This window comes from Haematobia irritans, chromosome 2 (genome assembly GCF_050003625.1).
Source record: "Haematobia irritans isolate KBUSLIRL chromosome 2, ASM5000362v1, whole genome shotgun sequence".
In the NCBI taxonomy this organism is placed as follows: Eukaryota; Metazoa; Arthropoda; class Insecta; order Diptera; family Muscidae; genus Haematobia; species Haematobia irritans.
This window is the reverse complement of record NC_134398.1, coordinates 143,949,412-144,093,590: the sequence shown is the minus strand read 5'-3', so window position 1 is coordinate 144,093,590 and position 144,179 is coordinate 143,949,412. Positions and strand designations below refer to the sequence as shown.

Sequence of the window (144,179 nt, the reverse complement as noted above, 5' to 3'; positions counted from 1 at the left end):
AACCATATAATGGAGCCTACATATATCATTATCGTTATTCAACAATTAATGTATCGATATCGATGTTGATAAAAGTATGATAAAATACAAACTAAATGTTTCACTTAGCTTTCTCATATCTAGCATCGTAATGAGGTGATTCACACAATGGAGAAAAGCTATGTTATCTCAAAATAACACACATTACAATTCTGGATGCGATTGGTGAAGACACATCAATTTACCACATTTTAATAGAGGTTACGTAAAAAATTTCGAAAAGTACAAGAAAAAACTGTTCTTCATATTATTGCAACACCTCCGTGGCAATAAGATATTACTGCACTGAAAAAAAAAAGTTTCTAAAATGCTCCTATATTGTGGGTTTTTTTTGAGTGCGTGAAAAAAGTACAAGTGGCAGTACACACAAAAAATAATTCTTACCTCACAAAAGAAAGTTTTGACAAAACAAATATCGTTTCCCATTTGCTTTTCGCTGTAAGGAAGTTCGTTTTCAAGAAAAGTATCTACTTTTTTGATAAACGTTGATTCGGCCAGGCCGAATTTTATGTACCCTCCACCATGGTTTCTTCAGAAACTTCTATTAGAGACTTTCATCACTATCACAATGGAGTGAACAGTCTAAGTGAGCCTGAAAGAGAATAGTTAGTTTTTCAAAAATATTTTTATTTTTCAATATAATCTCCTGAAACTTCAATACACTTAGTCCAACGCTTTTCTAGCAATTCTATCCCTTGATTAAAATAGTTTTCCTCAAGGTCTTCAAAATAATGGTTTACAACTGTAAAGGGTGATACGGTCAAAATTTGGTCAATATAAACTTGACGTATATCTTTCAATTTTGCATTTAAAAAACCTGAACACCCCTCATTTTGAAGGTGTGTGTGTGTGTAGAATGTTGCTCCTATTTTGATTTTGGAATTCACTCTTCAGTTGTCAAAATGCCGTCCAAGCAAGAAGAGCAGCGTATCAAAATTTTGCTCGCGCATCGCGAAAATCCGAGCTACTCGCACGCAAAGCTGGCAAAATCGCTAAAAGTTGCCAAATCAACCGTTACAAATGTAATTAAAGTCTTTGGGGAACGTTTGTCGACAGCCAGGAAGTCTGTATCGGGGGGAAATCGAAAACCGGAAGCCGCTGAGACGACAAAGAGAGTTGCCGGTAGTTTCAAGCGAAACCCTATCCTCTCTCTCCGAGATGCCGCAAATAAGCTGGGTGTATCGTCTACAACCGTGCATCGAGCCAAAAAGCGAGCCGGACTATCGACTTACAAGAAGGTAGTGACTCCAAATCGCGATGATAAACAAAATACGACGGCCAAAGCGCGATCCCGGAGGCTGTACACGACGATGCTGACGAAGTTTGACTGCGTGGTAATGGACGACGAAACCTACGTCAAATCCGACTACAAGCAGCTTCCGGGGCAGGAGTTTTATACGGCAAAAGGAAGGGGAAAGGTAGCAGATATTTTTCAAGCACATAAAACTGTCAAAGTTCGCAAAGAAATATCTGGTTTGGCAAGCCATCTGTGGCTTGAAAAGCAGCATTTTCATAGCTTTCGGGACTGTCAACCAAGAAATTTACGTGAAAGAGTGTTTGAATAAACGTCTGCTGCCTTTCCTGAAGAAACACGGTTGTTCCGTACTGTTTTGGCCGGATTTGGCATCTTGCCATTACGGTAAAAAGGCCATGGAGTGGTACGCCGCCAACAACGAGCAGGTGGTTCCCAAGGACAAGAACCCTCCCAACACGCCAGAGCTCCGCCCAATTGAGAAATACTGGGCTATTGTCAAGCGGAACCTAAAGAAGACCAAAAAAAACTGCTAAGGACGAGCAGCAGTTCAAGGCAAACTGGCTTTCTGCGGCGAAGAAAGTGGACAAGGTGGCTGTACAAAATCTGATGGCAGGTGTCAAGCGTGAGGCCCGGCAATTCGGATTTGGAAAAGCAAAAGCCTAACTGAATATTTTTCCTGAATTTTATACTAATTGAACTTGAAAAATAAATTTAATTTGATTTTTTAAATAAACGATTTCACCGATTTACACACGTTTTCCCCTGACCAAATTTTGATCGTATCACCCTTTACACTTAGTCCAACGCTTTTCTAGCAACTCTATCCCTTGATTAAAATAGTTTTCCTCAAAGTCTTTAAAATAGTGGTTTACAATTGTAATTGCATCTTCTTTTGAGGTAAAACGCTTGCCAGCAAGGATTTTTTTTTAGATTTGGGAACAAGTAAAAGTCACTGGAATCTAAATCAGGAAAATAAGGTGGGTGGTAAAGCAACTCGTACTTTAATTCGTTGATTTTAGCCATTGTTAAAACACTCTTGTGCGCTGGTGCGTTGTCTTGACGAAAAATTATTTTTTTGTGTTGTAAGCCAGGACGTTTTTCTCGAATTTGTACATTTAATTGATGCAAAAGGTTGCAATAGAACTCTGAATTTATTGTTTTACCCTTTTGCAGATAGTCAATCAATAAAATACCTTTGAAGTCCCAAAAACCGTTACCATAACCTTAGGTTAGGTTATGTGGCAGCCCGATGTATCAGGCTCACTTGTGGTGAACTTCTCTTATCACTGGGTGCTGCCCGATTCCATGTTAAACTCAATGACAAGGGACCTCCTTTTTATAGCCGAGTCCGAACGGCGTTCCACGTTCCAGTGAAACTACTTAGAGAAGCTTTGAAAACCTCAGAAATGTCACCAGCATTACTGAGGTGGGATAATCAACCGCTGAAAAACTTTTTGGTGTTCGGCCGTAGCAGGAATCGAACCCACGACCTTGTGTATGCAAAGCGGGCATGCTAACCATTGCACCACGGTGGCTCCCTTTACCAGCCATAACCTTACCAGCCGATTGATTTGTTTTTGCCTTCTTTGGGGCACTTCCTCCAGCTTCAGTCCATTGTTTGGATTGTTCTTTAGTCTCTGGAGTATAGTGGTGGATCCATGTCTCATCAACAGTTATGAAATGACGCTTAAAATCAATTTTATTTCGCTTAAAAAAAAAGCTTGTTTGGATCAAGCTTCAGAAATGTTAATTCTGTTAACAAATGCGGCACCCATCTTGCATAAAACTTTTTCATCTGTAGTTCTTCATGCAAAATTAGATGGACTCGATCATTTGAGATACCCATGATATTAGCAATTTCACTCACTTTTATTCGTCGATCATTTAATACCATATCATGCACTTTGGCTACAATTTCTCTTGTTGTTGCTGTTTTTGGACGTCCACTACGTGGTTCATCTTCAATGTTTGTACGACACGTTTAAATTCAGCAACCGAATTTTTTGCTGTTGCCTAACATATGAAGAAGCACATTCACCTAACACATTCACCATATCATTATGAATTTCTTGTCTCGATAAACCTTTTTTATGTAAATATTTAATGACAGCATGCATTTCTAATTTTTGCCATTGTAAAAAAATTGCGGATGCGTCTTTTTCAACACCTGTTTCTATATGAAGGAGTTGCCAGATCGAAACAAAATTTACCTTGTGTTCATAACAGACATGGAAGTTTCCAAAACACTTACCTTTTTTCTGTTTATACCGTGCTTTTTGTGCTAGGCTATGAAGTTTCCGAACTGCCCCCTTATTAAAATTTCAATAATTTTTATACCCTCCGCCATAAGATGGGGGTATATTAACTTTGTCATTCTGTTTGCAACACATCGAAATATTGCTCTAAGACCCCATAAAGTATATATATTCTGGGTCGTGGTGACAATCTGAGTCGATCTGAGCATGTCCGTCCGTCTGTTGAAATCTCGCTAACTTCCGAACGAAACAAGCTCTCGACTTGAAATTTGGCACAAGTAGTTGTTACTGATGTAGGTTGGATGGTATTACAAATGGGCCATATCGGTCCACTTTTACGTGTAGCCCCAATATAAACGGACCCCCAAATTTGGCTTGCGAATCCTCTCGACTTGAAATTTGGCACAAGTAATTGTTACTGATGTAGGTTGGATGGTATTGCAATGGGCCATATCGGTCCACTTTTACGTGTAGCTCCCATATAAACAGACCCCCAAATTTGGCTTGCGGGGCCTCTAAGAGAAAAAAATTTCATCCGATCCGGCTGAAATTTGGTACATGGTGTTAGTATATGGTCTCTAATGACCATGCAAAAATTTGTCCATATCGGTCAATAATTATATATAGGCCCTATATAAACCGATCCCCAGATTTGACCTCCGGAACCCTTTTGAAGAGCAAAATTCATCCGATTCGGTTGAAGTTTGATACGTGGTGGTTGTATATGGTATTTAACAACCATACCGGAATTTATTCATATTAATCCATAATCATATATAGCCCCCATATAAACCGATCCCGAGATTTGGTTTCATCCGAGTCAGTTGAAATTTGGTATATTGTGCTAGTATATGGCCGTTAACAACCATACCTAACTAGGTCCATATCGGTATATAGTTATATATAGCCCACAGATAAATCGATCCCCAATCACACAAAAATTGGTCCATATCAAGTTCATAATTGTATATAGCCCCCATATAAGCGACCCCCATATTTCAATTCTGGCTCTCTACGTACCGTTCAAAAGTTCACATCGATTCGTAATTATTTGTAGACTTACCTATACATAACTTTTTTGTCTAATATATACCACGTATGGACTAACTCACAATTTAGAAAACGATGTTAAGAAGTTGTAAGATACCACAACCCAAGTAATTCGTTTGTGGATGGCAGTATTTCGTAGAAGTTTCTACGCAATCCATGGTGGAGGGTGCATAAGATTCGGCCTGGCCGAACTTACGGCCGTATATACTTGTTTTTGTTTAAATTTGGAAGATTTATAGTAACTTTTTCTTCAAATTTTGGTAGATAATGGCTTTACGGATCAGTTACGGATATTAGAAATTGACTGTTTTTTACATTAGCCTAGCCTAGTTTCATAATTCTAATTGCAAAAAGAAGATCAATGACTACACAGTAACCTATGTTATGGGAAAAATTAACTTTCTAGTGTGAAAATTGAACTAAATTGTATTCCAAATTTTGAGATTCATTAAATTAACGAAAATGTTCTGATAATTTTGAATTTTTAACTACCTTTTACGGAATGCATCCTTCTCGAAAAGCATAAATGAACTAAAAACAAGCAAGTATATACGGCCGTAAGTTCGGCCAGGCCGAAGCTTATATACACTCCACCATGGATTGCGTAGAAACTTCTACTGAAGACTGTCATCCACAATCGAATTACTTGGGTTGCGGTAACACTTGGCGATGGCAAGGTATCTTAAACCTTCTTAACACCGTCTTCTAAATTACAAGGTAGTCCATACGTAGTATATATTAAACTAAACAAGTATATACGGCCGTAAGTTCGGCCAGGCCGAAGCTTATGTACCCTCCATCATGGATTGCGTAGAAACTTCTTCTAAACACTGCCATCCAGAATCGAATTACTTAAGTTGCGGTAACGTAACCTCCTAACACCATCTTCTAAATTGTATGTAAGTCCATACGTAGTATATATTAAATCAAAAAAGATCGATCCAATACGTATATAATTCAGTTTGACAAAGTAGACATACAATTTTGACAAAATTTTCTACAGAAATAAAATTTTAACAAAATTTTCTATAGAAATAAAATGTTCACAAAATTTTCTATAGAAATAAAATTTTGACAAAATTTTCTATAGAAAGAAAATTTTGACAAAAATTTCTACAGAAATAAAATTTTAACAAAATTTTCTATAGAAATAAAATCTTGGTAGATTATTTTTGGCTCGAGTGGCAACCATGATTATGAACCGAATAAAATTTGAACAAAATGTTCTATAGAAATAAAATTTTGACAACATTTTCTATAGAAATAAAATTTTGACAATAATGAAAATTTTATTATGAACCGAATAAAATTTTAACAAAATTTTCTCTAGAAATAAAATTTTGACAAAATTTTCTATAGAAACAAAATTTTGGTAGATTATTTTTGGTTCTAGTGGCAACCATGATTATGAACCGATATGGACCAATTTTTTTGTGATTGGACCAATTTTGGTATGGTTGTTAGCGACCATATACTAACACCACGTTCCTAATTTGAACCGGATCGGATGAATTTTGCTCCTACAAGAGGCTCCGGAGGTCAAATCTGGAGAATATTTTATATGGGGGCTATATATAATTATGGACCGATATGGACCAATTCTGCCACGGTTGTTAAAGATCATATACTAACACCATGTTCCAAATTACAACCGGATTGGATGAAATTTGCTTCACTTGGAGACTTCGCAAGCCAAATATGGGGATCGGTTTATATGGGTCTATATATAATTATGAACCGATGTGGACCAATTTTTGCATGGTTGTTAGAGACCATATACCAACATCATGTACCAAATTTCAGGCGGATCGGATGAAATTTGCTTCTTTTTGAGGCTTCGCAAGCCAAATCTGGAGATCTTTTTATATGGGGTCTATATATAATTATGTACCGATGTGGACCAATTTTTGCATGGTTGTTAGAGACCATATACCAACATCATGTACCAAATTTCAGCCTGATCGGATGAAATTTGCTTCTCTTTGAGGCTCCGCAAGCCAAATCTGGGGATCGGTTTATATGGGGGCAATATATAATTATGGACCGATGTGGACCAATTTTTGCATGGTTGTTAGAGACCATATACTAACACCATGTTCCAAATTTCAACCGAATCGGATGAAATTTGCTTCTCTTAGAGGCTTCGCAAGCCAAATCTGGAGATCTTTTTATATGGGGTCTATATATAATTATGTACCGATGTGGACCAATTTTTGAACGATTGTTAGAGACCATATACCAACACCATGTACCAAATTTCAGTCTGAGCGGATGAAATATGCTTCTCATAGAGGCTCCGGAGATCTGGGGAACGGTTTATATGGGGGCTGTATATAATTATGGACCGATGTAGACCAATTGTTGCATGGTTATTAGAGAACATATAAAAAGGACGATTAAATACGTATATAATTAAGTTTAAAGTTTCTATAGAAATAAAATTTTGACAAAATAAAATTTTAACAACATTTTCTATAGAAGTAAAATTTGGAAAACATTTTCTATAGAAATAAAATTTTGACAAAATTTTCTGTAAAAATAAAATTTTGACAAAATTTTCTATAGAAATAACGTTTTGACAATGTTTTCCATAAAAATAAAATTTTGGTAGATTATTTTTTGCTCGAGTGGCAACCATGAATATGAACCGATATGGACCAATTTTTGTGTGATTGGGGATCGGCTATATATAACTATAGGCCGATATGGACCAATTTTGGCATGGATATTAGCGGCCTTATACTAGCAAATTTCAACCGGATCGGATGAATTTTGCTCCTCCAAGAGGCTCCGGAGATCTGGGGAACGGTTTATATGGGGGCTGTATATAATTATGGACCGATGTAGACCAATTGTTGCATGGTTATTAGAGAACATATACCAAATTTCAGCCGGATCGGATGAAATTTGCTTCTCTTAGAGCTTAGACCTACATCAATAACAACTACTTGTGCCAAGTCTCAAGTCGATAGCTTGTTTCGTTCGGAAGTTAGCGTGATTTCAACAGACGGACGGACGGACGGACATGCTCAGATCGACTCAGAATTTCACCACGACTCAGAATATATATACTTTATGGGGTCTTAGACCAATATTTCGATGTGTTACAAACGGAATGACAAAGTTTATACCCCACCGTGGTGCAATGGTTCGCATGCCCGCCTTGCATACACAAGGTCGTGGGTTCGATGCCTGCTACGACCGAACACCAAAAAGTTTTTCAGCGGTGGATTATCCCACCTCAGTAATGCTGGTGACATTTCTGAGGGTTTCAAAGCTTCTCTAAGTGGTTTCACTGCAATGTGGAAAGCCGTTCGGTCTCGGCTATAAAAAGGAGGTCCCTTATCATTGAGCTTAACATGGAATCGGGCAGCACTCAGTGATAAGAGAGAAGTTCACCAATGTGGTATCACAATGGACTGAATAGTCTGAGCCTGATACATCGGGCTGCCACTTTAACCACGCTGTAGTTCTTTCTTACTATTTTTAGGAAGTGCACGAAAAACTTCTTCTCTTTTAGTTATAATTGAACTTATTTTTATGTCATTGAATTTGTACTGCCATTTAGTTCATAACATTTTTGAGACATGCCTGGAATAAGAAAAAAATCGTTGGGCTGGGGAAAATTTTCTTACAAAATTTTAAAAATAAACATAAACAAAATACTTTTTTTTTGCATTAAATATAAGTTAATTTTAGCATCAATTGTACAACTGTTTTTTTTTTTTTTTTTTTTGTGTAACTAATGCCTTTTTTCAATTTGAATTACAGTTGTCTTCGGTGATGTACTACATTGCTATAGCTGTGAAGGAGATGACTGCGATAGCTTGGAGTCAATGACACTTGAAATTTGTTATGATGATGATGCAGAGTCTACCACAACCACTTCGACTACAGAGGAAACAACATCCACAACAACACCTAGTACGCCAACAGTAACTACGACTACTTCCATCACCACATCGTCTACAAGTTCCTCAACGGAATCAACAACTTCAACTTCGGAAGAGACTACAACTCCACAATCAAGTACAACTACTCCTGGGGTAACTACAACTGCAGTTCCTGAAGAAACTACAACTCCAGTCTCTACAGAAACAACTACTCCAGTTTCTACAGAAACAACAACTCCAGTTCCTACCGAAACAACAACACCAGTTCCTGAAGAAACTACAAATCCAGTTTCTACAGAAACAACAACTCCAGTTCCTACTGAAACAACAACACCAGTTCCTGAGGAAACTACAACTCCTGCTCCGGAAGAAACTACAACTCCAGCTCCTGCAGAAACAACAACACCAGCTCCTGAAGAAACTACAACTCTAGCTCCTGAAGAAACAACAACTCCAGCTCCTGCAGAAACAACAACACCAGCTCCTGCAGAAACAACAACTCCAGCTACTGAAGAAACAACAACTCCAGCTCCTGCAGAAACAACAACACCAGCTCCTGAAGAAACTACAACACCAGCTCCTGCAGAAACAACAACTCCAGCTCCTGAAGAAACTACAACACCAGCTCCTGCAGAAACAACAACTCCAGCTCCTGAAGAAACAACAACTCCAGCTCCTGCAGAAACAACAACACCAGCTCCTGAAGAAACTACAACTCCAGCTCCAGCAGAAACAACAACACCAGGTCCTGCAGAAACAACAACTCCAGCTCCTGCAGAAACAACAACTCCAGCTCCTGAAGAAACAACAACACAAGCTCCTGCAGAAACGGCAACGCCAGCTCCTGAAGAAACGACAACTCCCGCTGGTCCTGAATCAATCACAAATAAAGCTCCAGAAACAAAAAGTTCAAGCTCTGGAACCACAAACATTAAAAGTGTACGAGTCCCATCAGCCTCTGAAGTTATGTTGAGAAATTATAGATCTTACTCTCGTAGTCGTCGGGCAACATCTTCCGATGGCACCGGCTATGCTTGTTATACCATCGAATACAAAGGTAAATATTTGATATAGGATGAAAGAGTCATAAGAGGATAAATAAAAAATAGGTCATAAACGAATTATAGTAAAATTGGGTTATAAATTTGAACAGAAGTCAAAGTAAACTAATAGGCCTGTTTTTTAGTGGAAAATTTATATCAATTACATATAACATTTTTGTTTGCTTAAATTTCTTTTTAGATAATAATTCGTCCGAAAGTAAAAAGAAAAAAGGCTGCGTTAAAATTCCTGTTAATCAATCCGCTTGTGAAGCGATCGACGACACCATTATGGAGAGCAAGGTGACAATTGAAGATTGTAAAGTGTGCCAGAGTGATAAGTGTAATTCAAGTGCAACGCTTCAATTCTCATTCATATCATTGGCTCTTTTACTTTTGATAAGATTTTTGATGTAAATATCAATTAATTAGAACTTTTGTATAAATTTTAGTTTATTTAGTTGTTAAAGAAAATTCCTCTATATAGTTGTTAATAGCTGTTGTATAGTATAAGCAAATATTTTAATTATGTATTGTATATCAAGTTTCTAAATTAGAGTTTTTTCTATACTATGAAATAAAGTTCCGATTTCAAAGAATTTTAAATGGTTGGCAATAACTACAAGATAAATTTTTGATGAAACATCTAGTTTAGAGTTTCATTGCTTTAAGCTCTAAAAAAAGAACTAAACTTTCTTAAGGACAATGTATTTTACCAGGGTTGATCAAATTGAAACTTTTGTACTTTTTTGGAAACTATTTGAGTAAAAAATTACCGTGGTAGCCCCGCAACACATATGGTACCTGTTGCAGCATTAATTAAGTTCATAAATTAAAATATGAACGCCACTCCAAATCAGTTTATCTTACAGATAATTTACAAACAGTGCAAGATTCTATAGACCACTACCAACTGAATAACCCTTGTCTTGAATGTCCACTAACGTTTGCAAGATATCGATATAAGTTCCTCTAAATACACTAATTTAAATGCATTTCCATAGATGTCCTCCCAAAGGAGTTCGTTATTTTAACTACACAGGAAGTTATTTTAAACTTTTTTGTTTCAAATCGGAATTGATAAAAAATCTTCAAAGTGCCCTATAGACATAGGATCTGAATGTTCTGAACAAGGCATTCGTCGGGGAAACCTTTCCACAACACATGAACCATATCTCCTTTGAATACAATGATCCAGAAAAGGCTAATTCTTTCTCCACTGCGTTAATCGAAACGAAGTTTTATGTTGTTGCGAATTTCGAATTTTGAATTTGAGGCCAAACGTATATAAAACAAGTATATATGGCCGTAAGTTCGGCTAGCCCGAATCTTATGTACCCTCCACCATGGATTGCGTAGAAACTTCTACGAAAGACTGTCATTCACAATTGAATTACTTGGGTTGTGGTATCTTAAAACTTCTTAACATCGTTTTCTAAATTGTGAGTTAGTCCATACGTGGTATATATTAGACAAAAAAGGTATGTGTAGGTAAGTCTACAAATAATTACGAATCGATATGGACTTTTGCACGGTACGTAGGGAGCCAGAATTGAAATATGGGGATCGCTTATATGCGGGCTATATACAATTATGAACTTGATATGGACCAATTTTTGTGTGATTGGGGATCGATTTATCTGAGGGCTATATATAAATATAGACCGATATGGACCTAGTTAGGCATGGTTGTTAACGGCCATATACTAGCACAATGTATTCAACTGACTCGGATGAAATTTGCTCCTCCAAGAGGTACCAAAACCAAATCTCGGGATCGGTTTATATGGGGGCTATATATGATTATGGACTGATACGGACCATTTTTGGAATGGTTGTCAAATATCATGTAGTAAAACCACGTAGCAAATTTCAATCAGATCGGATGAATTTTGCTTCTCCAAAAGGCACCGGAGGTCAAATCTGGGGATCGGTTTATATGGGGGCTATATATAATTATGGACTGATATGAACCAATTCATGCATGGTCGTTGGATACCATATACTAACATAGCGTATCAAATTTCAACCGAATCGGATTAATTTTGCTCTTCCAAGGGGCTCCGGGGGCCAAATCGGGAGATCGGTTTGTATGGGGGCTATATATAATTATGGACCGATTTCATGGGTGTTTGAGGCCATATATAACCACCACGAACCAAATATCAACTGAATCAGATGAATTTTGGTCTTCCAAGAGGCTCCGGAAGTCAAATCTGGTGATCGGTTTCTATGGGGGCTATATATAATTATGGACCGATATGGACCAATTTTTGCATGGTTGTTAGAGACCATATACCAACACCATGTGCCAAATTTAAGCCGGATCGGATGAAATTTGCTTCTCTTTGAGGCTCCCCAAGCCAAATCGGGGGATCGGTTTATATGGGGGCTATATATAATTATGGACCGATGTGGACCAATTTTTGCATGGTTGTTAGAGACCATATACTAACACTTTGTACCAAATTTCAGCCGGATCGGATGAAATGTGCTTCTCTTAGAGGGTCTGCAAGCCCAATTTGTGGGTCCGTTTATATGGGGTCTATACGTAAAAGTGGACCGATATGGCCCATTTGCAATACCATCCGACCTAGCTTGTTTCGTTCGGAAGTTAGCGTAATTTCAACAGACGGACAGACGGACGGACATGCTCAGATCGACTCCGAATTTCACCACGACCCAGAATATAAATACTTTATGGGGTCTTAGAGCAATATTTCGATGTGTTACAAACGGAATGACAAAGTTAATATACCCCATCCTACGGTGGAGGGTATAAAAAAAACAAGTGACTAAAATAAAAAGTCGGGCGGGGCCGATTATATCATACCCTAAACCACCCCTACTGAATTAGTAAACATAAGCATTTGTGGGGTAACATTGGTATAGGTTTGAGAGATTAACCGCATTTCCATATTTAAGAATATTAAGTTGTACATTTTTATGGGAGTTTTGTCATAATCTGAGCAGAAAAGTATGATGTTATATATATAGTTGTGGCTATAATTGATTTTGCAGCTACAGAGTTAGTATATAACTAATATTGAGTCCATTATTAGAAAAGAGGAAATCGCTCAATTAATGTGGGTAATAACATAAATTAAAATTCGGGGAAATCGGGCAATACTGTTATGTAGGAGTTACATGTAAGTCTACATACGATCGGATAATACATAAAAATTTGAAACTTGAGTAAAATTGGTTAATAAATAAGAGTGTTATGTATATATATGAGAGCTATATCTAAATCTGAACCGAATCAGATGATATTCCAGGTTTAATTGAAACCACAGAAGGTGACCTTGTGCTAAATTTGAGTGGGATCAGTTAAGAAATGAGGCCTCTATGGTCAAACATAAGGTTATTAGGGCAAATTTTTTCAAAATCGGGCGATACATATATATGGAAGATATATCTACATCTGAACCGATTTCGATGAAATTTTGGGTTTTGTAGCCAAATTTAGAAAAATTGGGCGGTACATATATATGGGAGCTATAGCTAAATACTTGTGCTCAAAAAACACCCTGTATGCACACTTTTTCAAATAAAATAAAAACATTTAATTCCAATTTATTGAAATATAATTCTTTTAAACATAACAAAAAGGTTAATAACATAAACATAAAATAACCCACTTTCAACTCAAGCTAATTTTTTTACAATACTTTCTAAGTGTACACCCTCAAAAAAAAATCGCTTCTTTACCATATGTTCCAACCATATGTTGCAGGAAGCACATATATTATTGGATACTGCCGAAACATTAATATGTTTGTTTTATGTGAACATAATATATGTTTGGAAGAATTTTGAGCTCAAAAATATTATATGCTTGGAAGAATTTTTCCCAAAGACGATTGTGCTCATTGCCTAACATACTCGTAATTTTCACTTCCACGAAATATTTTAGTTCTTGGCACCTTTTTCTGTAATACAAATAATGTTGAAGAAATTATTCACTTTTATAAATTTTTTAAATTTTACCTTTCGCCTGCACGGAGAATCGAACCGAGGACCATACAGTTTGTAAGCCAACACACTATCCACTGGACTACGTAGCTGTTATAGACACCAGTAGATAATTATCGTTATAAGTTACTTTTATATAGCATAGTTTGCAGCGCCCACGAGCCCATGCAAACATAACATTATTTAACAGAAACATACATTTGTTTGCCACGTGGAGCAGTGGTTAGCATATCTGCCTTGCGTGCAAAGGGTCGTGGGTTCAATCCCTGCTCCGACCGAACACTTTTTTTTTTTTAATTTACACATTTATATTTATTCTATATTAAATTTTTATAATGAAACTTCGAAATGTGGGTTATTAAAGATTTGTAGTCAGTAACAGTGCTTGATATAAACGAAATTAACTGATTTTTGGATAAAATATTATTTTTTATTGCAAAAATAACAATTTTGTAACAAAAAACTGTTTTTGGTACAAAAATGTAAAATTTGGAAGGAATTCAAAAACTCTAACAAAAGAAGAACGTGGAGTCGAGTATAAACATACATAAATAATTTTATAATATAAACATAAATTTATTTAGGCGTGAACAGTTTTTTACTAGCATTTAACACCATCGCTCTAAAATGCCTTTTATTTTTATACCCTCCATCATAGGATGGGGGTATATTAACTTTGTCATTTCGTTGGTAACACATCGAAATATTGCTCTAAGACCCCATAAAGTATATATATTCTGGGTCGTGGTGAAATTCTGAGTCGATCTAAGCATGTCCGTCCGTCCGTCCGTCCGTCCGTCTGTTGAAATCACGCTAACTTCCGAACGAAACAAGCTATCGACTTGAAACTTGGCACAAGTAGTTGCTATCGATGTAGGTCGGATGGTATTGAAAATGGGCCATATCGGTCCACTTTTAAATATAGCCCCCATATAAAGGGACCCTCAGATTTGGCTTGTGGAGCCTCTAACAGAAGCATATTTCCGATCCGGCTAAAATTTGGTACATGATGTTCGTATATGGTCTCTAACAACCATGCAAAAATTGGTCCATATCGGTCCTTAATTATATATAGCCCCCATATAAACCGATCCCCAGATTTGGCTTGTGGAGCCTCTAAGAGAAGCATATTTCATCCGATCCGGCTGAAATTTGGTTCATGGTGTTGGTATATGGTCTCTAACAATCGTGCAAAAATTGGTCCACATCGGTCCATAATTATATATAGCCCCCATATAAAACGTTCTCCAGATTTGACCTCCGGAGCCTCTTGGAGGAGCATAATTCATCCGATCCGGTACAAATTAGGAACGTGGTGTTAGTATATGGTCGCTAAGAACCATACCAAAATTGGTCCAATCACACAAAAATTGGTCCATATCGATTCATAATCATGGTTGCCACTAGAGCCAAAAATAATCTACCAAAATGTTATTTCTATAGAAAATTTTGTCAAAATTTTATTTCTATAGAAAAATTTTGTCAAAATTTTATTTCTAGAGAAAATTTTGTTAAAATTTTATTCCGTTCATAATAAAATGTTCATCATTGTCAAAATTTTATTTCTATAGAAATTTTTTTCAAAATTTTATTTCTATAGAAAATTTTGTTCAAATTTTATTAATCATGGTTGCCACTCGAGCCAAAAATAATCTACCAAGATTTTATTTCTATAGAAAATTTTGTCAAAAGTTTATTTCTATAGAAAATTTTGTTAAAATTTTATTTCCGTAGAAATTTTTGTCAAAATTTTTTTCTATAGAAAATTTTGTCAAAATTTTTATTTCTATAGAAGATTTTGTGAAAATTTTATTTCTATAGAAAATTTTGTCAAAATTTTATTTCTGTAGAAAATTTTGTCAAAATTTTATGTCTACTTTGTCAAACTGAATTATATACGTATTGGATCGATCTTTTTTAATTTAATATATACCACTTATGGACTTACATACAATTTAGAAGATGGTGTTAGGAGGTTTTAAGATACCTTGCCATCGGCAATCGTTACCGCAACTTAAGTAATTCGATTGTGGATGGCAGTGTTTAGAAGAAGTTTCTACGCAATCCATGATGGAGGGTACATAAGCTTCGGCCTGGCCGAACTTACGGCCGTATATACTTGTTCTTTAATAATTCATTTTAAAGAAAATAAACTTTTTAAATTGTTTTAGCTGCAAAACTCGAACTTAATGCCCGCTTTTATATTTGAAGGTGTCCGTCAACTCCTCGTGGACTACTTATTAATAAAGAAGAACTAAACTTTGTTTTTATACATTTTACTGTGTAATTTTTCACTTTTTCCTCCTTATTTCATTTTACTGTCCCAACTCTAAAAAGAGTATAGTGTCATTTCGTTATTTTTATGAAGACCCCTGATTTCTTTCAACGAACCAAGAAAAAAATTTTGCCCATAATGCCAAAATGATAAAAAACACATGTCCACACATACATAAAATGCTGCTCTCTAGGGGAAAACATATGCTGTTTGTTTTTCAAATGTCTATTCTCTTGGTTCCGAATGTCTATTCTCTTTATTCAAATTAAATAATATTTAGACTTAAGCATATCAAATTTTTGGCCTTACCAAAAAAAGTTTTCCGAAACAACATACAAGCGGTTTCACAGAAATTGTTCTCTTTTGATTCTTTCGCTGTGTTATGTCTTTCGTCATCTCTCCCGGTTTCCATCTCTATTTCTTTCTCTATACTCTCTCTGTCGCTTTGAATAAAATATGACAACATAGGAGGTTTTAAGATACCTTGCCATCGGCAATCGTTACCGCAACTTAAGTAATTCGATTGTGGATGGCAGTGTTTAGAAGAAGTTTCTACGCAATCCATGATGGAGGGTACATAAGCTTCGGCCTGGCCGAACTTACGGCCGTATATACTTGTTCTTTAATAATTCATTTTAAAGAAAATAAACTTTTTAAATTGTTTTAGCTGCAAAACTCGAACTTAATGCCCGCTTTTATATTTGAAGGTGTCCGTCAACTCCTCGTGGACTACTTATTAATAAAGAAGAACTAAACTTTGTTTTTATACATTTTACTGTGTAATTTTTCACTTTTTCCTCCTTATTTCATTTTACTGTCCCAACTCTAAAAAGAGTATAGTGTCATTTCGTTATTTTTATGAAGACCCCTGATTTCTTTCAACGAACCAAGAAAAAAATTTTGCCCATAATGCCAAAATGATAAAAAACACATGTCCACACATACATAAAATGCTGCTCTCTAGGGGAAAACATATGCTGTTTGTTTTTCAAATGTCTATTCTCTTGGTTCCGAATGTCTATTCTCTTTATTCAAATTAAATAATATTTAGACTTAAGCATATCAAATTTTTGGCCTTACCAAAAAAAGTTTTCCGAAACAACATACAAGCGGTTTCACAGAAATTGTTCTCTTTTGATTCTTTCGCTGTGTTATGTCTTTCGTCATCTCTCCCGGTTTCCATCTCTATTTCTTTCTCTATACTCTCTCTGTCGCTTTGAATAAAATATGACAACATATGCATGTTTAGTCAAAATTTGTAAATTTATATATGTTTGCATTCACACATATGATTTTTATGAAACATTCATGCCCCAAACATAATATATTCTAACATATTAACATAGATGTCCAAAACATTTAGTGTTAGTTTAAGAACATTACATGTTTGCACTTAAATATATTGTGTTTTACAATTGTGCCCGAAACACATTTTGTTTATATCGGAACATATGAAAAATATATTTTTCTAACAGTGTGGCTATAATAGAAAAATTGTAAAAACGAATCTCAGAGAGACTTTGTAATTCCCCCTATTTTCTTCGTTTATTCCTCATTTTGGGAACTGTCAGACAGCGTTTGACACCGATGGGTCATCTATTACTTAGTTATTTATGCTAATAGCTGAAACTGGCATAGAAAGTCGACACATGTTCACACTGGATCTTCATTTGAGGTACATTACTCGTATGAGGGTAATGTTTGAATATCGTGAAAATCGCTTACCTCGTCAACTGAGTGCGTTACTAATCGGGCAAAACCTCTTATGGATAAAGGAATTAAGACAGCTGGGAACAGAGTTAGGAACAGTTGGAATATTTTGTTCTTATTTGTTGATATCCCAGCAAAAAATTTGGAAGTTCTTCCAAAGGCACAACTTTAAAAACATTTCCAAAACTGTCCTCCCTAAGATGTTCTTTATTTTAACTGTACAGGAAGTTCATTTGAGTCAATTTTTTATAACTCATTATTTCATATTTTTAAAGGGAAATTTAAAATATTATTGTTCCAAAAAGGTTAAAAACGGATTAAGAATTAATAAAATAGTGCAAATTCTTTAAATTTTGCCGAAAAAAAATGCTAAATCCTTTTTAGAAAAATTGTGAGTTTTTGAAAATATTTGATGTCAAACGTTCCAGACAAGCGTTATAATGCATTAAAAATCTTTAAAAAAATTTACAAATTATTCATTCGTCAAAATATCACAAAATTTCTTAATTCACATTAAAAACATTGGATTCGCTTCACGCCTTAAGAAGTGATGCAAATTCAGTGCAACGGCTGTTAAAATGGTGGACATCGGTCCCATGACAACCCCATGTTAAATTCATCGCTTCTGCGTCAATTTTGCACCACTTCCGGATCCATAAAGAACATTTTCACTGCTTTTTGGCGACACTTTTTTTGCTGGGACGTTTAATAAGATATTTATTTTGCAATTAGTATTGTAGTGTAGTGTATTATTATAAATTTTATTTTGAAGAAAATTAATAAATTCTATAAAATTCATAGAATTCTGGTTTTGACTTTCAATTAGAAGTGGGGATATCATTTATACAAATTTTCGTTGAAAAGTATTTGCAACAATGTTAATTTTTAATTTGATTCGGATCGAAAATTTTGAGTAGCGATGCATTTCAATTTGAGGATAACACTTGGGAAATTATTGCTAATGGGTTGAATTTTACTGTTGAGGGTAATGTCTGTTTTTTGTTGAGAACGCGATTTTCTCAACAATTTCTCAACTTGAATATTACCCTAATCCTTTGAAAAAATGTTTGAAAAATTGTTGATCTTTAGTATTTTTCAATCGTTTGTGTTTATTGGGTCTTCTTAAGATTTATAGAGAACTCACTCTTATTTTAATCTAGTGAAACATAACACGGTAGGTCTAAATTAATAATCTTATTTAAAACTACAGGGTGGAACATAACAAATGTATTTGTTTTTTGCACCCTGTGTTGGCAATTGGAATTGTGGTTCTACCCTGTGTTGACATTTGTAACTGTTTCTTATATTTAAATTATTATGATATCTTAGTATAAAACATCAAAATTTAAATAATTGTATTAATACAAATACATTGATTTAATTTAAATAAAATAACACAGGGTGGTTGATATGTAAAGCGAAATTGGTTCTGCGATCCCACTACAGCAATTCCTGGCGAAGCGTAGTATTTTTTCGAGCCAGCCTTACTCTCCAAAATGCCCAGGAGCAGTACAACGTCTGTGCGACCACCATATGAGGGCCAGTTCCAGTGTTGCCAGGTGATTTTTGATTCTTCCCCCCAAATCTTAAGAAAAAAATCCTAAATTGGTCTAGACTTTTTTCAAAAACCCCCAAAAATTTATGAATGTTAATAAGTCAAAAAGGTGTCCCAAACTTCGTTAAAAAATCCTGCAGTGATACACTTTACAAATTAAATTTAACACAAATATATATACTGAAAATTTTTTTTTTCTGAAAAACAAAATTTCTTTTGAAGTAAATAAAAATCAGTAGATAACATCATTATACCACTTTTACAAATTCTGGTTTATTTGTCTAAAATTTCGTTCCTGACGAAAGTAATTTTTCTATGGGTATAATAATACAAAATGTATATCAATATAAAGAGCAGACAAAACAATATAATTCAATGTATAAATCTTTCAAATCAAATTAATTAAAACAATGGCTTATAAAGTACAAATAATAGAATTAAAAAATAAACAAAAATTAAAGTTCAGTAAATATATACATTATTCGCGAAAATTGTAGGCGTGAAATTATGAGACCAATAATTTAATGTTACTATACCATTTCTTAATTTGTTTTTAATTGTATCAAATATTAAAAATGCCCCTTCAACAGATGCGTTTAAAACAGAATGTCATTGCTTACTTGCTTGTATTTGAGAACATGGGTTGACTTCCCTAATTTTTTTTTCAAAATTCATGCCAGAATTGTTCCAAATTTTGCTGAGAAATGCTCCACTTTATAGGGTCTAAAATAATTTTTTACCCCCAAAAATCCCCCCAAATAAATGTTACCGCTAAAAATCCCCCTAAACTTGTAAAAAACCCCTAAATTTGGGGGGAAACCCCCCAACATGGCAACACTGGCCAGTTCTCTGTAATCAACGGCAAGCCGATGAACATTAGTGTTACCTGACTGAAAACTGCCTTTAACAGGTTGGCTGATAAGTCCCCGGTCTAACAAAGAAAAATACATTTTTTTTGTCAAAATTCGTGTTTATTATTCAACATAGTTCCCTTCAAGAGCGATACAACGATTATAACGACCTTCCAATTTTTTGATACCATTTTGGTAGTACTCCTTCGGTTTTGCCTCAAAATAGGCCTCAGTTTTGGCGATCACCTCTTCATTGCAGCCAATTTTTTTCCCTGCGAGCATCCTTTTGAGGTCTGAGAACAAGAAAAAGTCGCTGGGGGCCAGATCTGGAGAATATGGTGGGTGGGGAAGCAATTCGAAGACCAATTCATGAATTTTTGCCATCGTTCTCAATGACTTGTGACACGGTGCGTTGTCTTGGTGGAACAACACTTTTTTCTTCTTTATATGGGGCCGTTTTGCCGCGATTTCGACCTTCAAACGCTCCACTAACGCCATATAATAGTCACTGTTGATGGTTTTTCCCTTCTCAAGATAATCGATAAAAATTATTCGATGCCCATCCCAAAAAACAGAGGCCATTACTTTGCCAGCGGACTTTTGAGTCTTTCCTCGCTTCGGAGACGGTTCACCGGTCGCTGTCCACTCAGCCGACTGTCGATTGGACTCAGGAGTGTAGTGATGGAGCCATGTTTCATTTTTTTGATGGTTTCGTCGGTAACCACCTCTTTCGGGCGTCCACTGCGTTCACCGTCCTCCGCGATCATTATCAAGCCAAGTTTTTGCTTCCACCGTATTTTTTCCCTTCAGAAAACAGTATTTTATCAAAACACGAAATTCCTTTTTTTCCATTTTTTTCACAATAACAAAAGTTGCTTCACAAAAGACGCTCTATCTCACAAACTAATTGACTTACTGACATCAAATTTTGACACGAATCATTTGAAGGTTGGTACTATATAAAATAATATGCATTTAATACTAGCGACGCCATCTATGTGTCAGACCGGGGACTTATCAGCCAACCTGTTACATGCCATGAACAATTGGAGACAAGAGTCACCCCAACTTCCGCTGAACCTCAGAAACAACCAGTCTATACGATAGCCTCTGGCAGGAGGATTCGCTTCAAGGTTTGATTGTTATCTGCGCCGAAAACAACACAGCTGATTTTAAACGATTGTGAATGTAGTTTAAAACAAGTATATACAGCAGTAAATTCGGCCGGGCCGAATCTTAAATACCCACCACCATGAATTGAATATAATAGTTTACTTTGAAAACTCTTCGTCGTAGTGGGTTACTTGCTAATATATATAATTGTAGGAGGTTTGATGACAAATCTTCTCCCAAGCAAATCAGTTCCCGAAGACAAACTTTAAAGATTCTACCTATGAAGACCAGATCAGATTCTGGATTTATGAGAACCAATTTTGTTTGAATTTTAGAGAAATTATAAACATATCGTATATATGATGAAATTACGCCTTGATTTGAAATCTTAAATCTGTAGGTTTTTTCCGCCATTATTTTAACAAATACGATGAGTAAAATCTGGAAATTTTATTTTCAGTTTCAAGCAATTTTCATGATCAGTGCGCCTGCCATACCCTGAAAGAAGTGTTTTCTTTTTTGAGAAACGTAATTTTAGACAAAGTTTTCTTTTGATACAAATTTTAGAGACAATCGTTGAAGAAACGAAATTACTTTATAAGAAAAGGAAATGTCGTTTGTCTAAAATTTCGTTAAAGATTTCTAATTTCCATCAAATCGGATAAAAACTACGGATTCTAGAAGCCAAAGAAGTAAAGCCGGGAGATCGGTCTATACTGGGGCTATACCAAAACATGGACCGATAGGCACCATTTCCTACTCACATATTTGTGATCTTAAAATACCTTCAGATTTTCAATTTCAAACAAATCGGCTAGAAAATATAGTCTCTAGTCGCCCAAGAAGTAAAAAATCGAGAGATCAGTCTATATGGGGGTTATACCAAAAACTGGACCGATGGTCCACAAATACCTCCAGATTTCGAATTTCAGGCAAATCGAGTAATAAATACAGTTTATAGAAGCTCAAGACTTTTAGGTAAATCGGATGGAAAATACACGCAAAGAAAAAAAACGTTTGGAAAACGTGTACCGAAAACGTTTTTCTTTTGTTAGAGTTTTTTGAATTGCTTCGAAAATTTTAAACTTTTATCACCAAAAAAATTCGTTTGTTACAAAATTTTTATTTTTTCAATAAAAAAAGTTATTTTTGAAATAACAACACAGTCTATTTCGTTTATATCAAACACTGTTCTTTTCTGACTTTAGGTCTTTAATAAGACACATTTTACAGTTCAAAATTTAATATAGTACAATGTAATGTTGAACATTTTTTCGGAATCTTCCGAATATATCTGGAATATATGTAAAAAAAAAAACAAAAGCAAAAAAAAAAAAACTTTGGCCGAAGCAGGGATCGAACCCACGACCCTTGGCATGAGAGTCGGACGTAGCTACCACTGCTCCACGGTGCCAAACTAAATGTTTTTTCCGGTAAATAAACTTTGTTTATTCGGTTCGTGGGCGCCGCAAGCTATGCTATATAAACATAACTTATATGGATATTTATCTATTGATGACCATAACAGGTACATAGCTCAGTGGTTAGTGTGTTGGCTTACAATGTGCATGGTCCGCGGTTCGATTCTCCGTCCAGGCGAAAGGTAAAAAAAAATTTTAAAAATTTATAAAATCGTATAATTTCTTCTACATTGTTGGTATTACAGAAAAAGGTGTTAAGAACTAAAAATCCTCGTGGATGTGAGAAAGATGTGAGGGACAATGCAATTAGCAAGAAAATAATGTTTTTATGAAATTGTTTTTACATCCTGGAAAAGAATAAACGTTTATCACAAAAAGTATATACTTTTCTTCCAAATACACTTCCTTACAGCGAAAAGCAAATGAGAAACGAACTTTGTTTGTCTAAAATTTCGTTTGGGAGGAAAGAATTATTTTTTTGCGTGTATAGTTTCTAGAAGCCCAAGAAGCAAAATCAGGAGATCGGTCTATATGGGGGCTATACCAAAACATGGACCGATGTGTACCATTTTCGCACACCTTTTTATGGTCCCAAAAGAACCCTAGATTTTCAATTTCAGGAAAATCTGATAGAAAATATAGTTTCTAGAAGCACAAGAAGCAAAATCGGGTCTATATGGGGGCTATACCAAAACATGGACCGATGACACCATTTTTGGCACACCTTTTTATGGTCCTCAAATACCTCTATATTTCCAATTTCAGGCAATTTGGATAACAACTACGGTTTTTATAGGTCCAAGACTCCAAATCGGGAGGCTGGTTTATATGGGGGCTATATCAAAACATGGACCGATACGGACCATTTTCGACACACCTCTTTATAGTCCCAAAATACCTTTAGCTTTCCAATTTCAGGCAAATCGGATGGTAAATATAGTTTCTAGACGCCTAGGAAGCAAAATCGGGAGATCGGTCTATATGGGGGCTACACCAAAACATGGACCGATAGGGACCATTTTATGGTGGTGGGTATAATGAATACCGAATAGTTGGATTGTTCTTTTTCTTGGAAAAATACTACATTTCTTTTTTTTCTGGGCATGTTGGATTTTTAAACCATAAAAAACTGGTAATGATAGGCTAACGAATAACGTACTAGAGTACGTACTTCGTACAACAAACAGTCTCGAATGCGCATTACAGATGATAAATGCGGTTCATCGTTAAAATTGAATACAGAATCCCACTACAGCAATACACACAGGATGGGTCAAAATCCTATTTATAGGAAACAAAATATTTATTCATGTGTGACCCACCCTGTGTTGATATTTGTAACGGTTGTTGTTATTTAAATTATGGTAGTTAACACCATATGGTATCACCAACAAAATAGGAAATAAGAGTGCAGTATCAAGTAACCATAGAAAGAGAGAGAGAGAGTAAGAGAGTATACATTATTGACTCTTTGCACTATATCCCACATGCTAAATGGGTCTAAGAGACTATCTCGCGATAAGAATGCTTTAGTTAACCATATATGTGGTATAAAGCACTTTGACGTATTTTAATCGAAGCACAGTTGAAATTTTGTGGTTAAAAGTGAAGGTATTACAAAAAGCGAAACCATCACGGAGTTGGCAAACGAGACGGATCGATTTCATTGTTAATTTAAATTGATAAGATTGACACCTGATAAAAAATGCATACCACCAAAGGAACAACAACATATGGACATCGCCTATTGATTGGTGTTTATATTGCAACGTTATTGATGACAATGGTATCGGCACAAGAAGGTACAATATTATATACATACCATAAATCCATAGTGTATTACAAGTACTTATAAAAACTGTTCGTCTGAACTTTAAATTTTTAAAATAACATAAAAAAATTAAATAAAAATCCCAATCTCTATCAACATTTTCTTGGAACACAATTCAGAAACTAGTTGTGAAATAATTAAAATCAAATCAAATTGGTGTCCTTAAAAACAGATTTTCGATTTAGTCTGCTATGGAATTATGGAGTCGATGGATATGATGAATATAAATAAACTGGGAGGAATAATATTTTTTTAATCTATATTATTTAGAACCCCCAAAAATGAAATGTTTTCAATGTTCCTCGAAGGATAGCCAAGAATGTTTGGATTACAGCAAACTCCCAGCAAAAGAATGCGATGAAGCCACCAAATGTTTTACCAAAAACGGTAAGTACCTTCCTAAAAGACATAAAACAAAAATTTGTTTATAATTTTTATAATATTATAAATCATATTTCAGTATTTTATGCAAGTTCCATCATTGTCAAAGATTCTTTGAATATTTCGACAGTTATTAATAACTACAATGAATATGTCAATCATTGAAAATAGAAATATTGTCGTATATATATTTAATTTTTTTTAAACAAAACCCAGAGAAATTTTGTGGTAGGTGGGGAAAAGAGAACTGCACGCTTATCAATCATATTGTTTTTTTGAATTTCATATCGGTTTACCTAGAAAAATCCATCGACCTACCTATCTATCTATCAGTTAGTATTTATTTGTGTATCGTTCATATTTATTGTTAGCCATAGATAAGTTGGAAAATTTCTATAAGCCAATATTACCCTATATGAGAAAACCCCTATTTATGTATGATTAATACCAGTATATATAGCAAAACTAGTAGCAATATATTGTCGAAAGTTGTTTTATATTCAGTAGTAGATGGATCGGCATCAATGAATCATAAATAATGTTTCTCTTTGACTTTTGGATTTATATTTGAAATCTAATTATATGGTATATATTCAACTAGAAATTTATTTCTTTAAGATACAAGTTTAATTTTTCCAGCTCGTCTTTAAATTTACTGATATATTGAATCTTTAATTTTAAATTAAAAATACTTCAAATATAGACTAACGGCCATTTTCATGTAGCTCCGTTAGACTTTAACTCCCAGTTAACAGAAAGTAAAATGAAAATATTTTCTCTCCGGTTAACTTTAACTGAAAAATTTTTAACAGTTAACTTCCTAACTGGCATTTTGAATATATTAGCAAGATGGCAGATTTGTCCATAGTACGGTTTAAAAGTTCGTTAGCTAACGTAGCACTAACGGAGCTTCATGAAAATGGGGGTAACGGCCATTTTCATATAGCTCCGTTAGGCTTTAACTGCCAGTTAACAGAAAGAAAAGTGGAAATATCTTTTCTCCGGTTAACTTGAACTGAAAACTTTTCAGCAGTTAAGTTTCTAACTGGCATATGGAATATATACGCAAGATGACAGATATGTTGATATCACGGTTTAAAAGTTCATTAGCTAACGTAGCACTAACGGAGCTTCATGAAAATGGGGGTAAGTCGTATTTTGTAGATCTTGTATTTTTGGTTATTTTTTTTTTTTTTGGAATGAAGATTTTTAAGTCAACACGTTAAAAAAATGTCAAGCTTTACGATAGATCTGTCTGTCGGCAGTTTACAACAGTAGAGTTGCCCAATTCCGGCATATAAATGGCAAGCCTCGTATATATACCTTGTAGGGTCTGAAACCAATATTTCGATTTGTTACAAATTTAATGAAAAAGTTAGTATGCATGCACCCATCCTCAATTATATTTTTTTTTTTTTTTTTTGAACTGAAGAAAAAATTGGTTTGTACTGACCAAACTTCCGATTGAGATAAAACTTCCACATACACTTCTAAATATGGAAATACTGTCTATCTCCCAAACCTATTTCAATGATACTCCACAAAGGATAATGTTTACCAATTCAGTACGGCTGGTTTAGTTTATGATATAATCCAAGCAAAGATGGATATTACCCAACCAAAGATGGTGCTTTGTGCAACTGGCAGGGAGGAAGACGTTTGAATTAATCCAGCCAATAATAATTTAGATAACTGGTCGTTTCCAATGACCACTTCAATGTTTGATGGCTTATAGAAGTGGGGATCAGTCAAAGTCTCCAAATGGTTGTATATGGACTGAATTCTTTTTTCCGTTGCCGTTTCCGGCAGGGCCATGTTGGGATGGGTTTTGACAAGTCCAGTGATTTGTACTTTTACGGTTTCATCGTGGTACGACTGAAGACTTAAAGTGCAGAATTCTGACTGGCCTTTTTTGGTCATACGGATATTTAAGCGGTCTACGATGGATTTCAGGATAATTGTCTGCTTCCCAGCTGAATTCAACATCATCCGAACGCTGCCTGAAACCTTTTGGGCTAACACTCGAGCTAATGCGGTGGGCAAAAACACATGAGTTTTTGATCGAGGACTTAATCGCTCATGTATGAGGCTCCGCTGATTGTGGCCTTGAGATTTACGCCGTGAATTACTGATGGAAGGATGTCCTGCTGACGAGCGTTGAGACTTCATCGGCTTGTGTCGGATGACTTTGATGGTATTCCGCTGGGAGTTGGCAGTGGCGTCAGTGTGAAGCATGGTGTGGTGATTTTGGTTGCAGACAAGACAAATTTTCCGTGAGCGGCACCAATCACGCGTATGGGTTCAGCAAAGACACTTAAAACAAAAGCCTTTTACTGTTACCTCTTCTCTTCGATGATGGACGTCCATTTGGTGAAATTTTCCACAGTCCTTTAACGCATGTCTTTGGTGGCATATGCGGCACTTTGGAACGCTAGATATTTGGCTGGAAACGTAAAATTTGTTAAGTTGTGAACGGCTGTGGAAACTAGTGTTTAGCAATAGGAATAGTGCAAAGTTTAGCTATAGGACGAATTATCAACCCGTTTTGGGTGCGGATTTCAGCTACGTTCACGCGTACGTTAGAGTCTTGTCCCTTGAAGACCTTCAGTACTCGACCTAGGCACCATTCATTAGGGGGAAGGTTGTCCTCCCTCACTACCACAAAGTCGTCTATCTTCAAGTTCTGTTGAGTGGGTAAATTCAATAAACAATTTACAGAATTGGGATTTTTCAGATAAGATTATAGGATGTCGTTCATTATAACTAATGTCAGAATTAGCTAAGCGACCGTTTACTCGCAATAGTCCTTGGTCATCAAGGGTTTAAGGTTAACAGTTTAAAGTAGTAATTTTCCTTTCAAGTTCAGGTTCTCTATAGGAATTTTTTTTTTTTTGCCAAAATTCTGCCGACTTTAATAGCCATCTTGGTCCGTGCCACCAGAGTGTATTCGAGTTAAGTTCAGATGCTGTGCATCCTCGAGAGCCAATGTCAGCTGGGTTATCATTGGTTGGAACATGTCTCAAAGCAATATTTCCAACATTATCCAGTATTTCAGATATTTTGTTAGCAACGAGAGTCTTCCAATGGTATGGTGGTTTGTCGAGCCAGGCTAAAGTTATTGTGGAATCGGACCAGAGGAAAATTTCAGTAACAGTGAAACTCAAATTTTGAGACACAGATTTTAAGAGTTTCGATAATAGTGCAGCCCCACATAACTCCAACCTTGGTAAACTAACAGTCTTAAGAGGTGCTACCTTGCATTTCGATGCCAATAAGTGCGAGGTTCTGATATTCTCTAAAGAAACAGTGCATATGTATATACAGGCGCAGTATGCTTTCTCAGACGCGTCACAAAATCCATGTATCTCAACTCGCTTATCACTCTCTATGCCAAATAAGTCTTAATGTGCCCAAAAAAAAATGAGCTAACGAAACTTATTCTTTAGGACAATGCAAATTTTCCATTATTTAAATGAAATGTTTCTTCATTCAACGACAATATCATAACGTTAACGAACAGTTTCATTAAATCTATGAAATTGTTTGGTTGGCTCAATTTTAATGACAGATTTCGTTAGTATTACAATTTTTTTTTTCCAAGAAATAATATGATCACCTCAAACATGTTTTTTAATTAATTTTCTTATCATAGATTACACAGGGGAACCAAATTGAACTTTTTTTGTGTTGATTTGATGATTTATAGGAAATTTTTAGTAATTTGGGGTGGCTGAATCCAAATCTATACTTGGGGTTTTTTCTATCAGCACGACTTTTCGAGCGGAAGTGCCTTAATGTTGAACATAATGGTATATCTCAAAAAGTCGAGTTGGTAGAAAACCAACCAAGAGCAGATTTGGAGTCAGCGTCCCAAATAACCTTACAAACAATATTCAATTCTTAATCAACAGAACCATAAAAAAAACTAATTTATTACACACAAACACCTACACATTAGAAAATGTTATTTTTGTATGGAAATCGCGATTTATATCAATTCAGTAAATCGTGAACAAAATCAAAACTTGTACACCGATTGTAATGAAATAGAGCTTATTTTATTCGAAGTATATTTAACTAATTTTTTTCTAGATCAAAACTGTGATTTTTGTCCCATTTTTATACCCTCCATCATAGGATGGGGGTATATTAACTTTGTCATTCCGTTTGTAACACATCGAAATATTGCTCTAAGACCCCATAAAGTATATATATTCTGGGTCGTGGTGAAATTCTGAGTCGATCTAAGCATGTCCGTCCGTCCGTCTGTCGAAATCACGCTAACTTCCGAACGAAACAAGCTATAGAATTGAAACTTGGCACAAGTAGTTGTTATCGATGTAGGTCGGATGGTATTGAAAATGGGCCATATCGGTCCACTTTTACCGATATATAAACCGATCCCCAGATTTGGCTTGCGGAGCCTAAAAGAGAAGCAAATTTCATCCGATCCGGCTGAAATTTGGTACATAGTGTTGGTATATGGTCTCTAACAACCATGCAAAAATTGGTCCACATCGGTCCATAATTATATATAGCCCCATATAAACCGATCCCCAGATTTGGCTTGCGGAGCCTCAAAGAGAAGAAAATTTCATCCGATCCGGCTGAAATTTGGTACATGATGTTGGTATATGGTCTCTAACAACCATGCAAAAATTGGTTCACATCGGTCCATACTTATATATAGCCCCCATATAAACCGATCCTCAGATTTGGCTTGCGGAGCCTCAAAGAGAAGAAAATTTCATTTCAGCCACTCGAGCCAAAAATAATCTACCAAGATTTTATTTCTATAGAAAATTTTGTCAAAATTTTATTTCTCTAGAAAATTTTGTTAAAATTTTATTTCTGTAGAATTTTTTGTCAAAATGTTCTTTCTATAGAAAATTTTGTCAAAATTTTTATTTCCATAGAAAATTTTGTGAAAATTTTATTTCTATAGAAAATTTTGTTAAAATTTTATTTCTAAATTTTGTCAAAATTTTATGTCTACTTTGTCAAATTGAATTATATACATATTGGATCGATCTTTTTTGATGTAATATATACAACGTATGGACTTACATACAATTTAGGAGATGGTGTTAAGAGGTTTTAAGATACCTTGCCATCGGCAAGCTTTACCGCAACTTAAGTTATTCGATTGTGGATGGCAGTGTTTTGAAGAATTTTCTACGCAATCCATGATGGAGGGTACATAAGCTTCGGCCTGGCCGAACTTACGGCCGTATGTACTTGTTAGAATTAGAATTTTAACCCCCATTTTCATGAAGCTCCGTTAGTGTTCCGTTGGTAATTTAACTGCAGAAAATTTTTCAATTAAATTTAACCTGAGAGGAGATATTTGAAATTTACTTTCTGTTAGTTGGCAGTTAAAGCCTAACGCAGCTATATGAAAGTGGCCGTAAGAATTTTTAAAAACAAAAAAATTATTTAAAAAATTTTATTTTTTTAACTTCAACGATATCTCTAAAACTACTTTGAAAATTGAAAAACAATGTAAGCACGGCTTAAAGAGAATATCGTTTGGGAGTTTCGGATTTTGTTTTTAATTTAATATGCTGAACCGTTTTCAAGTTATTGCAATGTATGTAGCGGGAGTGCCTTTATTTTGAACATAAGATTATATCTCGAAAATTCGAGCTGATAGATTTGCAGTGCAGATTTGGATTCAGCGTTCCAAATAAACTTTAAAACAATATTCAGTTCTAAATCAACACAACCAGTGTTCTCTTGTGTTACAGACAATGTATGGAAAATATGTATGCAATTTTTAATTTTCATTGAATCTCACTCTCTTTCTCTCTCTCTCTCTCTTTCGCTTTCGATTCAGATAATGGAGTTATTACCAGAGGTTGTTTTACATCTAACGTAGAATGTTCGGGTGACAATTGCAAGCTATGTGATGCCAACGCTGATACAGCATGCAACAACCATAATATCTGCAAAAAATGCACGGGTGATGACGTCGCCTGCTCTCAAACGGATGCTTCAGCCGATAAATACAATGATATCTGCGCCACCTCCGCAACAGAATGTTTTGTCAATGTCAAAGACAAGAAGGTAGAAAGACGTTGTGCCTCCGATTCAGATTCATGCGATGCATCATCATCTACTTGCCGAAAAACCTCTGGGGCCATCAGTAATACAGGTATATTCCCCTCATCACGTATCCATTGTTATCAATGTTCCGAATCTGGATGCTCGGATATTACAACGTCCAATGTAAAATCGCAACCATGTCAAAACTATGATGTTGATGATCAGTGCTACATGTTAGCCGAGAGTGATACCAAAATTGAACGTGGCTGCAAATCTGATAGTGGTTCGAAATGTTCTGGTTCCACAGAAGATAGCAAAGATTGCTATTCTTGCAAAACAGACAATTGCAATAATTCCACATATAAAAAAAATCAAAAATTAAAATGTATTCAATGTGAAGGATCGGATTGCTTCAAGGAACAACAGGCAAGCGAGGCCAAAGATTGTAAGGAGGAAATTCTCTATAATGCCGAAGAGTCATGCATCACTATGCTTACCAATTCCGGTATATATCGTGGCTGTTTACATGACAATGCTGAATATGCCGAAGAATGTGGAAAGGAAAATAGTTCCTGTAAGAAATGCAATACCACCGATGGATGCAATAAGGAAGCAGAGGAAAATAGTTTTACTTGCATTGTATGCCGTAGCGATGAGAAAAAGGAATGCTGGAATGATGCCGACACATTGACGGGACAAACATGTCGAACTGGTTCAAGTTCACCCGAAGAAGGCTGTTTCCATGGTATTTGGAGTGAGTATCAAAAGCGTATAAAAAAAAAAAAACAAAATTTTATCTCTATAGAAAATATTGTCCAAAAAAGGTTAATTAAAAGGTAAATTTTGTCAAAATTGCATTTCTATCGCGAATTTCTATAAAAGATTTTGTCAAAATTTTATTTCTATTTCTATAGAAAATTCCTTCGAAATTTTATTTCTAAAGAAGATTTGGTCAAAATTTTATTTCCAATTTTGCCACAATTTTATTTCTATCGAAAATTTAGTTACAATTTTATTTCTTTAGAAACTTTATCAACATTTTATTACCCACAAAGATTTTGTTTGACTAAAAATTTCATTTCAATACAAAATTTTGTCTGCATTTTATCTCTATAGAATTTTTTTTTTTTCAAAATTCTATTCCCATAAAAATTTTGCCAATATTTTATTTCTATAAAAAATTTTGCCAATATTTTATTTCTATAGAAAATTTTGTCAAAATTTTATATCTAAAGAAAATTTTGCAAACTTTTATTTCTATAGAAAATTTTGCAAAATTTTATTCCTATAGAAAATTTTGTCAAAATTTTATTCCTATAGAAAATTTTGTCAAAATTTTATTTTTATAGAAAATTTTGTCAAAATTTTCATTTCTTTTTTATTTTGTCAAAAGACTTTTTTATAGAAAATTTTTCGTTGATATCGCAACTGTTTTATCAAATACAAAATCGATAAAGAAGTTCAGACAATTAATGCAACACTTTATCATATGTTGAATAATTTTCGTGATAAAAATTTTCATAAAAGATTTAAAAAGCATAGTTCTTTCTTCTAAGACTTCTTTTTTTTTTGCTGTTTTGTATTAAACATGTTGTAGATCATTGTTTTAATTTTTTGGAATCGTAGGAAAATTTTCTTCTGCTTTAGTTTACATTGAACTTATTTGTATGGACACGAGTAGTTCATACAATTGTTAGGATTTCCAATTTTGCCACAATTTTATTTCTATCGAAAATGTTGTTACAATTTTATTTCTTTAGAAACTTTATCAACATTTTATTACCCACAAAGATTTTGTTTGGCTAAAAATTTCATTTCAATACAAAATTTTGTCAGCATTTTATCTCTATAGACATTTTTTTCAAAATTCTATTTCTTTCAAAATTTTGCCAATATTTTATTTCTATAAAAATTTTTGCCAATATTTTATTTCTATAGAAAATTTTGTCAAAATTTTATTTCTATAGAAAATTTTGTCAAAACTTTATTTCTTTAGAAAATTTTGTCAAAATTTTATTTCTATAGAAAATTTTGTCAAAATTTTATTTCTATAGAAAATTTTGTCAAAATTTTATTTCTATAGAAAATTTTGTCAAAATTTTATTTCTATAATTTTTTTTTTTATTTCTAACGAAAATTTGATCAAAAGTGTTTTCTACAGAAAATTTGGTAAAAAGTTTATTTCTATAGACAATTTTGTTAAAATTTTATTTTTATAGAAGTTTGTCAAAATTTTATTTCTATAGAAAATTTTGTCAAAATTTTATTTCTATAGAAAATATTGTCAGAATTTTATTTCTATAGAAAATATTGTCAAAATTTTATTTCTACAGAAAGTTTTGTCAAAATTTTATTTCAATAGACAATTTTACCAAATTTTTATTTCTATAGAAAATTTTGTCAAAATTCTATTTCTATAGAAAATATTGTCAAAATTTAATTTCTATAGAAAATATTGTCAACAATTTATTTCTATAGAAAATATTGTCAAAATATTATTTCTACAGAAAGTTTTGTCAAAATTTTATTCCAATAGACAATTTTACCAAATTTTTATTTCTATAGAAAATTTTGTCAAAATTCTATTTCTATAGAAAATATTGTCAAAATTTAATTTCTATAGAAAATATTGTCAACAATTTATTTCTATAGAAAATATTGTCAAAATGTTATTTCTACAGAAAGTTTTGTCAAAATTTTATTTCAATAGACAATTTTACCAAATTTTTATTTCTATAGAAAATTTTGTCAAAATTTTATTTCTATAGAAAATATTGTCAACGTTTCATTTCTATAGAAAATATTGTCAAAATTTTATTTCTACAGAAAATTTTGTTACAATTTTATTTCTTTAGAAACTTTATCAACATTTTATTACCCACAAAGATTTTGTTTGGCTAAAAATTTCATTTCAATACAAAATTTTGTCAGCATTTTATTTCTATAGACATTTTTTTCAAAATTCTATTTCTATAAAAATTTTGCCAATATTTTATTTCTATAAAAAATTTTGCCAATATTTTATTTCTATAGAAAATTTTGTCTAAATTTTATTTCTATAGAAAATTTTGTCAAAATTTTATTTCTAAAGAAAATTTGTCAAAATTTTATTTCTATAGAAAATTTTGTCAAAATTTTTTTTTATTCCTATAGAATAAAAAAACAAATTTATTTCTATAAAAAATATTGACAACATTTTATTTCTATAGAAAATATTGTCAAAATTTTATTTGTATAGAAAACTTTGTCAACGTTTTTTTTTTTTATAGAAAATTTTGTCAAAATTTTCATTCTATAGAAAATTTTGCTAACATTTTATTTTTATTTCTAACGAAAATTTGATCAAAAGTGTTTTCTACAGAAATTTTTGTCAAAATTTTACTTCTATAGAAAATTTTGTTAAAATTTTATTTTTATAGAAAAGTTTGTCAAAATTTTATTACCGTAGAAAATTTTGTCAAAATTTTATTTCTGTATTATATATCAGCAATCAGTTCTGGGCATTTCGTTTATAATTTTCAAATGTAAACACCTGTGTTAGAGTGCTGCCATATTAACAAATTTAATTCTATTCATTTCAGATGGCGTTGCCATTCGAGGATGTATGATTGATGCGGATGAAAAAGTAAAGGCTACCTGCTTGGATGATAATAATCATCAGTGTCGTGCTTGCAATACAAAGGATTGCAACAAGGAAAAATCATCTTCTGGCCAAAGTATTAGCATTTTCACTGGTCTTATCATTATGATGATATCTGCCATATGGTATTTGAATTAAATTATCTTTCCACATTAAGTTTTTTTTTTGTGTAATCTATATTTTTTATGTATGCTCAAAATTGTATATACCATACAAATGATTTATATCAAATGTTATTAAATAATATTATTTTTATAATCAGCAAGATATGCAATTTTTCAAATTACGAAAGAAGGGTGGCCTCTGTGGTCATATGAGCGTAAATCGTCCGAATTATATATATGAGAGCTATATCTAAATTTGGCATGCGTAGTAAAAATGTTAAATCTACTCGCTGTGCAAAGTTTCACGTAAATCGGAGTGAAACTTTGGTCTCTGTGTCATATGAGTGTAAATCGGACGAAAGATATATATGTGAGCTATATCTGATTCTGTATCGTTTTCAACCGAATTTGCTATGTATAGTAAGAATATTAGGCCTACACAAAAAAAAAATATTCTGATTCAATCACGAAATTAATTGATCCAAATAATTTTTTAATTGAAATGTCTTCAATCACAGAAATGATAGTATCAATTAAAAAATTAATTGAAGGTCAATTAAAAAATTAATTGATTCAATTAAAAAATTAATTTATACTATTAACTTTTGTGATTGATTTTTGTTTCAATTAAAAAATTTGTTGAATCAATTAAAATTTTAATTGAATATTTTTTAAAACTCAATTAAAATTTTAATTGGAAAAATTTTCGTGAAATTTTTTCTGTGTACTCTAGCTTCTAGGATCTACACTTTGATTACAAAAATGTGTTCGCAGACAGACGGACATGAACTCAGAGAAGGAATATAATCACTTCAAACATGTTTCAACAAACATGTTTTGTTGCAAAAATATTCTTTTATCGTCAAACATAAAATGTTTTCCGAAATCAGATACATAATCTCCGAGAAAAGAACATGGTTCCGACAAACATGCTTCATGTTTTCCATGAAAAAGTAACATTGAATAATAACTGAATATTTTTCCTGAATTTTATACTAATTGAACTTGAAAAAGAAATTTAATTTGGTTTTTTAAATAAACGATTTCACCGATTTACACGCGTTTTCCCTTGACCAAATTTTGACCGTATCACCCTTTAAAAATCGTAGTTTTTATTCAATTTGCCTGAAATTGAAAATCTAGAGGTATTTATGGTCATACAAAGGTGTGCCGAAAGTGGTATGTATCGGTTCATGTTTTGTTATAGGGCCCATATAAAACGATATCCCGATTTTGGTTCTTGGGCTTCTAGTAGTTTTTATCCAATTTGCCTGAAATTATCTTAAACCCTCGAAAACCTGTATAAGATTTACTTTTTATCGGTCCATTTGGGAAGGACTTCATACTCACTTCTTGGAGTATGAAAGTTTCTTGAAACTGAAAGTAAAATTTCCAGATTTTGTTTCTCGTAATCGTGTACATTTCCATTATTTAATTTCTATTTGAAATGCCTTTAATCACAGAAATCATAGCATCAATCACCAAAGTCAATTAAAAAATTAATTGATCCAATTAAAAAATTATTTGATATTAATAATTCTTCTTGTTGATTTAATTCAAAAAATTGTTGAATCAATGAGATTTTTATTGACTGTTTCAATTCAATTAAAACTTTAATGAGAATTGTTTTGGTGAAAAGTTTTTCTGTGCATATTATACCTCATTCACATTACACTTCCAAAATCCACTTTTACTAGATTTCAACTGTTATTTGCCTTCTAAAAAGTAGATTTCAAATCTCGAAAATGTAGATTTTGAGCGTAAGGTATAGAGCCTATTAAATTCATAGCTTCTGCGCAAAGATTGCACCACTTTCGGATCCAAAAAGAACATTTTCACCACTTTTTTATGAACGCGTTTTTTTTTTTGTTTGCTGAGATATTTTCGTGATATCGCCGTTTGTAATACAGTTTAGTTAAAATTTTCTCAAATTAACCTACAACTTCCTTCTGGTGTGTTCACGTTTTTTTGAGTGTACCCTATAAAATTCACAACATTTAAATTCAGTGCGTAAAACAAACAATTTTCATAAATAAGTCCATTGCTCGAAGATTTTTTTTCAATGTACATTAGACAAATCTTGCAAAGTTTTTGCTTGAAAACAAAAACAAGCAACTTCTCCCTCCACTAGAGGTTGGATGATACCCTAGCAAAAAAGCGTCGCCAAAAAGTAGTGAAAATGGTCTTTTTGTATCCGAAAGTGGCGCCAAATTGGCGCGGACGCGATGAATTTAACTTAAGCTTGTCATTGGACGGATGTCCACCATTTCGACAGCCGTTGCACTGAATTTGTATCACTGTGGTCCTAATTCTGTGTTTTGGATGTAAATTAAAAATTTTTGTGATATTTTGCCAAATAAATAATTTGTATAATTTTTTGATGATTTTTTGATCGTTTGCATGATCAAACGATTGTCATAAACATTTGACTTCAAATATTTTCAAAAATTCGAAATATTTGAAATAAAAAGGGTTAAAATTATCCATAAACAAGTATATAAATACGGCCGTAAAGTTCGGCCAGGCCGAATCTTATGTACCCTCCACCATAGATTGCGTAGAAACTTCTACGAATGACTGTCATCCACAATCGAATTACTTGGGTTGTGGTATCTTAAAACTTCTTAACATCGTTTTGTAAATTGTGAGTTAGTCCATACGTGGTATATATTAGACAAAAAAGGTATGTATAGGTAAGTCTACAAATAATTACGAATCGACATGGACTCTAGCACGGTACGTAGAGAGCCAGAATTGACATATGGGGGTCGCTTAAATGGAGGCTATATAGAATTATGAACTTGATATGGACCAATTTTTGTGTGATTGGGGATCGATTTATCTGAGGGCTATATATAACTATGGACCGATATGGTTGTTAAATATAATATACTACCACTCGTACCAAATTTCAACCATATCGGATGAATTTTGCTTCTCCAAAAGGTACCAGAGGTCAAATCTGGGGATCGGTTTATATGGGGGCTATATATAATTATGGACTGATAGGAACCAATTCCTGCATGGTTGTTGAATACCATATACTAACAGCACGTACCAAATTTCAACCGAATCGGGTGAATTTTGCTGTTCCAAGGGATCTAGGGATCGGTTTATATGGGTTTATATGGGGGCTATATATAAATATGGACCGATGTGAACCAATTTTTGCATGGTCATTAGAGACCATATACTTAAACCATGTACCAAATTTCAGCCGGATCGGATGAAATTTGCTTCTCTTAGAGTCTCCGCAAGCCAAATCGGGGGATCGGTTTATATGGGTGTTATATATAATTATGGACCGATGTGGACCAATTTTTGCATGGTCATTAGAGACCATATACTATCACCATGTATGAAATTTCAACAGGGTCGGATGAAATTTGCTTCTCTTAGAGGCTCCGCAAGCCAAATCGGGGGATCGGTTTATATGGGGGCTATATATAATTATGGACCGATGTGTACCAATTTTTGCATGGTTGTTAGATACCATATACTAACACTATGTACCAAATTTCAGCCGGATCGGGTGAAATTTGCTTCTCTTAGAAGCCTCGCAAGCCAAATTTGGGGGTCCGTTTATATGGGGGCTATACGTAAAAGTGGATCGATATGGCCCATTTGCAATACCATCTGACCCACATCAATAACAACTACTTGTGCCAAGTTTCAAGACGATAGCTTGTTTCGTTCGGAAGTTAACGAGATTTCAACTGACGGACGCACATGCTCAGATCGACTCAGAATTTCACCAAGACCCAGAATATATATACTTTATGGGGTCTTAGAGCAATATTTCGATGTGTTAGAAATGGAATGACAAAGTTAATATACCCCCAACCTATGGTGGAGGGTATAAAAATATGAAAAAAGAGTTATACAAAATTGAATTAAAATAATTTCCTTTACAGGTAAAATAAAAAAAAATGATTCGGAATCAGTTTAGATCAGTCTAGATTTGAAGATTAGCGTAGTGGAGCGTGGAGCGACCACAATGGCGGAAGGCCAATTTTGTCAGTTAGACAGATGTACAGAAGAAAGTCCAACGCTAAATTTAATTTATTTTTATTGTACAAAAAATTATTTGTTTATAGTTAAATTTTATTTTTTCAAATTTTCCACAACCCAATGAAATTTTCCTTATCCTACGTATGTCTCAAAAATTTTATGGAATAAATGTGAAAACAAAAACATTTCTGGTGAGTATGAATAATATATCTTCAAAACTCCATTTAATCAATGTCATCGAAACATATATAGACTCATAACACTTGTCATCGGTAAGATTGATTGCATTTCGTTAATCAATTTTTGTGAAATTCCTACTCGTATAATGTTGAATTCCAATAGTCTATGAATAGTCATGGGTATATAATCAACCAACATACACCTTGTTGATATCGGTATTCTATTTAGCCATTGATAATAAATATAAACAAAAGTTTGTATTATAATAACATTTTGGCCACGAGAAAAAAAACTGCACTTTTGAATATTTCCACAGGACTCAGCACCACGGTTTCCACTTGAGCCAAAAATAAAAAAACCAACATTTTTAGAAATTTTACCAAACAAAAAAAAATATTTTGTAAAATACTATTTCAATACAAAAAAATTGTCAACATTTTATTTCTACTGAGAATTTTTTAAAAATTTTATTTCTCTAGAAAATTTTGTCAAAATTTTATTTCTATAGAAAATTTAGTCAAAATTTTATTTCTATAGAAAATCTTGTCAAAATTGTATTTCTATAGAAAATGTTCTCAAAATTTTATTTCCATAGAAAATTTAGTCAAAATTTTATTTCTATGGAATATTTTCTCAAAATTTTATTTTTATAGAAAATTTAGTCCAAATTTTATTTCTGTAGAAAATTTTGTCAAAATTCTATTTCTACAGAACATTTTGTCAAAATTTTATTTCTATAGAAAATCTTGTCAAAATTTTATTTCTATGGAATATTTTGTCAAAATTTTATTTTTATAGAAAATTTAATCAAAATTTTATTTCTGTAGAAAATTTTGTCAAAATTTTATTTCTACAGAACATTTTGTCAAAACTTTATTCTAAAGAAAATCAGATTTCAATAGTCTATGTATAGTCATGGGAATATAATTATTACTTATTGATATCGATATTCTATATAGCCCTTTATAATAAATATAAACAAAGGTTTGTTTCATAACAACATTTTGGACAGTCACAATGTGGAGAAAAGAACTGAGCTTTTCCAACAGGACTCAGCACCACGGTTCCCACTCGAGCCAAAAATAATTTAATAAATTTTTGTAGAAAATTTTACCAAACAAAATAAATTTTGTTTTACAAAATTTCATTTCTATTGAAAAATTTGTCAACATTTTAGTTCTATAGAAAATTTTGTCAAAATTTTATTCCTATAAAAAAATTTATCAGAATTGCAGTGCTATAAAAAACTTTAATCAAATTTTTAGTGCTATAGAAAATTTTGTCAAAATTTTTCTTTTTATAGAAAATTTTGTCAAAATTGTATTTCTATAGGTTAGGTGGCAGCCCGATGTATCAGGCTCACATAGACTATTCAGTCCATTGTGATACCACATTGGTGGACTCTATAGAAAGTTTTGTCAAAATTATATTTCTAGAGTAAATTTTGTCAAAATTTAATTTCTAAAGAAATATCAAAATATAAAAATTTTATTTCTATAGAAAATTTTTTCACAATTTTATTTCTATAGAAAATTTTGTCAAAATTATATTTCTATAGAAAATGTTGTCAAAATTTTATTTCTATTACATAATTTATCACAATTTTAGTGCTATAGAAAATTTTATCAAATTTTTAGTGCTATAAAAACTTTTGTCAACATTTTATTTCTATAGAAACTTTTGTCAACATTTTATTTCTACAGAACATTTTGTCATAATTTTATTTCTATAGAAAATCTTGTCAAAATTTTATTTCTATAGAAAATTTTGTCAAAATTTTATTTTTATAGAAAATTTATTCAATATTTTATTTCTGTAGGACATTTTGTCAAAATTTTATTTCTATAGAAAATTTTGTCGACATTGTATTTCTATAGGAAATTTTGTCTAAATTTTATTTCTATAGTAAATTTTTTCAAATTTCATTTCTAAAGAAATATCAAAATTTTATCTCTATAGAAAATTTTGTCAAAATTTTATTTGCTATAGAAATGTTTATTAAAAATTTTATTTAAATTTTGTCAAAATATAATTTCTAAAGAAAATAGAGTCAAAATTTCATTTTTAAAGAAATATCAAAATATGAAAATTGTGTTTCTATAGAAAAATTTTTCAAAATTTTATTTCTATAGAAAATTTTGTCAAAATTTTATTTCTTTATAAAATTATGTCAAATTTTATTTCTTTAGAAAAATTTGTCAACATTTAATTCTATCGAAAATTTTTTCATAATTTTAATTCTATAAAGAATTTTGTCAAAATTATATTTCCATAGAAAATTTTGTCAGAATTTTATTACTATTACATAATTTATCACAATTTTAGTGCTATAAAAAATTTTATCAAATTTTTAGTGCTATAGAAAATTTTGTCAAAATGTTTTTTCTATAGAAACTTTTGCCAACATGTTATTTCTAAAGAAACTTTTGTCAAAATTTTATTTCTATAGAAAATTTTGTCAAAATTGTATTTCTATAGAAAATTTTGTCACAATTTTATTTCTATAGTAAATTTTGTCAAATTTCATTTCTAAAGAAATATCAAAATTTTATTTCTATAGAAAATTTTGTCAAAATTTTATTTCTATAGAAAATTTTGTCAAAATTTTATTTCTATAGAAAATTTTATCAAAAATTAATTTCTATGGAAAATTTTGTCAAAATTTTATTTCTATAGAAAACTTTTTCAACATTTTATTTCTATAGAAAATTTGCCAAAATTTTATTTCTATCGAAAATTTTTTCATAATTTTATTTCTACAGAAAATATTGCCAAATTTTATTTCTATAGACAATTTATGAAGTACCCCTTACACTGTTAGAAAAATATGTTTTTCATATGTTCCGATATAAACAAAATGTGTTTCGGGCACAATTTTTAAACACAATATATTTAAGTGCAAACATGTAATGTTCCTAAACTAACACGAAATGTTTGGGACACATATTTTAATATGTTAGAATATATTATGTTTGGGCATGAATGTTTCATAAAAATAATATGTGTGAATGTAAACATATATAAATTTACAAATTTCGAGTAAACATATATATGTTGTGATGAACAAAGGTTCAGAGAGCGACAGAGAGAGATGGACTGCTTAGTATAGAGAAAGAAATAGAGATGGAAACCGGGAGGGTTGAATAAAAAGATATCAACATAACACAGCGAGAGAATGAAATGAGAGCACTTTCTGTGAAACCGCTTGTATGATGTTTCGGAAAACTGTTTCATGATAAGGCCAAAAATTTAACATGCTTAAGTCTAAATATTATTTAATTTGAATATTAGAATTAGTATTCGGAATAAAGAGAATAGACATTCGGAACCAAGAGAATATACATTTGAAAAAAAAAATGACATATTTGTATTACAGAAAAAGATGCGAAGAACTAAAAAATTTCGTGGAAGTGAAAATTATGTGAGGGAATGAACACAATCTTCTTTGGGGAATTCTTCCAAGCATATACTATTTTTGGACTCAAAATGCTTCCAAACATATAATATGCTCACATAAAACAAACATATTAATGTTTCGGCGGTATCAAATAATATATGTGCTTCCTGCAAAATATGTTTGGAACATATGTTAGAGAAGCGATTTTTTTTGAGGGTGTAGTTGGAGAGGAATATTTTGCAAAATCTATCAAAACATCAAGAACCAAGCGCTGTTACCGTTCCTCGCTTCATTTCTACCACTCACTTGCCACCAAAATCTCTGGATCTCAGTCCGTTGGACTTGTGCGCCAGCAATGTTGACACTATAAAAAAAAAACAAAATGACGATCATCTCAAGACGACGCTTCGCCAGGAATGGGCTAAAATATTCCAAGGCCACATTCATGCAGCGTCTGATGGCTCTCTCGATATCCGACATTTTTTGCTGTTGAATAATAGAATTAAAGAATAGCGCTTTACTTAGTTGCATTACATATCAGCCATCACGTAAATTATATGTTATTCAAGTCCATGACAAACGGCACATTAGCCAGTTCAAAGAGATTTTACCCTTGTTATAACTTGTTTTATCACAAAATGGCCGTTTATTCTATCAATAAAATAGATAACTACCTAATGAATAAATTATGTCACATAGGGATCTTATCTCTTTTAACGGTTGTTACGAGATTAGTCCAGAGGTAATAAATAATCCTTCAATGGCTATTTTACAAATCAGTGGGGAATTTTTATCGAACAAAGTATTTTCAATCGGATAAAAAGTCGAACGAATAAAATCATCAAATATTAACTAAAAATAAATCCAAAATGAAAATAAATTTGATATATATGCGGATAATTTACATAGTCTTTGTCATGGTTACAAGTTACGTTTTAACTGAAGGTGAATAATTAAAGTATTTTTAGTTTTATTAAGTTATTGAAAACTGTTACACATTTTTATACGAAAATATAAAAATTTCCAAAAAAAAAGTCTCATAATGACGTAGCAATTTTAAAAGAGTTGCACAAAATGTGGCACACCTTCAAAAAGTGGCGAAAAATGAGGCACGCTTCCATAACGTATATAAGCGAATTAAAAAATTTTACATTAGATTTTCTGTCTTCTCCAAGATGTATAAAGTCAAAAAATTTTAATTTCATTAATTTTGAATTTTTTTTTCCGAATTATTAAAGCCAAGTTGACTTTAGTCCAATAAAATATTCTTCCATTTTAAGGTGAAATTTTTATCGACTTTTAGACACGGAAACAAACTTTATATTAAAGAAATGTGTCTCTATGCTAAGAAAAATTCGCAGTCGTATTTTAAGGACATGAAATCTTTGGATTAACGACAGCATTTTTTTAGTGTATAAATAATTATGAATCGTTGCGAGATAATTTTCGTATGGTAATTTTGTCAAAATTTGATTTCCATAAAAGCGTTGTCAAAATTTTATCAAAATTGCTGGTTTCTATAAAAAAAAATGATCGCAATTTTATTTCTATAAAAAATTTTATTTCTATAGAATTTTTTTTAAAAACTTTATTTTTATAGAAAAATTTTTCAAAATTTTATTTCTATTTAAAATTTTGTTAAAATTTTATTTCTATAGACAATTTTTTTCAAAGGGTTATTTCTATAGAAAATTTTGTGGAAATTGTATTTCTATAGTATTTTTTTCCAAATTTTATATCTATAAAAAATTTTTCAAAATTTTATTTCTCTCGAAAATTTTGTCAAAATTTTATTTCTCCCGAAAAATTTGTCAACATTTTATTTCTATAGAAAATGTTGTCAATATTTTATTTCTATAAAAAATTTTGTCACAATTTCTTATCTAAGGAGATTTTGTCAAAATTTTATTTCTATAGAAAATTTTTTCACAATTTTATTTCTATAGAAAATTTTGTCAAAATTATATTTCTATAGAAAATGTTGTCAAAATTTTATTTCTATTACATAATTTATCATTTTTAGTGCTATAGAAAATTTTATCAAATTTTTAGTGCTATAAAAACTTTTGTCAACATTTTATTTCTATAGAAACTTTTGTCAACATTTTATTTCTACAGAACATTTTGTCATAATTTTATTTCTATAGAAAATCTTGTCAAAATTTTATTTCTATAGAAAATTTTGTCAAAATTTTATTTTTATAGAAAATTTATTCAATATTTTATTTCTGTAGAACATTTTGTCAAAATTTTATTTCTATAGAAAATTTTGTCGACATTGTATTTCTATAGGAAATTTTGTCTAAATTTTATTTCTATAGTAAATTTTTTCAAATTTCATTTCTAAAGAAATATCAAAATTTTATCTCTAAAGAAAATTTTGTCAAAATTTTATTTGCTATAGAAATGTTTATTAAAAATTTTATTTAAATTTTGTCAAAATATAATTTCTAAAGAAAATAGAGTCAAAATTTCATTTTTAAAGAAATATCAAAATATGAAAATTGTGTTTCTATAGAAAAATTTTTCAAAATTTTATTTCTATAGAAAATTTTGTCAAAATTTTATTTCTTTATAAAATTATGTCAAATTTTATTTCTTTAGAAAAATTTGTCAACATTTAATTCTATCGAAAATTTTTTCATAATTTTAATTCTATAAAGAATTTTGTCAAAATTATATTTCCATAGAAAATTTTGTCAGAATTTTATTACTATTACATAATTTATCACAATTTTAGTGCTATAAAAAATTTTATCAAATTTTTAGTGCTATAGAAAATTTTGTCAAAAATTTTTTTTCTATAGAAACTTTTGCCAACATTTTATTTCTAAAGAAACTTTTGTCAAAATTTATATCTATAGAAAATTTTGTCAAAATTGTATTTCTATAGAAAATTTTGTCACAATTTTATTTCTATAGTAAATTTTGTCAAATTTCATTTCTAAAGAAATATCAAAATTTTATTTCTATAGAAAATTTTGTCAAAATTTTATTTCTATAGAAAATTTTGTCAAAATTTTATTTCTATAGAAAATTTTATCAAAAATTAATTTCTATGGAAAATTTTGTCAAAATTTTATTTCTATAGAAAACTTTTTCAACATTTTATTTCTATAGAAAATTTGCCAAAATTTTATTTCTATCGAAAATTTTTTCATAATTTTATTTCTACAGAAAATATTGCCAAATTTTATTTCTATAGACAATTTATGAAGTACCCCTTACACTGTTAGAAAAATATGTTTTTCATATGTTCCGATATAAACAAAATGTGTTTCGGGCACAATTTTTAAACACAATATATTTAAGTGCAAACATGTAATGTTCCTAAACTAACACGAATTGTTTGGGACACATATTTTAATATGTTAGAATATATTATGTTTGGGCATGAATGTTTCATAAAAATAATATGTGTGAATGTAAACATATATAAATTTACAAATTTCGAGTAAACATATATATGTTGTGATGAACAAAGGTTCAGAGAGCGACAGAGAGAGATGGACTGCTTAGTATAGAGAAAGAAATAGAGATGGAAACCGGGAGGGTTGAATAAAAAGATATCAACATAACACAGCGAGAGAATGAAATGAGAGCACTTTCTGTGAAACCGCTTGTATGATGTTTCGGAAAACTGTTTCATGATAAGGCCAAAAATTTAACATGCTTAAGTCTAAATATTATTTAATTTGAATATTAGAATTAGTATTCGGAATAAAGAGAATAGACATTCGGAACCAAGAGAATATACATTTGAAAAAAAAATGACATATTTGTATTACAGAAAAAGATGCGAAGAACTAAAAAATTTCGTGGAAGTGAAAATTATGTGAGGGAATGAACACAATCTTCTTTGGGGAATTCTTCCAAGCATATACTATTTTTGGACTCAAAATGCTTCCAAACATATAATATGCTCACATAAAACAAACATATTAATGTTTCGGCGGTATCAAATAATATATGTGCTTCCTGCAAAATATGTTTGGAACATATGTTAGAGAAGCGATTTTTTTTGAGGGTGTAGTTGGAGAGGAATATTTTGCAAAATCTATCAAAACATCAAGAACCAAGCGCTGTTACCGTTCCTCGCTTCATTTCTACCACTCACTTGCCACCAAAATCTCTGGATCTCAGTCCGTTGGACTTGTGCGCCAGCAATGTTGACACTATAAAAAAAAAAACAAAATGACGATCATCTCAAGACGACGCTTCGCCAGGAATGGGCTAAAATATTCCAAGGCCACATTCATGCAGCGTCTGATGGCTCTCTCGATATCCGACATTTTTTGCTGTTGAATAATAGAATTAAAGAATAGCGCTTTACTTAGTTGCATTACATATCAGCCATCACGTAAATTATATGTTATTCAAGTCCATGACAAACGGCACATTAGCCAGTTCAAAGAGATTTTACCCTTGTTATAACTTGTTTTATCACAAAATGGCCGTTTATTCTATCAATAAAATAGATAACTACCTAATGAATAAATTATGTCACATAGGGATCTTATCTCTTTTAACGGTTGTTACGAGATTAGTCCAGAGGTAATAAATAATCCTTCAATGGCTATTTTACAAATCAGTGGGGAATTTTTATCGAACAAAGTATTTTCAATCGGATAAAAAGTCGAACGAATAAAATCATCAAATATTAACTAAAAATAAATCCAAAATGAAAATAAATTTGATATATATGCGGATAATTTACATAGTCTTTGTCATGGTTACAAGTTACGTTTTAACTGAAGGTGAATAATTAAAGTATTTTTAGTTTTATTAAGTTATTGAAAACTGTTACACATTTTTATACGAAAATATAAAAATTTCCAAAAAAAAAGTCTCATAATGACGTAGCAATTTTAAAAGAGTTGCACAAAATGTGGCACACCTTCAAAAAGTGGCGAAAAATGAGGCACGCTTCCATAACGTATATAAGCGAATTAAAAAATTTTACATTAGATTTTCTGTCTTCTCCAAGATGTATAAAGTCAAAAAATTTTAATTTCATTAATTTTGAATTTTTTTTTCCGAATTATTAAAGCCAAGTTGACTTTAGTCCAATAAAATATTCTTCCATTTTAAGGTGAAATTTTTATCGACTTTTAGACACGGAAACAAACTTTATATTAAAGAAATGTGTCTCTATGCTAAGAAAAATTCGCAGTCGTATTTTAAGGACATGAAATCTTTGGATTAACGACAGCATTTTTTTAGTGTATAAATAATTATGAATCGTTGCGAGATAATTTTCGTATGGTAATTTTGTCAAAATTTGATTTCCATAAAAGCGTTGTCAAAATTTTATCAAAATTGCTGGTTTCTATAAAAAAAAAATGATCGCAATTTTATTTCTATAAAAAATTTTATTTCTATAGAATTTTTTTTAAAAACTTTATTTTTATAGAAAAATTTTTCAAAATTTTATTTCTATTTAAAATTTTGTTAAAATTTTATTTCTATAGACAATTTTTTTCAAAGGGTTATTTCTATAGAAAATTTTGTGGAAATTGTATTTCTATAGTATTTTTTTCCAAATTTTATATCTATAAAAAATTTTTCAAAATTTTATTTCTCTCGAAAATTTTGTCAAAATTTTATTTCTCCCGAAAAATTTGTCAACATTTTATTTCTATAGAAAATGTTGTCAATATTTTATTTCTATAAAAAATTTTGTCACAATTTCTTATCTAAGGAGATTTTGTCAAAATTTTATTTCTATAGAAAATTTTGTCAAAATTTTATTTCTATAGAAAGTTTTGTCAAAATTTTATTTCTACAGAAAATTTTGTCAAAATTATATTTCTAGGAAAATTTTGTCAAAAATGTATTTCTATAGAAAATTGTGTCGAAATTTTATATCTTTAGAAATTTTTGGGACAAATTTATTTCTATAGAAAATTGTTTCAAGATTTTATTTCTATGGAACATTTTGTCAAAATTTTAAATATACAGAAAATGTTTTCAAAATTTAATTTCTATACCAAATTTGTCAAAATTTCTCATATAAAAGAAGATTTTGGCAAAATTTTTATTTCTATAGAAAATTTTGTCAACATTTTATATCTATCAAAAATTTTGTCAATATTTTATTTTTGTAGAATATTTTGTCAAAATTTTATTTCTATAGAAAATTTTGTCCAAAATTTTATTTCTCTAGAAAATGTTATTTATATAGAAAATTTTGTCAAAGTTTTATTTCTATAGAAAATTTTTTCACAATTTCTTTTCTTTGAAGATTTTGTCAAAATTTTATTTCTATAGATAATTTTTCAAAAATTTATATCTATAGAAAATTTTGTCAAGATTTTATTTCTATAGAAAATTTTGTCAAAATTTTTTATCTATAGAAGATTTTGTCAACATTTTATTTCTATAGAAAATTTTGTTAAAATTTTTTTTCTATAAAAATTTTTGTAAACATTTTATTTCTGTAGAATATTTTGTCAACATTTTATTTCTATAGACAATTTTTTTCACAAGTTTATTTCTATAGAAAATTTTGTGGAAATTGTATTTCTATAGTATTTTTTTTTTTCAAAATTTTATATCTATAAAAAATTTTTCCAAATTTTATTTCTCTCGAAAATGTTGTCAAAATTTTATTTCTATAGAAAATGTTGTCAACATTTTATTTCTATAGAAAATTTTGTCACAATTTCTTATCCAAAAAGATTTTGTCAAAATGTTATTTCTTTAGAAAATTGTGTCAAAATGTTATTTCTTTAGAGAATTTTGTCAAAATTTTATTTCTACAGAACATTTTGTCAAAAATTTTTTTCTATAGAAAATTTTGTCAAAATTTTATTTCTATAGAAAATGTTGTCACAATTTTACTTCTACAGAAAATTTGGTCAAGATTTTATTTCTATTGAAAATTGTGTCGAAATTTTATATCTCTAGAAAATTTTGTGACAAATTTATTTCTATAGGAAATTGTTTCAAGATTTTATTTCTATGGAACATTTTGTCAAAATTTTATATATATAGAAATTGTTTTCAAAATTTAATTTCAATATAAAATTTGTCAAAATTTCTCCTATAAAAAGAAGATTTTGGCAAAATTTTTATTTCTATAGAAAATTTTGTCAACATTTTATATCTATCAAAATTTTTGTCAATATTTTATTTTTGTAGAATATTTTGTCAAAATTTTATTTCTATAGAAAATTTTGTCCAAAATTTTATTTCTCTAGAAAATGTTCACAAAATGTTATTTATATAGAAAATTTTGTCAAAGTTTTATTTCTATAGAAAATTTTGTCACAATTTCTTTTCTATGAAGATTTTGTCAAAATTTTATTTCTATAGATAATTTTTCAAAAATTTATTTCTATAGAAAATTGTGCCAAGATTTTATTTCTATAGAAAATTTTGTCAAAATTTTTTATCTATAGAAAATTTTGTCAACATTTTATTTCTATAGAAAATTTTGTTAAAATTTTATTTCTGTGGAATATTTTGCCAACAGTTTATTTCTATAGAAAATATTTTTCAAAAGTTTATTTCTATAGAAAATTTTGTGGAAATTGTAATTCTATAGTATTTTTTTTTTGCAAAATTTTATATCTATAAAAAATTTTTCAAAATTTTATTTCTCTCGAAAATGTTGTCAAAATTTTATTTCTATAGAAAATGTTGTCAACATTTTATTTCTATAGAAAATTTTGTCACAATTTATTATCCAAAAGGATTTTGTCAAAATTTTATTTCAAAAGAAAATTTTGTCAAAATATCTAATTATACAATTATTTTTCGAGCTTTATGGACAGATATAGATTAAGGAACATGGTCAATAGAGCCATTGAAAAGAAACCGCCAGATACAAATCTATACACTCCTGGACTGTACATGTTTCGTTTCGGGCGAATGAACCTTTCCACAGCCTTTAGTATAGATCTGGCTGGGAGAGATAACTCAATTTTGGGCCCTTTATGCTAACTCCTTATGGAGAAAACATTTGGGAAATTTCCTCTTACAAATTGAGTCATCTTTTCTCCCACTGTCATCATCATCTTTTCATATAACTTAGAAGTCCCTTAATCTTATTTTTATTTCGTTTTGTTACATAGTAATGCAACAACACGAAATTTATTTTTAGAAAGCTAATTTGTTCGAATTCACCTAAGTTGTGAACAGTCGAACAATGCTTATTGTTTCTACAGTCAACTTACAACAACATGTGACAACTTACAGAAACTGGTTTCCAGGATACAACAACAATTCTAACGCGTACATTAGTCGTGTTTTTCATAGTTTTACGACGGGCTCATCGTTGCTTATTATATTTCATGTTAGCCTGAACCGAAATATTCGCCCGAACCGAAACATGTACAGTCCAGGCGTATATAGATTTGTATCTGGCGTTTTCTTTTCAATGGCTCTATTGACCATGTTCCTTAATCTATATCTGTCCATAAAGCTCGAAAACAAATTGTATAATTAGATATAATGCATTTGGACGTCAATTGCCTGTTTCGGTATCAGGCTAACATGAAATATAATTTTGTCAAAATTTTATTTCTATAGAAAATTTTGTCAAAATTTTATTTCTATAGAAAATTTTGTCAAAATTTTATTTCTACACAAAATTTTGTCACAAAATTTTTTCTATAGAAAATTTTGTCAAAATTTTATTTCTTTAGAAAATTTGGTCAAAGTTTTATTTCTACAGAAAATTTTGTCAAAATTATATTTCTAAGAAAATTTGGTCAAAAATTTATTTCTATAGAAAATTGTGTCAAGATTTTATTTCTATAGAAAATTGTGTCGAAATTTTATATCTCTAGAAAATTTTGTGACAAATTTATTTCTATAGAAAATTGTGTCAAGATTTTATTTCTATGGAACATTTTGTCAAAATTTTATATAAATAGAAAATGTTTTAAAAATTTTATTTCTATATAAAATTTGTCAAAATTTCTCATCTAAAAAGAAGATTTTGGCAAAATTTTTATTTCTATAGAAAATTTTGTCAAAATTTTATATCTATCAAAATTTTTGTCAATATTGTATTTTTGTAGAATATTTTCTCAAAATTTTATTTCTATAGAAAATTTTGTGAAAAATTTATTTCTATAGAAAATTGTATTAAGACTTTATTTCTATAGAAAATTTTGTCAACATTTAATTTCTACAGAAAATTTTGTAAACATTTTATTTCTATAGAATATATTTTCAAAATTTTATTTCTCTCGAAAATTTTGTCAAAATTTTATTTCTATAAAATATTTTGTCAAAATTTTATTTCTATAAAAAATGTTGTCACTATTTAATTTCTAGGGACAATTTTGTCAAAGTTTTATTTCTGTAGAATATTTTGTCAAGATTTTATTTCTATAGAAAATTTTGTCAACATTTCATTTCTATAGAAAACTTTGTCAAAATTTTATTTCTATAGAAAATTTTATCAAAAATTTATTTTTATAGAACATTTATGAAGTACATCATAGTTGGAGAAGAATATTTTGCAAAAAAAAAATATATCTACCAAACAATAAAAAAATCTATCTTTATTTCGGTGGAATTCTACCAACTGTTGCAATCGTGTTTGCAATACCTTTCAGCATTTATGAGTAGTAATAATTGTGCCAATTTTCGAGCCGATAGGCTTTTTTCGACCGGAAGTTAATGAGATTTCCGACAGACAGACATCGTTATATCGACCCAGAATTTCATAACGACTTACAACATGTGTGCTTTAGATGCCCCTTAGAGCTCTATCATTATATTTATTTGTTTTTATTTTCAGGATTAGATTATGAATTTGAATGCTTTCGATGTAGTGGCCATGATTGTGATAAAGAAGAGACAACTGAAATCGTTAATTGTTACGATTTAAAAAGATTCCAAGAAAAATTTCATCATCATCAATTGGATCCAATGTCTTTAATGTATTTGCCGAGCCGGATAATAACACCCATCCCGGTTGCAGCAGATATTCACACATCGGAGAGGATCATATTAACGAGGACAAGAACAACAACAACTACAACAATTTCAACAAGTGCTACATGTCCAACAAGTAATCCAACTATACTACCGACAACAACGCCAACTACAACTCGGACAACACCAGAAAATCCTCCAATTGACAATGTTTATTATGACTGCTATAGTATGGTTTACAAGGGTATGTAGATTTTTTATAAGAAAATTTAATGAAATCAAACATTACATTACTCTACACTTAAAAAAAAGCTTGCACAGTTCCAATGAGTTTGTCATTACACTAATGATTTTGATAAAGGGTGGTTAAAATTTCAAGGGCCAAGAAGGGCATCATTTTGGAAAAAATACGGCCCGATGATGCCGCCAGCCCATAAACCGCACCAAACAGTCACTCTTTGTGGGCGGATTGGTTTTTCGGCAATCACTCTTGGATTCTCATTCGCCCACATGCGGCAATTCTGTTTATTGACGAATCCACTGAGGTGAAAATGTGCCTCATCACTGAAGATGATTTTCTTCGAAAATTGATCATCCACTGTTGCCATTTCTTGGAACCATTCTGCCCATTCACGACATCCATGGTTCAAATTGAGTAAGTCTGAAATAGAGAATTGTCAAATAAAATTCGGAAAAAACTTGGCGTTTAGGTGTGGTTCACATTCAACATCGGCCCTTACAATTTAACCACCCTTTATTAATAATTTTAGCTAGGTTGACCTTAGTCAAACAAAAATTTCTATCATTTTTAAGTCGAATCACTTAATTATAAGGACAAAAGGACTTCATTCTAAAATTTATTGACTTGAGGACAAGGAAAAAAAATTATATCAGAGAAATGCGTCTTCTATGAGTATTGAAATATGAATGAGTATTTGCATTAGCATGCAAATACTCATTCATATTTCAAGGACAAGGAAACTTTGGTCGCAAGACAAAATTTTTTCCAGTGTATATTAAATTTATTGAAGCTAAATTTAAATGGATATTTCGATTTAAGTATCATAAAATATTTTAGTTTTAATACAAAAAGATCGTATAAAATTTATATTCTTATTTTCTCATCAGATGGAACTGAAATTCAAATACAAAAAGGATGCACTATAAGGAATGATAGACTACCGAATTGCACAGATGTCTCCCTACCAGTCAATGCAATATCCTTATTCTGTGAAGTATGTTCGGAACCAAAATGCAATGAAACTGCAAGTTCAGCCAAAGCGAAGATATCCATGATAGCCATGATTGCTACTCTCATTATAAGGTCATCGTTCGTGTAAACGATTTCGTTTTTTATTTTATTGATATGAATTTATAAATATATAAGATAATGTTATTTAATTTAATGAACCATTGATTATCATAAATAAATAGACTTACAACTAATAACTAATACGGCTGAAGTTCTAGGATGCAGCAAATTATCATCACATATTGAGAAAAAATATTTTAGTCTAAAGGCATTTTTATGCAATATTGCAAAAGCGCTTTTACGTTTTATTCGTAGATGCACATGAATTAGAGATATAGGTAAAAAGAAAATTAACAAAATTTTTAGAAATAAAATTTTGACAAAATTTTCTATAGAAATAAAATTTTGATAAAAAAAATCTATAGAAATCAAATTTTGACAAAATATTCTATAGAAATAAAATGTTGTCCTCTAAAGAAATAAAATTTTCTATAGAAATAAAACTTTGACACAACTGTCTAAAGAAATTAAACTTTGACAACGTTTTCTATAGAAAAATTAATAACTAAGATCTCAAGCTTAACAAAACTATTGATATTTAATAAATGTTTTGGTAAAATTTTCTATAGAAATAATTTTGATAAAATTTTCTATAAAAAAAGTTTTTGACAAAATTTTCTATCAAAATACAATTTTAATAGAATTTTTATAGAAATAAAATTTAAACAAAATTTTCTATAAAAATAAAATTTTAACCAAATTTTCTATAAAAATAAAATGTTGACAAAGTTTTCTATAGAAATAAAATTTTCAGAAATAAAATTATAGAAATGAAATTTTGACAAAATTTTCTATTGCAATGAATTTTTGACAAAATTTTATACTGAATTAAAAATTTGACAAAATTTTCTATAGAAATAAAATGTTGACAATATTTTCTATAGAACTAAAAAGTTGACAAAATTAAAAAACATGACAATATTTTTTATAGAAATAAAATGTTTACAAAATTTTGTAAGAAATAAAATTTGGGAACATTTCCAATGAAATAAAATTTTGATAAAATTTTCTATAGCAATGAATTTTTGACAAAATTTTATACGGAAATAAAATTTTGAAAAAAGTTTCTATAGAAATAAAACGTTGACACGATTAAAAAAAATCACAACGTTTTTTATAGAAATAAAATGTTTACAAAATTTTCTATAGAAACAAAATTTGGGAATATTTCCAATGAAATCAAATTTTGATAAAATTTTCTATCGAAACAAACTTTTGTAGAAAAAAAGTTTTCAAAATAAGTTTTTTCGGCTCGAACAGCAACCGTGCTTAGCAGTGGCGATTTTACAAAGATTTGGGCTAGAACCTGCCAAGATAGGTGAAGAATTGTTTTTGGACAATATTTTGTGGTTGACCGTTTACCAATTCGGTAGAAAGTGTGCAATTGCGGTGTGAAGAATATGACTTGAATATGGGGAAATCGTCACTGAAATTGAATGTAACATATAAGATTTAATATTGAAGTATTTAATGCCGAACATTTTTTTCGAAATCTTCTGAGCATTTTCGGAAAATATGTAAAAAAAATTTGGGGTTCGGTCGAAGCAGGGATTGAACCCACGACCCGTTGTATGTAACTCGGGCATGATAACCATTGCTCCACAGTGGCCAACTAAATGTATGTTTCTGTTAAATAAAGTTTCTTTACATCGGCTCGCGGGCGCCCAAAACAATGCTCTAATAATATAACTGTGATAATTGTGAGTTTATGACAGTAACATCTTCTTAGCCCAGTGGATAGTGTGTTGGCTTACAAAATGTATGGTCACAATGGACTGAATAGTCCAAGTGAGTCAGAAAATAAATCGGGCTGCCACTTTAACCTATGGTCCGCGGTAATATTCTCCGTCCAGGCGATAGATAAAATTTAACAAGTATATACGGCTGCAAGTTCGGCCAGGCCGAATCTTATGTACCCTCCACCATGGATTGCATAGAAACTTGTACTAAAGACTGTCTTCCACAATCGAGTTACTTGGGTTCCGGTAACACTTGCCGATGGCAAGGTATCTTAAAACTTATTAACACCGAGTTCTCAATTGTAAGTTAGTCCACACGGGGTATATATTAAAAAAAAAGGCCGATTAAATACGTAAATAATTCAGTTTGACAAAATTTTCTATAGAAATAAAATTTTGACGCAATTTTCCATAGCAATAAAATTTTGACAAAAATTAGTATAGTAATAAAATTTTGACAAAATTTTTTATAGAAATAAAATTTTGACAAAATTTTCTATAGTAATAAAATTTGACAAAATTTTCTATAGTAATAAAATTTTGACATAATTTTCTATAGAACTAAAATTTGGTAGATTATTTTTGGGGATCGGCTATATATAGGTTAGGTTAGGTGGAAGCCCGATGTATCAGGCTCACTTAGACTATTCAGTCCATTGTGATACCACATTGGTGAACTTCTCTCTTATCACTGAGTGCTGCCCGATTTCATGTTAAGCTCAATGACAAGGGACCTCCTTTTTATAGCCGAGTCCGAACGGCGTTTCACATTGCAGTGAAACCACTTAGAGAAGCTTTGACACCCTCAGAAATGTCACCAGCATTACTGAGGTGGGATAATCCACCGCTGAAAAACTTCTTGGTGTTCGGTCGAAGCAGGAATCGAACCCACGACCTTGTGTATGCAAGGCGGGCATGCTAACCATTGCACCACGGTGTCTGCCATCGGCTATATATAACTATAGACCGATGTGGACCAATTTTGGCATGGTTGTTAGCATCCATATACTAGCGCAATGTACCAAATTTCACCACATACCAAATTTCAACAGGATCGGGTTAATTTTGCTCTTCCAAGGGGCTCCGGAGGTCAAATCTGGGGGTCGGTTTATATGGGGGCTACATATAATTATGGACCGATATGGACAAATTCCTGCATGGTTGTCAGAGACCATATATTAACACCACGTATCAAATTTCAACCGAATCGGATGAATTTTGCTCATCCATGAGGCTCCGGAGGTCAAATCTGGGGATCGGTTTATATGAGGGCTATATATAATTATGGAACCAAAGTTTGCATGGCTGTTAGAGACCATATACTAACACCAAGTACCAAATTTCAGGCGGATCGGATGAAATTTGCTTCTCTTAGAGGTTCCGCAAGCCAAATTTCGGGATCGGTTTATATGGGGGCTATATATAATTATGGACCGATTTGGATCAATTTTTGCATAGTTGTTAGAGATCATATACTTACACCATGTATCAAATTTCAGCCGGATCAGATGTAATTTGCTTCTCTTAGAGGCTCCGCAATCCCAATTCTGGGGATCGGTTTATATGGGGGCTATATATAATTATGGACCGATGTGGACCAATTTTTGCATGGTTGTGAGACAATATACTAACACCATGTACCAAATTTCAACCGGATCGGATGAATTTTGTTCCTCCAAGAGGCTCCGCAAGCCAAATCTGAACATCGATTTATATGGGGGCTATACGTAAAAGTGGTCCAATATGGCCCATTTGCAATACCATCCGACCTACATCAATAACAACTACTTGTGCCAAGTTTCAAGTCGATAGCTTGTTTCGTTCGGAACGGACGGACGGATATACTTAGATCGTCTCAGAATTTCACGACGACCCAGAATATATACTTTATGGGGTCTTAGAGCAATATTTCGATGTGTTACAAACGGAATGACAAAGTTAATCCTATGGTGGAGGGTATAAAAATTTATAAAATCGAATAAATTCTTCTACATTGGTTTTTATTACAGAAAAAGGTGCTAAGACCTAAAATAAATAAGTAAATATACAATAACAGATTGGCTGATAAGTCCCCGGTCTAACAAAGAAAAACACATTTTTTTGTCAAAATTCGCTTTTATTATTCAACATAGTGCCCTTCAAGAGCGATACAATAATTATAACGACCTTCCAATTTTTATACCCACCACCATAGAATGGTGACGGGGTATAATAAGTTTGTCATTCCGTTTGTAACACATCGAAATATCGATTTCCGACTATATAAAGTATATATATTCTTGATCAGTGAAAAATTCTAAGACGATATAAGCATGTCCGTCTGTCCGTCTGTCTGTCTGTCTGTCTGGCTGTCTGTTGTAATCACGCTACAGCATTCAATAATGGAGCTATCGTCCTGAAATTTGGCACAGAATCGTCTTTTGTCTGCGCGCAGGTCAAGTTCGAAGATGGGCTATATCGGGTCATGTTTTGGTATAGCCCCCATATAAACCGACCGCCCGATTTGGGGTCTTTCGCTTATAGAAACCGTAGTTTTCATCCAATTTGCGCGAAATTGAAAATCTAGAGATATTTTGGGACCTTGAAGAGGTGTGCCAAAAATGGTGAGTGTCGGTCCATGTTTTGGTATAGCCCCCATATAAACCGACCTCCCGATTTGGGGTCTTTCGCTTATAGAAACCGTAGTTTTCATCCAATTTGCGCAAAATTGAAAATCTAGAGGTATTTTGGGACCTTGAAGAGGTGTGCCAAAAATGGTGAGTGTCGGTCCATGGTTTGGTATAGCCCCCATATAAACCGACCTCCCGATTTGGGGTCTTTCGCTGATAGAAACCGTAGTTTTCATCCAATTTGCGCGAAATTGAAAATCTAGAGGTATTTTATGACCATAAAGAGGTGTGCCAAAAATGGTGAGTGTCGGTCCATGTTTTGGTATAGCCCCCATATAGACCAATCTCCCGATTTTACTTCTTGGGCTTATAGAAACCGCAGTTTTTATTCAATTTACCTGAAATTGGAAATCTAGAGGTATTGTAGGACCACAAATACGTGTGCCAAAAATTGTGAGTATCCGTCCATATTTTGGTATAGCCCCCATATAGAGCGATCTCCCGATTTGGGGTCTTGGGCTTATAGAAACCGTAGTTTTTATCCAATTTGTCTGAAATTGGAAATCTAGAGGTATTTTAGGACCATAAAGAGGTGTGCCGAGAATGGTGAGTATCGGTCCATATTTTGGTGTAGCCCCCAAGTAGTATCAATTACTATTTTTTAAATTAAATTGACTAAACCAGACTAAACAAAATAATAAAGGAGCTTTAGTTATTCAACTAAATCAAAAGTTCAACCACAGATTTATTTTATAAATACCAGATTAAAAACATTGCCATCGGCAACTGCTACCACAACCAAAGTAATTCGATTGTGCATAAAATCTTTAGCGGAACTCTCTGCTGTGTATATACTTGTTTAATTTTTAGAAAAATGTAAAATCGTAAATAGGTTTTCAAATTCGGGGGGGGGGCTAAAATTTTTCTGGGGGGGTCTAAGCCCCCTCCCCAGAGGCCTTCCTACGCTTATGGTCCCCATATAAAACGACCTCCCGATTTGGGGTCTTGGGTTTATAGAAACCGTAGTTTTTATCCAATTTGTCTGAAATTGGAAATCTAGAGGTATTTTGGGACCATAAAGAGGTGTGCCGAAAATGGTGTGTATCGGTCCATATTTTTGTATAGCCCCCATATAGACCGATTTCCCGATTTTACTTCTTGGGCTTCTAGAATCCGAAGTTTTTATTCTATTTGCCTGAAATTGGAAATCTATAGGTATTTTCGGGTCATAAAGAGGTGTGCCGAAAGCGGTGAGTATCGGTCCATATTTTAGTATAGCCCCCATCAGAACGATCTCCCGATTAAACTCCTTGGGTTTCTAGAAACCGTAGTTTTTATCTGATTTGCCAGAAATTGTAAATACTGATCATGAAAATTGTTTGCAACTCAATGTAAAATATCCAGATTTTATTTCTACAGATTTAAGATTTCAAATCAAGACGTTATTTTATATTTTTCTTGCACACTTACAAGAGATGTTAATGATTCCTCTAAAACTCAAGCAAAAATGGTTCTTATAAATCCAGAATCTGATATAGTCCTCATAGGTGAAATCTTTAAATTTATCTTCGGGAAGTGTCCTCAAGTCCTCTAGCCCTCCTGAAATTTCAAAGGAAACCCTAATATCTGGTTCATGGTGGTGGGTATTTAAGATTCGGCCCGGCCCAACTTACTGCTGTATATACTTGTTTTATAACATTTTGGTAGTACACCTTCAGTTTTGCCTCAAAATATGCCTCAGTTTCGGCGATCACCTCTTCATTGCAGCCAAATTTTTTCCCTGCGAGCATCCTTTTGAGGTCTGAGAACAAGAGAAAGACGCTGGGGGGCTAGATCTGGAGAATACGGTGGATGGGGAAGCAATTCGAAGGCCAATTCATGAATTTTTGCCATAGCTCTCAATGACTTGTGACACGGTGCGTTGTCTTGGTGGAACAACCCTTTTTTCTTCTTCATATGGGACCGTTTTGCCGCAATTTCGACCTTCAAACGCTCCAATAACGCCATATAATAGTCACTGTTGATGGTTTTTCCCTTCTTAAGATAATCGATAAAAATTATTCCATGCGCATCCCAAAAAACAGAGGCCAATACTTTGCCAGCGGACTTTTGAGTCTTTCCACGCTTCGGAGCCGACTGTCGATTGGACTCAGGAGTGTAGTGATGGAGCCATGTTTCATCCATTGTATTACGAGTTAAAAGCTGCAAACACCGCTCAGAATCATCAACACGTTGTTGTTTTTGGTCAAATTTGAGCTCGCGCAGCACCCATTTTGCACAGAGCTTTCGCATATCCAAATATTGATTAATGATATGACCAACACGTTCCTTTGATATCTTTAAGGCCTCTGCTATCTCCATCAACTTCATTTTAAGTCATTCAAAATCATTTTGTGGATTTTTTTTTTTTGATGTTTTCGACGGTAACCACCTCTTTCGGGTGTCAACTGCGTTCGCCGTTCTCCGCTCTTTCACCACGCTTGAATTTTGCATACCAATCAATCATTGTGTATTTCCCTGGGGCAGAGTCCGGAAACTCATTATCAAGCCAAGTTTTTGCTTCCACCGTATTTTTTCCCTTCAGAAAATAGTATTTTATCAAAACACGAAATTCTTTTTTTTTCCATTTTTTTCACAAACTAATTGACATAGAGACGTCAAATTTTGACACGAATCATTTGAAGGTTGGTACTATATAACAAGTAAGGAAAGTCTAAAGTCGGGCGGGGCCGACTATATTATACCCTGCACCACTTTGTAGATCTAAATTTTCGATACCATATCACATCCGTCAAATGTGTTAGGGGCTATATATAAAGGATTGTCCCAAATACATACATTTAAATATCACTCGATCTGGACAGAATTTGATAGACTTCTACAAAATCTATAGACTAAAAATTTAAGTCGGCTAATGCACTAAATCTTTAAATCTGAAGCAATTTTAAGGAAACTTCGCAAAAGTTTATTTATGATTTATCGCTCGATATATATGTATTAGAAGTTTAGGAAAATTAGAGTCATTTTTACAACTTTTCGACTAAGGCGATTTTACAAGAAAAATTTTGGTATTTTGATCATTTTTGTCGAAGTCAGAAAAACATATATATGCTATATCTAAATCTGAACCGATTTCAATCAAATTCGGCACACATGACTATATTACTAATTGTACTCGTAGTGCAAAATTTCAACCAAATTGGGCCAAAACTCTGGCTTCTGGGGCCATATAAGTCCATATCGGGCGAAAAATATATATGGAAGCTATATCTAAATCTGAACCGATTTCAATCAAATTTGGCACACATGACTATACTACCAATTGTACTCCTTGTGCAAAATTTCAAGCTAATCGGGATAAAACTCTGGCTTCTGGCTCCATATAAGTGCATATCGGGCGAAAGATATATATGGGAGCTATATCTAAATCTGAATCGATTTCAACCAAATTTGGAACGCATAGCTACAATGCTAAATCTACTCCCTGTGCAAAATTTCAACCAAATTGGGCCTAAACTCTGGCTTTTAGGACCATATTAGTCCATATCGGGCGAAAGATATATATGGGAGCTATATCTAAATCTGAACCGATTTCAATAAAATTTTGCACACTTTACTATACTACTAATTATATTCCTAGTGAAAAATTTCAACCAAATTCGGCCAAAAATCTGGCTTCTGGGGCATATAAGTTCATATCGGGCGAAAGATATATATGGAAGCTATATCTAAAAGTGAACCGATTTCAATCAAATTTTGCACACTTGACTATACGGCTAAGTGTAATGTTTGTACAAAATTTCAAGCAAATCGGTATAAAAATCTGGCTGCTGTGTCCATTAGTGCATATCGGGCGAAAGATATATATGGGAGTGGCGCAGGGTATAAAAATAATATGCATCTATGTGTCAGACCGGGGACGTATCAGTCAACCTTAACCTTACTTGTGAGTGCATGACAATAACAGCTACTTAGCCCAGTGGTTAGTGTGTTGGCTTACAAAATGTATGGTCACAATGGACTGAATAGTCTAAGTGAGTCAGAAAATAAAGCGGACTGCCAATTTAACCTACGGTCCACGGTACTGTTCTCCATCCAGGCGCAAGATAAAATTTAAAAATTTATAAAATCGAATAAATTCTTCTACATTGTTTGTATTACAGAAAAAGGTGCTAAGTACTAAAATAAACAAATAATATATAATACACCTTTATCCTAACCAAACATTATTATCTTGAAAAAAAATTCCTAACGATGTTCGACTACAATTTCGTTTGGAAGGAAAGAATGCCAAGGCAAAATTGAATGAACTCTGGAATTTTGATTATATTTACACATGTTTACTATATAAATCAATGTAAAATGTTTTCGAGCAAAATAAATTGGCAAGACTTCGGATTAGTTACCCTACGCCTTGGGAAAATAGACCCGAATTTTTGACAAGTGTTTCAACGATTGTGACCTATATTTTCTATTTGCTTCAACACAAAATTTGTTTACGTGAAAACAAAAATTCGTTTGTATAAAATTCCGTTTCCAAGACAATACAACTCTTCTTTCAGTGCATACACTGACTCTCAAAATAATCTCACTTAATCTTATCCGGTCACACCTATCAAATGCTACACATTTTAGTTACAAGACATGCTAATGAGAACTTATAATAACAAAAATGATATGTGAATTTTAAGTGTTTATAATTTAGTAAATTTTGTCATGATATAAAAAAAAAGAAACTGGCATTTCCATGAGTAAAATTGCAGAGCTTATCAGCCATTAGTAATATCATTTGAACATGCTCATTTTATCTCAAACAACAAATGGACAAATATCGATAGTAGATAACCCCTATTCGTCATATTTCACAGATTAGACTTTAACTTTCAAAATTAAACTAAGAAATATTAGTATTAGATTGTATGTCAAACTGTAACGGTACTCGGAAAAAGTGAATTTAAAAATTTAAAATGAAATTTCTAACAGCAGTGGTATTCGTAACAATTATTGGCCAATCCATAGGTGAAATAATCAATGATACAAAACAATAATAATACGAAATTGTTCATATAAAGTCACATTTTGGCATGAAAATAAATTAAAGAGCATGAATAAATTATGTGAAAATTTGTAGTCAACTTTTATATGTAAACAACATAAAACAAAAATTTAAAAAAAAGTATCAGTTTAAAAAAATATACCATTCTCAAAACGGTATAAACTTTTGATTTTGAAATCTATTGATGCATTCAAACGTTTTTCTCAAAATTTTGCAAAATTAAAATTGTATGTCACGGCAAAAAATCGTAGAAAAAAACACTTAAATTATAGGTTTAACAACATTTAAATTATGGATACAGAAATTGCTCTTGGTACCGGGTAACCAGTACGAAACAATAACGAATACTTTTTTTATAAATCACATGATGGCTATTTAAAATCACAATGTGTTATGTTCCCTTATCGGGCAAGATTAAGTTTTCAATTAAATCGAAAAGGAGTTTTTCAGTTGGGGATTATAATCAAAACGTAAATTTAGACTATTACTTTTTTAATTGGGAAAGCTGTCCTTTACAATATGACTCCGAAAAATTCTTTACACCAAGGATAAAACTTTCTGCAATACCCATTTACTCGTCATAGGGAGATATGTCTTTAATTTCAATTTTGGGGAATTTCCTACATGAAAAGATCGTCGTTGCTAATTTTTCTATACGAATATCATCATCATCATTAACCCTTTCAACCCTAAAGTTGCCTGTGGGCAACTTGTTGTATTTTGAGACTAACTGTCAGCGTTAGTTTTGTTCATAAAACTGCAACGGTATCGAAAGCTACAAGTGCCTCAAGAAAAAAATATATGCTAATTTGGAAAAAGGTTTTTATAAATGAAATTTTTTCAAAAATTACAACAAAAGTATTGAAAGTTTTTATTAAATCTGTCGTACTCGTAGTACATATCAAATAAAATATTTGTGGAAATCACATCTTATAATTGAAAAAAAAAAACAAGTATATACGGCCGTAAGTTCGGCCAAGCCGAAGCTTATGTACCCTCCATCATGGATTGCGTAGAAACTTCATCTAACCACTGCCATCCACAATCAAATTACTTAAGTTGCGGTAACGCTTGCCGATGGCAAGGTATCTTAAAACCTCCTACCACCATCTTCTAAATTGTATGTAAGTCCATACGTGGTATATATTAAATCAAAAAAGATCGATCCAATACGTATATAATTCAGTTTGACAAAGTAGACATAAAATTTTGACAAAATTTTCTACAGAAATAAAATTTTAACAAAATTTTCTATAGAAATAAAATGTTCACAAAATTTTCTATAGAAATAAACTTTTGACAACATTTTCCATAGAAATAAAATCTTGGTAGATTATTTTTGGCTCGAGTGGCAACCATGATTATGAACCGAATAAAATTTGAACAAAATTTTCTATAGAAATAAAATTTTGACAATGATGAAAATTTTATTATGAACCGAATAAAATTTTAACAAAATTTTCTCTAAAAATAAAATTTTGACAAAATTTTCTATAGAAATAAAATTTTGGTAGACTATTTTTGGCAACCATGATTATGAACCGATATGGACCAATTTTTGTGTGATTGGACCAATTTTGGTATGGTTGTTAGCGACCATATACTAACACCACGTTCCTAATTTGAACCGGATCGGATGAATTTTGCTCCTCCAAGAGGTTCCGGAGGTCAAATCTGTAGAACGTTTTATATGATCGGTTTATATGGGGGCTATATATAATTATGAACCGATGTGGACCAATTTTTGCATGGTTGTTAGAGACCATATACAAATATCATGTACCAAATTTCAGGAGGATCGGATGAAATTTGCTTCTCTTTGAGGCTCCGGAACCCAAATCTGAGGATCGGTTTATATGGGCGCTATATATAATTATGGACCGATGTGGACCAATTTTTGCACGGTTGTTAGAGACCATATACCAACACCATGTACCAAATTTCAGCCGGATCGGATGCAATTTGCTTCTCTTTGAGGCTTCGCAAGCCAAATCTGGAGATCGGTTTATATGGGGTCTATATATAATTATGGACCGATGTGGACCAATTTTTGCATGGTTGTTAGAAACCATATACCAACACCATGTACCAAATTTCAGCCGGATCGGATGCAATTCGCTTCTCTTTGAGGCTTCGCAAGCCAAATCTGGAGGTCGGTTTATATGGGGTCTATATATAATTATGGACCGATGTGGACCAATTTTTGCATGGTTGTTAGAAACCATATACCAACACCATGTACCAAATTTCAGCCGGATCGGATGCAATTCGCTTCTCTTTGAGGCTTCGCAAGCCAAATCTGGAGATCGGTTTATATGGGGTCTATATATAATTATGGACCGATGTGGACCAATTTTTGCATGGTTGTTAGAGACCATATACCAACATCATGTACCAAATTTCAGCCGGATCGGATGTAATTTTCGTCTCTTTGAAGCTCCGCAAGCCAAATCTGGGGATCGGTTTATATGGGGGCTATATATAATTATGGACCGATGTGGACCAATTTTTGCATGGTTGTTAGAGATCATATACTAACACCATGTACCAAATTTCAGCCGGATCGGATGTAATTTGCTTCTCTTTTAGGCTCCGCAAGCCAAATCTGGGGATCGGTTTATATGGGGGCTATATATAATTATGGACCGATGTTGACCAATTCTTGCATGGTTGTTAGAGACCATATACCAACACCATGTACCAAATTTCAGCCGTATCGGATGAAATATGCTTCTGTTAGAGGCTCCACAAGCCAAACCTGAGGGTCCCTTTATATGGGGGCTATACGTAAAAGTGGACCGATATGGCCCATTTTCAATACCATCCGACCTACATCGATAACAACGTCTGTTGAAATCACGCTAACTTCCGAACGAAACAAGCTATCGACTTGAAATTTGGCACAAGTATTTGTTATTGATGTAGGTCGGTCTTTTATGACATTTAAGTACGGAAAGATCATCGTTGATGAATACTAAAAGATTTTAGTTGATGATTTTCTATGCAAACAGATCATCGTTGATGACTTTTCTACGCGAGAAGATCAGCGTTGATGGCAGTTAAATACGAAAATGATCATTTTCGAAGCGAAAAGCTCATCGTTGATAATTTTTCGAAACAGAAATCTCATCGTTGATGACTTTTGTACTGAGTCGATCTGAGCATGTCCGTCCGTCCGTTCGTCCGTCTGTCTGTTGAAATCACGCTAACTTCCGAACGAAAGCTATCGACTTGAAACTTGGCACAAGTAGTTGTTATTGATGTAGGTCGGATGGTATTGCAAATGGGCCATATCGGTCTACTTTTACGTATAGCCCCCATATAAACGGACCCCAAATTTGGCTTGCGAATCCTCTAAGAGAAGCAAATTTCATCCGATTCAGCTGAAATTTGGTACATGGTGTTAGTGTATAGTCTCTAACAACCATGTAAAAATTGGTCCACATCGGTCGATAATTACATATAGCCTCCATATAAACCGATCGCCAGATTTGACCTCCGGAGCCTCTTGGAAGACCAAAATTCATCTGATTCAGTTCAAATTTGGTACGTGGTGTTAATATATGGCCTCAAACACCCATGCAAAACTTGGTCGAAATCCGTCCATAATTATATATAGTCCCCATTTCAACCTATCCCCAGATTTGACCTCCGGAGCCCCTTGGAAGAGCAAAATTCATCCGATTCGGTTGAAATTTGGTACGTGATGTTAGTATATTGTATCCAACAACCATGCAGTAATTGGTTCATATTAGTCCATAATTATATATAGCTCCCATATAAACCGATCCCTAGATTTGACCAACGGTGCCTTATGGAGAAGCAAAATTCATCCGATCTGGTTGAAATTTGGTACGTGGTGGTATTTAACATCCATGGCAAAAGTGGTCCATATCAGTCCATAATTATATATCGCCCCCATATAAACCGATCCTGAGATTTGGTTTTGGAGCCTCTTGGAGGAGCAAATTTCATCCGAGTCAGTTGAATTTTGGTACATTGTGCTAGTATATGGCCGTTAACAACCATGCCTAACTAGATCCATATCGGTATATAGTTATATATAGCCCTCAGATAAATAAATCCCCAATCACACAAAAATTGGTCCATATCAAGTTCATAATTGCCCCCACATAAGCGACCCCCATATTTCAATTCTGGCTCTCTACGTATCGTGCAAAAAGTCCATATCGATTCGTAATTATTTGTAGACTTACCTATAAATAACTTTTTTGTCTAATATATACCACGTATGGACTAACTCACAATTTAGAAAACGATGTTAAGAAGTTTTAAGATTCCACAATCCAAGTAATTCGATTGTGGATGACATTCTTTCGCAGAAGTTTCTACGCAATCCATGGTGGAGGGTACATAAGATTCGGCCTGTCCGAACTTACGGCCGTATATACTTGTTATATAATGAGATTATCGTTGATGGGTTTTCTATACCAAGCGATAATCGTTGATGAATCTTCTCTACAATAGGACCAATAATTTTATAATCGAAAAAAAAAATCTGTTAATAAGTTATCTCCTAAATAAGATTACAAATGAGGACTTATGTACAAAAATAACTTATTTGAAAATTTTCGGTGCAAAGAGATCATCGTTGATGGATTTTCTCGACAACAAGATCCTAGTTGATAACGAAAACGTACTCAAAGTTATTATCGTTGATGACTTTTCTCACCGAAAATATCATCGTCGATGAATTTTCTATACGAGAAGATTATCGCCGATAACATTTAACATATATACGAAATGATCACCGTTGATTAATTTTCTACACGACAGGATAAACGTTGATGAATCTTCTCTACCAAGAGGTCACAGTTGATGATTTCCGATCCAAATGGTGTTAGTATATGGTCTCCAAGAACCATGCAAAAATTGGTCCATATCGGTCCACTTTTACGTGTAGCCCCCATATAAACAGATCCACCGATTTGGCTTGCGAGGCCACTAAGAGAACCAAATTTCATCCGATCTGGCTGAAATTTGGTACATGGTGTTAGTATATGGTCTCTAACAACCATGAAAAAATTGGTCCACATCGGTCCATAATTATATATAGCCCCCATATAAACCGATCCCCAGATTTGGCTTGCGGAGCCTCAAAGAGAAGCAAATTTCATCCGATCCGGCTGAAATTTGGTACATGATGTTGGTATATGGTCTCTAACAACCATGCAAAAATTGGTCCAAATCGGTCCATAATTATATATTGCCCCCATATAAACCGATCCCCAGATTTGGTTTGCGTGGCCTCTAAGAGAAGCAAATTTCATCCGATCCGGCTGAAATTTGGTACATGGTGTTAGTATATGATCTTTAACAACCGTGGCAGAATTGGTCCATATCGGTCCATAATTATATATAGCCCCCATATAAAACATTCTCCAGATTTGACCTCCGGAGCCTCTTGGAGGAGCAAAATTCATCCGATCCGGTTCAAATTAGGCACGTGGTGTTAGTATATGGTCGCTAACAACCATACCAAAATTGGTCCAATCACACAAAAATTGGTCCATATCGGTTCATAATCATGGTTGCCACTAGAGCCAAAAATAATCTACCAAAATTTTATTTCTATAGAAAATTTTGTCAAAATTTTATTTCTATAGAAAATTTTGTCAAAATTTTATTTCTAGAGAAAATTTTGTTAAAATTTTATTCGGTTCATAATAAAATTTTCATCATTGTCAAAATTTTATTTCTATAGAAAATTTTGTCAAAATTTTATTTCTATAGAAAATTTTGTCAAAATTTTATTTCTATAGAAAATTTTGTTCAAATTTTATTCGGTTCATAATCATGGTTGCCACTCGAGCCAAAAATAATCTACCAAGATTTTATTTGTATAGAAAATTTTGTCAAAAGTTTATTTCTATAGAAAATTTTGTTAAAATTTTATTTCTGTAGAAATTTTTGTCAAAATTTTCTTTCTATAGAAAATTTTGTCAAAATTTTTATTTCTATAGAAAATTTTGTGAAAATTTTATTTCTATAGAAAATTTTGTTAAATTTTTATTTCAGTAGAAAATTTTGTCAAAATTTTATGTCTACTTTGTCAAACTGAATTATATACGTATTGGATCGATCTTTTTTGATTTAATATATACCACGTATGGACTTACATACAATTTAGAAGATGGTGTTAGGAAGTTTTAAGATACCTTGCCATCGGCAAGCGTTCCCGCAACTTAAGTAATTCGATTGTGGATGGCAGGATGGTGTTTAGATGAAGTTTCTACGCAATCCATGATGGAGGGTACATAAGCTTCGGCCTGACCGAACTTACGGCCGTATATACTTGTTTAAATTTAAAGTCAATTAAAAACTTAATTTATCCAATTAAAAAATTAATTGATACTATTAATTTTTGTGCTTGATTTTTGTTTCAATTCAAAAAATTGTTGAATCAATTAAATTCTTAATTGAATATTTTTTAAACCTCAATTAAATTTTAATTGGAAAAATTATCGTGAATTTTTTCTGTGTAGGTGCCAGGTCTTTGCAGGACACGCGAGGGGATGCTACGTGATGTGAGACTACTGTCCTCAATTCTAGCAAATATCTTGAATTGACGGGTTCAGAAGGGAAAGGTAACTATTTAAGTACCTGGAGATGCCCGATATTAGCTAGATAACGAGCCTTCAATAAAGCCAATTAGTTTGTGCAATACAAATCTCAATTTTCTGAAATATTGTAGCATTGCGTTCCATTGAATTTTTGTAGATTTTTCGGGGATTTTTTTTTATCAAGTTTTACTTATACGTTCCATATTCTCTATTTTTCAGTTCTGGCAAATGAATTGCAATGCTACAAATGTGTTGGTGATGAATGCAATAACGAAACTACAACCCAAGTGGTTAATTGTCACGAAGATGTTCCCGGAGGAACTATTGCAGATACATTTAATTGTTATACTTTTAGATACGAAGGTAAATATGGCAAAATATTTATTTATATCGAACATTTTCTGAAAATTTAATTTCTATAAGAAATTCTCTAAATAATCGTTTCTATAGAAAATTTCGGAAAATGTAATTTCTATACGAAAATTCATATCTATAGTATTTTTTTCATATAGAAATTCTTTTCATTTGTATAGGAAATTTTTCTTTAAATTTTCAGTTCTATAGAAAATTTTCGGAAAATGTCATTTCTATAGGATTTCTATAGGAAGCCACCGTGGTGCGATGGTTAGCATGCCCGCCTTGCATACACAAGGTCGTGGGTTCGATTCCTGCTTCGACCGAACACCTAAAAGTTTTTCAGCGGTTGATTATCCCACCTCAATAATGCTGGTGACATATCTGAGGGTTTCAAAGCTTCTCTAAGTGGTTTCACTGCAATGTGGAACGCCGTCCGGACTCGGCTATAAAAAGGATGTCCCTTGTCATTGAGCTTAACATGGAATCGGGCAGTGATAAGAGAGAAGTTCACTAATGTGGAATCACAATGGACTGAATAGTCTAAGTGAGCCTGATACATCGGGCTGCCACCTAACCTAACCTAATTTCCATTTCTATAGGATATTTTCGGAAATTTCTATTTCTATAAGAAATTTTTAGAAAACTCAATCTCTATGGGATGCTTTCGGAAAACTTTATTTCTATAGGAAATTTTCCGAAAATTTTCGTTATATAGGAAATTTTTTGAAAATTTCATTTCTATAGAAAATTTTCTGAAAATTTCATTTCTATAAAAAAATTTCTGAAAATTTAATTTCTATAGAAAATTTTCGGAATATTTCATTTCCATAGGAAAATATCTGAAAACTTCATTACTGTTGGTAATTTTCTGAAAACTTCGTTTGTGTAGATAATTTTCTGAAAATTTAATTCCTACAGGAAATTTTTTGAAAATTTAAATTCTCTACGATATTTTCTGAAAACTTACATTCTATCGGAAATTTTCGGAAAATTTATTTTCTATAAAAATTTTTCGGAAAAATTCTTTTATATAGAAAATATTCGGAAAATTTAATTTCTATAGGAAATTTTCGGAGAATTTCATTTCTATAGGATATTTTCAGAAATTTCCATTTCTATAAGAAATTTTTAGAAAATTTAATTTCTATACGATACTTTCGAAAAAATTCATTTCTATAGGGAATTTTCACAAAATTTCCTATCTATAGGGAATTTTCACAAAAATTCATTTATATAGAACATTTTTTGAAAACTTAATTTATATAGCAAATTTTTCTGAAAATTTAATTTATATCGGAAAATTTTCTGAAAATTTAATTTGTGTGGGACATTTTCTGAAAATTTATTTTTTATATGAAATTTCCGTAAAATTGCATTTTTATAGGGAATTTTCTGAAAAAAATTTCTGAATTTTTTCGGAAAATTTTATTTCTATAGGGAAATTTTCTGAAAATTTAGTTTCTTTAAGGAACTTTTCTGAAAATTTAATTTCTATAAGAAAATTTTCCGAAAATTTCATTTCTATAGGAAATTTTCTGAAAATTTAATATCTATAGGAAATTTTCTGAAAATTTTATTTCTATAGGAGATTTTCTGTATATTTAATTTCTATAGGAAATTTTCTAAAAATTTAATTTGTATAGCAAATTTTGTGAAAATTTAACTTCTGTAGGAAATTTTCTGAAAATTTAATTTCTATAGGAAAATTTTCCGAAATTTCATTTATATGGAAAATTTTCGGAAAATTTCATTTCTATAGGGAATTTTTAGAAAATTGTATTTCTATGGAGAATTTTCAGAAAATTTAATTTCTATAGGGAATTTTCAGAAAATTATATTTCAATGGGAATTTTTCAGAAAATTTTATTTCAAAGGGGAATTTTCAGAAAATTTAATTTCTATAGGAGATTTTCTGTAAATTTAATTTCTATAGGAAATTTTCTAAAAAATTAATTTGTATGCAAATTTTGTGAAAATTTTATTTCTGTAGGAAATTTTCTGAAAATTTAATTTCTATAGGAAAATTTTCCGAAAATTTCATTTCTATAGAAAATTTTCGGAAAATTTCATTTCTATAGGGAATTTTCTGAAAATTTCATTTCTATAGGGAATTTTTAGAAAATTGTATTTCTATGGAGAATTTTCAGAAAATTTAATTTCTATAGGGAATTTTCAGAAAATTTTATTTCAATGGGAATTTTTCAGAAAATTTTATTTCAATGGGGAATTTTCAGAAAATTTAATTTCTATAGGAAATTTTCTAAAAATTTAATTTCTTTTTTCTGAAAATTTCATTTCTTTAGGATATTTTCTAAAAATTTCTTTTCTATATAAAACATTCTGAAAGTTTTATTTCTATAGGAAATTTTCGAAAAAAATTAAATTCTATACGAAATTTTCGAAAGATTTCATTTCTGTAGGAAATTTTTGTATAGCAAATTTTCTGAACATTTCATTTCTATAGGAAATATCCTGAAAATTTCATTGCTATAAGGAATTTTTCTGAAAATTTCAGTTCTATAGGAAATTTTCTAAAATTTAAATCCTGTAGGTACACAGAGAATACATATTGGTTGTGATGACCGAATTTATTGCCAACCTCCTTTTGGCAGTTGCAGCAACTATCTGCTGGCAGTTGTGATACCCGATAAATTCGGTCGACTCAATCGAATTATGGGAGATCTAACCAATACCATATATGGAGTAGGTTGTACTAGACGATGCAATTGATCGTTACTCCCTTCTTATTTTGTTGTATTACCCAATTTTATTAGCAACTTAACCGAATTGAAAATAAATTTTTCCTCAAAGTATTGTATTTTACATTTTTAAAAGATGGAAAGGTTCTTAAAAAAAATGTTGAATTGCTAGGCAATATAAATGGAGTCCAAACTGAGCACATATCATAAAAATGGGCCAACATAGCTTGCCTAAAAACACAACAAATTAAGTTATAAAATTAGTGTGGAGTTTTAAAAATTTAATAAGAATCTACTCTACATGGTCACTTCCTTTTGGGTTTCATAAATAAAATAAAGACGTGGAGATGGATTTTTCCATTAGAGGCTCTTTAAAGTCGTTGCATGATTTATAATTTTGCCCTTTAACACAAGAAAATTGTTCCACATCTAACACTTTATATAACTCGATCTCCATTTGATCCCAAACAATTGAAGATGCGCATTGTTTATCCGACTCGTAGCATTGAGTATCCTGACGATTGCGCGAGTAGTTCGTGAAAATATACGACAGACAGTCCACCGAGGATTTAAATAAACTTAGAAACGGCTGAAAAATATTCAGTTTTCAGTGGTTTTTATATTAAATTAAAAATAAAACACGTTTTCCTTCCACATTGAATAATTGCTAATAACAATATTGACATTTAAAAATATTTCCAACGGAATTCGGCTGTGACTATCAATTGTAAGGGCTGAATACTAAATGATGGTTATGAAGGTTTTATAAAGTAGCTTGTGCGCATCGAATTCGATCAAAAATTTTCAAGAGAGAGGCAATTAGTTCAGACAACCATTTGACTTGTATTTCAAACAACAATCTATAATAATAAGCGCCAAAAGGTAGAAGGAATCAAATAATGGTTGTAAATAAAGTAAATAGATTGACACTAGAGGTCTGCATCGAATAACTTTTCACTGCATGTATGCAATTCGCTGTCGAATATAGTACATACTCTGTCTTTCTCTCAGAGCGCAAGTAGTGAAGTGAAGAGAACACTTGCTTGTCAAATACCACCAAGTACTTATCCGAAACAATATGTGTTCCGAAAAAAAGGAACAATAAAAAGGAAAGTACTTGAGAAAAAGTACAACATGGATTCTCTTCACTTCACGTGGTACCACAATTATTTCTCAGTATGTGCGAAGCAAAACTTTCCATTATTATTAATCATAGATATGTATGTATATCACATATTTCATATATTTATGTATGTCACACACTTACCTTAACGTTTGCCCCTCTTTATAACAAACCAAAACATATATTATGGAGACTAACTGTTTTTTTTTGTATTTCTGAAACTGCATGTGGTACATGTAGTACTCTATGAAGTTTTGTTCTCGCAACATACTCGACGTGATCACTCTGAGTACACTTCAATAAGAGAGAAAGAGGAATATGTGTTTGTTGGTAGTGAAGTCATCAGAGTAGCAACAAGAAGTTACTCGTGGCTTTTGGTGTTCATCAAAATGTGTACCAATTGTTTTGCGAATCTCTCAAATAGATGTACTCATGTAGCAAGTACACGTGTACTCTGCATTTACAAATGGAATTGTGCAGACCTCTAATTGACACAACTGTGATTTCATTCTAAATGCAGAATTTTCATTACAACAATCGATTTTCAACCAATATCTTCTCTGTGTGTAGTTTTTGGTAGGTTTAATTTCTATAGGAAATTTTCGAAAAATTTATTTCTATAAAAAATTTTCTGAAATTTTCATTTCTATAGGAAATTTTCGGTAAATTTTATTTATATAGGAAATTTTTTGCTGTACCTAATTTCTGTAGGAAATTTTATTAAAAAAATTAAATTCCAAAGATTTTTTTTTCAAAATTTTTTTATATTTCAGTTTTAGAATATTAATCTAATAATAATATTTTTCTTTTTAATTTAAACGTTAATTTTTCCAATAGATGGTGGTTCTGTAACCCAAAAACAGAAAGGTTGTACCAAACGTGTCGGTGGAATTGCAGCATGCCAAGACGTTACAATCCCAGAAAATACAAGGCCCGTTAGCTGTGAAGTATGTTCGGAGACCAAATGCAATTCAAGCTCAGCTATAAATCTGTCCATAGTGCTTCTTACTGCTATGTTAACTATTCGTTCCATTTTTTAATAATTGTTAATATACATTTAATATAAAATTTTAATTAATTTCTGTAGAAGTGTATAAATAAATATTTTGCACAAAATAAAAACACATTATAAAATAATAATAATATGGAAAGGAATTTCTCCCACAAATATTTTATTTTAGATATAAAAAGCTTATCGGTATTAAAGGTTTATCGACAATATAAACAATCTATCAATTGGGGCTTAGGTATGGTTAATTGAAATTCCTTTATTGCTGTTTTTATACCCACCACCATAGAATGGTGACGGGGGTATAATAAGTTTGTCATTCCGTTTGTAACACATCGAAATATCGATTTCCGACTATATAAAGTATATATATTCTTGATCAGGGAGAAATTCTAAGACGATATAACGATGTCCGCCTGTCCGTCTGTCTGTCTGTCTGCCTGTTGTAATCACGCTACAGTCTTCAATAATGAAGCAATCGTGCTGAAATTTTGCACAAGCTCGTCTTTTGTCTGCAGGCAGGTCAAGTTTGAAGATGGGCTATATCGGTCCAGGTTTTGATATAGTCCCCATATAAACCGACCTTCCGATTTGGGGTCTTGGGCTTATAGAAATCGTAGTTTTTATCCAATTTGCCTGAAATTTGAAATCTGGAGGTATTTTATGACCACAAAGAGGTGTGCCAAAAATGGTGAGTATCGGTCCATATTTTGGTATAGCCCCCATATAGACCGATCTCCCGATTTTACTTCTTGGGCTTATAGAAACCGCAGTTTTTATTCAATTTACCTGAAATTGGAAATCTAGATGTCTTGTCGGACCACAAATATGTGTGCCAAAAATTGTGAGTATCGGTCCATATTTTGGTATAGCCCCCATATAGACCGATCTCCCGATTTTACTTCTTGGGCTTATAGAAACCGCAGTTTTTATTCAATTTACCTGAAATTGGAAATCTAGAGGTATTGTAGGACCACAAATACGTGTGCCAAAAATGGTGAGTATCGGTCCATATTTTGGTATAGCCCCCATATAGACCGATCTCCCGATTTGGGGTCTTGGGCTTATAGAAACCGTAGTTTTTATCCAATTTGTCTGAAATTGGAAATCTAGAGGTATTTTAGGACCATAAAGAGGTGTGCCGAAAATGGTGAGTTTCGGTCCATATTTTGGTATAGCCCCCATATAGACCGATTTCCCAATTTTACTTCTTGGGCTTCTAGAATCCGAAGTTTTTATCATATTTGCCTGAAATTGGAAATCTAGAGGTATTTTCGGGTCACAAGGAGGTGTGCCGAAAATGGTGAGTATCGGTCCATATTTTAGTATAGCCCCCATAAGAACGATCTGCCGATTTAACTCCTTGGGTTTCTAGAAACCGTAGTTTTTATCTGATATGCCTGAAATTGTAAATATTCTGGTATTTTAGGCTCACAAAAACGTGTATCGGATTAAGTTTTTATCGGTCCATTTGGTAATGCCTCCATATAGACCGACTTCACTTCTTGAGGGTGTAGAATGCGCACTGATCATGAAAATTGCTTGAAACTCAATGTAAAATTTCCAGATTTTACTTCTACAGATTTAAGATTTCAAATCAAGACGTTATTTTATAATTTTCTTGCACACTTACAAGAGATGTTAATGATTCCTCTAAACCTCAAACAAAAATGGTTCTTATAAATCCAGAATCTGATATAGTCCTCATAGGTGAAATCTTTAAATTTATCTTCGGGTAGTGTCCTCAAGTCCTCAAGCCCTCCTGAAATTTCAAAGGAAACCCTAATATTTGGTTCATGGTGGTGGGTATTTAAGATTCGGCCCGGCCGAACTTACTGCTGTATATACTTGTTATTATATTTATTGTCAATTTACCAGATTAAATTAATTAACTATTGGGTTTTTATATGAACCATAGGATAATGCTATGTTGTGACCATGCATTGTAAATTAAACCTATATACACGGTTGAAAAAGACTGTTTTTCATATGTTTGGATATAAACATTATATGTGTGGAACACAAATTTTTAAACACAATATTTTTGAGTGCTAGCATATAATGTTCATAAACTAGCATAGCATGTTTGGGACATATATGTTAATATGTTAGAACATATTATGTTTGGGACATAAAATGTTTGTAAATATAATATGCTTGAATGCAAACATATATTAATTTAGAAATAGCCTATAAACATATATGTGTTTAGTAGCTTGGAGCGCTATTTAACAGGGAGCGATATTGAATTAAGTTGGTGGTTGTTGCTTGTTATTACAAAATTAACATTTTATTTTTCCTTGGGCAATTGATCAGCTACTTCTTTGATCCTTACAAACTGTGTGGTCCGCTGTTCGAATCCCCGTCCGGCAAAAGGTAAAATTAAAATAAAATAAAAAATCATAAAATTGAATAATTTCTTCTACAATGTTTGTATTACAGAAAAAGGTGCTAAGAACTAAAAAATCTCGTGGAAGTGAGAAAGATGTCGGGGAATATACAATTGGTCAGAAACAAAATTTTGAGCATTCAGGTCGAAAACCTATGTTGTTAGCACCTGTTGGGAGTTGTGCTAAAATTTTGCACATTATTGTTCTTTTTATTTGTTGCCCTTGTGCTATTTAATTAGCACAGATATGTACATAGCGGTCCTCCAAATACCCATATATGTATGTGTACACATATGATGTATTACTTCAGTGGAGACATATCTGTTGTTATTGTATGCGTAATTGTCATCTCCAACCAATTGCCCATGACATTCGTTTTGTTTAATGTAAATCGATCTTTTAAACCGGCCGCTTCGCTACTCCCGTGACCAAAGTGAAAATAACAACAAAGTGAAATATAAAATAGAAACAATATTTGAAATAAAAAAGAGCTGAAAAGTGAATTAACTAAAAGTTTTAACCATTGTAAAAAAAAAAAGGAACAACTATTATACTTACCTACAATACTTACCTAGTGTTACTTACATCTAATCATAAAATAAAATATAAACTTACCTGTAGTATTGCACGTTGAGAAAATATTGCACATTGTAAAACCTATTGCACTTTGGAAAACCTATTGCACATTGTAATAATATTGCACATTGTGAAAATTAGTGAACATTTTCTTGAATTTAAACCTAAAGTGTAAACATTTTATACTTACCTAAAACCTGTATACTTACCATAAATTAACCTATACTTACCAACTACATTGCACTTACCCTTGTATATATTGTATCAGTGAATTTAAATAAACCAAAACCTAGAAATTGAACATCAACCAAAAGTCTTACCTCGATTATTACAAAAGGACAAACTCGGTAAAAAACATTTGGTCCATTCGAAGCCGAATCGTGAATTTTCTTGAATATAAATTTGCAGTACAAATAACAAATAATTTGAGTGACATTAAATAAAGTGGTGGACATTACACTGTGCTACAAAACAAATAATTTTTTATCAAACTATAAAGTGGTAAAATTATTATTGTTTAAAATAAAAAATTAAAAAACTTAAAACTAATTTGTGGAGTAGTGCAAAAAACAAAAAAATTTTTTTGTAAAATTGGGCTAAAAAGTGTGTATTAAAAAGTGCTTTCCAACATAAGTGAAACAAAATTGTGCTTTTGGTGTTTTTCTTAGACTAACTTTATTAACAAAAAAAGGAAAAATAAATAGAATTTTCTAAATAAACAATTTTCATAAACATTGTGAGCCCTGTGCAAGAACAATTAAACAAACAAAAAATCGGTGCGGTATCGGTTACATAACCAACATAAAATTTTAACAAATTTTGCCTGCAAATCTGATTCCATTGCAACGGTAAAACAGCGAGGGAGACAAACAATTTGGACATTGGCGCGCACTAAAAAAGATCACATACCCACACAACCTACACATAGACAACACATTCTCATACACATCTACAAAGTGAGTACCCATCTTTTTCCTTTTATATACATACGACACGACACATACATCGGTCAGCTTTTGACTCTCCCTTCTAGGCTTGCCAGATGGCCTGGATTCGCCTGGATTGTCCCGGAATTTCGTCTCTAGGAAGTGTCCCGGATCTTTCACAAAATTTACCAAATATCCCGGAATTTCAATTACTCAAGGCATATGTTTTATTTTTTTACATTTCTTAAAAATGAAAACGATTTAAAATTAAATCGCTTTCAAAAATATTTTTGGTTTTGGATTTTCATACATTTTAAATGTACATTTGTTTGTCCGATTTTGTACCATTTCATTTAATCTCACCACTTTGAGAAAAAAATCAAATCACTGTCTTGCGAATCATCAGCTGTCACTTGAGTAGTAAATGTAAAAAAAATATACGAAAATATCCAATTCACGTTTTTCTGCAAAATGCATTTTAACAAATTATAAATCAAGTTTGTGCTTCCTGCCATCATTTCAAAGTTCGATTTTATCCTATGATTACCATAGACCCTTTAGTGACACTATAACAATCCCCAATTCGGATACGAAATATACCTAAAACCATGTCCATGCCGATATCCAAATTCCCAGTCCAGTCGAAAGCCACTACAAAAGAAGCAGCGATTGTCACCTCAGAGCTTAAGTTTGTTTGTCAAACCCGAAAGTAATATGCCAGTAAATATGAGTTTAGGTTTCCGTTTAAAAAAATATTCCCAAAATTATTTACGTTTTATATAAAATCGTCGCAGCCATCTTGGGAGAAAGTTTCAGAGGCTCCAATATATTTAGGAATTTCAAAGCTTGCTGATAATTACGACTACGCCATGGCGTTTATGCAAATTTACCAAGTTATAAAATATGGGGAACTAATATCGAAAAATATGACTGTTTTTGCTTGTCCCGACAAATCCCGGAATGTACGGCGCAATGTCCCGGATTTCGGCAACCATCATCTGGCAACCCTACTCCCTTCACTGGTATATAAGAGAACCTTCTTGAGATCTATGTATGACCCTTTATGGTGTGCGTGTTTGTATCACGGACTAGTCAACAGAAAAAATTGTTTGTCATTTTTGTGGATGGTACTTTGACCCGAGGAAGAAAATAACTTTGTTTCGAGACACGTAAATAGCAATACCCTTTGACACACACCTAGACTGTTGTAACTTGTTGATTCGCTACACTCAAAAAAAAAAAATTATTCCGTTTGGATAATTATTATTATATGCCCCATTACATATGAAAATTCGTCCCCTTGATTGCTACAGTGAACTAAAAGCATTTTTACGAAATAATCAAAGCGGAATTTGGAGATTATAAAAAAAATAATACTTCGGGATAAATCTAAAGGTCCTGGTAAAAGGTCCTGGTTTTATCGAAATTTCACAAATGGTTATAGACATTTTTGCAAATATTCCCTATTACATTTTCTACTCTGGCTATTTGGAAATTTGCGCAATTTTGACCCGATGATGTTTTTCACCAGTTTGAAGAATCAAGTTGTTTAAAATTGATACACAAACGAAAATATCTTGTTGATTTACATTTTTTTTTTAAATTTTACTTTGCAAATACAAATTTATTCGTGCCGCTTGTTAAAATTTACTTCCGCTCATTTATTTTTGCTCATCAAGTCTAGTATTTTCAATTCGATTGGTAAATTTTGCGCCGTTGACCCGAATTATTCAAGGTACACCGGCAAAAATAGTTAAATGTTGGAAAGTGTGTATACAAATATTTTTGCGTAAATTTCTCATACGTATGTCTGGGTATTTGTTTGCTGAAGTGACCCAAGTCTAATTTTGTTGAAGTCGAATACTGTGGGAAGTTTGACTCTCAAATTTTACAACCGTTTTTATTGAATTTGTATATCTCTCCTGTTGAAATAAGTTTGTGGTTTGATATTAACATTGACTCGCAACAAAAATCTTTTAAAGCACATCGGCTTGAGTGACCTGGAAATCTGATTTTACCTTTTCATTTCTGGAAAAGAATTTAAATCACTGAATCGCGGCTTACGGCTCGTGTTTGTCTTCTCAAGCTTTCGGTTGTTTGAAAACTTTGAAGTAAGATAAATCGACTCACTATGGATAGAACCAAAAGCGAAAAATTTGCGAATAGCGTTAACGATTTAAATGATTTTGAAAGCACATACGCCGTTGCCAAGACAACGGAAAATGTTCGCGAGCTTGAAGCGGTCCGTGCGGAAATTGAAACTTTATGGTCCAATATAAAGAAATCGTATTTAGATTGTCGAGATCATGTGCCATTGGAAGGTGAGAAACCAATCGACAAAACAAAATTACGCGCCCATTATAGTGAAGCAATGGAAACTTACAAACGAATTATGAGTTCAGTTAATGCGGATATTTTGGCTTTAAAAGATCAAGTCACCAAAGATGAATCGTTATCAATATCTCGACCCTCAGATTCTGATTTTGCTTCGGGTTTAAGGCTTCCACCTTGCGACACAGACACATTTAAGGGTGGTTATACAGCGTGGCCATCATTCCGGGACCTTTTCACTGCTATTTATATAAAAAATTCAAGATTAAGCAATGTTGAAAAACTTTTCCATTTAACACAGAAAACAGCGGGAGAAGCAAGGGAAATTATAAGCAATGTCCCACTTACTAATGAGGGTTTCACATTGGCATGGAAAAATTTGATAGACAGATATGAAAATAGAAGAATGCAAGTAAATGAACAACTAAAATTATTGTTCAACTTGCCAAATGTTAACTTCGATTCCAGCCAATCTATTCAGAAATTGCAAAGAACTGTAAATAGTTGTATGCAAACGTTAGAGACTCTTGGGGTTGAAGTGAAGGATTGGGACCCAATCTTAATTTTTTTGTGTTCTTCGAAATTGCCGCGTCCCTTCCTTGAAGAATTCGAAAATTCATTGGAAGATTGTAAAGTTTTGCCAAATTGGAATATTTTTGACAAATTTCTCAAACATAAATTCAAGACACTTGAGTCTGTGGGCAACATTAAACCAATCTATAATAAGCATAATCAACAGAATTTCGATGGCGGTCGAAATAGACACGACAAACCAAAGTTCGTAAATAGTTTTCATACTAATGTATCGCAAAAATTACAATTTGATAGAAAACGTAAACCTAATTCAAAATCGTCCGTTACACAGCCTAATCAAAACAATCAGAATCCTAGTTGTCAGTTGTGCAAGGCAACCCATTTTATACGGGATTGTCCTAAATTTATTGAAAAATCTATAAACGATAGAATTCATGTAGTAAAAATATCTCATCTTTGCTATAATTGTCTTTCCTCAAATCATGGGGTAAAGGATTGTAAGAGCAAATTCACTTGTCGAGAATGTAGCATGCGACATCATACCATGTTACATAAGGGAACGGAAACCCAAACACTTGCTCAAGACCCAGTTAGCGATGCAGTACGACCTAGTACTAGCACTGCAGCGCTTGCGACACAGATACAGTCCACACCAAGCATAGGAAATAATGTTATGACCTTGACCCTCCAGAATGATCGTACTTGTGGGAATCATCCTAGAGGAACTTTGCTTTTTACAGCTTTGGTTCAGATTGAATCACGTGGACAATTATTCGATGCAAGAGCTATAATTGACTCGGGATCGCAGTCCACGTTTATATCTGAAAAATTGAAAAATAAATTAGCTTTGCCGACGAAACGAAACTTGATACACGTTACGGGAGTTAGTCAAATGTTGTCAGAGACTTCTACAAAATCATGTCTTTTCACTTTGCGTTCACGTTTAGATACAAGATTCAAATTAGAGGTTTGGGCCCCAGTTTTGAAAGCCCTTCCATCTCATTTACCGCCACAAAACTTGGATTTGCGACAACTCGGTGATGTTGCCAACCTTGACTTGGCAGACCCGAAGTTTTACATTAGTCAACCGGTTGATTTATTAATTGGAATGGATATAGGACCCTTGATTTTTGATATCGGGTCTCCTATGAGATCAATCGGCACACTTTTAGCACAAAATACAGTGTTCGGGTGGATTATTGGTGGACCCATGACAAATGACCCATACAATAATAATCGAATTTCATTACACAACACAGTGGCAATTGAGCAGGTTCTTACACGTTTTTGGGAGGTGGAAGAAACCCCAAAAAAGATTTTGCGGTCAGAAGAGGACATGTTTTGTGAATCAAATTTTAAACAGACTACTAAACGAAATTCGGATGGAAGATATGTTGTGAGTCTTCCTTTTAAAAAATGCCATGAGTTAGGAAGTTCGCGGAACATAGCAATGGCTCAATTTTACCGAATGGAAAGGAAATTAATGAAAACTCCTGATCTCAAGGAACAATACGATAAAAGCATTTTAGAATACTTGGAACTTGGTCATATGCGGAAAATATCAGCGCAAGAGATCACCAAGGCTCCAAATTACTATTTGCCGCATCACGCGGTGGTTAAACCTGACAGACTCACAACGAAACTTCGCGTCGTGTTCAACGCTTCAAATCCCACTTCAAATAAAAGCGCTCTCAATGACACTTTGTATACAGGACCCATTTTGCAACAGAATCTGGTTTTACAAATTTTGAAGTGGAGATTTTTTAAATATGTTTTTAACGCAGATATCACGAAAATGTACAGACAAATTCTTCTCGATCCAAATCAGACACAATATCAACGTATTCTTTTTCGAAAATCCCCAGCAGACCCTGTGGAGGATTTTGAACTCCTAACAGTTACCTTTGGAGTTAACTGCGCTCCATTTCTGGCAATACGCACACTTCTGCAACTCGCAGAAGATGTAGCAGACACACATCCTATTGCTTCCAAAATTATTCAAGAAAATCTGTATGTGGACGATGTTTTGGCTGGAGCGCACACAATTGACGAAGCAATTGCATCGCGCAAGGAATTAATATTGGCCTTGGAGTCCGCGGGATTTAAACTTATGAAATGGACGGCAAACGATCATAAAATAATTCAAGAATTGCCTAATGAGAAATTACTTCCTGTAAATTGGCTTGATTTGTCAGAAGACTCGTCTGCCAAGACATTGGGTGTTAGGTGGAATATTTCAGGAGATTTCTTCACATTTACTCAACCAACGGTGGAAGTTAGGCAAAATTATACAAAAAGGCAAGTTTTATCCACCATAGCAAAATTATTCGACCCTTGCGGATGGCTAGCGCCAGTAATTGTTGTAGCTAAACTTGTCATGCAACAAATATGGCTTGATAAAATAGATTGGGATGACCCACTGAAAACAATTACATTGATTAATTGGCAAAAGTTTGTAAAAACTAGTAGTGCAATAGACTCTGTCAAAATACCGCGGTGGATTCACTTTGTACCAAATTGCAATATCGAAATTCACGGCTTTTGCGATGCATCAGAGAGTGCATATGGCGCAGCATTGTATATTAGAGTAGAATTTGATAACCATAACGTTGAAACTCATTTGTTAGCGGCCAAAACTAGAGTGGCTCCTATTAAAAAACTCTCATTGCCAAGACTCGAATTGTGTGGAGCGGTTTTACTATCGAATTTGGCTGCGTCGACTGTAAATAATCTTCAAATTTCAAAATGTTCTACTTTTTTTGGACCGACTCCACAATTGTTTTTTGAGCATGGTTGAAGAAGCCTCCGTGCGCATGGAGCACATTCGTGGGTAATCGGGTATCGGAAATTATAGAAAATGTTGGTAATGATAAATGGCAACATGTCGATTCGGAAAACAATCCGGCAGATATTGCTAGCCGAGGATGTTCACCATTTGAACTGAAAGAAAATTATTTATGGTGGCATGGGCCATCATGGCTCAAATTAGATAAACAAAATTGGCCAATTCATGATATTTTCTTAGAAACGAATATGGAAGCTAAAGCGGTTAAAGTTTTGACTACCTCAACCTTTGAAGACCCATTAATTCGATTTTCTTCTTTGTCCCGGGCTTACAGAGTGTTAAGCTACGTTTTGCGGTTTTGGCGAAATACTAGTTCAAAGCGAGATCATCTTAGAATTTCGTCGATAGAGGTTACAGCGGAGGAAATACAAGACGTGAAGCGACGTTTGATAATAATGACCCAAAAGCAATATTATCCTCATGAATATAACAATATACAACAGAAATTAAAAATTTCTTCTACCAGTAGCCTACTAACGATGAATCCATTTCTTGATTCTCATGGCATAATGCGAGCAAATGGTCGACTCGTTCAGGCCCCAGTTCTGAGTTATAGCGAGAGGCATCCCATACTTCTACCCTATGATGCACCGTTAACTGATCTTATTGTAAATTTCACCCACAAAATAACCATGCACGGGGGAAATCAATTAATGATTCGTATTCTAAGATCGGAATTCTGGATATTCCGGTTAAAACCTTTGGTAAAAAAGATTATCCATAATTGTAAAACTTGTATTTTATTTAAACGACATACTCAATCGCAAATCATGGGGGCTTTGCCTCCGGAACGTACAGTGCTTTCAAGGCCCTTTGCTAACACCGGACTAGATTTTGCAGGACCCTTTGATATTAAGCACTACAAGACTAGGTCATGCTTTATTACGAAAGGCTATGTTTGTGTATTTGTATGCTTCGCTACTAAGGCCGTTCACTTAGAGGCCACCACAGATTTAACTTCACAATCCTTTCTCGCTGCTTTCTCACGATTTATTGCCCGGCGAGGCTGCCCATCGTGTGTCTACTCGGATAATGGGAAAAATTTCGTAGGAGCTGCTGAAATTTTGAAAAAAGATCGTATTGAATTTTTAAAAAACTTACAAACTCAAGCTATACAACAACATTCGCATAACAATCTTGTATGGAAGTTTATACCGCCAGGGGCTCCTCATATGGGCGGTTTGTGGGAAGCGGGGGTGAAATCGTTTAAAACACATTTACGAAAATTTATTCCCAAGATGAGCTTTACTTTTGAGGAATTCTCGACTATTTTGGCGAGAATAGAAAGTTGTCTGAATTCGAGACCCTTAAGTACAGCTAGTGATGACCCAAATGATTTTTCTCCCCTAACTCCTGGTCACTTCTTGATAGGTACTTCTATGCTGGCTCCAGCTGAACCCGATGTTTCCGATCAGAACTTGACACTAGCAAATAGGTGGAAACGGCTCAAGATTGTTTCCCAATATTTTTGTATGAGATGGAAATCTGAGTATTTAAAAGAGTTGCACCGTCGAACGAAGTGGAAGAGTCAACAAGACAACATTAAAGAAAACGACCTTGTAGTTATCAAAGACGACAGATTCCCTCCCACTGACTGGGCAATGGGTCGCATCGAAAAAACGTACCCTGGGACTGATCAAAATATTCGTGTAGTTGATATTCGTACGTCTCGTGGTATAATAAACAGGCCCATCACAAAAGTAGTCAAATTATTTTCAGCATGACTAGTCGGGTACTCCCAAATCAAGGGGCGCGGTACTCACAACGTTTTCGTTACAGGTATGGCTGCCTATCTGCCAAGACGTGATGCAATGGAGGACGAGCCAATGGACAACAAAGGCAGACGACCCAGACCCGAAGACCGACGTGAGAACCGTTTCAGAAACCGATCAGGGGTAAGACAAGAGAGGGGTAGAGTTGACCGTCCGGTTAATTGGCAATATTCTTGTGGACTTTGTCAAGAGGACCACGCCCTAAGTTCTTGCCAACGTTTTCTCGACAAAACCCCATATCAGAGGTATGAAACAGTCGAGAGAAGGGGGTATTGCCGTAATTGTTTGGCACGAAGTCATTTGGCGCCTGACTGCCCAAGCCTCACCACATGTCGCCGTTGCAGCAATCGACACCACACACTCCTTCATGGAGCCACACAACTGGAACACTCTCTGGCTGCTGCCGTCCTGTCTGTTCCAGTAAATTCGTCTACGTTTAAGTGGGATCACGTTTTCATACCAACCGTAATGATCCGGGTCAGTTTAGAAGAGGTGGATAGTTGGGCAACCGTTAGGGCATTGATATGCCAGTCGTCCAATATGTCTCGCATCGCATATTCGACCTTTCGACGCTTAGGCCTTCGCTCTTTTCTCCATCAAGGTCAAAGGTTTACTAAGATTCGAATTATGCCTAGACGCACTAACAGCACGTGGGCTTTGAAAGTTAATGCGCTCATAACGGATGAGTTACCAAGAAGACCCTATTCAGACCCACTTGTTGAAGACCCGACCCGAGATTTTAGTGATCATTCTCTTGCTGACCCAGACCCTAGAAGCAACGTGCCCATAGATATCGAATTGGGGGCTGATACCTATTCCGCAATCCATCGTGAAGGATCAACATTTACTGGCATTGGTGATGTGAATGCATACAAGACGGTCCTTGGGTACATAATTTCCGGGCCTATCCGAAATTTGAGCCCTTAAAGGTTGAAATATTTTACACTTGGTCATGGGGGGCGGAATGTTGGGAGTTGTGCTAAAAGTTTGCACATTATTGTTCTTTTTATTTGTTGCCCTTGTGCTATTTAATTAGCACAGATATGTACATAGCGGTCCTCCAAATACCCATATATGTATGTGTACACATATGATGTATTACTTCAGTGGAGACATATCTGTTGTTATTGTATGCGTAATTGTCATCTCCAACCAATTGCCCATGACATTCGTTTTGTTTAATGTAAATCGATCTTTTAAACCGGCCGCTTCGCTACTCCCGTGACCAAAGTGAAAATAACAACAAAGTGAAATATAAAATAGAAACAATATTTGAAATAAAAAAGAGCTGAAAAGTGAATTAACTAAAAGTTTTAACCATTGTAAAAAAAAAAAAAAGGAACAACTATTATACTTACCTACAATACTTACCTAGTGTTACTTACATCTAATCATAAAATAAAATATAAACTTACCTGTAGTATTGCACGTTGAGAAAATAATGCACATTGTAAAACCTATTGCACTTTGGAAAACCTATTGCACATTGTAATAATATTGCACATTGTGAAAATTAGTGAACATTTTCTTGAATTTAAACCTAAAGTGTAAACATTTTATACTTACCTAAAACCTGTATACTTACCATAAATTAACCTATACTTACCAACTACATTGCACTTACCCTTGTATATATTGTATCAGTGAATTTAAATAAACCAAAACCTAGAAATTGAACATCAACCAAAAGTCTTACCTCGATTATTACAAAAGGACAAACTCGGTAAAAAACAGCACCTATATTACCTGTTTATTTTCATAATTCATTATGATTGTAAATATATAAATAAATAAATAAAATTTTGAGCACAATATTGTTTGGGAGAATTTTTTTTAAGCATATAATATTTTTGGGTGCAAAATGCTTCCAAACATATTATATGGTCACATAATAACATATTGTTTTTTGGAAGATAACATTATTGAATTTGGATGCAAAAATACAAAATGTTTGGAACTTAGACTACCCAAACATATATTGTTTAGACCAATATGCTTTCAAACATATTATATATTGGTAGAGATCAAACAAATAAATGTTTGGGCAATACCCAAAAATGTATATGCTTGAAGCAAAATATGTTTGGGAGTATATGTTACAGAAGCGATTTTTTGTGAGGGTGTAGAAATACAATCAAAGCGATTTTCGGTAGGCGAACACATATTTATGAGTATTTTTTTTTTGTTTTTTGGAAAGCATCAAATTAAGATCAAAATTTCACTTCTATAATAAATTGGGACAAAATTTTATTTATTTAGGTAATTTTTCAACATTTTATTTTTATGGTAAATTTTATAAAAAAGTTTCATTTTTATAGAAGTGTTTTCAAAATTTCATTTCCATAAGAAGATACCCATCTTAAAGTCGAATCTCCCAAATTCAAGGCATTCATTGAAACCTTTATCGACTTTTGATGTAGGAAACCTTAACGACAGGTTTACCACCTTACCCACAGTTCCAGGTTCCAGGTCACTTCTTCCAGTATAATAGAGAACACAACCAATGGGGACACAGAGATCTGGACGACGGGCCACTAGTAAGTTGGTCGGCCTGATGTCTTGTCGGCGTCACTGAGTTAGGACGATATATTACAAGCGGACCACAGAGGCAGTGTTGACGAACTATGCAGTCACTGATATATCGGTCTTAAGACTGGTATGACGTAATGTTTTCGGTGTTTTTCGATGTCATGTCTCGGGACAACAGTCACGAGCCATGAACTGTTTCCAATCAATGTCGTGTTGTAATCCCTTGTCCTACAGTGTATCGAATCTCAGTTGGTCTTTTTCTAAAATGTTACTCACCCAGCTACTTGTGGCTGATACGACACACTGTTCTAATTCGATGTGGGGTCTCAGGACAACTGGTTACCTGGAACTGCACAGAAAAAAATATCACCAAAATATTTCCAATTAAAAAGTTAATTGAAGTTGAAAATTTTTTCAATTAATAAATTAATTGATACAATTAACTTTTTAATCATGATAGAAACATTAAGTTAATTAAGTCAATGATTGAAATTTTTAAAATGTTTAATTAAAAAAATTAATTGATACAATTAACTTAAAAAAAGTTCTGATTTTTTTACTTTTTTAATTAAAAATGTATTTCAAACAATCATTTGTTAATCCAAATAAAAACTCTAAGCCAATCTAACTAAGTAATTAAAAATAGTTACCCTTTTTAATTAATAAATTAATTGCGTTTTGCAATCAACATCAATTAAATTTTTAATTGAATCAATTAAAAAATTAATTGAATTTTGCTGAAAAAATCAATTAATTTTTTAATCAAGAATTTTTTCTATGCCCAATTAAAACTGTGATTGATACTATCATTTTCGTGATTGAAGACATTTCAATTAAAAAATTAATTGGATCAATTAATTTGGTGATTGAATCAGAGAAAAAATTTTTTGTGTGTGGTATTCATCAAAATAGGATCGCATTTTCCTAACGCTCCATAGGATGGTCAGATGCCTGTTTTCGGTTGCCGAATAGATCGTTTCCTCGCAGTTCAGTATCCGACTGCCATACAAGATTACTCTCTCGGCTCAATCAAAGCTCTGTGTCCAAACAGTCGTAAGGCTGCAATCTCTGCCGAAAATTCGGTTGAAGTTGGGACATGCAAAAATCATGTGCACATGAGCACGGTTGCCACAGTTAGCAGAATTCTACCAAAAATGGTAGATTTTTTACTGTTAAATAGATTGGTAGAATTCTTGATATTTTGGTAGGTTTTGCAAAATATGACAAAGTTTTCTATAGAAATAAAATGTTGAAAATTTGTCCTATAGAAATAAAATTTTGACAAATTTTCAATAGAAAAAAAACTATAGAAAAAAATGGCAAGATTTTCTAAAAAAAAAAATTGACAAAATTTTCTATAGAAATAAAATGTTGAAAACAAAAATTGTACAGAAATAAAATTGAAAACAAAAAATTGTACAGAAATAAAATACTGAAAAAAATTGTATAGAAATACGTTTTGAAAAAAATTGTATAGAAATAAAATTTTGACAAAATTTTCTATAGAAAAAAATGTTTGACAAAATTTTCTATAATATATATAAATAAAATTTGTTATATATAAATAAAATTTTGAAAAAATCCAATAAAAACAAAATGTTGGCAAATTTTTCTATTATAGCAATAAACGTTAGAAAACAAAAAATGTACAGAAATAAAATTCCTAAGAAATAAAATTTTAACAAAATTTCCTATAGCAATAACATTTTGACAGTATTTGCTATAGAAAAAAAATTGACAAAATTTTTTTCAGAAAAATTTAATGACAAAATTTTCTATAAAAATAAAAATTTAACAAAATTTTATATAGAAATAAAAATAAAATTTTAACAAAATTTTCTACAGAAATAAAATTTTGACAAAATTTCCTATAGAAATAAAATTTGGAAAATAAGATTATTTGTTTGGTAGTTTTTTTTGGTAAAATTTTCTCCAAATTTTGGTAAATTATTTTTGGCTCGAGTGGCGACCGTGCGCATGAGACAATCGATCCTTAAGCAACTCGAGGACAATTTTCTGTCCATTTCCAATGTGTTCTTCCTGAAGTGCGTCTAATGGATGGACCAGTTTTACAACGTCTCTACCATGAGACGAATCTTAAAAAACGACGCAGCTCTTCTATTTTTCTCTTATTCTGGCATGTCCCGGCACCCATATGATGTAGATCCTGAAGTATTCCGGGTATTCGGTGATCATGCTTTTGCAGTCTATTGTATAGGATCTCGGTGTCTTGGTTTTCCACTTATACACCCACTCCCGTCCTCTCATCCAACTTCGATCCATCGGTAAAGCAGCACTTGAATGTGAATTTTTTGTTTCTCGTACCATTGCTCATTACCGTGGTACTGGCAGTGTTCCATTGACGAAAAAATGGTAACTACACCAGAATTGATCCGAAAATGATAGAAATTCACACTCGCGATCTGAACATATAGCGAGAATGGATGCAACACATATTGAAAAATGAGCTTGGACTAAGGCCATTAAAGTTCCACAAAATGCAAGAGCTCACCGATGCACAAAAACCAATTGCTTCGCTTGCAAAAAAGTGACCAGGTAGCGAATTTGGGTTTCTCCGATGAGAAGTCACTCCAAATTGAGCAGTTTGTGAACAAAATGATCGGGTTTACTTCCCAAAGAGGTCAGCTGAAAAAAATAAACACCTTCGATTGGTCACCAGAGCCCAAGCGCCGCCGATAGTAATGGTGTGGGCTGTCGGTCGCTCCCTGCTCGTATTCGTCGACCTTGGGGTGAAACCAAATGTTGAATATTATCGGGAAAATGTCTAAAGACAGTATTGAAGCCTTGGTCAGACAAAGTTTTTGGGATGCATACCATGGACTTTCTAATAGGACCCAGCCGCACGAAAAATGGTTTAACACGAGATTCCTACCTTCATTTCTATAGCGCAATGGCCATCAAAATCTCCGGTTCATAATTCATTTGACTTTTGGCGCCTGGGGCTTTTTGGAGAATAAAGGTGGCACCAAAAACTACCAAAGGGTCAATCATTTCAAAATGGCGCTTCGTTTGGTACAAATTTTATTTCAAAAAGAAAATATTGTCAACATTTTATTCCTATAGAAAATTTTGTGGAAATTTTATTTCTATAGAAATTTTTACAAAATTTTATTAAAAAAATTATGTTGCCAAATTCTATTTCTATAGAAAATTTTGTCAAAATTTTAGTTGAAAAAAAACATTGGCAAAATTTTATTTCTATACCAAATTTTGTCAAAATTTTATTTCTATAGAAATTTTTGTCAACATTTTTTCTATAGAAATTTTTGTCAAAATTGTATTTTTATGGAAAATATGGTGAAAATTTTATTTCTATAGAAATTTTTGTCAAAATTTTATTTCTATAGAAATTTTTGTCAGAATTTTTTTTCTATAGAAATTTTTGTCAAAATTTTATTTCTATAGAAAATTTTTTCAATATTTTATTTCTATGGAAAATTTTGTTAAAATTTTATTTCTATAGAAATTTTTATCAAAATTTTATTTCTATAAAAAATTTTGTGAAAATTTTATTCCTATAGAAAATTTTGTCAAAACTTCATTTCTATAGAAAATTTTATCAAAATTTTATTTCTATAGAAAGTTTTGTCAATATTTTATTTCTATGGAAAATTTTGTTAAAATTTTATTTCTACAGAATTTTTTTCAAAATCTCCGGTTCATAATTCATTTGACTTTTGGCGCCTGGCGCTTTTTGGGGAGTAAAGGTAGCACCAAAAAATACCAAAGGGTCAATCATTTCAAAATGGCGCTTCGTTTGGTACAAATTTTATTTCAAAAAGAAAATATTGTCAAAATTTTATTCCTATAGAAAATTTTGTTAAAATTTTATTTCTATAGAAATTTTTGACAAAATTTTATTTTAAAAAATATGTTGCCAAATTCTATTTCTATAGCAAATTTTGTCAAAATTTTAGTTGAAAAAAACATTGGCAAAATTTTATTTCTATAGCAACTTTTGTCAAAATTTTATTTCTATAGAAATTTTTGTCAACATTTTTTTTCTATAGAAATTTTTGTCAAAATTGTATTTTTATGAAAAATTTCTTCAAAATTTTATTTCTATACCAAATTTTGTCGAAATTTTATTTCTATAAAAATTTTTGTCAAAATTTTATTTCTATAGAAATTTTTGTCAGAATTTTTTTTTTCTATAGAAATTTTTGTTAAAATTTTAATTCTATAGAAAATTTTGTCAAAATTTTAGTTGAAAAAAACATTGGCAAAATTTTATTTCTATACCAAATTTTGTCAAAATTTTATTTCTATAGAAATTTTTGTCAAAATTTTGTTTCTATAGAAATTTTTGTCAAAATTGTATTTCTATAGAAAATTTTGTCAGAATTTTTTTTTTCTATAAAATTTTTGTTAAAATTTTATTTCTATAGAAAATTTTGTCAAAATTTTATTTCTATAGAAAATTTTGTCAATATTTTATTTCTATGGAAAATTTTGTTAAAATTTTATTTCTATAGAAATTTTTATCAAAATTTTATTTCTATAAAAAATTTTGTGAAAATTTTATTCCTATAGAAAATTTTGTCAAAACTTCATTTCTATAGAAAATTTTATCAAAATTTTATTTCTATAGAAAGTTTTGTCAATATTTTATTTCTATGGAAAATATTGTTAAAATTTTATTTCTACAGAATTTTTTTTCAAAATCTCCGGTTCAAAATTCATTTGACTTTTGGCGCCTGGGGCTTTTTGGGGAGTAAAGGTTGCACCAAAAAATACCAAAGGGTCAATCATTTCAAAATGGCGCTTCGTTTGGTACAAATTTTATTTCAAAAAGAAAATATTGTCAAAATTTTATTCCTATAGAAAATTTTGTCAAAATTTTATTTCTATAGAAATTTTTGACAAAATTTTATTTAAAAAAATATGTTGCCAAATTCTATTTCTATAGCAAATTTTGTCAAAATTTTAGTTGAAAAAAACATTGGCAAAATTTTATTGCTATACCAAATTTTGTCAAAATTTTATTTCTATAGAAATTTTTGTCAACATTTTTTTTTCTATAGAAATTTTTATCAAAATTGTATTTTTATGAAAAATTTCTTCAAAATTTTATTTCTATACCAAATTTTGTCGAAATTTTATTTCAATAAAAATTTGTGTCAAAATTTTATTTCTATAGAAATTTTTGTCAGAATTTTTTTTCTATAGAAATTTTTGTTAAAATTTTATTTCTATAGAAAATTTTGTCAATATTTTATTTCTATGGAAAATTTTGTCAATATTTTATTTCTATGGAAAATTTTGTTAAAACTTTATTTCTATAGAAATTTTTATCAAAATTTTATTTCTATAACAAATTTTGTCAAAATTTTATTCCTATAGAAAATTTTGTCAAAACTTCATTTCTATAGAACATATTATCAAAATTTTATTTCTATAGAAAGTTTTGTCAATATTTTATTTCTATGGAAAATTATGTTAAAATTTTATTTCTATAGAATTTTTTATCAAAATTTTATTTCTATAAAAAAATTTTGCCAAATTTTATTCTTATAGAAAATTTTGTCAAAACTTCATTTCCATAGAAAATTTTATTTCTATAGAAAGTTTTCTCAAATATTTTTTCTATAAAAAAATGTTGTCAAAATTTTATTTCTATAGACAATTGTGTCAAAAAAAATCCTATGAAAAATTTGTGAAGTACTTCTTATTTGGAGAGAAATATTTTACAAAATCTACCAAAACATAAAGAATTCAGTAAAAAGTCTACCATTTTTGGTAGGATTGTACCTAATGTGGCAACCGTGAATACTATCCGACCTATATCAATAACAATTACTGGTATGGAGTTTCGAGACATTAGCTTGTTTCGTTCGGAAGTTAGCGTGAATTAAACACAGAAAAAAATTTCCGTAGTTAAAGTAACGCTAATTTAACTTATTTTTATTGGAAAAAAAATTATTTGCTTGTAGTTATATTTTATTACTTTTATCGAAATTTTACTCAGCTTAACGAAATCTTACTTTTTTAAGTATGTCTCAAAAATTTTATGAAATAAACGTGAACGTGAAATATGAACTAAAGCAGAAGAAGATTTTGGTACGATTCCCAAAAATAGTAAGAATAAACTACTGTATGGTTAAAATGGTCATGATTTGGCGCCAATGATTTTCTTCTTTACTTTTAGTTAATTTTTTCTTCTATGAGATGATGTAATTTCGTGAACTGCAGTTAAAAAGTACAACAGGGCATTAAAATATCCTGGTTTTAACTAGAAGTGTGCGCGGGACTGAAATTTCACTCACACTCACGCACATTCACGAAGCAAAATGTTTATTCACGCATGCTCACGCACGATACATGTTGTTGCCAATCCCACTCACGCACATTCACGAAATGAAAACCAGTACTCACGCACGAACTACTTTTAAGCACTCACGTTCACGCACGATTCACGACAATTCTCGTGATTCACGAAAAATTCACGAGCCAAACGGAAATCAGCAAAGGTAACAAACTTCAAAACTAGAATATAGCTCGAGAGCTAAATTAATTTCATTTAACATACGAGTATGAATTAAATCTTGATTTTTTCGTGAGCGTGACTACGCAGAAATTTTATTCACGCACATTCACGAACCGATTTTATTTCTCACGCACGCTCACACACGACATATTTATTTTAGTCCCATTCACGCACATTCACGAGACTTGCTCACGAACTCACATGTGAATCACGCATGTCACGAGAATTTCGTGTCACGCGCACACCTCTAGTTTTAACAACACTTTGTGAAAATCTCAAAATGTGGATTAAAATTTAGTTCAATTTTCGTGCGTGATAGTTCATTCTTCCTATAAAACAGTTCACTTTTTTTTTTCGGTGAACAGACGTACGCATGGATATCACTAGATCGAATCAGAATTTAACCACTACCCATGATATACATACTTTATGGGGCCTGAAGTCAATATTGTGATGTGTTACAAACAGAATGATTAAAATTGTTATACCGCCATCCTACACTGAAAAAAAAGCATACCCGGTTCCAAAGATTTTGTCTTTACTTTAAAAAATTTGGTATTGATTCCGAGCCAAAGAAGCGGAGAATACAAGTAAGGATACTTTTATGACACAATTCTCTTTTAAATTTAGGTTTTGTGTACTTACTTCTAGGAAGCAAATTGTAATTTTTCGCTTTCTCAGCTTTTTTCTTTGATAGTATTCCTTTAAAAACGAGTTAACGGCAACTTTATTTTCGAAATTAGGACTCGACTTCCAGTAGAAATTAAGTAAAAAACTTCTTTAAAATAAAGTTTTGAAAAACAGGTCCTATATTTAAACGATTTTTTGCTTTGTAGTCAAGATGCAAAAAGACAACAAATTTAAAGACAATTTCATTAAATTTAAAGAATTTCTCTGAATTATTAAAGTCAACCTTAACCTTAGCCTATAATTTTTTTCTTTCATGTTAAGATACCCATTTTTAAGTCAAATCACTTAATTATAAGGACAATACGACTTAATTTAAAAGTTTATCGACTTTTGGACAAGGAAATAACTTTATTTTAGAGAAATGCGCCTTCTATGCTAAGCAAAATTTGTATTCGTATTTTAAAGACATGAAATCTTTGACCTCACGACAATATTTTTTTCAGTGTATGTGGAGTTCATAAATATGAAAAAAAAACAATATTCATCTTCACTTTTCAGCCACCCTTAATACACGGATATCTATGAATTTATTAAAATAAACTTATATAACCAAAATGTATTATGTATGTATACTATTTCCAACATTGGCCATTAATTTTGTTTAATTAATAATGATAAAGGCCACAAAAACCGTTAACATCGATATTTAAGGATATCTTAGTTTTCAAAGCTATATTTGGATTAATAGACCTTAACTTGAAGCTTTTGGGGATGAGAAAAAATAACCAAATTATTAATATTCCCTTAAATGTGTCTTAAGAATAAATTATAATTGGCCTTTCATTTACCACAGCTCTGTGAAACTGAAAGTATAGTAAACGGAATATCAAAAAAGAGTCTTGTTCATTTAAATCAACTAAAATGAAATTAATTTCAATTTTTTTGTGTGTAACAATTATTGTCCATTGGAAAGGTGAATCCTTTTGTTCATGTTGTAAAACCTAAACAATTATTCAAATTTGCACTCATATCATAGAAAAAAAAAAACAACGACGTTTAAAGGAAACAAACACCTTAAATTGCAAAAGTATAATGCTCGTTTCTTACAAAGGATACAACTTCGGCTGTGGTTTTAGATTAAAAATTTTTTATTTAGGGGAATAACAAAACAAGTAAGTAAAGTAGAAAGTCGGGCGGGGCCGACTATATCATACCCTAAGCCACATATATGTTACATATGGGGTAACATATAGGTCTGGGAGATAAACCGCAGTTGCATATTTAAGAAAATTAAGGGGTACATGTCTATGGGTGCTTTGTGGTAATCTGACTATAGCTCATAGTCAATGTTGTCAGGGAAAATGTTCGGTTTACCCTACAAGGACAAAAAAGTTCCCTACTTTCCCATACATTCCCAAACAATTTTCCCTACTATATTTTTCGTTAAATTTAAAAAATTTTACAAAACAAAAATGGTTCAAAGTACTTTATTATCTTAAAACATGAATATGCAACGTATATAACTTAGAATATAAATTTGTATTACCACAACGGATGCCACAGTTGGTAGAATTCTACCCAAATTAGTAATCTTTTTTGTTAGATCTCTATAAAAATCAAATTTTGGAAAAGGTTTCTATAAACAAATTTTTGTGAGAAATTTTTCTATAGAAATACAATTTTGACAAATTCTATAGAATAAAATTTTGAGAAAAAATTCCACAGAAATAAAATTTTGAGAAAATTTTTTATAGAAATAATATTTTGAAAAAAATTTCTATAGATATACAATTTTGACAAAATGTTCTATAGAAATAAAATGTTGAAAAATTTTTCTACAGGAATAAAGTTTACCACACATTGTTAAAGATCAAGCCTTGCCGGCTTCTAATTTCCTCCTCTAGAGCCACCAAAATGTAAAAATTATTACAAATTGTGTTGAGTGAAAATGTCCTACATTGTGGCCCTACGTCCCTACAAGACGCACATATAGTTAGTACTATAGAGGACTGGATCTAGCCAACTTTTAGTAAGATCGGTTAATAAATAAGGGTTCTATGGCCAAATTTGGGAAAATCGGGCTATACATATATATGGGAGCTATATCTAAATCTGAACCTATTTCAATGATTTTTTGCACATATAGTTAGTGCTATAGAAGACTACATTTAGCCAAATTTGGGTAAGATCGGTTGATAAATAAGGGTTTTTTGGCCAAATTTAGAAAAATCGGGCGGTACATATATATGGGAGCTATAGCTAAATATGAACCGATTTCGATGATTTTTTGCACATATAGTTAGTGCTATAGAAGATTATATTTAGCCAACTTTGAGTAAGATCGGTTGATAAATAAAGGTTTTGTGGCCAAATTTGGGAAAAGCGGCCGATACATATATATGAGAGCTATATCTAAATCTGAACCGATTTGGATGAAATTTTGCAGACTTGAAGGGCGAAGGAAAAGATTACCTTTTGCCAAATTTGGTGACGATCCGTTGTATAAAACGCGCAACGAGACCCCATTTGTCGAAATCGGTCGATACATATATATGGGAGCTATATCTAAATTTGATCCGATTTCTTCCAAATTCAATAGCGTTCGTCCTTGTGCCCAAAAAACTCCCTGTACCAAATTTCATCAAAATCGGGTAATCATTGCGACCGGAATCCTGTGAACAACAAATACATGGACAGACGGACGGACGGACGGACACCAAGTGCTAGATCGACTCAGGAGGTGATTCTGAGCCGATCGGTATATATTTTATGGGGTCTAAAATCAATATTTCTGGTAGGCACATTTTTTGGCCGATCAAACTTATTATACCCTGACCACTATGTGGTTTAGGGTATAAAAATTTAAAAAACAATTTTTTCTTGTTTAGATTTGAACTTTTCGTAATGATACATAATATTGTAGCAACAGAAATAATACTTTATTCTGGATTCCGATATAATTAGCCTCGCCTTACAACCAGAAACGAACATCATTTGGGTTTTTTGCTTTATGTTTATACCATGCGCCACACTGTGGAACAGGGTATTATAAGTTAGTGCATATGTTTGTAACACCCAGAAGGAGACGAGATAGACACATGGTGTCTTTGGCAATAATGCTCAGGGTGGGTCCCTGAGTCGATATAACCACGTCCGTCTGTCCGTCCGTCCGTCTGTCTGTGAACACATTTTTGTGATCAAAGTATAGGTCGCAATTTAAGACCAAATTTGGCACATGTTCCTAATTTGGGTCAGAATAGAGCCCTATTGATTTTGGAAGAAATCGGTTCAGATTTAGATATAGCTCCCATATATATCTTTCGCACGATATGCACTAATATGGACCCAGCAGCCAGAGTTTTATACCGATTTGCTTGAAATTTTGTACAAACATAACACTTAGTCGTATAGTCAAGTGTGCAAAATTTGATTGAAATCGGTTCAGATTTAGATATAGCTCCCATATAAATCTTTCGCCCGATATGGACTTATATGGCCCCAGAAGCCAGATTTTTGGCCGAATTTGGTTGAAATTTTGCACTAGGAGTACAATTAGTAGTATAGTCAAGTGTGCAAAATTTGATTGAAATCGGTTCAGATTTAGATATAGCTCACATATATATCTTTCGCCCGATATGGACTAATATGGTCCTAAAAGCCAGAGTTTTGGCCCAATTTGGTTGAAATTTTGCACAGGGTGTAGATTTAAGATTGTAGCTATGCGTGCCAAATTTGGTTGAAATCGATTCAGATTTAGATATAGCTCCCATATATATCTTTCTCCCACTATACACTTATATGGACCCAGAAGCCAGAGTTTTATCCCGATTAACTTGAAATTTTGCACAAGGAGTACAATTGGTAGTATAGTTAAGTGTGCCAAATTTGATTGAAATCGGTTCAGATTTAGATATAGCTTTCATATATATTTTTCGCCCGATATGGACTTATATGGCCCCAGAAGCCAGAGTTTTGGCCCAAATTTTGTACTAGGAGTACAATTAGTAATATAGTCATGTGTGCCAAATTTGATTGAAATCGGTTCAGATTTAGATATAGCTCCCGTATATATGTTTTTCTGATTTCGACAAAAATGGTCAAAATACCAAAATGGTCAAAATACCTTAAATCGCCACAGCTTAGTCGAAAAGTGGTAAAAATGACTCTAATTTTCCTAAACTTCTAATACATATATATCGAGCGATAAATCATAAATAAACTTTTGCGAAGTTTCCTTAAAATTGCTTCAGATTTAAATGTTTCCCATATTTTTTTATACCCTGCTCCACACTGTGGAACAGGGTATTATAAGTTAGTGCATTAGTTTGCAGCACCCAGAAGGAGACGAGATAGACACATGGTGTCTTTGGCAAAAATGCTCAGGGTGGGCTCTTGAGCCGATATAACGATGTCCGTCTGTCTGTCTGTCCGTGAACACATTTTTGTAATCAAAGTCTAGGTCGCAGTTTTAGTCCAATCGACTTCAAATTTGGCACAAGTATGTGCTTTGGTTCAGAATAGATCCCTATTGATTTTGGAAGAAATCGGTTCAGATTTAGATATAGCTCCCATATATATCTTTCGCCCGATATGGACTAATACGGTCCCAGAAGCCAGAGTTTTACCCCAATTTGGTTGAAATTTTGCACAGGGAGTAGAACTAGCATTGTAGCTATGCGTGCCAAATTTGGTTGAAATCGGTTCAGACTTAGATATAGCTCCCATATATAGCTTTCGTCCGATTTACACTCATATGACCACAGAGGCCAATTTTTTGCTCCGATTTAGTTGAAATTTTGCACAGGGAGTAGAATTAGCACAGGGAGTAGAATTAGCATTTTAGCTATGCGTGCCAAATTTGGTTGAAATCGGTTCAGATTTAGATATATCTCCCATATATAGCTTTCGCCCGATTTACACTCATATGACCACAGAGGCCAATTTTTAACTCCGATGTAGTTGAAATTTTGCACAGGGAGTAGAATTAGCATTGTTGCTATGCGTGCCAAATTTGGTTGAAATCGGTTCAGATTTAGATATAGCTCCCATATATAGCTTTCACCCGATTTACACTCATATGACCACAGAGGCCAATTTTTAACCCCGATTTAGTTGAAATTTTGCACAGGGGGTAGAATTAGCATTGTTGCTATGCATGCCAAATTTGGTTAAAATCGGTTCAGATTTAGATATAGTTCCCATATATATGTTTTTCTGATTTCGACAAAAATGGTCAAAATACCAACATTTTCCTTGTAAAATCGCCACTGCTTAGTCGAAAACTTGTAAAAATGACTCTAATTTTCCTAAACTTCTAATACATATATATCGAGCGATAAATCATAAATAAAGATTTTCGAAGTTTCCTTAAATTTGCTTCAGATTTTAATGTTTCCCATATTTTTTTACTACCATTGTGTTCCACCCTAGTGCATTAGCCGACTTAAATTTTGAGTCTATAGATTTTGTGGAAGTCTATCAAATTCTGTCCAGATCGAATGATATTTAAATGTATGTATTTGGGACAAACCTTTTTATATAGCACCCAACACATTTGACGGATGTGATATGGTATCGAAAATTTAGATCTACCAAGTGATGCAGGGTATAATATACTTGGCCCCACCCTAGTGCATTAGCCGACTTAAATTTTGAGTCTATAGATTTTGTAGAAGTCTATTAAATTATGTCCAGATCGAGTAATATTTAAATGTATGTATTTGGGACAAACCTTTATATATAGCACCCAACACATTTGATGGTATCGAAAATTTAGATCTACAAAGTGGTGCAGGGTATAATATAGTCGGCGCCGCCCGATTTTATACTTTCCTTACTTGTTTTCATTAAAAATCAACAAAAAAAAATTAAAAATTCTCGTAATTTGCGAAACCTTCTCAAAAGAACTTCCATGGAAGCGAAAAAGTCAAACGGCACAGGTTCAAATCCTAGCGGGGATGAAATTAATTTTTTTTATTATTTTTTACTTTTTTTATTAATTTCAATTTTTTTTTAATTTTTTGTTAGTTTTCTATTTTTTGTAAAATTTAATTATACAAAATTCGCACTTGAAATACCCTGATTGCGTTCTTTCTAATACTTGTCCAAAAGGACTACATCGGAAGTAGAAACAAATCATTGGGGGATCCCAAGATGCGCTTTAGAAGAAATGTTTGTGCACTTGTCCAAAAGGACTGCATCGGAAGAGGAAAAAATCATTGGGGGATTCCACGATGCGCTTTAGAAGAAATGTTTGGGGACTTGTCCAAAAGGACTGCATCGGAAGTTGAAAAAACTCGATGGGGGATTCTGGGATGGGCTTTAAAAGAAATGTTTGTGAAACAACTTCCAATTTTTTTTTTGCTGGGATACTATTAGATAGAAAAAATAATTTGTTTTTTTTTTTCTATTTAATAAGCAGTTTTGGCCAGTAAATTGTTGTGCTACAGCTGTAAGGGAAATGATTGCTATGGTGACCAACCAATAGAAGTCATCGATTGTTACCGCAATGAAATAGAAGGCAGTACTAAAGCATCAAGAACATCCACAACAATGGATTCTACAAATACAGCAAAGACAACAATAAAATACTCGATCAATTCTACCACAGCATCTACTACTACTACGGGAACCATTGTAGCTAATTCTACAACTACTATAGGTCCTTCTATTACAACAGAACGTACGGATAGGGTAACAGTACCCACTGAATCGACTACATATGGGGATATAACAACATTCCACGTGGGAAACGAGACAACTGAAGAATACATTGAGTCGACAACTATAGAGACTATAATGGAAAGAAAAGAAATACGGATTCGTAGAGAAGTAGAATTAAATTCGGATGCTTATGATTGTTACATTCTAACATATCAAAGTAAGTATCGAAATATTTTGACGGATACATTTCTTATTCAAAATATGAACATTATTTTTTTGACAAAAGTTGAAGCCAACTTTTTGGTAGACTTCAAACTGAAAATCGAGTCAATAGACTAGTCGAAATTTGGAAACATATCTATGTATGTGCTTTTGATAACGACCAATATCGACTAAACGTTTTTTATACCCTCCACCATAGGATGGGGGTATATTAAATTTGTCATTCCGTTTGTAGCACATTGAAATATTGCTCTAAGACCCCATAAAGTATATATATTCTGCGTCGTGGTGAAATTCTGAGTCGATCTGAGCATGTCCGTCCGTCCGTCTGTTGAAATCACGCTAACTTCCGAACGAAACAAGCTATCGACTTGAAACTTGGCACAAGTAGTTGTTATTGATGTAGGTCGGACGATATTGTAAATGGGCCATACGGTCCACTTTTACGTATAGCCACCATATAAACGGACCCCCAAATTTGGCTTTCGGGGACTCTAAGAGAAGCAAATTTCATCCGATCCGGCTGAAATTTGGTACATGGTGTCAGCATATGATCCCTACCAACTATGCAACAATTGCTCCACATCGGTCAATAATTATATATAGCCCCCATATAAATCGATCCCCCGATTTGGCTTGCGGAGCCTCTAAAAGAAGCAAATTTCATCCTATCCCGCTGAAATTTGGTACATGGTGTTAATATACGGCCTCAAACACCCACGCAAAAATTGGTCGAAATCGGTCTATAATTATATATAGCCCACATATAAACTGATCACCAGATTTGACCTCCAGAGCCTCTTGGAAGACCAAAATTCATCTGATTCAGTTGAAATTTGGTACGTAATGTTAATATATGGCCTCAAACACCCATGCAAAAATTGGTCGAAATCGGTCCATAATTATATATAGCCCCCATATAAACCGATCCCCAGATTTGACCTCCGGAGCCCCTGGGAAGAGCAAAATTTATCCGATTCGGTTGAAATTTGGTACGTGATGTTAGTATATGGTATCCAACAACCATGCAGGAATTGGTTCCTATCAGTCCATAATTATATATAGCCCCCATATAAACATCCCCAGATTTGACCTCCGGTTCCTTTTGGAGAAGCAAAATTCATCCGATCTGGTTGAAATTTGGTACGTGGTGGTAGTATATGATATTTAATAGCCATGCCAAAAGTGGTCCATATCAATCCATAAACATATATAGGCCCCATATAAACCGATACCGAGATTTGGTTTTGGAGCCTCTTGGAGGCGCAAATTTCATCCGAGTCAGTTGAAATATGGTATATTGTGCTAGTATATGGCCATTAACAACCATGCCTAACTAGGTCCATATCGGTCTATAGTTACGTATGGACTAACTCACAATTTAGAAAACGATGTTAAGAAGTTTTAAGATACCTTGTCATCGGCAAGTGTTACCGTAACCCAAGTAATTCGATTGTGGATGACAATCTTTCGTAGAAGTTTCCTTGCAATCCATGGTGGAGGGTACATAAGATTCGGCCTGGCCGAACTTACGGCCGTATATACTTTTTTTTTTTTTAAGCATAACCGGAGATTTTCCACTAATCGAAAAAAAATAAGCTTATGTACCCTCCACCATGGATTGCGTAGAAACTTCTACTGAAGACTGTCATCCACAATTGAATTACTTGGGTTGCGGTAAAACTTGCCGATGGCAAGGTGTCTTAAAACTTCCTAACACCGTAATATATACCAAATACTCCATACGTGGTATATATTAAACTAAACAAGTAAGGAAAGTCTAAAGTCGGGCGGGGCCGACTATATTATACCCTGCACCACTTTGTAGATCTAAACTTTCGATACCATATCACATCCGTCAAATGTGTGGGGGCTATATATAAAGGTTTGCCCCAAATACATACATTTAAATATCACTCGATCTGGACAGAATTTGATAGACTTCAACAAAATCTATAGACTCCAAATTTAAGTCGGCTAATGCACTAGGGTGGAACACAATGTTAGTAAACAAAAAAATATGGGAAACATTGAAATCTGAAGCAATTTTAAGGAAACTTCGCAAAAGTTTATGATCTATAGCTCGATATATATGTATTAGAAGTTTAGGAAAATTATAGTCTTTTGTACAACTTTTCGAATAAGCAGTGGCGATTTTATAAGGAAAATGTTGGTATTTTGACCATTTTTGTCGAAATCAGAAAAACATATATATGGAAGCTATATCTAAATCTGAACCGATTTCAACAAATTTGGCACGCATAGCTACAATGCTAATTCTACTCCCTGTGCAAAATTTCAACTAAATCGTAGCAAAAAATTGGCCTCTGTTGTCATATGAGTGTAAATCGGGCGAAAGCTATATATGGGAGCTATATCTAAATCTGAACCGATTTCAACCAAATTTGGCACGCATAGCTACAATGCTAATTCTAATCCCTGTGCAAAATTTCAATTAAATCGGAGTAAAATATTGGCCACTGTGGTCATACGAGTGTAAATCGGGCGAACGATATATATATATATATATCTAAATCTGAACCGATTTCAATAAAATTTGGCACACTTGACTACACAACTAATTGTACTCCTAGTGCAAAATTTCAACGAAATTGGAGTAAAACTGTGGCTTCTGGGACCGTATTAGTCAATATCGGGCGAAAGATATATGTGGGAGCTATATCTAAATCTGAACCGATTTCAATAAAATTTGGCACGCTTGACTATAGTACTAATTGTTCTTCTTGTGCAAAATTTTGAGCAAATTAGGGTAAAACTCTGGCTTCTGGGGCCATATAAGTCCATATCGGGCGAAATATATATATGGGAGCTATATCTAAATCTGAACCGATTCTTGTAAGCCAAAACACATACTTGTGTCAAATTTGAAGTCGATTGGACTAGAACTGCGACCTAGACTTTGATTAAAAAAATGTGTTCACGGACAGACGGACATGGCTATATCGACTCAGAAGCCCAAAGACACCATGTGACTATATCGTCTCCTCCTATGTGTTGCAAACATATGCACTAACTTATAATACCCTGTTCCACAGCGTGGCGCAGGGTATAAAAATCAAAGCCTATTTTTCTTTCTTTCTCAGTCATTTCAATTTTTTTCTAACAAATTTGGAAAGTAAAGACTTGCTGGTGTTTTAAAAGTACATCAAAGTACTTATTTGGTATTCATCACAAAAATCGTTGTGAATTTTTTCCAGTCTTCAGCAAAGTTGTAGCCTTGACTCGGCCAAAAAAATGCTGAACTTAAAAAAAAATTTCATCTTCAAACCATTAAAATGTCTAAAAATTTACAGTTTTTTTCGCCGATTTTTTCCATTTTTCGACTACAGCTCTTTAACTGTTGAAAGTTTTACCAAACAAACAAGGGGTGAAATGTAGCCTATACAATTGTGAACAATTTTCTAGTACATACCAACTTCATAGATAAGTGAACTCCTAAAAAATCAAAATGAACTGGTCCCTTTAAATTTAAAGTCAACGGTTTTGTCTTTAAAAGTCGATTATTTGACTTTCGAAACTACAAATTGTCTATTAATCGAATTGCTTCAATATTCAATAACGTCAAACTTCGATTTCTTTAGATTTCCCTTTAAATACATGTTTATTATACCCACCACCATAGAATGGTGACGGGGGTATAATAAGTTTGTCATTCCGTTTGTAACACATCGAAATATCGATTTGCGACTATATAAAGTATATATATTCTTGATCAGGGAGAAATTCTAAGACGATATAACGATGTCCGTCTGTCCGTCTGTCTGTCTGTCTGTCTGTTGTAATCACGCTACAGTCTTCAATAATGAAGCAATCGTGCTGAAATTTTGCACAAGCTCGTCTTTTGTCTGCAGGCAGGTCAAGTTCGAAGATGGGCTATATCGGTCCAGGTTTTCATATAGTCCCCATATAAACCGACCTCCCGATTTGGGGTCTTGGGCTTATAGAAATCGTAGTTTTTATTCAATTTACCTGAAATTGGAAATCTAGAGGTATTGTAGGACCACAAATACGTGTGCCAAAAATTGTGAGTATCGGTCCATATTTTGGTATAGCCCCCATATAGACCGATCTCCCGATTTTACTTCTTGGGCTTATAGAAACCGCAGTTTTTATTCAATTTATCTGAAATAGGAAATCTAGAGGTATTGTAGGACCACAAATATGTGTGCCAAAAATTGTGAGTATCGGTCCATATTTTGGTATAGCCCCCATATAGACCGATCTCCCGATTTTACTTCTTGGGCTTATAGAAACCGCAGTTTTTATTCAATTTACCTGAAATTGGAAATCTAGAGATATTGTAGGACCACAAATACGTGCGCCAAAAATTGTGAGTATCGGTCCATATTTTGGTATAGCCCCCATATAGACCGATCTCCCGATTTGGGGTCTTGGGCTTATAGAAACCGTACTTTTTATCCAATTTGTCTGAAATTGGAAATCTAGAGGTATTTTAGGACCATAAAGAGGTGTGCCGAAAATGGCGAGTATCGGTCCATATTTTGGTATAGCCCCCATATAGACCAATTTCCCAATTTTACTTCTTGGGCTTCTAGAATCCGAAGTTTTTATTCTATTTGCCTGAAATTGGAAATCTAGAGGTATTTTCGGGTCACAAAGAGGTGTGCCGAAAATGGTGAGTATCGGTCCATATTTTAGTATAGCCCCCATAAGAACGATCTCCCGATTTAACTCCTTGGGTTTCTAGAAACCGTAGTTTTTATCTGATATGCCTGAAATTGTAAATATTCTGGTATTTTAGGCTCACAAAAACGTGTATCGGATTAAGTTTTTATCGGTCCATTTGGTAATGCCTCCATATAGACCGACTTCACTTCTTGAGGGTGTAGAAGGCGCACTGATCATGAAAATTGGTTGAAACTCAATGTAAAATTTCCAGATTTTACTTCTACAGATTTAAGATTTCAAATCAAGACGTTATTTTATAATTTTCTTCCACACTTACAAGAGATGTGATGATTCCTCTAAACCTCAAACAAAAATGGTTCTTATAAATCCAGAATCTGATATAGTCCTCATAGGTGAAATCTTTAAATTTATCTTCGGGTAGTGTCCTCAAGTCCTCAAGCCCTCCTGAAATTTCAAAGGAAACCCTAATATTTGGTGGGTATTTAAGATTCGGCCCGGCCGAACTTACTGCTGTATATACTTGTTTTTACATTAAATAGTTAAATGTATATACATTTTTTTTTAAATTCAATTTAATTTCAGTTTTTTTCTCCATTTTTTACAGCACCCAAGCAAACTAGATTTGAAATGGGATGCACCTAGAGGATGCCTAATAGTTCAGCTTGTTCTGATGTTGAACTCCCAATCAATGCAACTACAAGAGAATGTTATGTATGTTCAGAACCCAAATGTAACTCACTATCCACTATTATCGATATCGACCAAAATATGGCGAGATTTGTCATTGTTGTCGTTCTATTCAGACATATTCTAGTTTAATGCAGTAAACACACAAAATAACAATTAAATGTATTCTTAAACATGGTTATTTCTGAATATAATAAATTTAAGTTGAGCACATAACTCTAGTTTTTATTCTAATCTTGAACATACAAAAATTTGTTTAGAAGAAAGACATGATAGAGTTCCGAACATTTTGAGACATCCAATAAAGCCTGATTTATTTTACAGATTCACTTAGACTAAACAGTCCATTGTGATACCACATTTAACTAAAATTACTTACTACATATAGGCACTACTAGTTTTAACCGCTGAACCTACTCGATTATTTTCTTCGGCTGAACCAACCAGATTGTTCCAAAAACTTTAGCAGACTGCTTAAGTTAACATTTTCCAGGTCCGCCAGGAGCTGTATGCTCCTAAAATTCACTTACGCCTAACACAAAATGCATGACACTCACACAAGAGATGCCTAATTGATACCCTCAGCATCATGGCAGCTCCTGCAGTAGCCATTATACTTCGCGCCAATAGTTTTTGCACAATCGCCTATCATGCAGCGACCCGTTATAGCAGATATCAGGAGTGATATTTGACATCTAGAAAACACTAACATAGTGTGCTGTTTAAGTTTAGATGGGCCCATATTTATTTAGTGTCATTGTAAACCTTGCAATTCTTTCATCGGACGTTCTCCATCTTCTCAGTATGAGCTTGCAGGTAGCCAGAGGCATACCAACAGATTCTAGTTCCCCTGGAATATGTATGGTAGTGTCTAGCCTTGCTAACTCGCTTCGCTGTTCCCTGGTATGTTCCTGTGGCCAGGCACCAATATTAGGTGAATATTGTACTGCTCAGCCATCTCATTAAGAGATTTGCGGCAATCGATGGCGATTTTCGAGTTAAGGAACACAGAGTCCAAGGATTTCATTTGGTTGACTGTCTGAGTATATATTATTTCCAACATTTGTTGGAACATTACTTCTCATCCAATTTTCCACTTCTTTTATTGCTAATATTTCAGCATGAAAAAAACTACACCACTTGTCCATCACATTTGGAGCCATCAGTGTAGGAATATATATAACGTTTATTGCCAGGGGCCTGTGTGTTCCACGCCTCACTGTTGGGAATTAGAGTTTCAAACTTTTTGTCGGTTTCGCCAGAGAGTAATCCACTACTGGTATTACTTTGAGGACCGTACTGTGACCATGCGTTTTTTCCGACCACAGCGATAGCTCACGCAACCGTACGGCCGTTGTTGCTGCTGATTGTTTGGCTAGTATGTCTAAAGGTAATATGTGCAGCATGACATTAAGGGAATCTGTCCCTGTCTTACTGAATGCGCCTGAGATACACAAGCACGCCAATCGCTTAACTTTTCTAAACTTGTGGGCTGGTGAAGTGCCGGCCACCAGACTACAACACCGTATAGCATTATAGGTCTAACCACTGCCGTGTATAGCCAATGCACAGTTTTTGGTTTTAGTCCCCACTTTTTTCCTATTGCCTTTTTGCACGAGTACAAGGCTGCCGTGGCTTTTCTCGCCCTTTCTTCAATGTTCAGCTTAAAGTTCAGATTCCTGTCCAGTATAATCCCAAGGTATTTTGCACACTCACCAAAGGTAATTTCAATACCACCTGAGGAGATGGGCTTAACCGTGGGACTATTCCGTTCTTTGCAGTACATGACTAGTTCTGTCTTTGCAGGATTTATCCCTAGACTATTCTCCTTCGCCCATTTCTCAATCATCCGGAGGACTCTCTGTATAATATCTCTAATTGTGGATGGGAATTTTCCCCTGACTGCTAGAGCCACATCATCTGCGTATGCCACCACATTATAGCAACAATCCAAAGAAGAGGTGATAGAACTCCTTCTTGGGGAGTGCCTCTGCTCAGATGGCTTTGTACGTTTGCTTGGCCTAATGTGGCTGAAGTACGCTTCTTCGTTCGTCTAACAGCCTAAATATTCCTTGATCAACATTTAGAATTGTCAATCCATTTAATATCGAGATCGGATAGACGTTATTGGATGTCCCTTCGATGTCTAAAAAGCCACAATTGTGTATTCATTGGCAGATAGTGAGCTCTCAATAAAGCTGACTAGTTCATGCAATGCGGTCTCAGTAGACCTGCGCTTCGAGTAAGAATGTTGTCGTTTCGAAAGCAGTCTTGAATCGATGCTAATTCGAAGATGAATATCTATCAGCCTTTCCAGAGTCTTAAGAACGAATAAGGATGAGCTGATTAGTCGGAAATCCTTAGAGTGAGAGGCTTTTCCCGCTTTAGGTATGAAAACGACTACCGGTAGTGGATGCTAGTACCTTCCGTAGTCTAGAAACCTCGGACGTATTCTCAATACTGCTACAGTAATCGTTCCAATAGTTGTGCTGAGCTCTTCTCAGTTCTTGCTTATACCCTCTCAAATTATTGTAAGCGCCCCAATCCTCCGAAGCTCTGGAGTTTCCTCCTGTTCCTCAGCTAGAGGTGTGCGATCACTCTATTATTATACCCTTCACCATAGGATGGGGGTATATTAACTTTGTTATTCTGTTTGTAACACATCGAAATATTGCTCTAAGACCCCATAAAGTATATATATTCTGGGTCGTGTTGAAATTCTGAGTCGATCTAAGCATATCCGTCCGTCCGTATAGCCCCCATATAAACCGACCCCCAGATTTGACCTCGGGAGCCTCTTGAAGGAGCAAAATTCATCCGATCCGGTTTAAATTTGACACGTGGTGTTAGTATATGGTCTCTAATAACCATGCAAAAATTGGTCCATATCGGTCCATAATTATATATAGCCCCCACATAAACCGACCCCCAGATTTGAACTCCGGAGCCTCTTGAAGGAGCAAAATTCACCCGATCCGGTTGAAATTTGGTGCGTAGTGTTAGTATATGGTATCTAACAACCATGTAAAAATTGGTCCATATCGGTCCATAATTATATATAGCACCCATATAAACCGACCCCAAGATTTGACCACCGGAGCTATTGGAGGAGCAAAATTCATCCCGGTTGAAATTTGGTACGTGGTGAAATTTGGTACATTGCGCTAGTATATGGACGCTAACAACCATGCCAAAATTGGTCCATATCGGTCTATAGTTCTATATAGCCGATCCCCAAAAATAATCTACCGATCTAAGTAGATGGTCTCTGACAACCACGCAGGAATTGGTCCATATCGGTCCATAATTATATGTAGCCCCCATATAAGCCGATCTCCCGATTTGGCCACCGGAGCTATTGGAGGAGCAAAATTCATCCCGGTTGAAATTTGGTACGTGGTGAAATTTGGTACATTGCGCTAGTATATGGACGCTAACAACCATGCCAAAATTGGTCCATATCGTTCTATAGTTCTATATAGCCGATCCCCGAAAATAATCTACCGATCTAAGTATATGGTCTCTGACAACCACGCAGGAATTGGTCCATATCGGTCCATAATTATATGTAGCCCCCATATAAGCCGATCTCCAGATTTGGCCTCCGGAGCCCCTTGGTAGAGCAACATTCTCCCGATCTGGTTGAAATTTGGTACGTGATGTTTGTATATGGTCTCTAACAACCATGCAAAAATTGGTCTTAAAAATTTTATTTCTATAGAAAATTTTGTCAAAATTTTATTTCTATTGAAAATTTTGTCAAAATTTTATTTCTATAGAAAATTTTGTAAAAATTTTATTACTATACAAAATTTTGTAAAAATTTTATTTCTATAGAAATTTTTGTCAAAAATTTTTTTCTATTGAAAATTTTGTCAAAATCTTATTTCTATAGAAAATTTTGTCAAAATTTTATTTCTATAGAAACTTTTGTTAAAATTTTATTTCTATAGAAAATTTTGTCAAAAGTTTATTTCTATAGAAAATTTTGTCAAAATTTTATTTCTATAGAAAATTTTGTCAAAATTTTATTACTATACAAAATTTTGTCAAGATTTTATTACTATACAAAATTTTGTCAAGATTTTATTTCTATAGAAAATTTTGTCAAAATTTTATTTCTATAGAAAATTTTGTCAAAATTTTATTTCTATAGAAAATTATGTCAAAATTTTATTTCTATTGAAAATTTTGCCAAAATTTTATTTCAATCGAAAATTTTGCCAAAATTTAATTTCTATAGAAAATTTTGTCAAAATTTTATTTCTATAGAAAATTTTGTCAAACTGTATTTACTGTATTTACGCATTTAATCGGCCTTTTTGTTTAATATATACCCCGTATTGACTAATTTACAATAGAGAAGACGGTGTTAAGAAGTTTTAAGATACCTTGCCATCGGCAAGTGTTACCACAACCCAAGTAATTCGATTGTGGATGACAGTCTTTAGTACAAGTTTCTATGCAATCCATGGTGGAGGGTACATAAGATTCGGCCTGGCCGAACTTACGGCCGTATACACTTGTTATGTTTAGAAGAATTATCACAAATAAATATCGCAGTAGATCTGATCACCCATAAAGTCGACTGCTATACTGCTTTCGGGCTCATATGCGTAAATCAACGAAGAAGATGTCATGGTTTTTCCTGCATCAAGTTCCTTAATGCACTTTGCCCAAGAAGCTCAAACAATAAATATAATTATTATAAAATCATTTACTTAGACGCAAAACGCCACATCAGACTAATATGAAAAGAAATTAGTATTCGTTTAATTCAATTAATTTAATATTAATTTCATGAAATCTAATATCATTTCATTTAATGACATTCCCGCAAATGTTTCAGTTCTTGCTAATGACAAAGAATATATTGCGGCCATAAATTACCAATCATTTTGGTCAAGAAGAGTTGGATAAAAACTGCATTGCAGTGCCAATGAAATGAACACCTTCTTGACGTCAACTTTGATATACTTCATCAAAATTGCTTACCGTAAGTCCAGTCGTGTATAATTTTTATGACTGACCCCTTACGTTTCAAATGTGAATGACCAACCCTACCACGAGGGATAGAGGTCAAGTTGGCTAGTAGAAAACAAACACAAAATTTCTATATTAAAAAAAAACTCATATGTTAGTCCATTACTTTAGAAGTGCGGACTAAACTTCAACATGAACTAGAACTAAGTTTGCATGAAATCTAAAATAAATATTTTCCACTCATGCAAACAATAAAAAGTCAAAGCATTTTGTCCTCAACGTCATGTTCATGGTGTTGACCAATTAAGGATATGAATAAAATAAAATGAAATTTTAGCAATTGAAGTAAAGTACAAAAAATGCACATTACATTCATTATTTGTGCCCTAGATTTTGGATGAATGTCATCAATAGGCGCTAAACATTAAGTGTTCTCAGTTATATTAACTGATGTAAATGAACTGGAATAAAGCATATTAGGTATGGTGGGCATATAAAATTACGTACTCCAGCCATTAATTAGGGATTTGGGGAGGAAGTCGTAATAGCTTGCAAACTGGAAGCGCCTGTACACTGAAAAACTTAGAACTTGTAAAATTCCAACCAAAAACGTAACTTACGAGTATAGTTGATAGAAGCTGAAAATATGTTCAATTGAAAAATTAATTTGTGGACTAAACTTTTTCATCAAACTGTAAAATTTTATTTCTATATAACGTTTTATTTGTTGTGAAAGTTTTGTCAAGATTTTATTTCTATAGAGAATTTTGTCAAAAATTTTTTTCCTAAGGAAATTTTGTCAAAATTTTTTTCTACAGAAAATTTTGTCAAAACTTTTTTCTACAGAAAATTTTGTCAAAATTTTATTTCTGTAGAAAATTGTTTGTCAAAATGTCATTTCTGTAGAAAATTTTGTCAAATTTCATTTCTATAGAAAATTTTGTCAAAATTTTTATTTCTATAGAAAATTTTGTCAAAATTTTTATTTCTATAGAAAATTTTGTCCAAATTTTATTTCTATAGAAAATTTTGTCAAAATTTTATTTCTAAAGAAAATTTTGTCAAAATTTTATTTCTGTAAAAATTTTTTTATCAAAATGTCATTTCTGTAGAAAATTTTGTCAAAATGTATTTACTGAAGAAAATTTTGTCTAAATTTCATTTCTATAGAAAATTTTGTCAAAATTTATTTCTATAGAAAATTTTGTCAAAATTTGTATTTCTATAGAAAATTTTGTCAACATTTTATTTCTATATGAAATTTTGCCAAAGTTTTATGTTATTTCTATAGAAAATTTTTTCAAAGTTTTATTTCTATAGAAAATTTTGTCAAGATTTTATTACGTTGATTTTTTCTATTGAATATTTTATCAAATTTTGTGTTTGTATAGAAAAAAGTTTATAAGAAAATTTTATCAAAAAAATTGTTTATTATTGTTGTTATTGATTTCGGTTTAAAACCATGCATTGACTAAACTACAAGTGTAGCTTAACCAACAGAGGAAAAGTATTTTCTTTTAATAGAAATTTTTTTGTCAAAATGTTATTACTATACAAAATTGTCAAGATTTTATTCCTATAGTCAAGATTTTATTCCTATAGAAAATTTTGTCAACATTTTATTGCTATAGAAAATTTTTCAAAATTTTATTTCTATAGAAAATTTTGTCAAAATTTTATTTCTATAGATAATTTTGTCAAAATTTTTTTATATTGAAAATTTTGTCAAACTCAATTATGTACGTATTTCTATAGAAAATTTTGTCAAATTTTATTTCTATAGAAAATTTTGTCAAAATTTGTATTTCTATAGAAAATTTTGTCAAAATTTTATTTCTATATGAAATTTTGCCAAAGTTCTATAGAAATAACATAATTTCTATAGAAAATTTTTTCAAAGTTTTATTTCTATAGAAAATTTTGTCAAAATTTCATTTTGTTGATTTTTTTTTCTATGGCATATTTTATCAAATTTTGTGTTTGTATAGAAAAAAGTTCATATAGAAAATTTTATCAAAAAATTTTTTTATTATTGTTGTTATTGATTTCGGCTTAAAACCATGCATTGAATGCCATCAATAGGCGCTAAATATTAAGTGTTCTCAGTTATATTAACTGATGTAAATGAACTGGAATAAAGCATATTAGGTATGGTGGGCATATAAAATTACGTACTCCAGCCATTTATTAGGGTTTTGGGGAGGAAGTCGTAATAGCTTGCAAACTGGAAGCGCCTGTACACTGAAAAACTTAGAACTTGAAAAATTCCAACCAAAAACGTAACTTACGAGTATAGTTGATAGAAGCTGAAAATATATTCAATTGAAAAATTAATTTGTGGACTACACTTTTTCATCAAACTGTAAAATTTTATTTCTATAGTTTTATTTCTATATAACGTTTTATTTGTATAGAAAGTTTTGTCAAGATTTTATTTCTATAGAAAATTTTGTCAAAATTTTTTCTACAGAAAATTGTGTCAAAACTTTCTTCTACAGAAAATTTTGTCAAAATTTTATTTCTGTAGAAAATTTTTTGTCAAAATGTCATTTCTGTAGAAAATTTTGTCTAATTTCATTTCTATAGAAAATTTTGTCTAATTTCATTTCTATAGAAAATTTTGTCAAAATTTTTATTTCTATAGAAAATTTTGTCCAAATTTTATTTCTATAGAAAATTTTGTCAAAATTTTTTATTTCTATAGAAAATTTTGTCCAAATTTTATTTCTATAGAAAATTTTGTCAAAACTTTTTTCTACAGAAAATTTTGTCAAAATGTTATTTCTGTAGAGAATTTTTTATCACAATGTCATTTCTGTAGAAAATTTTGTCACAATGTAATTTCTGTAGAAAATTTTGTCTAAATTTCATTTCTATAGAAAATTTTGTCAAATTTTATTTCTATAGAAAATGTTGTCAAAATGTTATTTCTAAAGAAAATTTTGTCAATATTTTATTTCTAAAGAAAATTTTGTCAAAATTTTATTTCTGTAAACATTTTTTTTTTTTTTTGTCAAAATGTCATTTCTGTAGAAAAGTTTGTCAAAATTTCTTGTCTATAGAAAATTTTGTTAAATTTTATTTCTACAGAAAATTTTGTCAAAATTTTATTTCTGTAGAAAATTTTGTCAAAATTTCTTTTCTATAGAAAATTTTGTCAAATTTTATTTCTATAGAAAATTTTGTCAAAGTTTTATTTCTATAGAAAATTTTTTCAAAGTTTTACTTCTATAGAAAATTTTGTCAAAATTTCATTTGGTTGATTTTTTTTCTATTGAATATTTTATCAAATTTTGTTTTTGTATAGAAAATTGTTTATATAGAAAATTTTCTGAAAAAAATTTTATTATTGTTGTTGTTGATTTCAGCTTAAAACCATGCATTGACTAAACTACAAGTGTAGCTTAAAAAACAGAGGAAAAGTATTTTTTTAATAGAATTTTTTTTTATAAGAAATTTCGTTAGCATAAATAGCAATCCATTTCTTAAGGGAATGAAATTTTTCGCTAGAGATGCATACCGGCCTTAGATTGAAACAAACTAAAATAAATGAATTTTAAATTAAACAAACTAAACTTCAAGCTAAATTTAACCATTTAATTTTTATTTAAGATACAGATAAATAACGCCACCTAACAGGTTGGCTGTTAGGCGCTAGTATTAAATGCATATCATTTTTATATAGTACCAACCTGCAAATGATTTGTGTCAAAATTTGACGTCTTGTGTGAAGCAACTTTTGTCATTGTGAATAAATGGAGAAAAAAAGGAATTTCGTGTTTTGATAAAATACTGTTTTCTGAAGGGAAAAAATACGGTGGAAGCAAAAACTTGGCTTGATAATGAGTTTCCGGACTCTGACCCAGGGAAATCAACAATAATTGATTAGTATGCAAAATTCAAGCGTGGTGAAATGAGCACGGAGGACGGTGAACGCAGTGGACTCCCGAAAGAGTTGGTTACCGACGAAAACATAAAAAAAATCCACAAAATGATTTTGAATGATCATAAAATGAAGTTGGTCGAGATAGCAGAGACCTTAAAGATATCAAAGGAACGTGTTGGTCATATCATTCATCAATATTTGGATATGCGGAAGCTCTGTGCAAAATGGGTGCCGCGCGAGCTCACATTTGACCAAAAACAACAACGTGTTGATGATTTTGAGCGGTGTTTGCAGCTGTTAACTCGTAATACACCCGAGTTTTTCCGTCGATATGTGACAATGGATGAAACATGGCTCCATCACTACACTCCTGAGTCCAATCGACAGTCGGCTGAGTGGACAGCGACCGGTGAACGGTCTCCGAAGCGTGGAAAGACTCAAAAGTCCGCTGGCAAAGTAATGGCCTCTGTTTTTTGGGATGCGCATGGAATAATTTTTATCGATTATCTTGAGAAGAGAAAAACCATCAACAGTGACTATTATATGGCGTTATTGGAGCGTCTGAAGGTCGAAATCGCGGCAAAACGACCCCATATGAAGAAGAAACAAGTATAGACAGCAGTAAGTTCGGCCGGGCCGAATCTTAAATACCCACCACCATGAACCAAATATTAGAGTTTCCTTTGAAATTTCAGGAGGGCTTGAGGACACTTCCCGAAGATAAATTTAAAGATTTCACCTATGAGGACTATATCAGATTCTGGATTTATAAGAACCATTTTTGTTTGAGTTTTAGAGGAATCATTAACATCTCTTGTAAGTGTGCAAGAAAATTATAAAATAACGTCTTGATTTGAAATCTTAAATATGTAGATTTTCATCCGAGAAGTAAAATCTGGAAATTTTACATTGAGTTTCAAGCAATTTTCATGATCAGTGCGCCTTCTATACCCTCAATAAGTGAAATAGGTCTGTATGGAGGCATTACCAAATGTACCGATAAAAACGTAATCCGAACACGTTTTTGTGAGCCTAAAATATCAGAATAATTACAATTTCAGGCAAATCGGATGAAAACTACGGTTTCTAGAAACCCAAGGAGTTAAATCGGGAGATCGTTCTTATGGGGGCTATACTAAAATATGGACCGATACTCACCGTTTTCGGCACACCTCTTTATGGTCCTAAAATACCTATAAATTTCCAATTTCAAGCAAATTGTATATAAACTACGGATTCTATAAACCCAAGATGTAAAATCGGGATATCGGTCTATATGGGGGCTATACCAAACCATGGACCGATATTCACCATTTTTGGCACACCTCTTTACGGTCATAAAATACCTCTAGATTTCAAATTTCAGGCAAATTGGTTAAAAACTACGATTTCTATAAGCCCAAGACCCCAAATCGGGAGGTCGGTTTACATGGGGACTATATAAAAACCTGGACCGATATAGCCCATCTTCGATCTTGAGCTGCCTGCAGACAAAAGACGAGTTTGTGCAAAATTTCAGCACGATTGCTTCATTATTGAAGACTGTAGCGTGATTACAACAGACAGACAGCCAGACAGACGGACATCGTTATATCGTCTTAGAATTTCTCCCTGATCAAGAATATATATACTTTATATAGTCGGAAATCGATATTTCGATGTGTAACAAACGGAATGACAAACTTATTATACCCCTGTCACCATTCTATGATGGTGGGTATAAAAAGTGTTGTTCCACCAAGACAACGCACCGTGCCACAAGTCATTGAGAACGATGGCAAAAATTAATGAATTGGGCTTCGAATTGCTTCCCCACCCACCGTATTCTCCAGATCTGGCCCCCAGCGACTTTTTCTTGTTCTCAGACCTCAAAAGGATGATCGCAGGGAAAAAATTTGGCTGCAATGAAGAGGTGATCGCCGAAACTGGGGCCTATTTTGAGACAAATGGTATCAAAAAATTGGAAGGTCGTTATAATCGTTGTATTGCTCTTGAAGGGAATTATGTTGAATAATAAAAACGAATTTTGACAAAAAAAAAATTTTTTTTTGTTAGACCGGGGACTTATCAGCCAACCTGTTATAGGGAAAATAATCGATTTCTTTGTGTACTACATCGATACTTTATATAAGGGTACACAATTTATTTATTTATTAAAAAAAATAAAACCATAATAAATTATGATATTAAATGAGGCGCTAACAACAAGGATTTTCGACCTATAAGGGTATACAATTTTAATTTAATTGAATTCAAACACATAATAATAAATTAAATTAAATAAAAATCAATTTAATTTCAATAAAAAAACTAAATAAATTTATTAAAAACTAAAGAATTTGTAAAATAGGTCTTCTACCTTCACAAATATTTTCCAATTAAAATTCTAATAGGATTTTCAAAAAATATAAATGGTTCGACTAATTTTTGAATTAAGACAAACCATCCAATCACAAAAACTAATTTTTTTAATGAATCAATTAATTTTTTACCTTACATTTGCGACTGATACTATCATTTCTGTAATTGAAGATATATCAACTAAAAATTTATTGAATCAATTTCGTGATTGAAGACAAAAAAATTGAAATTAAGTGCATATTAATGGTATTAAAGTTATTTTCAAATATGTTTGTTGAGATTAAAATAATTTATAGAAATTAAATTGATTAAAATTATATTAAACAATATAATATATATAACAAAACATTAAATTAAATTTAAAATTAATTGATTTATTTTATATTATTTGAAAAAAATATACATTAATTTAAAATTAAACAAATTAAAATAAAATAAATTAATTTAAGTAATTTTAATTTAAACTAAACTAATTTATCAAAGTAACTAACGCCTCACCTTTATGTTAAATATATTAATATAATTAATTAATTTTAATTTAAAGTGAACTAATTTGTCAAAGTATCTCTACCAACTTACCTTTATGATAAATAAATTAATTCCGTTATAATTCTCCTAACATTTTTTAAGAAAAATTTTTATTAAGACATTTTTTTTCATCTCAAATTAAATATCAAAATAAAGCTGAACGACAGCGTCTTAAAGCTGGCGCATCAGCATATGATGATGTTCTAACATAACCATAGCCATGATGAAGCGTCTCGGGTGGTTTGGTCCATTTAACAAAATAGCTTTTATAGACAACAGCTTGAATTTTAGGATTATTGGGCATGGACTTTCGATATCTACTACGAAATGGTCGTAAAAGCCATTGAAATCTATTACGACGTCTTGATGTGGCATTTTTACGTAGATAATTCAAATTCCATTGTTTTGGATCATTTGGATCACCCACTATGAGGGAACCAGAATGATGTAGAGCTACACTCTCACGTAGGGAAGACTTTAGGATATTACCAGAAATACTTTGTATTTCATTGGACCTGCAGGCATGCAATGGGGAATTATTGTCTGGGGCTACAGATGTTTGGCAGGATTTGTTAGAGGATTTTTGTGAAGATTTCTCTTGAGACCTGTTCCATGTCTCCATGCGAATAGACTGAGGAGCTGATTTGTGTATGATGGTACGTGTTTCATAGACTTCTACTTCGTCTTCTTTGGATTGCCAGCAGGAATTGACATTAAGGCAATGTATAGATCTGGAACTCTTTTGATTCTCTCGTGAGGACTTGGCCTCAGTTGGAGACTCTGGTTCCTCATTTATGGGAGCTATTTTTCGTATACGGTGATGCCTCCTTCGCAAATAATGACACAATTTGCTCTTGCCTCTTTTCTCCTCTACAGGAGTGGGTATCCTTTGGGATATTATATCCTGATTCAAGGATTGTTGAATATCCATTTGTGATGGCATCTTAACCAAAATGTAATGATCATTAACTAAACATATTTCAGATATGGTTTTGGGTATATGATGGTCATCAGCCGTTAAGTGTCCATTAAAGAATTGATTCACCTCACCCTCTTGATAGATACGATAGTCTGGAGGAGTATTATAGATTTCCTCAAACGATGTCCGCCCATAATCAATATTATTTTGATCTTCTCTCTCCTGAATGTGTTTATGACTTTCAAAACTTTTAGGATATTCCAAATGCCATTCAGTCCGTTGAGCTTCTCTTACCCCAACTTCTTCTTGATTATCTATGACACTGTCTACAGATTCAACAACAGGTGTTTGTTTAGTCAATGTTTTCGATTTGGTCACGTTTCTCAACCTTAATGGTGGTGATTGCCTTGGGATATTATTGCTATTGCTATTGTCAGAGGAACTGATTCTATTATAAGTTGGAGTATTTATTGATTTTCCATCATGCCATAGCTCATGATTGGAGTTAGTCCTTGGTGGTGGTAATGGCTGTTGTTCGATTTGATTTTCTTTCCCAGTTGTTGTTTGATGTTCCGTTGCCATTGGCATAGTTTCTTTTTTATTTCCTCCCCTCAAAAATTTCTAAAATGTCTAGAAAGGGAAAAATAACAAACAAACAAAATCACTATTACTGTTGTTTAGTATTTTTTTTGAAGTTTTGTTTCTACAACATTTCAAATAATTAGCATTATCGATTATTTAGGGTAATTTCTTCTGAATGTGTTCGATGAAATTTCAAGTTCAATATTCACAACAATTATATCCTAATGACCATAGAGACTTGCTGGCACCTTAATGATTTCTATCATCCCTCTGGGCTACACTCATTTTCATGGCTACAAATGATTAAGTTCCCTGCAATTGTCGGTGTTTAATTTGATGGTTTCGTATAGCATGAATGTTAATCTACTTCGATATATAATTAATTGATAATAATCGTACAACAAGTGAGAGGATCCACTTTGCGACACAAAGTCCAGGGGTATGTAAGGAGACAATTTACAATGAGAATAAATCTCTCAGATTTTTTCCAAAACTTCATAGATGGTAGAACTTTAACAGTAGATTACAACAGCTTTTTTTTCCTGGCAGAAGCAGCCGGGTAATTAGTTATTCAGTCTTAAAGTCTAATAAGATAATTGTTTATAAAACCGATTCTGATGAACCGATTACTGATTGAAATATACATCTCTAGAAAGCTAATGATAAGACCTTTGAAATTATGTATGAATATATTCGATATATCCATTCCGTATATACAGATGAAAACGTGTTTTTTGGAACCGGTTTTTTTTATTAAAACCGCTCAAAACTCAAAAACTACTCGATATAAAGGTGCTAATTAATCGATTCCATTTTGTAGTTAACACTTTTATCCAATAGAACATAATTAATCAAGCTTGCGATCGTTTTTTGTATGTATTGGTTTCTTTATTTTTCAATATTTCGCAATTACATTGAATTGCTTCATCAGGAGTCGATGTATACAAAACATTCACATGTAAAACAACAACAACACATAAAGCTTAAAACTAGAGTAGTATCACTACGTTCGTCTATTACTTTTATTGCACATCGACTCCTGATGAAGCAATTCAATGTAACAGGTTGGCTGATAAGTCCCCGGTCTAACAAAGAAAAACACATTTTTTTGTCAAAATTCGTTTTTATTATTCAACAAGAGCGATACAACGATTATAACGACCTTCCAATTTTTTGATACCATTTTGGTAGTACTCCTTCGGTTTTGCCTCAAAATAGGCCTCAGTTTCGGCGATCACCTCTTCATTGCAGCCAAATTTTTCCCTGAGAGCCTCCTTTTGAGGTCTGAGAACAAGAAAAAGTCGCTGGGGGCCAGATCTGGAGAATACGGTGGGTGGGGAAGCAATTCGAAGCCCAATTCATTAATTTTTGCCATCGTTCTCAATGACTTGTGGCACGGTGCGTTGTCTTGGTGGAACAACACTTTTTTCTTCTTCATATGGGGCCGTTTTGCCCCGATTTCGACCTTCAAACGCTCCAATAACGCCATATAATAGTCACTGTTTATGGTTTTTCCTTTCTCAAGATAATCCATAAAAATTATTCCATGCGCATCCCAAAAAAACAGAGGCCATTACTTTGCCAGTGGACTTTTGAGTCTTTCCACGCTTCGGAGACGGTTCACCGGTCTCTGTCCACTCAGCCGACTGTCGATTGGACTCAGGAGTGTAGTGATGGAGCCATGTTTCATCCATTGTCACATATCGACGAAAAAACTCGGGTGTATTACGAGTTAACAGCTTCAAACACCGCTAAGAATCATCAACACGTTGTTGTTTTTGGCACCCATTTTGCACAGAGCTTCCGCATATACACATATTGATGAATGATATGACCAACACGTTCCTTTGATATATTTAAGGCCTCTGCTATCTCGATCAACTTCATTTTACGGTCATTCAAAATCATTTTGTGGATTTTTTTGATGTTTTCGTCGGTAACCACCTCTTCCGGGCGTCCACTGCGTTCTCCGTCCTCCGTGCTCATTTCACCACGCTTGAATTTTGCATACCAATCAATTATTGTTGATTTCCCTGGGGCAGAGTCCGGAAACATTATCAAGCCAAGTTTTTGCTTCCACCGTATTTTTTCCCTTCAGAAAACAGTATTTTATCAAAACACGAAATTCCCTTTTTTCCATTTTTTTCACAATAACAAAAGTTGCTTCACAAAAGACGCTCTATCTCACAAACTAATTGACTTGCAAACGTCAAATGTTGACACGAATCATTTGAAGGTTGGTACTATATAAAAATAATATGCATTTAATACTAGCGACGCCATCTATGTGTCAGACCGGGGACTTATCAGCCAATCTGTTAATTGCGAAATATTGAAAAATAAAGAAACCAATACATACAAAAAACGATCTCAAGCTTGATTAATTATTTTCTATTGGATAAAAGAAAGATCGAATAAAATCAAAATTTCTAAGGTAACACTTTTACCTATACGTTATATTCAAATTTAGGCGGATATCTCCACTAGAACCGGAGATAATAACCGGTTTACAAAGAAAATGAATGATTGATCGATTCTTTGGTATTTTGTAAGGCCAAACTTTCTCTCCAAAATACCGAGTCCTGTTTGAAATGTTTGTCTGTCCACACATGTAACATTTTTGTCGCAACCATTTTATTTTCTTCGCAAATTATGGATTTGATTTCGGCAAGCCTGTTTAGCGAGAAAAACAACAAAATGTTCCATGGTCCCCGTCTAAAAATAACTTATTCCTCTTGAAACATGTTTGAGGTGATCATATTCCCTCTTTGCGTACAGGGCTTCAATTCTGTCTTTACACGCAAAAAAATAATACTTTCCTCCCAAACGAAATTTTAGACAAACAAAGTTCGTTTCTCACTAGATTTTCGCTGTAAGGAAGTTTATTTGGAAGAAAAGTATATTCTCTTTGTGATAAACGTTTTTTCTTTTCCAGGATGTAAAAACAATTTCATAAACTCAAACAAAAAAAACAATCTTTTCTGACTAATTGCATTTTCCCTCACGTCTTTCTCACTTCCACGAGGTTTTTTAGTTCTTAGCACATTTTTCTGTAATACAAAGAAGAAATTATTCGATATTATAGATTTTTTAAATATTACCTTTCGCCTGGACGGAGAATCGAACCGCGGACCATGCAATTGTACACTATCCGCTGACAGGTTGGCTGATAAGACCCCGTTCTGACACATAGATGGCGTCGCTAGTCTTAAATGCATATTATTTTTATACCCTTCACCACTACTGTGGTACAGGGTATAATAAGTTTTTGCATTTGTATGTAACGCCAAGAAGGAAAAGTCTGAGACCCATCGTTTAGTATACCGATCGTCTTAGAATTAAATTCTGAGTCGATTTAGCGATGTCCGTCTGTCTGTCTGTCCGTCTGTCTGTCTGTTGATGTATTTTTGTGTGCAAAGTACAGCTCTCAGTTTTAGTCCGATTGTCCTAAAATTTGGTATAGGGTCCTGTTTCGGCTCAAAGACGATCCCTATTGATTTTGGAAAAAATCGGTTTAGATTTAGATATAGCTGCCATATATATTTTTCACCGATCTGGTCATAATTGGCGTGTATATCAACCGATCTTCCTAAAATTCCGTACATCCGAATATTTTATGAGTCTCGAAAAACTTGGAAAATATCAGCCAAATCGGTTCAGATTTAGATATAGCTCCCATATATAGCTTTCGCCCGATTTACACTCATTTGCCCACAGAGGCCAATTTTTTGCTCCGATTTAGTTGAAATTTTGCGCAGGGAGTAGAATTAGCATTGTAGCTATGCGTGTCAAATTTGGTTGAAATCGGTTCAGATTTAGATATAGCTCCCATATATAGCTTTCGTCCGATTTACACTCAAATGACCACAGAGGCCAATTTTTTGCTCCGATTTAGTTGAAATTTTGCACTGGGAGTATAATTAGCATTGTTGCTATGCATGCCAAATTTTGTTGAAATCGGTTCAGATTTAGATATAGCTCCCAAATATAGCTTTCGCCCGATTTACACTCATTTGCCCACAGAGGCCAATTTTTTGCTCCGATTTAGTTGAAATTTTGCACAGGGAGTAGAATTAGCATTGTAGCTATACGTGCCAAATTTGGTTGAAATCGGTTCAGATTTAGATATAGCTCCTATATTTAGCTTTCGCCCGATTGACACTCATATGACCACAGAGGCCAATTGTTAACTCCGATTTAGTTGAAATTTTGCTCAGTGAGTAGAATTTGCATTGTAGCTATTCGTGCGAAATTTGGTTGAAATCGGTTCAGATTTAGATATATCTCCCATATATAGCTTTCGCCAGATTTACACTCATATGACCACAGAGGCCAATTTTTAACTCCGATTTATTTGAAATTTTGCACAGAGAGTAGAATTAGCATTGTAGCTATGCGTGCCAAATTTGGTTGACATCGGTTCAGATTTAGAGTTAGCTCCCATATATATGTTTTTCTGATTTCGACAAACATTTTCCTTGTAAAATCGCCACTGCTTAGTCGAAAAGTTGTAAAAATGACTCTAATTTTCCTAAACTTCTAATACATATATACCGAACGATAAATCATAAATAAACTTTTGCGAAGTTTCCTTAAAATTGCTTCAGATTTAAATGTTTCCCATATTTTTTTACTGAAATTGTGTTCCACCCTAGTGCATTAGCCGACTTAAATTTTGAGTCTATAGATTTTGTAGAAGTCTATCAAATTCTGTCCAGATCGAGTGATATTTAAATGTATGTATTTGGGACAAACCTTTATATATAGCACCCAACACATTTGACGGATGTGATATGGTATCGAAAATTTAGATCTACAAAGTGGTGCAGGGTATAATATAGTCGGCCCCGCCCGACTTCAGACTTTCCTTACTGGTTATATAGTACAAACCTTCAAATGATTCGTGTCAAAATTTGACGTCTGTAAGTCAATTAGTTTGTGAGATAGAGCGTCTTTTGTGAAGCAACTTTTGTTATTGTAAAAAAAATGGAAAAAAGGAATTTCGTGTTTTGATAAAATACTGTTTTCTGAAGGGGAAAAATACGGTGGAAGCAAAAACTTGGCTTGATAATGAGTTTCCGGACTCTGCCCCAGGGAAATCAACAGTAATTGATTGGTATGGAAAATTCAAGCGTGGTGAAATGTGCACGAAGGACGGTGAACGCAGTGGACGCCCGAAAGTGGTGGTTACCGACGAAAACATAAAAAAAATCCACAATATGATTTTGAATGACCGTAAAATCAAGTTGATCGAGATAGCAGAGGCCTTAAAGATATCAATGGAACGTGTTGGTCATATCATTCATCAATATTTGGATATGCGGAAGCTCTGTACAAAATGGGTGCAGCGCGAGCTTACAACAACAACGTGTTGATGATTTTGAGCGGTGTTTCCAGCTGTTAACTCGTAATACATCCGAGTTTTTCCGTCGATATGTGACAATCGAAGAAACATGGTCCCATCACTACACTCCTGAGTCCAATCGACAGTCGGCTGAGTGGACAGCGACCGGTGAACCGTCTCCGAAGCGTGGAAAGACTCAAAAGTCCGCTGGCAAAGTAATGGCCTCTGTTTTTTGGGATGCGCATGGAATAATTTTTATCGATTATCTTGAGAAGGGAGCGTTTGAAGGTCGAAATCGCGGCAAAACGGCCCCATATAAGAAGAAACAAGTGTATACGGCCGTAAGTTCGGCCAGGCCGAATCTTATGTAACCTCCACCATGGATTGCGTAGAAACTTCTACGAAAGACTGTCATCCACAATCGAATTACTTGGGTTGTGGTATCTTAAAACATCTTAACATCGTTTTCTAAATTGTGATTTAGTCCATACATGGTATATATTAGACAAAAAAGTTATGTATAGTTAAGTCTTCAAATAATTACGAATCGATATGGACTTTTTGTACGTAGAGAGCCCGAATTGAAATATGGGGGTCGCTTATATGGGGGCTATATACAATTATGAACTTCCTATGGACCAATTTTTGTGTGACCGATATGGACCTAGTTAGGCATGGTTGTTAACGACCATATACTAGCACAATGTACCAAATTTCAACTCACTCGGATGAAATTTGCTCCTCCAAGAGGCTCCAAAACCAAATCTCGGGATCGGTTTATATGGGGCTATGTATGATTATGGACTGATATGGACCACTTTTGGCATGGTTATCATATACTACCACCACGTACCAAATTTCAAGCAGATCGGATGAATTTTGCTTCTCCAAAAGGCACCGGAGTTCAAATCTGGGGATCGGTTTATATGGGAGCTATATATAATTATGGACTGATAGGAACTAATTCCTGCATGGTTGTTGGATACCATACACTAACATCACGTATCAAATTTCAACCGAATGGGAAGAATTTTGCTCTTCCAAGGGGCTCTGGAGGTCAAATCTGAGGATCGGTTTATATGGGGCCTATATATAATTATGGACCGTTATCGACCAATTTTTGCATGGGAGTTTGAGGCCATATATTAACACCACGTACCAAATTTCAACTGAATCAGATGAATTTTGGCCTTCCAAGAGGCTCCGGAGGTCAAATCTGGTGATCGATTTATATGGGAGCTATATATAAATATGGACCGATGTGGACCAATTTTTGCATGGTTGTTAGAGACCATATACTAACATCACGTACCAAATTTCAGCCGGATCGGATGAAATTTGCTTCTCTTAGCGGCCTCGCAAGCCAAATCGGGGGATCGGTTTATATGGGGGCTATATATAATTATGGACCGATGTGGACCAATTTTTGCATAGTTGTTAGAGACCATATACTAACACCATGTACCAAATTTCATCCGATCCGGCTGAAATTTCTCTTAGAGGCCTCGCAAGCCAAATCGGGGGATCGGTGTATATGGGGGCTTTATATAATTATGGACCGATGTAGACCAATTTTTGCATGGTTGTTAGAGACCATATACTGACACCATGTACCAAATTTCAGCCGTATCGGCTGAAATTTGGTACATGGACCGCAAATTTTGGGGTCCGTTTATATGAGGGCTATACGTAAAAGTGGACCGATATGGCCCATTTGCAATACCATCCGACCTACATCAATAACAACTACTTGTACCAAATTTCAAGTCGATAGCTTGTTTCGTTCGGAAGTTAGCGTTATTTCAACAGACGGACGGACGGACGGACATGCTCAGATCGACTCAGAATTTCACCACGACCCAGAATATATATACTTTATGGGGTCTTAGAGCAATATTTCGATGTGTTACAAACGGAATGACAAAGTTAATATACCCCCCATCCTATGGTGGAGGGTATAAAAAGTGTTGTTACACCAAGACAACGCACCGTGCCACAAGTTATTAAGAACGATGGCAAAAATACATGAATTGGGCTTCGGATTGCTTCCCCACCCACCGTATTCACCAGATCTGGCCCCCAGCGACTTTTTCTTGTTCTCAGATCTCAAATGGATGCTCGTTGTATCGCTCTTGAAGGGAACTATGTTGAATCATAAAAACGAATTTTGACAAAAAAATGTGTTTTTCTTCGTTAGACCGGGGACTTATCAGCCAACCTGTTATAATACCCTGTTCTACAGTGTGGCGCAGGGTATAAAAAAATTATCCAGATCGAGGAACTCCGCGAGTGATCTGTTGGTGAGTCAATAGGATTAGATGGTCATGCAAAAAGGTTACGCGTGTCTTGCAGCTCTTGATTACAGACGGAACACTCGTCAACTACGTCTATCATCGATAGGTGGGAATTGAAGCGACTGCACTTGTATGAAATTAGTTTGGCCAAAACTATCTATGGAAAGTATCTTTCCTGCGAGAAACGATTAACCTTGTATCTTCTCACTGCTTCAGCTAAAAAGTCATTATGAATCCTTTTCAGACCTACCTGGTTTGCTACCTAACAAGATCAATCCTCATTGATGGTTATCGATCCCTAAGACGTGGTGGTGGTGTTGATAGTTACTGCGATGAATTGTTATCGCAGTAACTGTCAACACCACCGTCTGGATGGAGATACTGCTTTGGCAATATATTATTGTGTCTACGTCCGAGGAGGATCTTAGTGCCCTATAAACATTATACAGGGATGTACTACACAGACATCCAGTCACAGTTCTAAGAACTGCACTCTGACAGATCTGTATGTCATTCCACTGCATATCACAGCCACATGAGGGCCTTGTTTCCACCACACGAATCTTATAACAAATTACAGTGGCGTGGGCAGACGACATTGAAATGCAATCGAATGTGACCGCGGGAATCTTGAGGTCTGAGTGATAATGCTGAGTCTCCATCTGAAAGACTTTGGAGACACATAACACGCATTCTTTAAGTTCGAAGTAATCCGCCTTCTTTAGTGCCAGCTTACCGATCTTGGTCCCACATAAATATAATCCAGGGTTGTACTGCAGAAACATCCAGTGTCTAGGGACAGCGTCCTGGCAGGTCTGTATATTATTCCATTGCATTCACTACGACTTGAGGGCCTTGTTTCTACCGCGGGGCTTATCACAACTTAAAAAGTTATTGAAAGTGATCCCGAGTATCTTGAGGTCTGCGAATGTTGCTTGATGATTGGGAGGTGTGTTCTTTTGCACCGCTAAATAATCCGATTTCCTTTGTAATAGTGGTAGCTAACTGAATTCCGGCGGATCAAACGGCATGAGACTTCTAATAGAATTTTGTATAATTAAAATCTTTCATATAATACGGTACACAGTCACATTGCCTCTGTAAGACAATTTCATAATTCTCCGGGTTACATCAGTCTTCCGTCTCATTAATATCCTATCGTCTATTCAAATCACTGTATTCCTAAATGGTCTACTATTTCCGTTCACTGACCATGGAATTATTTGAGGCCATTATCATTTCACACTAATAAAGAAATGGCAAATCTCACATAAATTAATATATGACTGGTTTGATGCAACTGTCCATTCTAGTATAATTCAATATTCACAATTTAATGATTTTACATATGTAACAAAAAATTAATTCTTGATTTGTAGTTCATTAAAAAAATATCCACCGAATATCTAACAACACTTTCTTTTACTTACTTTAAGTAACACTAATTTCCATAATTTTTACAACTGCACTTCATTGCTCTAATGAATTTATTGACTTAGAAGAACTTAGGATGAATGTATTACTCGCCGTCATTGTTGAGAAATGTTACCAAGGTCTTTGTTTTTTTTTTATTCGTTATTTTCCAAATACTTTGCACAAACTTAGCGAAATAAACAAATGTAATAAACTAACAAAATTGAAAAGCCAACATCACATTTTGTAAACATGCTCTTCTCAAGAGTCACACTATAATACTGAAGGAACGAAAGAACTACGCGCACAATAAACAATCAACAAACTTTGAACTTGTTATTGATGGTAAACACGATATCCAACTGAAACGAATTAAATTCAAATTCAAGCGTCGAGGTCTCTGAATTGAATGGACTCGAGGGAAGCCAGCCACCCGACCGGCAAACGACACAAACTTCGTTTAACAATTAAATTGTATGAAAATAACGGTATCAACGTATAGTCATCTCAACACTGGTGGTAACTTACCAGCACTGTGTATACAAACACCTAAACTCAACACAAATATAATGGTGGTGGGAAAAAAATTGCATACGATTTTCAAAGCATACTTTTAGGCGACTCATTTAGAAGGGCTATAGCGTAGAGCTGCCAACGCTTGTAAATTGCTATTATAGATAATTAGAAAAAATTATTGGTTTTCAATAGTGTGTAAAGTATTTTTGTTGTTAAATTTATTTTTTGCACTTGGTCGCAAAATTTAATCAAAATCGTTTAAAAATTTCGACCGGAATACTGCGAACAACAAATACATCGACGGACGTGATAGATCGTCTCAGGAGGCGATTCTGAGTCGATCGATTAAAGTAGAATAATTCCTATATGTTTCTCCCCAAATTGAATTATCTATCCCAGTCAGATCTATACTAAAGACTGTGGAAAGTTCACTCGCCCGATCGGAAACATGAACAGTCAGGTGTGTTACAGATTTGTATCTGGCGTTTTCTTTTCAATGACTTAATTGATCAAGTTCTTTAATTATAAATTATATCATGCATTTGAACGTTGATCGCTTGTTTCGGTATCAGGCTAACTGAAAAGATGTTGAACATAGTTTGAATTCCACGTGAAATGAATTAGTATTAAAATGAATTATAAGAAAATTAATACAAATTACCAATAATTGTATTGAAGTTGAATTTAAGAACTGAATTAGAATAAGGAAAAAAACAATATTTTATTCATTATGGCGACGGCCAATATTTGTAAGCCCACCACAACAGAATGGTAATGGGGGTATAATAAATTTGTCGTTCCGTTTGTAACACATCGAAATATCCAATTTCGACTATATAAAGTATATATATTCTTGATCAGGGAGAAATTCAAAGACGATATAACCATGTCCGTCTGTCTGTCTGTTGTAATTACGCTACAGTCTTCAATAATGAAGCTATGGTGCTGAAATTTTGCACAAAATCGTCTTTTGTCTGCTGGCAGGTCAAGTTCGAAGATGGGCTATATCGGTCCAGGTTTTGATATAGTCCCCATATAAACCGACCTCCCGATTTGGGGTTTTGGGCTTATTGAAACCGTAGTATTAACCAATTTGCCTGTAATTGGAAATCAAAAGGTATTTTAGGACCACAAATACGTGTGCCGAAAATGGCGTGTCTCGGTCCATGTTTTGATTTAGCTCCCATATAGACCGATTTTACTTCTTGGGCTCCTACAATTCGTAGTTTTTATCCAGTTTGCCTGAAATTTTCAATATAGAAGTATTTTAGGACCATAAAGATGTGTGCCGAAAATTGTGAGTATCGGTCCATGTTTTGATATAGCTCCCATATAGACCAATCTCCCGATCTTACTTCTTGGTCTTCTAAAATTCGTAGTTTTTATCAAATTTGCCTAAAATTGGAAATCTAGAGGTAATTGAGGACCACAAATACGTGTGCCGTGTATCGGTTCATGTTTTGATATAGCCCCCATATAGACCGATCTCCCGATTTTACTTCTTGAGCTTCTAGAAACCGTAGTTGTTATCCAATTTGCATGAAATTGAAAATCTGGAGGTTTTTTAGGACTATAAAAAGATATGCTGAACATATTGTGTATCGGTACAGGTTGTGATATAGCGCCCTTATAAACCGGCCCTCCGATTCGGAGGTCTAGATTCTAGAACCTCCATATAGACCGATTTCACTTCTTGAGGGTATAGAAGGCGCACTGATCATGAAAATTGCTTGAATGTAAAATTTCCAGATTTTACTTATCGTTATCATTTAAATAGTGGCGGTAAAAGTGTACAGATTTTAGATCAAGGCGTTATTTAATCATTTTCTTGCACACTTACACGAGATGATTATGATTCCTCTTAAACTCAAACAAACCCCCTGAAATTCTGTATATTATCCAGTAACCCGATACGACGAAGAATTTTCAAAGGAAACTATTATATTTGATTCCTGGTGGTGGGTATTTAAGATTCGGCCCGGCCGAACTTACTACTGTATATATTTGTTAACATATATATTTTTTTTGTTTTCACCGAGTGCGCAGGCTACTTTCATCTCGATTATCTTCTTCTGGAATCTACTGTCAGATGAATAAGATCTCTCTGTTCTCATCGTACACAATAAACTCTCGTTTGAACTTACTTCCCAACTGTTTTTATACCCTCCGCCATACACAGAAAAAAATATCACCAGAATATTTCCAATTAAAAAGTTAATTGAAGTTGATACAATTGATACAATTGATACAATTAACTTTTTAATCAAGATAGAAACATTAAGTTAATTAAGTCAATGATTGAAAATTTTAAAATTTTTAATTAAAAAATTAATTGATACAATTAACTTTTTAATCAAATTCAGAAGACTAACGGCCATTTTCATGTTGCTCCGTTTGGCTTTAACTGCCAGTTAATAGAAAGTAAATTGCAAATATCTTCTCTCCGGATAACTTTAACTGAAAATTTTTCGTCAGTTAAGTTCCTAACTGGCCTATTGAATATAGAGGCAAGGTGACAGGTTCGTCCATAATACGGTTTAAAAGTTGGTTAGTTAACGGAACACAAACGGAGCTTTATGAAAATGGGGGTAAAACAGTTAAAAAAGAGATGAACATTTCTTAATCCAAATAAAAACTCTAAGCCAATTCAGAAAGTAATTGAAAATAGTTACCTTTTTAAATAAAAAATTAATTGGGGTTTGCATTTAAAATCAATTAAATTTTTAATTGAATCAATTAAAAAATTAATTGCAAATTGCTAATGACATCAATTAATTTTTTAATCAAGGATTTTTTCTATGCCCAATTAAAACTGTGATTAATACTATCATTTTCGTGGTTGAAGACATTTCAATTAAAAAATTAATTGGATCAATTAATTTCGTGATTGAATCAAAAAAAATTTTTAGTGTGTAGGATGGGTGGTATATTAACTTTGTCATTCCGTTTGTAACACATCGAAATATTGTTCTAAGACCCCATAAAGTATATATATATTCTTGGTCGTGGTGAAATTCTGAGTCGATCTGAGCATGTCCGTCCGTCCGTCTGTTGAAATCACGCTAACTCCCGAACGAAACAAGCTATCGACTTGAAATCTGGCACAAGTAGTTGCTATTGATGTAGGTCGAATGGTCTTGCAAATGGGCCATATCGGTCCACTTTTACGTATGCCCCCATATAAACGGACCTCCAAATTTGACTTGCGGATCCTCTAAGAGAAGCAAATTTCATCCGATCCGGCTGAAATTTAGTACGTTGTGTTAGTATATGGTCTCTAATGACCATGCAAAAATTGGTCCACATCGGTCCATAATTATATATAGCCCCCATATAAACCGATCACCAGATTTAACCTCCGGAGCCTCTTGGAAGACCAAAATTCATCCGATTCAGTTGAAATTTGGTACGTGGTGTTAATATATGGCCTTAAACACCCATGCAATCAGTGGTCGAAATCGGTCCTTAATTATATATAGGCCCCATATAAACCGATCCCCAGATTTGACCTCCGGAGCCCCTTGGAAGAGCAAAATTCATCCGATTCGGTTGAAATTTGGTACGTGATGTTAGCATATGGTATCCAACAACCATGCAGGAATTGGTTCATATCAGTCCATAATTATATATAGCCCCCATATAGACCGATCCCCAGATTTGAACTCCGGTGCCTTTTGGAGAAGCAAAATTCATCCTATCTGGTTGAAATTTGGTACGTGGTGGTAGTATATGATATTTAACAACCATGTCAAAAGTGGTCCATATCAGTCCATAATCATATATAGCCCCCATATAAACCGATCCCGAGATTTGGTTTTGGAGCCTCTTGGAGGAGCAAATTTCATCCGAGTCAATTGAAATTTGGTACATTGTGCTAGTTAACAACCATGCCATATCAAGTTCATAATTGCATATAGCTCCCATATAAGCGACTCCCATATTTCAATTCTGGCTCTCTACGTCTCGTGCAAAAAGTCCATATCGATTCGTAATTATTTGTAGACTTACCTAGGTTAGGTTAGGTTAGGTTATGTGGCAGCCCGATGTATCAGGCTCACTTAGACTATTCAGTCCATGGTGATACCACATTGATGAACATCTCTCTTATCACTGAGTGCTGCCCGATTCCATGTTAAGCTCAATGACAAGGGACCTCCTTTTTATAGCCGAGTCCGAACGGCGTTCCACATTGCAGTGAAACCACTTAGAGAAGTTTTGAAACCCTCAGAAATGTCACCAGCATTACTGAGGTGGGATAATCCACCGCTGAAAAACTTTTTGGTGTTCGGTCGAAGCAGGAATCGAACCCACGGCCTTGTGTATGGCATGCTAACCATTGCACCACGGTGGCTCCCTTAGACTTACCTATACGTAACTTTTTTGTCTTATATACACTACGTATGTTATGGATTAACTCACAATTTAGAAAACGATGTTAAGAAGTTTTAAGATACCACAACCCAATTAATTTGATTGTGGATGACAGTCTTTCGTAGAAGTTTCTACGCAATCCATGGTGGAGGGTACATAAGATTCGGCCTGGCCGAACTTACGGCCGTATATACTTGTTTAAATTAAAGTATGTGACTATCATTGTAAGGTATGAAGTTAATTCTATTATAGAAAAAATGTAAGAAAACGAAAAATATAAAAACGAAACTTACAATTAAAATTTATATTAGCATTGAAATATTTTAAGTAGGTTCATGAACATATAAAAGTAAGATTTCATATAAAAAAGTAAAATAAAAAAAATAAAATTTAAAATATAAAATAGTTAAAAGCATTGAAATAGAACAATGTTAAGAAATTTTTAATATTTGGGACTCTCATTGCAACGCTGGTTATAAATTGAGTCTTATCTGCTCTTGAAGAAAATACTTCATAACAAAAGGGAATTTCGTTTGTCAACAATATCGCTCAGAAGGACAGTAGTTTTTTTTTAATATCTTACAATAAATTCCAAATCGTCCATTTACCTTCATTAATACATTTTTATATTAAACCCCTAGTCTTAAAGTTTTGTGTAGATTATATAAATAGATTAGTGTAGTGTAGATTATATAAATATAAATAATAAAACCTTCAAAATATATCCATAAGATGGTTATATGATGAATCTGTAGTTTTCTGTCTTGTATAGACGATACATGGAAATATTGCCAATGTCACGTATCTCATTGTAAACTATATAACATGGAGTCATCATCCAATCATGTTATATATGGTATATAACATTCATTACAATTTCGTTATCCTTGGCAAGGAAAACACATGTGCTTATAATGTGTATGCAAACTACGATGTGTTACAAACTACGTTTGTAACACATCGAAATATTGATCTAAGACCCCATAAAAAAAAAAAAAATATATATATATATATATATATATATATATATATATATATATATATATATATATATATATATATATATATATATATATATATATATATATATATATATATATATATATATATATATATATATATATATATATATATATATATATATATATATATATATATATATATATATATATATATATATATATATATATATATATATATATTTTTTTTTATGGGGTCTTAGATCAATATTTCGATGTGTTACAAACGTAGTTTGTAACACATCGTAGTTTGTAACACAAACTACGTTTGTGTTACAAACGTAGTTTGTAGTTTGTGCATGGTAGTTTGTAGCAAACTTCACAAAAACTTCATACAGTACTAAATTTTCATACCTTGACATATTCAATCAGCCATTCATCCGCCTTCATATAAAGTTGTTGGCGAAATCGCCCCTTTTTGCCCATAGATTTACAATGTGCAAAATGTCTCATGTATTACCATCTCACCCATATGTGAAAAAATACTGGAATACAACCTTTGATTTTCTGTTGATAAAAACAAATAAGTTGAACAAATGTCATTAAATAGAACCAAACAACAGATAAAACATTATCTGTTGTATGAGCCAATTAAATTTGTAATACATTACGATAGTTAAATAATTATCTAAAATAGCGGGCGATATTAATGGTAAACAGCGACACTTTAAAAGAGCGACACTCAAAGAAAATGTCAGTACTGGATATCCTAATCCGTGACGGACTAAAAGAAAACAGAGTACTCGTTTATCCAGGACATCTCCAAAACACTATAGTGTTGCAACGATATATGATCAGCTGTTTAAAAACAAGTGAAATCTTACATTTGTTATGATGGCCAATATTCGATGGGAAAATTGCAAGGGTTGTAACGACACCAAGCAAATATGGCCCCATTTAAACTTAAACCGCACACTAGATATGCTAGTGTTCTCAAGGCGTCAGATAGCACTCCTGATATCTGCTATAACCGGTCGCTGCCTGATAGGCGGATTTGCAGAAACTATAGGTGCGAAGTATAATGACTATTGTATAAGCTGTCATGATGTGGAGGAAAAGGAATCAATTAAACACCTCTTGTGTGAGTGTCCTGCTTTTTGTGTAAGGCGTAAGCGAATTTTAGGAGCATATAGCTTTAGATTAAAGGCTGACCTGGAAAACGTTAACTTAAGCAGTTTGTTAATGTTTTTGGAGCAATCTGGTTGGTTCCACAAAAGTAAATAATAGAGAAGGTTCAATGGTTAAGACTAGAAGTGCCCATATGTAATAGGTACTTTTAGTTAAATGTGGTATCACAATGGACTGAATAGTCTAAGTGAGCCTGAAAATTAATCGGGCTGCCACTTTAACCTAACCTAACCTAACCTACATTTGTATACCCTCCGCCCTAGGGGAGTGGGTATATTAAATTTGTTTTTCCGTTTGTAACACATCGAAATATTGGTCTAAGACCCCATAAAGTATATATATTCACGGTCGTGGTGAAATTCTGAGTCGATCTAGCTATGTGCGTCCGCCTGTCCGTCCGTCTGTGGATATCACGCTAACTTCCGAACGAAACAAGCTATCGACTTGGCACAAGTAGTTGTTATTGATGTAAGTCGGATGGTATTGCAAATGGGCCATATCTGACCACGTTTACGTATACCCCCATATAACCCTACATGGATGAAAAAGGCTGTTTTTCATATGTTTGGCTATAAACATTATATGTTTGGAACACAAATTTTTAAACACAATATTTTTGAGTGCAAGCATATAATGTTCATAAACTAGCATAACATGTTTGGGACATATATGTTAATATGTTAGAACATATTATGTTTGGGACATAAAATGTTTTTAAATATAATATGCTTGGATGCAAACATATATTAATTTAGAAATAGCCTATAAACATATATGTGTTTAGTAGCTTGGAGCGCTATTTAACAGGGAGCGATATTGAATTAAGTTGGTGGTTTTTGCTTGTTATTACAAAATAAACATTTTATTTTTCCTTGGGCAATTGATCAGCTACTTCTTTGATCCTTACAAACTGTGTGGTCCGCTGTTCGAATCCCCGTCCGGCAAAAGGTAAAATTAAAATAAAATAAAAAATCATACAATTGAATAATTTCTTCTACAATGTTTGTATTACAGAAAAAAGTGCTAAGAACTAAAAAATCTCGTGGAAGTGAGAAAGATGTGGGGGAATATACAATTGGGCAGAAACAAAATTTTGAGCATTCAGGTCGAAAACCTATGTTGTTAGCACCTATATTACCTGTTTATTTTCATATGATTGTAAATATATAAATAAATAAATAAAATTTTGAGCACAATATTGTTTGGGAGAATTTTTTTTAAGCATATAATATTTTTGGGTGCAAAATGCTTCCAAACATATTATATGTTCACTTAATAACATATTGTTTTTTGGAAGACAACATTATTGAATTTGGATGCAAAAATACAAAATGTTTGGAACTTAGACTACCCAAACATATATTGTTTAGACTAATATGCTTTCAAACATATTATATATTGGAAGAGATCAAACCTATAAATGTTTGGGCAATACCCAAAAATGTATATGCTTAAAGCAAAATATGTTTGGGAGTATATGTTACAGAAGCGATTTTTTGTGAGCGTGTAGATTTGGCTTGCGGATCCTCTTAGAGGAGCAAATTTCATCCGATCCGATTGAAATTTGGTACGTGGTGTTAGTATATGGTCTCCAAAATTCATGCTAAAATTGGTCCATATAGGTCCATAATTATATATAGCCCCCATATAAACCGATCCCCAGATTTGACATTCTGAGCCCCTTGGAGGAACAAATTTCATCCGATTCGGTTGAAATTTTCTATGTTGTATAAGTATATGGCCATATAGGCCGTTCGCCAGATTTGACCTCCGGAGCCTCTTGGAGCAAATTTTGTCAGATTCGGTTAAAATTGTCTACGTTACATGAGTATATGGTCTCTAACAACCATGTAAAAAGTGGTCCATATCATTGTATACCCAGATTTGACGTCGGAAGCCTCTGGCAAGAGCAAATTTCTTGGAGGCGGGAACTTCATCCGATTCGGCTGAAATTTAATACATTTTGTTAGTATATGGTCGCTATCAACCATGCCAAAAGGAGTCCATATCGGTCCATAGTTATATATAGCCAAATTTTTAATTTATATAAAAAACAAACGTTTTCGTACAGTTTCTTTATTGGGAACCTGATTGAACGATACATTGTCCTTCGGGTAACATACGAATACCGCTATGATTAGAAGTGGTTTCAGAACCAATTTTACTTTTAATAACCCTCGTCACACTGTGGAACAGAGTATTATAAGTTAATGCATATGTTTGCAAAACCAATTCAAATTTGGCATATATACTCGTATGTGTTTGGTTCAGAATAGAACTCTATTGATTTTGGAAGAAATCGGTTCAGATGCAGATATAGCTTCCATATATATATATATATATATATATATATATATATATATATATATATATATATATATATATATATATATATATATATATATATATATATATATATATATATATATATATATATATATATATATATATATATATACCGACCGATATGCACTTATATGGCCAAAGAAGCCAGAGTTTTACACTGATGAACAGGGAGTGCAATTAACTTTCTCACTATGTGTGTCAAATTTGGTTGAAATCGGTTTTGATTTAGATATAGCTCCCGTATATATAACAGGTTGGCTGATTAGTCCCTGGTCTGACACAAAGATGGCGTCGCTAGTATTAAATGCATATTATTTTTATATAGTACCACCCTTCAAATGATTCGTGTCAGAATTTGACTTATGTAAGTCAATTAGTTGGTGAGATAGAGCGTCTTTTGTGAAGCAACTTTTGTTATTGTGAAAAAATGGAAAAAAAGGAATTTCGAGTTTTGATAAAATACTGTTTTCTGAAGGGAAAAAATACGGTGAAAGCAAAAACTTGGCTTGATAATGAGTTTCCGGACTCTGCCCCAGGGAAATCAACAATAATTGATTGCTATGCAAAATTCATGCGTGGTAAAATGAGCAAGGAGGACGGTGAACGCAGTGGACGCCCGAAAGAGGTGGTTACCGACGAAAACATCAAAAAAATCCACAAAATGATTTTGAATGACCGTAAAATGAAGTTGATGGAGATAGCAGAGGCCTTAAAGATATCAAAGGAACGTGTTGGTCATATCATTCATCAATATTTGGATATGCGGAAGCTCTGTGCAAAATGGGTGCCGCGCGTGCTCACATTTGACCAAAAACAACAACGTGTTGATGATTCTGAGCGGTGTTTGCAGCTGTTAAGTCGTAATACACCCGAGTTTTTCCGTAGATATGTGACAATGGATGAAACATGGCTCCATCACTACACTCCTGAGTCCAATCGACAGTCGGCTGAGTGGACAGCGACCGGTGAACCGTCTCCGAAGCGTGGAAAGACTCAAAAGTCCGCTGGTAAAGTAATCGCCTCTGTTTTTTGGGATGCGCATGGAACAATGCGCAGTGACTATTATATGGCGTTATTGGAGCGTTTGAAGGTCGAAATCGCGGCAAAACGGCCCCATATGAAGAAGAAAAAAGTGTTGTTCCACCAAGACAACGCACTGTGCCACAAGTCATTGAGAACGATGGCAAAAATTCATGAATTGGGCTTCGAATTGATTCCCCACCCACCGTATTCTCCAGATCTGGCCCCCAGCGATTTTTTTGTTCTCAGACCTCAAAAGGATACTCGCAGGGAAAAAAAATTGGCTGGAATGAAGCGGTGATCGCCGAAACTGAGGCCTATATTGAGGCAAAACCGAAGGAGTACTACCAAAATGGTATCAAAAAATGTGTGTTTCTTTGTTAGACCGGGGACTTATCAGCCAACCTGTTATATTTCACCCTATTTGCACTCATATGACAACAGAGGCCTTAATTCTTCTCCGATTTACGTGAAATTTTGCACATGGAATAGAATTAACTTTCTTACCATGCATGCCGAATTTGGTTGAAATCGGATTTGGATATAGCTCCCATATACATATCTTTCGCCCTACATGCACGATACGGGAAATGGAACCACATATGACCACCGTATTTCAAAATTTCACTCCGAATTATTTGAAATTTTGCACACAGTGTTTAATTTTACAAAACATTTTAGCAAAGTGTGCCAAATTTGGTCAAAATCAGCTGAAATTTAGATAAAGCCCCTAAGTATATCAATTTCCGATTTGGGTAAAAACTGCCAAAATAGACAAATTTTTCTTATAAAATCGCCACTGCTAAAACGAAAACTTATAAAAATGACTCCAATTTTTCCAAGTTATATGAAAAGATGATGTAAGTTATATGAAAAGATGATGTACAGTGGGAGAAAAGATGATTCAATTTGTAAGAGGAAATTTCCCAAATGTTTTCTCCATAAGGAGTTAGCATAAAGGGCCCAAAATTGAGTTATCTCTCCCAGCCAGATCTATACTAAAGGCTGTGGAAAGGTTCATTCGCCCGAACCGAAACATGTACAGTCCAGGCGTGTATAGATTGGTATCTGGCGTTTTCTTTTCAATGGCTCTATTAACCATGTTCCTTAATCTATATCTGTCCATAAAGCTCGAAAAATAATTGTATAATTAGATATAATGCATTTGGACGTCAATTGCCTGTTTCATTATCAGGCTAACATGAAATATAATTTTTCCAAAACTCTAATACATATTATCGATCGATAAACCATAATGTTTGCGAAGAAGCCCAAAAATTACTTTAGATTTAACTATTTCCCATATTTTTTACTAACATTATGTTCCACCCCATGACATTAACCAACTAAAATTTAAGTCTATACACCCAAAGAAAAAATACTTTCCTATGGAAGGAAATTTTAGACAAACGAAATTCTTCTTTCTTATAAAGCATTTTCTTATAGAGCATATAAGATCGAATTTATGATAAGCGATTCAACGATTGTCTGTAAACTATTTTATTTGTTTTTAGAGATTTTTTTAGCGTTAAAAGAAAACTTTGCTTGTCTGAAATTTCGTTCCTCAGAAAAGAAAACTTTTCTTTTAGATTTTGTCTAAGAAGTATAACAAATTTTCTCCAGATCGAGTTAGATTAAAATATATGTATATGGGAACGAAAATGTAGTGCAGGGTATATTATGGTTGACCCCTTTAGACTTTCCTTACTTTTTATACCCTCCACCATAGGATGGGGGTATATTAACTTCCGTTCCGTTTGTAACACATCGAAATATTGCCCTAAGACCCCATAAAGTATATATATTCTGGGTCGTGGTGAAATTCTGAGTCGATCTAAGCATGCCTGTCCGTCCGTCCGTCTGTTGAAATCACGCTATCTTCCGAACGAAACAAGCTATCGACTTGAAACTTGGCACAAGTAGTTGTTATTGATGTAGTTCGGACGGTATTGCAAATGGCATATCGGTCAACTTACATATAGACCCCATATAAACCGATCCCCCGATTTGGCTTGCGGAGCCCCTAAGAGAAGCACATTTCATCCGATCCGGCTGAAATTTGGTACATGGTGTCAGCATACGATCTCTAAATATGGTACATGGTGTTGGTATATGGTCTCTAACAACTATGCAAAAATTGGTCCACATCGGTCCATAATTATATATAGCCCCCATATAAACCGATCCCCAGATTTGGCTTGCGGAGCCTCTAAGAGAAGCAAATTTCATCCGATCCGTCTGAAATATGGGACATGGTGTTGGTATATGGTCTCTAACAACTATGCAAAAATTGGTCCACATCGGTCAATAATTATATATAGCCCCCATATAAACCGATCCCCCGATTTGGCTTGCGGAGCCTCTAAGAGAAGCACATTTCATCCGATCCGGCTGAAATTTGGTACATGGTATCAGCATAAGATCTCTAACAACCATGCAAAAACTGGTCCACATCGGTCCATAATTATATATAGCCCCCATATAAACCGATCCCCCGATTTGGTTTGCGGAACCTCTAAGAGAAGCAAATTTCATCCGATCCGGTTGAAATTTAATACATGGTGTTAGCATATGATCTCTAATAACCAAGCAAAAATTGGTCCACATCGGTCCATAATTATATATAGGCCCCATATAAACCCATCCCCCGATTTGGCTTGCGGAGCCTCTAAGAGAAGCAAATTTCATCCGATCCGTCTGAAATATGGGACATGGTGTTGGTATATGGTCTCTAACAACTATGCAAAAAATTGGCCCACATCGGTCCATAATTACATATAGCCCCCATATAAACGGCACACCAGATTTGACCTCCGGAGCCTCTTGGAAGACCAAATTTCATCTGATTCAGTTGAAGTTTGGTCCATAATTATATATAGCCCCCATATAAACCGATCCCCAGATTTGAGCTCCGGAGCCCCTTGGAAGTTCAAAATTCATCCGATTCGGTTGAAATTTGGAACGTCATGTTAGTATCCAACAACCATGCAGGAATTGGTTCATATCATTCCATAATTATATATAGCCCCGTATAAACCGATCGCCAGATTTGACCTCCGGTGCCTTTTGGAGAAGCAAAATTCATCCCATGTGGTTGAAATTTGGTACGTGATGGTAGTATATGATATTTAACAACCATGCCAAAAGTGGTCCATATCAGTCCATAATCATATTTAGCCCTCATATTTGGTTTTGGAGTCACTTGGAGGAACAAATTGCATCCGAGTCAGTTGAAATTTGGTACATTGTGCTAGAATATGGCCGTTAACAACCATGCCTAACTGGGTCCATATCGGTCTATAGTTATATATAGCCCTCAGATAAATCGATCCCCAATCACACAAAAATTGGTCCATATCAAATTCATAATTCTATATAGCCCCTATATAAGCGACCCCCATATTTCAATTCTGGCTCTCTACGTACCGTGCAAAAGTCCATATCGATTCTTAATTATTTGAAGACTTACCTATACATAACTTGTTTGTCTTATATTCACCACGTATGGACTAACTCACAATTTAGAAAACGATGTTAAGAAGTTTTAAGATACCACAACCCAAGTAATACGATTTTGGATGACAGTCTTTCGTAGAAGTTTCTACGCAATCCATGGTGTAGGGTACATAAGATTCGGCCTGGCCGAACTTACGGCCGTATATACTTATTATTTTTGAAAAAATGTTCTTTGGAAAACTTTTCTTAAAATCGAAGTTCTAAGCGAGGCATATTTAGGAAGGTCGTTTCAAGCTATTAGGTGATTACAATTTTTTCATTTGATC

At 33.1% G+C, this 144,179-nt stretch overlaps 7 protein-coding genes across 8 annotated transcripts in view; 6 read left to right on the top strand and 1 right to left on the bottom strand.

The window, feature by feature from the left end:
- Mur29B (Mucin related 29B) overlaps positions 1-10,131 on the top strand; it is a 17,494-nt gene extending 7,363 nt beyond the window's left edge. Inside the window, exons 2-3 of the mRNA XM_075296445.1 lie at positions 8,371-9,549; positions 9,735-10,131. Of these exons, the coding sequence (XP_075152560.1) occupies positions 8,371-9,549; positions 9,735-9,949 (1,394 nt within the window). The 3' untranslated portion in view covers positions 9,950-10,131. The remainder of the gene's footprint in view (positions 1-8,370; positions 9,550-9,734) is intronic.
- A 13,875-nt stretch (positions 10,132-24,006) lies between these two features.
- On the top strand, positions 24,007-34,594 carry LOC142226426 (uncharacterized). The gene is made up of 4 exons (XM_075296443.1): positions 24,007-24,234; positions 24,534-24,650; positions 30,481-31,443; positions 34,271-34,594. The coding sequence occupies exons 1-4, from the start codon at positions 24,138-24,140 to the stop codon at positions 34,465-34,467; spliced, it is 1,374 nt and encodes a 457-aa protein (XP_075152558.1). The 5' UTR covers positions 24,007-24,137; the 3' UTR covers positions 34,468-34,594.
- Positions 34,595-46,633: 12,039 nt separating this feature from the next.
- On the top strand, positions 46,634-53,368 carry LOC142224149 (uncharacterized). Its single transcript, XM_075293934.1, has 3 exons — positions 46,634-46,778; positions 51,779-52,159; positions 53,044-53,368. The coding sequence occupies exons 1-3, from the start codon at positions 46,703-46,705 to the stop codon at positions 53,253-53,255; spliced, it is 669 nt and encodes a 222-aa protein (XP_075150049.1). The 5' UTR covers positions 46,634-46,702; the 3' UTR covers positions 53,256-53,368.
- Positions 53,369-62,479: 9,111 nt separating this feature from the next.
- Positions 62,480-74,549, top strand: LOC142224152 (uncharacterized). The gene is made up of 3 exons (XM_075293937.1): positions 62,480-62,594; positions 69,435-69,578; positions 74,232-74,549. Exons 1-3 carry the CDS (start codon positions 62,543-62,545, stop codon positions 74,432-74,434), a joined length of 399 nt encoding a protein of 132 aa, XP_075150052.1. The 5' UTR covers positions 62,480-62,542; the 3' UTR covers positions 74,435-74,549.
- A 5,877-nt stretch (positions 74,550-80,426) lies between these two features.
- LOC142225097 (uncharacterized) lies at positions 80,427-86,704 on the top strand. Its single transcript, XM_075294870.1, has 3 exons — positions 80,427-83,882; positions 83,960-85,667; positions 85,785-86,704. Exons 1-3 carry the CDS (start codon positions 80,427-80,429, stop codon positions 86,702-86,704), a joined length of 6,084 nt encoding a protein of 2,027 aa, XP_075150985.1.
- A 166-nt stretch (positions 86,705-86,870) lies between these two features.
- On the top strand, positions 86,871-107,770 carry LOC142225096 (uncharacterized). Its single transcript, XM_075294868.1, has 6 exons — positions 86,871-86,960; positions 88,198-88,314; positions 89,245-89,439; positions 96,298-96,313; positions 101,866-102,324; positions 107,605-107,770. The coding sequence occupies exons 1-6, from the start codon at positions 86,871-86,873 to the stop codon at positions 107,640-107,642; spliced, it is 915 nt and encodes a 304-aa protein (XP_075150983.1). The 3' UTR covers positions 107,643-107,770.
- Positions 107,771-119,527: 11,757 nt separating this feature from the next.
- On the bottom strand, positions 119,528-130,336 carry LOC142226423 (uncharacterized). 2 transcript variants are annotated; one of them, XM_075296440.1, is made up of 2 exons: positions 130,015-130,336; positions 119,528-120,994 (listed from the first exon to the last, which is right to left on the bottom strand). In XM_075296440.1, exon 2 carries the CDS (start codon positions 120,950-120,952, stop codon positions 119,591-119,593), a length of 1,362 nt encoding a protein of 453 aa, XP_075152555.1. In that variant the 5' UTR covers positions 120,953-120,994; positions 130,015-130,336; the 3' UTR covers positions 119,528-119,590. The 2 variants fall into 2 exon arrangements, with proteins under 2 accessions (XP_075152555.1, XP_075152556.1); XM_075296441.1 differs by lacking the exon at positions 130,015-130,336 and adding an exon at positions 121,346-121,398.
- Between the last annotated feature and the right edge of the window lie 13,843 nt (positions 130,337-144,179).

Excerpts from the sequence above, each read along its gene's own strand:
- LOC142224152 (XM_075293937.1), top strand. The coding sequence starts at position 62,543 with ATGAAATTTCTAACAGCAGTGGTATTCGTAACAATTATTGGCCAATCC. Across the intron at positions 62,595-69,434 it reads AATTATTGGCCAATCCATAG|TTCTGGCAAATGAATTGCAA; the intron begins GTGAAATAATCA and ends TCTATTTTTCAG. Across the intron at positions 69,579-74,231 it reads TTATACTTTTAGATACGAAG|ATGGTGGTTCTGTAACCCAA; the intron begins GTAAATATGGCA and ends TTTTTCCAATAG.
- LOC142226423 (XM_075296440.1), bottom strand. The coding sequence starts at position 120,952 with ATGCCAATGGCAACGGAACATCAAACAACAACTGGGAAAGAAAATCAA.
- LOC142225096 (XM_075294868.1), top strand. The coding sequence starts at position 86,871 with ATGTATTACTTCAGTGGAGACATATCTGTTGTTATTGTATGCGTAATT. Across the intron at positions 86,961-88,197 it reads TGACATTCGTTTTGTTTAAT|GAAACCTTAACGACAGGTTT; the intron begins GTAAATCGATCT and ends CTTTTGATGTAG. Across the intron at positions 102,325-107,604 it reads TTACATTCTAACATATCAAA|CACCCAAGCAAACTAGATTT; the intron begins GTAAGTATCGAA and ends CATTTTTTACAG.
- LOC142225097 (XM_075294870.1), top strand. The coding sequence starts at position 80,427 with ATGGATAGAACCAAAAGCGAAAAATTTGCGAATAGCGTTAACGATTTA. Across the intron at positions 83,883-83,959 it reads CGAATTTGGCTGCGTCGACT|AAGCCTCCGTGCGCATGGAG; the intron begins GTAAATAATCTT and ends GCATGGTTGAAG. Across the intron at positions 85,668-85,784 it reads TATTCGTGTAGTTGATATTC|GTATGGCTGCCTATCTGCCA; the intron begins GTACGTCTCGTG and ends TTTTCGTTACAG.
- LOC142224149 (XM_075293934.1), top strand. The coding sequence starts at position 46,703 with ATGAAAATAAATTTGATATATATGCGGATAATTTACATAGTCTTTGTC. Across the intron at positions 46,779-51,778 it reads AAGTTACGTTTTAACTGAAG|GATTAGATTATGAATTTGAA; the intron begins GTGAATAATTAA and ends TTTTATTTTCAG. Across the intron at positions 52,160-53,043 it reads CTATAGTATGGTTTACAAGG|ATGGAACTGAAATTCAAATA; the intron begins GTATGTAGATTT and ends TTTTCTCATCAG.
- LOC142226426 (XM_075296443.1), top strand. The coding sequence starts at position 24,138 with ATGCATACCACCAAAGGAACAACAACATATGGACATCGCCTATTGATT. Across the intron at positions 24,235-24,533 it reads AATGGTATCGGCACAAGAAG|AACCCCCAAAAATGAAATGT; the intron begins GTACAATATTAT and ends TATATTATTTAG. Across the intron at positions 31,444-34,270 it reads CTGTTTCCATGGTATTTGGA|ATGGCGTTGCCATTCGAGGA; the intron begins GTGAGTATCAAA and ends TATTCATTTCAG.